Consider the following 138,982-nt stretch of genomic DNA (forward strand, 5'->3'; position numbering starts at 1 on the left):
TGTTTGGCTGCAGAAAAGCTGCTCCTGAGGGGGGTGAGAGGCTCTGGCTAACCCAGTGTCCATGCAACTGGGATGGGCACGACTGACCCCACCTGCCCTGGGGCAGCCATGTGGCATCAGAACATCTGCACACCATGGGAGAGGGCAGGTGGGGCCAGGAGACTGTGTCCTGGCTGCTCTTGGGATCCAGGTGTGGATGGGCTCTGTGCCTGGAGCTCTGCTCAGGCTCATCCACACTGGAAATGGAGAAGAGGGATGTTGAGTCTGTGATGGGTGGGAAAGCAGTGGGGCGATCAGGGAGGGTGTGCCCTGCCCACAGCCCAGGAGAGCAGGGAGCACAATGAATATCCAGCACCAGCCAGCTGTAGATCAGATATTTCTCATGGACCAGGATGACCCAGGAGTGTGGGACACTTTGCCTGGCCCTGCTCTGACCCCTGTGTCTGCTCTTCACCAGGTCGACTGGGTCCAGTGTGATGGCAGCTGCAACCAGTGGTTCCACCAGGTGTGCGTGGGCATCTCCCCCGAGATGGCAGAGAAGGAGGATTACATCTGCGCCAGCTGCGCCGGCAAGGACGCCCAGGGCCGCAAGTGAAACCCCCAGAAACCCTTCCGGACTCGAGCAAAGAAGGTTCCCAGTTTTCCAGTTAAGCCACAGGGGCTGGTTTAAGAACCAGATTGCAAATGGTGCTACTTCTATCCTTATGGGATCATTTTCCAGAACTCAGAACAATTTTTGACACTTTTGTATTTTCCCTTGATCTGTTTGTGGTTGTTGAGGTTTGAGATGCTGACTGTTTGCAGGGGTTTCCACCGATTGGGAAGGCATTTGACAAATGCACCTTTATTGTACAGCATTCAGTTACCTCTGGGATTTACTGACGTATTTAATTCAGCTTGGTTTGGGTGCAAAAACAAACAAAAAAAAACCCTGCACCATGAATTTTCCAATAATCCTCTTTTGAGGAAATCCCTGTTTACTCTGTTAACTCTTTGGAGACTTTAGTTTTTTTCCACTTCGTTTTTCGTAGACTAGGTTTATTTATCTGAGCAATAACTTCTATGTCTGGTTTCAGTGACTGGAATGACAACTGAACAGCGTGTTGCTTCTAGCATTGGTTGATGTACAGACAGCAAATGTTAGATCCTAGTGTCACTGAGGGCCCTGTGATGTAGAAGACAGGAAAAAAAAAATCTGTAAAGTAATTGCCACAGCTGTATTTTGGCTTTCTCCTTTTTTGGGTAGCTTGTATCAAATGTTGCAGTTTATATTGTGGAATAAACCCCTGGTTATGTTATAAAATTAAATGTTGGTGTTTTTAGAGAGTTTGAAATGCAGTTTTATTTCCCTCTGAATCCACACTGCATCGCTGGGTTCTCTTAGCCAAGAAATAATCACTTTCCAAAGAAGCAATCAGAAGCTGTGGTGATTCTTGTCTGTTCAGGTTTGGAAGGAGGAGGGAGGTCAAAATGTTACACCAGAAAGAAAAAAAAAATATTTTGCAAGATTTTTGCAAAGTTTTTCCAAAGCTGAAATTATTTGCAGCTTGAATGTGTGAAGAATTGAAGGTACAATTTGGGACTTGTCAGGGGGCAGGAATGGAAGGTTCACACAGGTGGCAAAGGTGTGTGGCAGCTTCTCCTGCCAGCCCTGCCCAGCTGCAACAGAGCAGAGACCTGCCCTCACTGCCCAGGCTGGTGGCCCCAGCAAGCTCTGCTCTGCCTCTGTCTGGGTGGATCCCTTCAGCTGCTCCACCTGCATTTAGCCCAGAAGCCTGAGGAATAAGGAGATTTATGGTTCTCCCAAAGGCTGTTCAGGGCCTGTAGCTGGGGCGCTGCAGGTGTGGCTGCCAGAGGAGACTGCAGCTCTGAGCAGCACAGCTTTGGGTGTTCAGGCCCACAGGGCACCTCCCATACAGGGCTGCCCCCAAAATCCCTTGGAGCACAACCACTGCTGCAGGACACAGCTGGAAGGGGCCTGCTGGCAGGGATGTGTCTCCAAGGCCTGCCAGACGTGGAACTGCTGGAGCCCAGGGAGACAGGAGGGCAGGAGATGTTTGTCCCAGGCAGAACGCTCTCCAGGACAGCTTCTCCTCAGCAGAACCGTGGTGGGCTTGGTGTTCCCTCCATTCATCACCAGGAGGAATTTGCTGGTAAGTTTTTTCCCTGCTGGTTTTACCTCTTTTCCCATGGGCAGAAGTGCACAGAGTCACTGGGGTAGGGCAGAGCCTGATGGTGACAGGGAGGGTCTGTGGGTGGGATCAGAACTGTGCAGGAATTTGGTCCCACAGGGGTTTGTTTAGGTTTCTTTTTAAAAACGTTGATTTTTGACTATTAAAAGAATCTTCAGCCTGGCTCAAGTGATCTGTCTGAAAGTGCTGGGGTGAGGGAGAGCCTTGAGCCTCTGTACAGGAGTTTTGTCTATGCTTCCATGGTGTAACTGGTCCTTTTTATTTAAGTACCAAAAGGATGAGAAATGGGGTTTTTTTCCTCTTTTTGCTTGGAAGAATCTTTGTGCAATGCTGGGGAAAAACACTGATCTGTAATAACTTCCTTTCAGAGGGGACAGACAGACAAACCGGAGCTGGAAATGGAGCTGGCACAGTGTCTGATGCAGCTGAATCATTACAGATGTTTCTCTTTGTCCTCTTTATTTTTTTCCATCAAAGAAATGGCTGTTTATCAAAAAATGCCAGAGGAAATGGGATGCAGTTAAGTTCAGCATGGTGATTCTATATAGGACCAACCACTGTAATTTTGGGGGCTTGGGGGATCAGAGGAGACTTCTGGACTCCCAACAGCAGCATTTATTATCAGGATTATTGACTGAGTAGAATTGGAGTGCAACTTTTTGGAAATGACCACATTGTTGCTTGAAATTTTTCAAGAAATGGAGCCCCCAGTCCATGGGTGGCCTGTGCCTGCAGCCCAGGACTGCTGAAGGATTGGTGTCTTATTTCCTGCTGGAGCTCTGGCCCCTGGACAGTGGCTGGAGGCTGGAAGAGGTGGCAGTGCCTGCCATGCCACAGACCCTGCCCTTGGCTTTCATCCCCCTGTGGATGCTCAGACTTGATGAAATTGGGGTTTGACTTCTATTAAACAAAGAGATTTGTTCACTCTGGGGTGGGCTCTGCTGTGTGCCCTTTGCACATTCCTCATCCTCAGGGAGGGTGATGAGGGCAGATCATGCTCAGAGTCTGGGAGGATGAGCTGCCCCTTTCACCCCTCCTTTTGGGCACCCCAGATTTCCAAAGTCTAAGCCAGAACAGGAAACAGGTCTCTCTCACCTCATTCTGCTGCTTTTATTTTACTTATTTTTCTAATGTAGCAACCAAGTACATCAAACCTCCTTGGATTGCTCAGATCCTAATTCTTTATTAAATAAGAATAGTTTATGGCTTCTCGTAAAACAGGACAAAAATGAAATTAAGTAACCCTACCTGTGGATTTCAGGCTGAAAACTTCAGGTTTAAATCCTGCCTGTGCCGTGTGCCCAGACCCTGAGATGGCACACTAAAGGTGTGCCACCTTTAGTCCATGAGATGTTCCTGTGTTGTGTTCCAGGAGCATCAGAACAGCCCAGAGTGCTCACACAGCACCAGTGACTCACCCAAGGAAGGCTCAAGGCTTTGATTCCACCTATCCAGGTGCTACAAAGATGCTCCAAGGGGCCAGGCTGGGAGGGCTGGGGGTATTCAGCCTGGAGAAGAGAAGGCTCTGGGGAGATCTTAGAGCCCCTTCCAGTGCCCAAAGGGGCTCCTGGAGAGCTGGAGAGGGACTTTGGACAAGGGATGGAGGGACAGGACAAGGGGAAATGGCTTCCCATTGGCAGAGGGCAGGAATAGATGGGATGCTGGGAAGGAATTCTTGGCTGTGAGGGTGGGGAGATGCTGGCACAGGGCCCAGAGCAGCTGTGGCTGCCCCTGGATCCCTGGAAGAGTCCAAGGCCACGTTGGACAGGGCTTGGAGAAGCCTGGGACAGTGGAAGGTGTCCCTGCCGTGGCAGGGGGTGGAACTGGATGGGCTTTAAGGTCCTTTCCAACCCAACCCAGCCTGGGTTTCTGTGATTCTATGAGCTTATCCTTACAGACACAGAATTCACTCGAAGACTCTTCATCACCCAGGCTTTATGGAAGATAAAACCAACATTGGGGAGCACTTGCTGGGTGCTTGGGCTGCTCAGGGTCAGTGCAGCTCAGGGATTTGGGGCTTCCAGCAGGAGTTCAGCTGCCAGGACCCTGCCAGAGCACACAAAACACCAACAAATGGGAATGATGGATGTTTTGGCTGCAGGAGATATGTCTGTAGGACACAACTGCTTGTGTCACACAGGATTCAGGAAGGAACCTTCTCTAAAATGCTCACACAGCTACATAAGGAGCTGAAACAGCTCTTCTGTGAATCCAGAAATGAGTGTGCTGTTCTAAGAGAGTGGCTGAAGTACAGCCCTGACAAATGGCAATACACTTCATTTAGAAGGGAACAAGTCTCATACTGAGAGCTCTCCTTGGGGACGTCAGCACCTCAGTCTGTGAAGAAACAGCTCCTCACCGAGAGCATCAATGGAGATAAAAGTCTGTCTGGAAGAGGAGATAAAGCAGCCACAGGAGAAGAATGGAACTGCAGGTTCAACACTCAGCTGCTCTTAGAGCCAGACAAGATTGGGATCAGGGACCTCCTGCAAAAAAGGCCTTGGGTAGAAGGAAGAAATATTTTATGACAAAAAGAAAAGCTCATGTGATCATGTGATGGACTGTGAGGTCCAAAATTCCACTTGCTTAGAGGGAAGGATTGCTGCAAGGTGGTTGAAAAGAAATAGTGACATACCCTAAATTCAGAGGTGCAGCTTCACAAAGGCTCCTTGTGCACCTCAGTTTTTCAAATTCTGAAAAACTGCTTACAGTGATGTTTTAAAGGAATTTAGCTGTTTCTTTAATCATAATACTGGGCCAGATATATATATATATATATATAAATTTTATATATTTATATAGATGTAAAATTATGTGTGTGTGTGCTTGTTCATTGACATCTGTGAGAGCTGGGCTTCTAAACATGTAACAGTAAAAGCAGCAGCCCCCTGTCTAAAGCACATGAAATTCACTTGAAGAGTCTCTCCATCATCCAGGCTTTATTGATGATAAAACCAGTGTTGGAGAGTGTGGGTCAAGTGTTTGGGCTGCTTTGGTGTCTGTTGGGATTTTGGCTTTTCATGTATTTTTTACTGTCTGGACTTAGATTTTAACCAAGCAGAGGACAGGCTGGGCTAGCACCTTCTAACCCAGGCTGATCCTTTCCCTGCTCCATGTGCTGCCCTGATATTTCTTGGGGGGTTTTTGCTGGTTCCGGTAGTCCCATGCCACCTTCCTGTGGGGCCTTGCTGGGGATGGGTCCGCAGGGGGAGCTCAGAGCTGTGCTTTGAGCTGAAACAGCCAAGGCAGAAACAGGGAGTTCACCATAAAATACCTTTGCATGCCAAGAATGTCTTTTTGTGGTGAGGGAACTGTCCTCCTAAAGGTCAGAAGAAGGGATGACAGCACTGGGATTGGGCTTGGAGGCCAAGCTTGTATTTGACCAGCAAGCTCTGAGGCTGACTTTGCATGAGGGATCCATGCAGAAACCTGTGAAGAGCCTGTGCAATGCCCAAACAGGTCGGAATTCAAACCTGGAAAAGCCAGGAAGATTCAAATAAATGGAGTTTCTACAAATACAGAAGGATGAGTTGGCACATTCAGGGTAGTTATGCATCACTTCAGCTAAAAGGAGCTCAGGCTAGGCTGGCATTGCTCTGGGATACCCCTCCTCTCCCTAAACCTCATCCTCTGTTTTTGCAATGTGTTTGTAAGGCAGAGGAAACAGTTGCCATTGTGATCTTTTTTGTCCCTTCCTAACAGATACTTGCAGAACTGTGTCAGATCTGATGCTGGCACTGAGAGGCAGTGAGAGCCTGCTGTGATGGGATCAGAAAACCACACACTCAACAGGACTGGAAAAGCCCTCCAAGACCATCAAGTCTAACAGTTACCCCAGCTCTGCCATGTTCACCACTAAACCCTGTCCCCAGATGCCACATCCACACATATTGTGAACACTGTGACTCCACCACTGCCCTGGGCAGCTGTGCCAAGGCCTGACCTCCCTTTTGGGAAGAAATTTTCCTTCATACCCAACCTGAACCTCCTCTGGAACAATTTGAGGCTGCTGCTTCTTGTCCTGTCCCTTGTTTCCTGGGAGAAGAGATCTGGAGCTCCTGCCTCACTGATTTTGGTGCAGCAGCAGCTCACTTATGTTTTCCATTAGGCTGAAATCCTGGGACAGTGCAGAGATGAGTGATGACGCTGAGCAGAAGTCACACATAAAAATAGGTGTTTATTCCTCCAGCAGAAGCAGCATTTTGGATGGGGAAGAACAAGAGAGAAAAATCAAATATTCCCCTTGCAGAGACCTCTCTGGGGTCAGCAATGACAAAGGAATGGCAGGAGCTCTCTAGTTGCTCAGGGCAGGGCCCAGTCTGGGTGGAGCAGCCTGGCTGAAATGTGCCCTTCTCTTCTGTAGAAGTCCCAGCCCGTCGTGGTTGTGGCCGTGCCCCTGTTGGGAGTGGCCTCTCTGTGCAGTCTGGGCTGTGCCAGGGAGAGCAGGGCTTGCTTGGGGTATGGGCAGTGCTGGCATGGCCTAGGCCCCTGCTCCTGTTTATTTGGTAGGAAAGATGGGGCCCACCAGCTCAACTTTTGCAGAAGGAAATCTGACTTTGTTCTTGGGATGTTTGTGTAAGTGAGGTGGGAATTGATTGCTCTCACCACAGCTGCCCAGGCTGTGAATCAGGTGAGCACAGAGGAGCTTCCAGAGGCACTTTGTGTCCCCTCTGCTGTATTTGCTGATGTGAAGCTGCCCTTGCAGGAGCTGCCCAGGCCTGGGGACCAGGCAGGGGGGGTGAGGAGGGGTCTCCAGTGGGGCTGGGGCTGGTGCTGGGCAGGTGGGCTCTGCCCTGTGGGTTCTGGTGCTGATGTGTGCTGGCAGAGGGGAAGGGCTGGAGCTGTGGGGCTGCAGGATGGGGGGTAGCAGGACACTGAGCCTGCAGGGAGCTGAACCCAGGCTTGGGTTTGTGTGGGATCCCAAGTTGCTCCTTCTGCTTTTACAGAAAATCTTCATTTCAGGTTGCAAAAGTTACATGGGTGGAATTGCAGAATCCCAGACTGGCTGGGGTTGGAAGGGAACTTAAAGCCCATCTTGTTCCACCCTCGGCTGTTGGAAGGGATACATTCCACTACAGTAGATGGCTCCAAGCCTTGCCCAGCCTGGCCTTGGACATTTATTATTAGAGAGCACAAGAACAAGAGTGAGCCCCAAATACTGCTGGTGGCAGCACATCAGTGACCAGGTGCTCACTTGAGAAACTCCAGAGCTTTCAAACAGGAGGTGCTGTGGGCAAGGAGAGCCTCCCTCACCATGGACTGGGATGTTCATGGGCTCTCAGTGGAAAGAGGTGCTCCCCCTGGCTGGGGATTGTCTGAGTGCAAAAGTGCATCTGCAGCAGCACAGGGCTTCTTGGACAGAGGCTGAGGAAACATTGCAAGGGGCTCCTGTTGGAGTCCCTGTGCCTGGAGGTGTCCAAGGGGTGACTGGACACAGCACTCAGTGCTCTGGGCTGGTGACAAGGATGAGCCTCGGGGGCTTTTCCAATCTGAGTGATTCTCTGAACGTGGCTGCCAGGCTCATCCCTGGCACTGGATGTGTCTGTGGACAAATTACTGTCATACTCCTGGGACTTAATGACCAAACCATTACAGGATACAGAAAACCTCACAGTATTCTTCCCAGTGTGTGGGAACTGCTATCCCTGTCCCAAAACACAACTCCATCACCATCCTCAGGTAAGAAGCCCACTTTGTATGGGCAATACTGTTTTTTAATACTTGTAATGCTTTGTAAAATTGCTTATACTTCCTAAATAAACAGCTGCAGAGAACACAGGTGGGCTCCTCAAGGCTCACACTGGGTGTTCACCACATCTATGTGTTGGAAAAGAGGTTGTGAGACTTTTCCTCCCTGTTCCTGGTCCCTGCACCCAGGGACAGTCCCTGCTCTGGGGCTCCCTGGACTCTCTGGGGGCTCCACAGTCCCTGGGCACTGCCTCAGTCCCTCCTCCCCCTGTGGCATCCCACCCTTATGGGAGAGGGAGCACCCAAGAGCCCTGGATGCTCCTGCTGGAAAAGGACAAAAATCAGTCCATAAAAAAATCAAAGCTTTATTAATAAATCACACACTTGTCATAGAAATTGCTCTGTTATTCCCACATCTACTCTATAAACCCATGGCAGTGGGGTTTGAATAGGGGGGTAGGAGGAAAGGGAAGAGAGAAAGGAGGAGATTAATTAAAGAAAGATAAATCAATCATCATTCAATCAGCAGTCCTGGCTCCAGCCCATGGGTGTACAGGGTGCTGCCTGGGCGTTACATTTTCTGGGCAGGTTTCCGCAGGTCTCTTGTTTCCATGCAATGAGCTCTCCTGCCAGCCCCTTCGTTCGGGCCCTCCTGAGCTGGCTCGGGGGCACAGCCCTGCTCGGCCCTGCGCTGGGGCCCCACTGGGCTGTGCTGGCCGCCAGGAGCCCAGCCGGGAACTTTGTGCCCGAGGAGCGCTGTCCTGGCCCCGCAGGGTCCCTCGTCCCGCCCATCCTGCCCCTCCTGCCGGGTCAGGGATTCCCGAGCCCCTCCCGAGCTCGGCGCCATTCCCTGACCCGCCATGGCCGCGGTCCGCCGCGCCGCCAGGGGGCGCTGTGGGCGGGCCCCGGCCCGGCCCCTCCCCCCGGCGCGCGGTGCGTTTGGCGCGCGCGGCCCGCGGAGGGGGCGGCGATGGCGGGAGGTGGCGGCGGGCCCGGAGCCGGGCCGGTGGCGCAGGGGCTGAAGGAGGCGCTGGTGGAGACGCTGACGGGGATCCTGTGCCCGGTGCAGGCGGTGCGAGCCGCTGCTGAGGAGCAGGTGAAGGTGCTGGAGGTGACGGAGGGTGAGTGAGGGCCGCGCTGAGGGGATGGGGGGACCCCAGGCCGCCGCCACAGCCATTCCCGGTACCGGCGCCTCATGGCTGCGCCTTGGCCTCGGCCGACACTTCCAGCCCCGTTGCTCGAGCCGGCGGGAGAAGGCGGCTGCGGCTGGTTTCCTGCTGGCTGGCGGTGTGTGCCCGATGTCTCTCCCGGAATCACAGAATAGCTGGGGCTGAAAGGGACCTTTGGAGATCATTCAGGCCAAGCCCCTGCCCAGGCAGGGTCACCTGGAGCAGGTGACACAGGGACACATCCCGGTGGGTTTGAATGTCTGCAGGGAGCGACCTCCCTGGGGAGCCGTTCCAGTGCTCTGCCTCCCTCAATGTAAAGTTCTTCCTCATGTTAGGGTGGAACTTCTTGTGGTTTAGTTTATGGCCATTGCTCCTTGTCCTGTCGCTGGGCACTGCTGAGAAGAGTCTGGCACCAACCTCTTGGCACCCGCCGTGGAGGTACTTGTATGGATTGCTGAGATTTCCCTCTCAGTCTTCTCTGGACTAAACAAGCCCAGCTCCCAGAGGCTCTGTTCACCAGAGAGATGCTCCAGACCCCTCATCATCTTTGTGGCCTCACTAGACCCGCTCCAGTAGCTCCGTGTCTCTCTCCGGAGCAGCCCCTGCCCTGCCGCAGGGTTCGTTGCCGGAGGGACGGGCTGGACCCGCCTGCAGCGGGGCACGGCGGGGCTCTGCTCTGGGCAGGGGGGCAGGAGGGCTCTGCCCCTGGGCGAGTCTGGGCTGCTGTGTAAGACCTGGGCACCAAGGAGTGCTCTGAGCTCACCAGGGTAGACCCTGGAGGGGCCGGGGTGGTGAAGCAGCAGGGCTGTTGCTCTGGGTACCTTGGTCCACCTGAGCTGGAGTCCCCTGGATTGGTCACATGAGGGTCATTCAGAGCCCTTCCATCTGTAGACCCTGCCCTGCTCCCACAGGGATCTCCTTCACCTCCGGATGTGTGTCCTGGTGTGTGCCCATGTCCTGCAGGCTGTCATCTCCACATGTTGTGTTTGAGGTTGAGGGTGGCCAGGATGTAGCTGTGCCCTCATCCAGTGTGAAACTCCAGTGACAGAACTCCACAGTCTGTTAATGGAAAGCTGAAGACAAGCAGGACAGTGGAGCTGGATGGCAACTGACCTATAGCTTTGGAAAGAGAGATTTTAAATGAGCAAACACCCCAAGTTCAAGCAGTGTCTCTAATCGTTCCATTACTCTTTTGGCCTTTTTATGGTGGCACTAGGTTAGTTCATGCGCTGGCTGCTTTTTCTGTGTGGAAGATGCATTTAAAAACCTTTTAATGCTGACATTTTATTTTGCTTCAGCCCAAATCACTGGAGTTTGTAGAAACCATGGGAAGATTTGCAGATGATCTGCTGTGACAGGAGCTGGAGAATGCAGCACTGCAACCCTAGGCCTGAAGTTTTGCCTGTGGCCTGGCAGCTTGATGGGCTGGTTGTTTGTGGACCCTCCTGGAAATTTTGCCTTACCTTCAGTCTGATTACACTATTCTGAAGGTGTTTTGTGAACTCTTTCTGCTCCTGAACTTCAGCTCAGAAGTGTTACCAGAGGCAGTTTGTGGTACAGAGAGGAAAGGTGTAAGGGTGAGACAGGGTCAAGAGTGGTGTTGTGATTTTGCTGCTCTGGAAGTGAAGGCAGGCAGATTGTTTGATAAAATGTTTGTTGTTGTGCATTCCCTTAAAGTGCTTGTACCACACTCAGCTTAGCTCTTCCTGGCATTACCAGGAATTCTGTGTGTTGCCCCCACAGCTCTTGGAGTTTCATGGAGTGGTTTGATGATATTGCAGCAGCACAAGTCTGGAAGTGCTGGGAGCTTCATTGACCGTGACTGTGGAGCCTTGGCCTTCACAGGTACCACTTCAGTGGCAGCTTCTCCCCAAAGAGTCTGAACCTTTCCACAGTCTGTTTGGGTGATAGATTCCCAGAGAAGAATGTTTTCTGAGGGTTCTAGGCAATGGCTGTCCCTGAGGTGCCTTTGAGAGCCCAGGATTGCAGAATTGCATTTAGTGGATGTTATGGTAAGAGGAATGGAGTCATCTACCCTTCTATTGCTTTTACAAATCTGCTGAAGTCCCTGATAATTCTCTGTGGTTGTAGGGCCAGGACTCTGAGGTCTGGTGCAGGATCTGTCCCTGTGACATGGAGGAGGCTTCAGGACACCTGCACAAGCAGCTTGCAGGTGACACCAAACTGGAGGGGAGGCAGTTGATGTCCTGAGGGCAGGGCTGCTCTACAGAGAGCCCTGCAGGAACAGAGCCGGAGGAATTCAGCAAGGACAGACAGCACGTTCTGCTCCTGGGACAGGAGGAGCCACTGCTGGGATGTGGGTCAGGCACTGCCTGGCCAGGGAGCAGACTTGGGACAAAGGGCCAGGAAATACCAGTGCCTGGTGAGCTGGACAGGACCAGCAGTGTGCCCTGGAGGCCACCTGCACTCCGGGCTGTGTGAGCAGGGTCAGGGCAGTGATCAGCCCTCTCCAGTCAGTGCTCATTAGACCACACCTGGAATACCTGGGCGGTTTTGCTCCCACCCCCTGGGATGAGACACAGCAGCGAGGGGAGTGAGTTCAGCAAAGGGTCATGGGATGGACGGGGGAATTGCAGCACTCACTGCATGAGGTGATGCTGGGGTTGAGGGGTTCTCCACTGGGGAAGCAAGAGGGTTTTGGGGGTGAGTCTGACGGCAGCTTCTGGTAACCATGAGGAGATTGTCAGGAACTGAGAGGTGGGAGAGGATGAGGGATAAATGGGCACAAACTCAAATCAAGAGGTTCCAACTGGATATAAGGAGTTTTTAAGCAGATTGTCTGTAAAAGCTGTGTTGTTTCCATCCTTGAGTATCTCCAAGACCTGCCTAGAAAATCTGAGCGCCATGATCTTATGCTGCAGATTCTGCTTTGATCATGGGGGTTTGTCTGGAAACCTCCTGAGATGTCTTTCAGAGAATTATTTTGCACACCTTTGATTCCTCCTCTCTTGTACTAGTCAAGCAGCATGGGAAGAATAAGCTATATTCACCTTTCTGTGCTGTCTTTGGTATGGAGAGGCTTGCAAAAACCAAGAGGAGGAGCTACAGGAGTAGCCAGGAGGTGCCAGCACTGTATTATTGAGGTAGAGAAATGTGGATCATATGTGTCACAAGTACTTTAAAAGACGAAAAAATGTATCATTAAGCAGCATAAAAATGCTGAAGTGAAGGAATAGGAAAGAACACAAGTGTTGGCACTTTTAATGCAAAACAAAGGAAAGCAGGGCAAAAAGAGATTGAGGAAGAACTAGTTAAAGTCATAAAAACTTAAAGTGCTTTCAAATGTTGCAGAAGCAGAAAAGATTTCAGAAGTGTTTCAAGCCAGCGACTGACTTGGGAAGGTACATTCAGTACAGAAGGACTGCAGAGGAGCCAAATTCCTTGTGCTGATGTTGACTTGCAACATTGAGCCTCTGCAGGAGACACATTGGGGAATCCACGTCAGATTGAAGCCTGAGTAGAAGCAGTTCCACTTATCAGTTTGCCATAAGCAGCAAGTGCTAAAGAATGGATCTCCCAGAGTTTAGAGGGACTCAGACATTCAATTACTGTGCAAAAGTTGGGCTGTAAAACTTGCCACTTAGGGACCAGCTTAATACTTAGCTGGTAAATGTGGGACAGCCTTTAGTGAGGGCTCCGAGGTGAAGAGCAGCAGGGGCTAGTACAGGGGAGTGGTGTGGGTTTTGCACTGCCTGTTATGGTTAAAATTCAGCAGTTGGAATGAGAAGAGACAGACACATTAAATTGTTGTGGCAGAAGAATTGTTTAAGGAGTCCTGGGACTCCCAGAAAGCTCTTAGAATGTTCACTTGCTGAAACTTTTTTTGCAGAAACTGAGCTCCTGACCACAGCTCCTGACTGGCAGGGTCAGGCGTCCCAGGTGAAGCTGAGCTGCTCAGCACATCTGTAAGTGATGTGGAACAGAGTGTGTGGTGGTGGGACAAAGTTGCGGATAGTGCTGCTCAGACTGGGCAGAGTGGGAATCGGTGACACAACTTACAAGATGATTTCACAAGGTGTGTTGGGTGCAGACACAGAAGGTGTAGCTAGTCAGTGTTGGTCAGCAGAGTAGTGTTGGGGGAAGGGGAGCCAGTCCAGATAATGCCCTGAAAAGTTATGGGCGGTCCTAACTATTGTCCCTGGGAAAAGAAATCTCATCGTCTGTGTGGAGAGTTCCCTGAAAACACCCAATTGCTGCTCTGTCATGCTCCAAGAAGCCAAATGGACCGTTAAGGAGGGAACAGAGAACAAAGCCGGCATAAATTTCTCATGCCAGTGCTGCATGCATTACTGGCCTGCTGCTCCTGCAGGGATCAAGCAGGGCAGCAAAAAGGCAGCACAGACACTCACAGGAGTGTGGAAAAGCTTCTGTTTTCAAAGATATAATCCATTGGCTTTTCTGCCTGGGAAAGGGTTAGCAGGGATGGAGGCCCTGAAATAATAAGCTACAGAGAAGGTGAGTGAGGAGGGATTGTTTGTGACTTTTCATAAAGCTGAGATCACAGAATCATGGAATATCCTGGGCTGTCAGGGGAAATGAATCCGAAACAGGCAGAATTAGGCTGTTGCCCCAGTGTGCAAACTGTGGAATTCATTGCTGCTGGATGTTAGAAGTAGAAATAGTTTTAAAATGATTTAACATTTATGGAGGAAAAAAATCCTCAAGAACCACTGAACACAGTGGTTGGATATAACATCCACTTCAGGAGGTTCCTAGTGCCAGCATTTCCTTGGGGGCGTTGGGGCAGCATTGCTCTGCACCCACCTCTTTTCCTAAGCTGCTCGTGGGCTGGGTTGTATAATGTGGTTAGGCCAAGGCAGCTGCTGGCTCTCCTGGGTGGTGTGTGCTGCTCTCTCTTCCAGGCAGGTCTTAGCCAGGTCAGGATGGTTCAGGTGTCTGGAGGATGCAGCCAAGCCCCCTGCAGCAGCTTGGCAGTGGATCTGGCCGGCGCTTGTACAAGGAGATGAGTAGCAGTGCACAGTCAAAGCCTCTGCAACAGGCTGAACTGTTCAAGAGGAGTGTCCTGTCTGACTCCATACATGTGCTCTGGAGGAATATGGGATGTCTCCTCTGGATTAAGGACATGGTAGCAGTTTCTTCCTACCGTGTCACCCTTTGGCAACTGCCAGATGTCCTCAGCCACTCAGTCTCTCACCTGCTTCTGCATCTTCTGTCTGCTGGGGAAACAGGAGCCACATGGCAGTGTGGGGATGGGAGATGCATTTCTGTCAGACTCTGGAAAGAGGAGAGTTCACCTGGTGACCTTTGTTGTCTCTAGATTTTAGTGGAACATAAATAAAAGCAAAGCTGAGACTGCAGGGGGAAGGCAGAGAAATAAGAGCTGCAGCTGTGGAGTGGTGCTGCTCTGAGTGTGTCTGACTTGGCTCCACTGTGGAATCAGTGTCTTGCTGGTGAAGTGGGGCTTCTGTTGTCTTTATCTGGTCCATCCAGGTAGCACCACCCCGATGGTGTGCACTACTGCCAGTGCCATATCACCTGAGGATAATTACCCAATGTGGAAAAATGGTCTCTTCCTCCAGGTTTTAACTGTACTGGAGAACATGTGTGGAGCCCAAGTCATCTCCAGGAATGCCGGAGCAGGGCAGTGGCACTCTGAGGAGTTCATGTCCAACAGGAGGGCTCAGACTGCTGGGAATCACAGACTTCTGAGTTGGAATGGGCCCACAAGGATCATCTAGTCCAACTCTCTTGAATGGCTTACATCCCCTCTAAATTATATGGATAAGGAGGTTTAACGGCAGCTTCTCAGACAGTTGGAAAACACTGTTCCTTGCTTGCCAGGCTAGATTCCAAGTTTGATGCTTTATGGTGACAGTATTTCGTTTCTGAGCTGTCGGCTCTTGTGCTCTGGAACATGGTGGTGAAAGATGAATGGCTCCAGGCTGGAGAATTGCCTTTCTTTTGCCTGTCTGTTTTATGTGTTTTTCTGTGTCCTTTTTGCAGGTAGAAAGGCATCATAAGGCCATCTTCAGCATGGCTTATGTTGTGACACCCCATGTGTGAAAAGGCACCTTCAGCTCAGTCCTTTACAAGCTTGTTTGTTGCCAGAGGCTGAGATGTGTAGGTGGCTGTGAAGATGGTGCTGACTCTGGCAGATTGACTCCTGTGTCCCTCTGGGCATGCTGACCCTCTTGTCCATCTTGAGACTAGTCCTGTCGAGGAGACAGCTTTGCTTTGATTTGAATGTCATTTCAGAATGGAAGATTGGTTTTATGGGTCTTATAAATGTTCTTTCTATCTCCTCTTCCAGAGCAGGTGGCTCAGCAAGTTCAGTTTGATGCTTTAAAACTCGTTGATTTTCTGATGGTATTTTCATGATACAGTTTGCTATCTGTTTGTACCAGATCACCTACAGGTACCATAATGGCACAGAACATATTGCATCACTTGTGCTTCCCTGGTTCAGCATGTTCTTGCTTATGGTCAGCTCCTTCCCAACAGAACTGCTTTAATACGGCTTCAGGAGGGATTTCAGTGTTGCCCCAGGTACTCTGTGAGTCCATGATTTTATGCCATAAACCCAAGCATTGTTTGAAAGGAGAGATTCTGGAGAATATAAAGACATGACCACAGCATGTGGTTTTGTGGTGCTCTTTTGGCTGTCACTTGAATTGTAGTAGAGTGAGTGATGGGCAGAAATGAGTGGCAGTACTGTGGGTGGCTTGAGCAGAATTCTTAACTTTACCATTGAACTGATTTGTAACAGGGAAGTTGAAACAAGAAATGGCCACATTGCAACATATGATACTGCCTGTCGGGAAGAAAGGTTACTCCCAGCAGCAACCACTAGTGTTTGCCCTGTGAAAGGCTGCAGGTGTGTTGAGTGTAGAGGGAAGTTGTGAAGAAGGGTTTCAAAGGAGATATTTAAAACCAGCACAGCTTCTGGAGAAGAGTGACGTCAATCTTTTTGTCTTTTGCTGGGAAATGAGGAAAATATGAATGCAGTTTTAGAGGTGGCTAACAAAAGGAGAGCTTTTGGGGCTGTTCTTGGGCATCATGGTGGAGGATGAAGAAGTCCCTCAAGGCAGCACGTGTGTAGAGTGTCAGAACTCTGGCTAAGCATTAGAGTCTTGCTTGGTGTTTCCTCCTAGTCTGTCTGCACATCCTCATTTCGTTCCATGCTGGTCTGATCTCATGGCTGGCCCATCTTTGAGCAGGAGATTGGACTGGGTGATCTCCTGAGGTCCCTTTCAACCCAAGTTGCTTTATGATGATATTATTGAAAGCCGGTGCTGTAGAAAACATCTGTGCCTGTGTGGCTGAGGACCACGATGCACAAAGGTGGGCAAGTACTGGTAAAGGGAACTCAGTTTCTGGTGCTGCTGTGGTGGTGGTGGTGGTGGTGGTGGTGAGATCCAGCCTCTGCAGACCACCTGTTGCTTTAGCTTGGCGTGTCAGTGGCCATGGGCCACCTGGATTCACCAGACTGCCACAGTCCTTTCTCCACCTCACCCTGTCTCTGCCTTCAGCAGAAACAACCAAAGGGATCTTTAGCAGCTCCTGAGCCAGCTCTGTGTGGATGTGCTGGGCAGGACTTGGTCAGTGCTGACACCTTTCAGCTGGGCAGGTAGGTGCAGAGATTCAGTAGCAACTTCTGCTCATTTATTCCTTCCTGCTTGCTTACGAGTAATTTTTGGTTTCATGTGGCTTAGTTTTGCAAAAATATTGGGGGTGAAGAGGTTACATAAACTGGTTACATGGTAGATAGAGCTTGTTGTGAAGGAGGAGACTTTGATTTTATTAATATTGAGGTTAATGAGGAGGAGAAGCAGAGACAGGAGAATAAGTGCTGTCTATGCCAAAGCACTTTAGAAAAACCTTTATTAAAAGCTTCTAATCTTTGAGGTTTACAGACTTTATCTTGGGGAAAAGACTTGGTATTTCTGGTATCTCAAATTTACAAAATATAAGTGAAGGAATTGCCTATTAAGGTCCATTTGAACTGCATTTAGCCATGATATTTCCAGCCAACTGGGAAAGAACCCAATAGTAAACCATCCTTTGAGAAAAGAGGAGCCAGTGACCTGTATGAGGATCAGTGTAATACCAGTCCTTGGAAATATTCTTGGAGCAGCTCATTAAACAGCTTGTCATAGGCTATAACAATAGGATAAATAGTTGCTACACAGCTAGTACTGTTTTATGTGATCTGTTCTTCATAAATCCATCTAATTTTGGTTTGACAGGAGAGCTGGCTTATTCCTTAAACAAGTGCTGGGTGTGAGTGATCTGAGTTCAGCAGGATTCCTGATAGGAATTTGCCACAATGATAATTTATCAGTTAAAAAGATGCAGTTTTGTAATATTTTTGAGCAGGACATCAGGCTGAAAACCTGTGTGTGTGAGGGGCTTGTCAGTGGCTTATTGTCAGACCCAAGGGGTTTATAGGACAGATCTCTTGGTCACTGCAGCAGTGAGTAGGTCTGGTGTCCCAACAATGGCACTGCAGTCTGCCTGGGGAGCAGAACTAAGGTGTTGGAAAAAGGAGGAACTAAATACTGTAAATCACAGGCCATGATTAAACCTCCTCCTCCTGCCATTAAACCTCCTTATCCACATAATTTAGAGGACTGTGTGGCAGACACTGCTCCTCTCCATAGGGTGTAAGCCATTCAATAGAGCTGGACTGGGTGATCCTTGTGGGTCCATTCCAGCTTTCCAGTGTGTGCAGAGAGAATACATCAAAAGCACATATATAAACAAATTAAGGACTGTGAGCTAGAATACTGGGTTGTAGCTGTGTAAAGCAGTTGCAGTTACTCTGGTTTCCTTTAGACCTATTTCTCCCCTTTTTAGCTTTCCATTTATACTCCTTATACCCTTTCAACTTTCCCTTTAAAGATAGGGCTGAAATGCTATGCCACACTTGATCATGGAAATCACAGATAGCACATAAGAATAATGACTGCTTCAGTTAAGAGAGGTATTATGTTAAGTACATCTTGGAATGAGGCTCCCTGCTTTCACAGCTGGGATAAGAGGGTTATTTTCCTCTTTCTTAAATGCATGATCTATGAAGAAAGAGGAAAGGAACTGGGTATGTTCAGTGTGTGCTGTGGAAAGTGAGAGGCAATTATCTCCCAACCCAGAAAAGCCTCTTAGCAGTGAGGAGGGTATTAGGAGACACTCAGCCATTTGTGAAAGCACTCAGATGTGCTGCTGAGGGAAGTCCCAGAACTCCTTTTGAGAAGAATTTTTAGTCTGTGTTTGTCAGGGATGCTGTCAGCACGTTTAGCCTGTCTGCAGGAGGCAGGGTGTGCTGACAGGACTCCAGGGCATAACTTCTGCTCCACAGCTTCTAAGAGCTAAAACATCACAAATGTGTTTCTTAAGCAGACTAGTAAAATTAAATGAAGTATTGAGGACAGTTATCAGCTGCCTGGAACTTAAAATTGCAATTTTATGCAAATTTATTGAGTTGCATGGATTTACCATACCAGAACAGCTGCTCTTCCAGGCTTTTATTTCCTGTGCTCAGCATCAACAGGATTGTTACAAGTCTTTGAATTTTGCCTTTGTCATGGAGCTTGCTTGGCAAGAAGCCACAAAAAGCTCTTGCTTTTTCCTGGACAGATTCTTTGCAGGAGAAGATCCCACAGCCCCAAGGGTTGTCCAGGCAGTGCTGGTGTCACTGTGCTGGGCAGGGTTTGCTCAGGAGGGTGTTTGGTGTGTCCTGGGCAGTGGTGGGGTGAGGGCTGGGACAGCTGAAGTGATGCCTGCACATCCCTGTGGATGAGCCCAGGGTGTCCAAAAAGGGACTGCTGCCTGCCAGTCTGCTGCTGTCTTACTCCATCCTGGATCTTTTCCATGCATCTCTCCTGTAGAAACTTGAGTAATGATTTTACGTTGTAGATAAGACTTTTATATATGTATTTAAAGAATTTGCTTGTTATAAGCCTGCATTGCAAAATTTTTTGCCCATGAGAGAAGAAAATAAGATGCCAAGAAAAAAAATGAAATTTTTGTGGAGAGCATAGGGGAGAATTAATGCTTATGATTTATTTGAATAGTTGTGCTTTGGAATTGCCTTCTCCTTCCTGCATATGAATCACTCAATTGGTATGATGTTCTTCTCCAAAAATCTTGATGAATTCTGCTGTGTGGCAATAAAAGTTACAATACCAATATTTGGGTTTTTTTCCTTGCAGAATTTGGTGTTCATTTAGCAGAACTGACTGTGGATCCTCAGGGAGCTCTGGCTATCCGGCAGGTGAGTTTTCCTGGAACTGCAGAAAGAATTTAGATGGAAATTTCCTTGCTTTTTAAAATATTCTTCCATGTTTTCAGGTGAAAAATTGGAAGTAGCTTTCTGAGTCTTTCTTTCATTATTATTCTGGTGTTATACTCTAACATTTTTTGAATTTTTTTTTTTTTACCTAATAAAACTGGTGCTGAGACAATACTGTACTGGAAATGGACACAACTTAGGAGGTGGATGGTAGACATCAGCAAGCAGGAGTGTGGCTTCTCTTTGTAGAAACTTTTTCTGTAGGTGTTTTCCTCCTTGAAAGGAAGTTTTGCTTCTGTATTTCTTTAGTTACTTTGTGACCTGAATCTTGTGCCTTTCTAGAGCTGCTGCCTTGGGTCGGTGCTGTGCAGGCCATTGCTGCTCAGTGGATACCCAGCAGTTCTTTTTACCACAGTAACTTTGTGGTCTGTTTAATGGATTTTTAGCATTTTTGGCAAGTCCTGATGCCCCTCTAAAAGAAGCATGATGGGACAGGAGGCTGAGCAAATGGGTCAGAGGTGATCCTTGCAATGGTTCCATACTATGTCCCTGATTCCTGACCTCTCTCCTGATACAGCTGGCGTCCGTTATTCTCAAACAGTATGTGGAAACTCACTGGTGCTCTCAGTCTGAAAAGTTTAGACCTCCAGAGACCACAGAAAGGGTAAGAATTGGTTTCACATTATCTGGTTTGAAACGCTTTATCCATGAAGAATATTAATTCTTTAGACAGTTAAAGAAGTACCAGCGCTCGTGTGTATTTTGAGGATTAATGGCTTCAGTAAAGGTTTTTCAACATTTTGCACTTCAAAAATCTGTTTTCAGTTGCTTAAAACGACACTGGGCTTGAGAAGCTTGGGCTGCTTCCTGTAGGGAAAGTTCAGCCACAATGCTCCTGTTTCTCTCAGAACAAGACTAGAAGAAAAGCTGCTTCCTAAGTTTCACAAATACTGATTCTGGCAGTCTTTTTTTGGAGATTTGCTAAATCTTTTGTTACACATCTATTTGCCCATGACAAATTTTAGTTTAAAGCTGCTGGGTTTCATTGAGAATCTGTTCAGCAGGAGTATTTAACAGCTAAGATGGCCAGAGATTCCAGCCCTTTCCACTCTGACTGTTGACTGGAGCATCTTTCATATCTAGAATATGATTCATCCCATCCAGAGATAATTGCTTGAATTATGTCCCAGAAGTGGCTTTTGTTTTCTCCTGTCCCTTCCAGGCTGGGTGACTGTTCTTGTTTACTGAAATCTTCCAAAGTGAGCAAACATAGTCCCTGACACTGGAGCTGGGATTTATCTCAGCTAACTTTGGATGTTTTCCATGTAGATCTGTACATCCTGTGTAGTTGCAGCTGTGTGCTATTTACTCTGTGCTTGTCTGATGCTGTGTGTGAGATGATGCTATGTTAAAACACACCATGCAGTCTTCCCTAAAAAATTACAGGGTGTATGCAAGAGTGGTTTTGTCTCCCAGATGTTCATTTTATAAAACCAGCATTGAATCAATATCAGGATGCAGTCATAGGTCTAGATTTTTTTTTCAATTAGGTTGTGCTGTGGCTCTGTTCTGAATGCTGTTGTTTCCTACAGGCAAAAGTGGCTATCAGGGAGCTGCTGCCCAACGGGCTGCGGGAGTCCATCAGCAAGGTGCGCTCGAGCGTCGCCTACGCCGTGTCGGCCATTGCCCACTGGGACTGGCCCGAGGCCTGGCCTGAGCTCTTCAACCTGCTCATGGAGATGCTGGTCAGCGGCGATGTCAACGCAGTGCACGGAGCCATGAGGGTGCTCACAGGTCTGTGGGTGCCGTGCCTGGGCAAGGCTGCTCTAGGAAGCTGTTTAGGCTTTTCCTTGTGCCAGTATTGTGTCACGTTTCATCCAAATTGAAGAAATCAGAATTTTCTTCCTCTCTTCCCCTGGTGCCTGTTGCTGGCTGTGGAATTGTGCTCAGCAGGTGTCATGAGAGCTGGGGAAGGAGGTGCTCTGCTGCAGGTTAGAGCTCAGCAGGGACTTTGGCTGTAACACCCTGTTTTCCAGATAACCTGCAGTTTTTAGTGTGATATTTTTCTGCTTGCCTTTGAGGATTGCCTCAGTTCGATCAGATGACCCTAGTCTAGTGAAGTGCAAATCAGCATGTTTCAATTCATTTAATGTTTCCCAATGGTTCTATTGTTGCTGTTCCTTACAAATTGGATTTCGTATAAGAACTTCTCTTCTTTTTTTCCATTTTTTAGAATTTACCCGAGAAGTAACAGACATCCAGATGCCTCTTGTAGCTCCAGTTATTCTTCCAGAGATGTACAGAATTTTCACAATGGCAGAGGTATGATCTTCACAGTGAGGTTGGTATTGGATGAAATTAGTGGGAATGTTTCTTGGAACAGAGAAACTGCAGATTTAATGTTTAAGTCATACTGTAAGTATGAGTTAGACTTAAATAATTTTCTTGATGATATAATAGTTGATGGCAGCTAATGTTTCAACAGAAAAGTTGAAGCCAATAATAAGAGAATAAAGCTAAAGCAAAAATGAAATACAATTAAAAGATCATTAAAGGAAGTATCTTGTGTAAGAAGAATGTTGAGTTCCTGATGTTTAACTTCTGTCTAGGTGTATGGGATTCGCACGAGGTCACGTGCAGTGGAGATATTTACCACGTGTGCCCACATGATCTGTAACATGGAGGAGCTGGAAAAGGCAAGAATTTAACTTGACATACAAGATGTTTTGAATTCAAACTGAGTGAGGTTCTAAATAATTGTTAATATGGAAATGAAACACTGGGGAATTACGTACTGTGTCAGCTGGAATTCGGGGGAAGAGGCTGTAATTTAATACATGTAAAGTAGCTGACTCCCTGCTTTACATGCATGCCTTGATAGTAGGACTTGGTTTCCATAATTAAGGTTAATTTATGGTTTATCAACAGACATGCTTGTAAGAGCTCAGGAAAGGGGGGAGTCAGCATGGGGAGGAGAAGGAGTATTAGCTCTTTGTTTATAAATCTGTAACTTAGCTTCCAGCCTTCAGCTGAGCCGTGTCCCAGTCACCTGCCAGGCCTTGGGTAACGGGGGACCCTTGGGCAAGGCTTTGGTTCCCTCCTGGAGCTTCACCCCATGCTTCAGGAGGTGCCTTGGCCTTGTGTTCCTGAAGGAGTGGGGGAAGCCAAACCCAGCCCAGTTTTGGAAGAATAGCTGTTAAGAAACAAACACAGCAGTCAAGCAGCTTTAGACATGAGTCTGCTGTCTGCCTCTAACTGAGCACATCTGCATTGTAAATGGCCTTTGACAAGTGGCTTTTCCAGCACTCCCAGACAATAAATGGTGATTTTAAACTTTTTGGGGTGTGAGGATAGGGAAGGGTGACTCTCGGTCTAGTGGCTGTTCCCTCCCTGTTGGCACAGGGAGCAATCCAGTGCAGACTTTTGGAAAGTTCTGGTAATTACATTGTATCTGTACTGCCATGACAAGGCAATTCATGCGCTGTATCATGCAGCTGATACCAGTATCTAAGAGATAGTAATAACTCCCTACTCTTGTTCTGGAGAAGGGCTGAAAGTGTCCTTTACATTGAATACTAAACCTTTTCTATTGAAATTTTACTTAAAAAAAAAATAAAAAGGGAATATTTTTATAAATGGCATTTCCTAATTGATTTAAACATTGGACTTTGCTGTCCTGGCTATGGATTTATGAGGAATAATCTCAATAAAATTATTTTGGTCCTGTATTACTTGCTCTGCCAAGGACTGCTTATGGAGTGCTCTGACATCTGGAAAATACCTGCTGCATTTTCCTAGGAAGAATCATCCTGTTAATCTTCAGGCCACCTGTTGATACTCAGCTTGTTTGGTTTGGGGGATGGAGGCTCTGCAGGGAGATAAATGCCAGCCTTAGGGTTTGGGGTGATTGTGTGTGTGATGCAGCCACCCCAGGTTGGTTTTGAAGCCTGGGGGTGCTGGGGTGCAGGGCAGGATTCAGCTCATCAAATGAAATGATGGGGTGGGCACTGCTCCTGGGACTCTCCAGACTGGATTGTCTGGATCTCTCTTGAGACTCTGAAGTGATAAGTTGCATGTAGGTGTGTGTTTTGTGGGAGCCTGTGCTGTGGGGTTCTGGAGAGTGGGATTCAGATGAGCTTAGTTCCTTACCTAAAGAGAGAGCCCAAGTGATGTCTGAAACAGCTTTAATGTGACTTTGCAATATTCTGCAGTTGCCATGAGTTTCTCTTCTATTTTGTAACAGAAAAGTGTAGCTATGATATTTTCTGAAAAATCCTTTCTTTAGGATTTTTTCTCTTGAGAAGCTGAGAGGCTTCAAGAGCAAAATGTAAACCATGATTATCTGCTGCTATAGAATGCAACAGGTAGATCTGTGATTGGTCTCATGTGGTTGTTTCTAATTAATGGCCAATCACAGTCCAGCTAGCTCAGACTGTCTCAGTCAGACACAAGCTTTTGTTATCATTCTTTTTCTATTCTTAGCTAACCTTCTGATGAAATCTTTTCTTTTATTCTTTTAGTATAGATTTATTATAATATATATAATAAAATAATAAATCAAGCCTTCTAAAAGATAGAGCCAACATTCTCATCTCTTCCCTCATCCTGAGACCCCTGCGAACGCCATCACAGAAAAGTGCATTTGCTGTTGCTTCTGGTGCTTTACCTGTCAGGGGTTCTGTATCTGGTATTCAGCTGTGCTTGCATTGTCTGTAACCAGGGTGCTGCCAAGGTCCTGATTTTTCCAGTGGTACAGCAGTTCACAGAAGCCTTTGTCCAGGCCCTGCAGATGCCTGATGGACCAACATCGGACAGTGGGTTTAAGATGGAAGTTTTAAAGGTGAGTCACTTAGGGCTGGTGAAGTGGAGAAAGAACTGAATACCAACACACACTCAGATGAGCTGGAAAGCAAACTCAAGTGGCACATCTCCCAGTATGCTCATGGGGTGAACAGTGAAGGCTTTTGCCCCCCAGCACCATCAACAGTGAAACAAGTTGTTCACTTGTACTAAAGATACCTATGATGAGATCCATGAGGATCTGTGATCCACTGGAATCTGGTCCATAGGACCATCTGTCTCTGTCATTTGTTGATCTAATGTTTCTTGGATATGCCTTGGACATCATAACCTGTAGTTAAATACCAGTCTTTTCTAAAGGTGCTGCAGAATTCTGCTGCAGTGAAGCTGTAAAAGCTTTTTAAGTGCACGTGCTTTTCTGGAACTTGCCTGCTCTTCAATGCTAAATGATCTCTGGGAAAGAGAGATGGAAGGTCTTTGTACTGTGCTGCTTTCCTGTAGAAAGGAGATTGGATTGGAGAGCTCTGTGTGCATGGGGATGAGGGCCAGTGCAGACCCCTGTAACAGCTTGGAAAGCACTGGAGCTGTAGGGTGTGCTGCCTGCTGCATGGGAGAACAAAGAGCCAAAAGCATCCGTTGCAGGATCAAATCCAGATCTTTAATTTCCCTGCCTGTGTGCTGGGGTGAGCAACACTCAGGTCAGTCTACAGGTTTCTGAGAATGGGCACTGAGACCCATTCAGTTCCATGAAGAAAGCAATAAGGAAGTTATTGAAGACAAGTGTGAAAAGTCAGGATGACCAGCTTTGTGCTGAAGTGTCGGCAATGGAGAGAGTCAGGGAGACTGACTCAGTGATCAGAATCCGATTTTATTTATTGTGGGATACAAATGCTTATATACTATTTTAGGGAGGCTAGTAATGTGTACTACGGTGATTAGGTTAAAATCACATACACAAACTTATGCATATAACAACATCCCTTGCTTGCAGAGTTTAATGGGATTTTCTTTTTCCAGCAAACCCGTTTGATTGAATCTTCTTGCAATCCAGGTCTCATTTTCAAAGTTCTGTTTGCTTTTGCCAAGGCATCCTGTTATCAAATGTCCTATGTTAACCAGGTCCAAAGTCCATCATCTGTCTTGTGTCCCCCAACATTCCAACACTGAAGTAATGAAAATACATGCTGGGAGGGTGCTATTGTATTACACAAAGCAGCAGCTCCTGAGCTCTGTCTTGTGGAACTTGTCTCAGTCCTGTTCAAGGCAGCAGTACTGGTCTGCATCTTGTGGCTTCTCGGTGAAGGGCTGCATGTCTCGTACTCTAGGAACAACTGGAGCTGTTCTTGCTGTGCAGCACTACTGGAAAGCAGTTTGGGGAAGGATGCTGGCAGTTTTTGTTGAGAGAATGTCTCTTGTGGGTTTTTTTTCGTTTCTGTTGCCTGCGCACTGGGATTCCTGGGGCAGTGATTTATAGGAGCAGCAACATGAAAGGAACAATTTGAACAGGCTGCAGCTCAGGAATATTTGGATCTCTTACTCCAGATACTCACATTTGGATTGTTAATGAGTAGTGGTATTTTTCAGCCTCCACAGAAAGCAGTTATAACTGATGGCTTCACTCTAAACCAGGCCAGGCCAGTTCTGTTCTCATTCCATCCATGCATTGTGCAGCCTTTTCTGTTATTTAAGTAAGTGCTTGCTGACATTGGGCTTTTTGCATGGGTATGTCAGCACTGGTCCCACCAGGAAGTTCTTGAACAATGTGACAGGCTGGGAAAGTCTCTTAGGAAATGTCACCTTGTTGTTGGTCTGCTCCTTAACTGTGCGAGGGGCTCTGCCTTTGGCCTCTGCAGGGGAGGTGCAGCACAAGAGGATTTGGATCTGAATACACTGCTGTGTGTTGGGTGGCATCGATGCAGCAGAGAAATTCAGGAGATCTGCTCACAAGTGGTTTGTTGGAGGCTCTTTTTGAAGAGATGAATGTTCTGGCTGTTGACTTAAGGCAATTCATGGTTTTGTAACTGAAGGTTTCTAAGCTGATGATAGTAATTTTCTGAGGAAAAAAGGATTCAGGTGAATTGCCTTCACTTCCAGAGAAGTGGATTTTATAGTCATTGTAATGCAGAAGAAACCTTAGGGGGTTATTTAAACCAGCTCTACAGATGAGGTCATTACAGGAACCCCTTGAAAAGCTGATGCAATGGAAGAGGGAATTGAGACTTTTGTAGCACATTTTCAACCGGATGCAAACTCGGTTCCATTTTCTTTTCCTTAATGAAGTGCTGTGCGGCAAATGATAGGAAGACTTTTTTTTCCCTTACTGCCCTTGAGAGCTTTGTACTCCAAGGTTCATGGAGTTCTTGATGGAAGTCAGAGGCAGTCCTGACCTAAACTGTTGTGCTGTCCATGTCAGAATGTTCTGCAGGACAGTGGCAGAAGCTTTAAGGGATGCTATTGCACTGTGCACCTCTCCCTGATTTGCTGGGTCAGTTGTCTTGGTTAGGGGAGTGAATGGTTTGGATCACCTCATGGGGAACCACTGATGGTGTCCCAAGTTGTTCCCAGAATGGTTACAAGTTTTTAAGCAGTTATCAGCAGAAAATCAGGGCCTTTTATCCTTGGAGGAGATAGGAGGTTTTGCCACAACAAAAATACCAAGTGTGAGGACTAGGAAGAAATACCCATGGGGTGGTTTATTGTTGTGTTTGATAGTTCAGCATGAATTAAATTGGTGTCTCTAAGGATGACTGAGCTGCAACTGTGCAATTCTTGAATCCTAATTCCAGTGTTGAACATGCTACTATTGATTGTTTTGAGAGAAACAGACTGATAAAACATGACAGGTGACAGATTTAAGGCAAATTTCACAATAATGGGATACAAATTGGAATACAGTGGTGTACTTAGTGTGCAGTAATATATCAGGAACACCAATTAGCCAACAATCAGAGCATCTTGCAGCCTTGCTGTTATGCTTCTTCTTTTGTGTTATAAGCTGTTCAACACCTGTGGGTCAGAGAAGTTATGCTTACATTTTTCCTGACACTGAAACAAATAACTAGCTAGAAAAAATAATTAATCATAACCTCTTTGTTCTTGAATGGAAGATGAGGTGGGATCTGTGTCTTGGGACAAACTTCCCAGTTTTATGAACAAGGTACTTCACCTGCCACTGCTGAACTTTGACTGACAGTCAACTTTAGTGTGCTCTCTAGTGTGTATTTTAAAAAATTTAGGGATTTCTTCTCTGTTTAAAGATGCAGACAGGAAGAGAAGCAATAAAAGGCCTTGATAGAGTGACTTGAAGGAGCAGTGCTCTGAAGAGAGAAGGATAAGGGCTTTCTTGAAGGATTAATAGGTGGTGGAGCAATACGTGGGGATTGGCAGAGGATCTGTGAAGCAGTTCTTTGAGTTCAGACAAGCAGTGGGAATTGGCAGAATGAGGGGTCAGGGGTTGAAATACAACATGTGACAGGAGAGTGCTCTGTTTTTTAATGACTTGCTGTGCAGGACTGTGGTGACCTTGCAAATGCAGCTTCCTATTGTTACAACTGCAGAGCCATTGAGGAGCTCCCTTAGCACTCCAGCAGCTCTTCCTGCAGAGTTGGTTGGGCGTAGAGCTTGGAAACATTTACCTAGGGTTCATATGGAGTGGCTTATGGAACAAGTCTGTTTGGATGCTCCCATTTCCCTAGGCAGGGTGTTCAGTTTGCAGCAGTCCTGTAGATTCACATCCTTTGCAGGCACCTGCATAATCTTTTTTCCTGGAGACTTCAGCATTACTTTTCTGTAATGCTTCCTTCCAGCACCTGCCAGACTCATTCCCAAACCCATGTAACTGGGTCATCTCCAATACTGATATTAGATTGCTCTTGTTTTTCTGGAAGGTGAATTACTATTTTTTTGTTTCTATTAATGTACCCAGTGCTGCAAACAAACAAACTGCACAGAGTGGTTTGTATTGGGTAAGCACAGACACCTGTGTGTCTGGGAGCAGCCACCTCTCATGCAGTTTGTGAGGGGCTGTACACTGTTCTGTAACAAGTGTAACACAGCTGGAGCTGTGCCCCTGGGGAGGAGAGGGGGGAGTGAGAGCTCTTTCACTCCTGGAGAGTCCCAGAAGGCTTTTGGCAAGTGTCAGTGGAAGGGCTCGCCTCAGTCAGGATGATCAGCTTCATTAAAGTCCAGGCACAATCCCCTGTGGAGCTGCTAAGCTGCTCCCAGAGCAGCCTCTGTGCTGGGCTGGCACAGCCACTGGTGCCCACAGGCAAAATGGGAAGGGAATTGATCTGGGTGGGTGTTTGCTTCTCCAGCTACTCCTTGGATGTGCAATGGATGTGTTGTTTTCATGAGCAGAAGTGTGGAAAATGGGCAGTAGTCTGGTTTTACATTATATTAGAGTTCTTTTTCTGGAACAAGATGCTTCCTGGATAATTGTATCCAGACAGTGCTGCACAGTGATGTGCTTTGGATTTGAGTCATTGCCTTTCCACTGCATTATGGCATTGTCTTCACTCCAGAGTGACACATCTTGTGTTATCCCTTTGCTTCCCTGCCAAAGAGGAAACACCCAGAGAAGTGTGTTGGTTTGAGCAAGAGAGGGCATTGTGTGGTCAGGAGTGAGAGGTGAACTCGGCGACAGGGAGCCTTTGGATGATCTCAGTTGTTAATGAAACAGCAGCTTGTGATTTGAGTGTGTTGATGGCTTTCCCAGTTTCACTTTTGACTGATGCTCTTTTTGGTTCCAGGCTGTGACAGCACTTGTGAAAAACTACCCAAAGCACATGATTTCATCAATGCAGCAGATCCTGCCCATCGTCTGGAACACCCTTACGGAAAGTGCTGCTTTATATCCTTGGTAGTGAAGGTGTTTACCTGGAATCAAATGAGACAAACTCAGTCTCATACCCAGTAATGACCTGGCTGAAGGAGAACCACAATTCATGGAGTGCTGTGCCCTGCCAGACAAAACAGGATCTTGCTGTTACTTCCAGAGGCTCCATTAAGTTTCTTTTTCCTTAAAATGTATGCTGATTGAGGCATGTGCTCTGTAGAACTGCCACAAGCTCTGCATTGCTTCTGGTACTTTTGGGTAAAAATCATCTTAAAAAGGTGCTGGTCACAGTGTAAAACTTTAGGAGAAGGAGAACCAGCAGTACCCCTTGCTGCAGCAGAACTAACGTCTGACTGCACTTGCTGCAGAAGCTGATTTGCCGTTTGAATTTTCAAACCAGCTGTGTCAGAGTGGTCTGTGGGTGCATTGTCCAGTACTTGAAAACTGACAAGTCAAACCTCTCCTTATTGTTTTTCAGACCCCTGTTCAAATACAGTGAAAGGTGTCCCTGCCCATGGCAAGGAGATTGGAACTACATGGTCTTTAAGATCCCTTCCAACCCAAACTGTTTTGTGAATCTATGAAAATACCAGGAGCTGTTTATTGGATTTTCAGTGGTGTATTTCTCCCTCTCCTGTCCTGACTCCCACTACAGTCCTTTAGTATGGGCAAACAAAATGAGCTTTTTTTTTGCAGAAGGGGAGAGTCTTGTTCTTCCTTTTCTTGTGTTTGCTCTGGTACTTGTTGGATCCTCAGTTCACCATCTGCAAAGAAAACTCCTTCCTTCTTATCCCCAGGTTAGTTTTCTGTCATTTCCCAGGGCTGGTGCTTGTGGAGAAGCTTGGTAGGGAGCAGAGCCAATCCATGGTAGGATGTGGGAGCATGGGATGGTTCCTCCCCCTTGGGCAGCAGTGAGGTGTTGAATTGGTTCACGTCCCCTGAAAGAATGAGTCTGGGGGGGTTCTGTTCTTGCAAAGTTAACAAAAATGAAGTTTTGGGTTACCTTGGTGAGTTTGATCTAAGTTAATCAAATAATAAGAAAGATGTGCTGAAGTGATGTGTGAGTGGTCTGTGGGAAGTGATCTTTGAACTTGGCCAGTGCACAAAGCCAGGAGATCCTGGGGTTGTTGTCTCTGTGTCCTGAAGCACAAGATTCTACACAAAATCAAAAGCTTTATAAAGAATGAAACCTTCCCAAGTTACCAGCAATTTTAAGACAGGAACAGACTAATTCCAAAATAGATGTTGTTCTTTAGAAAAAAGCATTTCCTTAACTCCATTCACTTATGTGAGAACAGAAGTAAATTACACAGAAGAGGTGGAGGATCCTGTAGATTCTGATGGTAAGAACTTGCACTTCACTTCTGCTATTTGAAGAGGAATGGATTTACCTAAATATTGCTGTCAAAACAGTGACTGAAACACCATGGGAAATTGTGCTAAAGGTGCATTTACCATGTTAGAAGGGTGTCCATCACTTCTTTGCAAATTACTTGTGATTGTGTTGAATGAAGGCACACAATTTAAGTTTTCTAATGGCTCAAGGAGTGAGATTGGCAACAATTTTGAGGTAAAAGTACTGGGACAAAAGAAAATCAAATAGATTTTAGGTTGAGCTTGATAAATTTCAATGAGGGGTGTGTGGTGGGAAGAGAGCAGAAAGTGATGAAGTCTGAAATCCTCCTGGAGCTGCTGCTGCACTTGCTAGTCCAGGAGAATTAATAAATATCGGCTCAGAGAAGCTAACAGTTTATAGTTATTTTCACATCCATTTTTGTATGTGGGCATATTCAGTCATGTTCTTTTTTGTTTTTTCCACTTTGTTAGGTGAAGTTCTGGGCTTTGAAAATCTGGTGTTCAGCATATTTGAATTTGTTCACGCCTTGTTGGAAAACAACAAATTTAAGAGCACTGTGAAGAAGGCTCTGCCAGACCTGATCTATTACATCCTGCTTTACATGCAGATCACAGAGGAGCAGGTGAGCATCTTTGTGTTGTGTAGAAAACAAAGGAAATGAGAGATTTAAACCAGCAAGTGTCCTGGGAAGAGTTTCAGTGCATGGAAGCTGCTGTAGTCTAACAAGCTGTTCCATCACTTTGCTGTGGCAGCACTTAGAGGTTCCAGAAAGGTACAAGGTGGACAGTAAATCACAGATCACAGAAGGGTTTGGTTCACAAGGGACTTTAAAGCCCATCCTGTTCCACTCCCTGCCCTGGGCAAGGATACCTTCCACTATCCCAGGTTGCACCAAGCCCCATCCAGCCTGGCCTTGGACACTTTCCGTGATGGGATATGGACAACTTCTCTGGGCAACATATCCAGTGTCTCAGCATCCCTTAGTAAGGAATTTCTTCTGTAATCTAAACCTACCATCTCGCCCTTGTCCTGGGGCCCTGGTAAAAGGGCTTTATTTTTAAGTCAATTACAAAGTCCTCCTGGAATCTTCCCCAAACTGAACAGCCTCAGCTCTTTCAGGCTTTCTTCCTTCATTCTTCCATGTGCTGTGAAAATGAGGATTTTCATGCCGAAAGGAATAAACAGCTTTCTGTGAGAGCAAAAATGTTGTGCTAGTAGGGTGAAATATTTGTACTGAAATTCTGCATAGCTCCTGGCCTCTCAGGTGTGACAACCATCATCTTTTAGTTTAGGTAGACGTGCATAAAAACAAGCACTCTGTTAAAAGATTTATCTGCTTCCCCCATTCCTCATCTAAAAATAAAGCTGCGTAGCATTGATTCCAGGTCAGTCATTGGTTCTGCCAAAATGATCTCAAATGAGGGGCAGAAGAGCAAGATGAACTCAGAACAAAGAGAGTTTCTTCTTTTCAAAGGTTTCTCCAATGGAATAGAAGAAAAATCAGTTGAGGATGAAGACTTCTTATGGCAGAGAAAAATTCTGGAAGTAGTTTTCCAAAACAGGTTGCAGGGAACAGAAAGGCTGCCTTTCACTGATGGTGTCCTGAATTCTCAGCTGCCCTATCCTTTTTGTCTCCTCTAGATTAAGGTTTGGACTGCCAATCCACAGCAGTTTGTGGAAGATGAAGATGATGATACATTTTCCTACACAGTGAGAATTGCTGCTCAGGATCTCCTGCTGGTATGAAACATATTCCACATTTAGATACTGAAGTAGTAATAACAAGCATCAAACCTGCCCTCAGGAGGGGCATTTAGAGAAAAGGACAACTTTTAACAGTCCATACAAATGAGTGTTACCATTTTCTTGTGCACAGGCTGTGGCTGCTGATTTCCAGAATGAGAGTGCAACTGCTCTGGCTGCAGCAGCTACGAGGCATTTGCAGGAAGCTGAGCAGGCTAAAAACAGCGGTGCTGAGCACTGGTGAGGGGCTGGGGCGGGGAGGGGACGGCGTTGGGGAGGGGAAGGGACAGTGCTGGCTGGGGAGGGGACAGTGCTGGGGCGGGGAGGGGACGGGGCTGGGGCGGGGCAAGGACAGCGCTGGGATGGGTGTCGAGCCCATCTGCAGCACTGGCTGCACCATGATTTAATCACATTTCATTTGTGACAATGCTGCTGAAGGGCAAGGATGGAGCTGGAGAGCTCTGATTAGAAGAAGAAAAAGAAAGTACAGCAGTTCTTGAGCCAGATGGTGAAATCTTCATGTGGAATACTTTGGGTAGTTCCTAGCACAAGTTATCTGTGCCAAGGCTCCCTCCCTTCAGAGCTTGATGTTCCTTAAAACATCTCATGGGAAATGATAATTACTTATAGAAAATCAGAAGAGAAATTTGCAATACTTAATGTTCAGTTAATTGGGATAAAATTTTCAGGAATATATATATATATATATATATATATATATATATATATATATGTGTGTGTGTGTGTGTGTGTGTGTGTGTGTGTGTGTGTATATATGTATATATATGTATATATATGTATATATATGTGTATATATGTATGTATGTAAAAAATTTTTTGTATGTAAAAATTATATTAATATAATAATATATATAATATAATAATATATATAATATTTTGTATGTAAAAAATATTTTGTATGTAAAAAATATTTTTTTTACTTGATGTCGAGTGGTACTGTATGCAGATGTAAGTGTTCAATTTTAGAACTTAAGAGTTGCAGTTTTTAATGCTATTTGGGGATAGAAGAAGAAAACTGCACTGCAGGAGTACCTGGTTGCTGGTCCACAGTGATTCTCTCCTGCTTTTACAGGGCATTGGTTCAGTGTTTGTATTTATTTTGAATGTTAGAGTCAGAGGATCCCCTCTGATAATGAGCAGCAGTGGAATGGCTGCAAAATCAGACATTAGGTTCCCATCTGCCTCCGTTGTGAGAAGTTGCAAAGTAGGTTCTTGGCTTCACAAATAAAACCAAGGAGAAGTGTACTTGCACAGAGTTCTATATCATCATAATTAACAAAATGTTAATGCAAAATTAGATGTTCTTAAACCTTTAATGTACTGGGTATCCCAGTGCTTCTGCACGTAAATTATGAAGGCATGGCTGGAACACAAGCTTTCATGGAAGAGGTTCTTTTTTATTATGAGAACAAAATTGGTACAAGTAACAACTACTCCTCCAGTATTTTAGGAAATGATTGAGAATGCTGCCCATCCTGAGGGAGTTTCTAAGCCCCCATCTTGCAGTTTGTGAATGTTAATCTCTTTAAGGGCTTTTTAAAATTCTCTTTTGGGATCAAGAAAATAGTTGTCGTAGCTTAGACCAGAAAACTACTTGTGACTTCACTTCAGAATATGTATTTATTTCTTGAGTCATGACAGAGGAAAAGTCTTAAGGAATCTGAACTCTTTTGCAGGTGGAAAATACATGAAGCCTGTATGCTGGCCCTGGGTTCAGTCAAGTCTATAATTACAGACAGTGTGAAGAATGGGAGAATACACTTTGATATGCATGGCTTCCTGACAAATGTGGTCCTGGCAGACCTCAACCTTTCAGGTATGTGGGACCCTGCATCCCTGGGAGTAACTGCTGGGTGCCAGACACTGAGAGTCTCTGATGAGTCAGTCAGGTGATGTGTGCATGAGGGATTGGGAAATGCACTCGTGCACCTTGCTCATGTGAAAAAAATAAATCTTGTGAGTTCCCACATGCTCCCAGTTCTAGTGTAAGTCCTTCATCTGTGGGACTGTGCTTTCAGCTGGATCTCATTGTTGGCTGGATGCATGAGCCTATAGGGCTGGAGGAGCTGGGTGGAAAATAGCTGTTCTGATGTCTTGTGTCTGTTCCTGGGAAAGTCACCAGCACTGTTTAACTGCCTTCAGAATTCCTGCTGCACCATGTCATCCCATTTGTTTTATGCTGAGGCTGACACTAGTTGTAGCACATGAATTCAAGTAATGCTCCTGGCTAAATGGGATTCTTATTATTGGGAATTCAGCAGGATTTTGCTCTCTGTGTTATCTTACATCAGTGTGCAAGAAAATCAGAGGAATTGTTGAAAGTCAGACCTCAAAAGTCTTTGCAAATTAAAATTTTAGAAGTTTAAGGCGTTAATGTGGGCGTCATTGATGAGTCCACATTGAGTTGTCAGTGTAGAAAAAACTGGTTCCCCAGTTTTTCATCAAAGAAACACTTATTTAGCCCTTTACAAAGAAGGGTTTTTTCTTTTCTTTGTGTTAATGTTGGATGAAGAACTAGTGTGCAAAGTGCATAGTGTGCAATGCCTGTAAGAAAACGACCTCAGCAATTTACATATATTTATAATCATTTACATGTGTGGCATTGGGTTGTAAATGAGCTGCTGTGCTTTAGAAGGGCTCCCGGAGTCAGTGTGTTGATGGCTCTCCAAGGATGTCCATTTAATGGTCAGTAATGGTACAGACAAAGAAATGTTGTGTTTTATGATACTGACTTAAGAAACAAAGCTCTTCTCTTGCTGTACATCTTGCACAGAGTGTTTTATGTCCTCATCTTAAAATTAGTACTTGCAGGAGCATAAATAATGGCAGTAAAGATGCTGAGGAACAGAGAGCATCATCACTTTGAGGCCAGCCTAGATAGGTAAGGAGATTCATGGTCTGAAAAGGCAGCAGGATTTAGTATGATAAAGATATATCATACCTTAGTGAGTACAAGCAGGTGAGTGTGGATAATGAATGTTCACTGCTTCTGTGGTGCTGGTGAACCACAGAATTTCATTCTGTAACTGCAGGGTGATGGCTGCGAACTAGTAATGTAATCTGTGAAAGGTCCCTGGGTGTGAGCTCTGTTATTCTAATGCTTCTCCCTAAGATGCTGCTTTCTTCAGCTGGGGACAGAATATTGAGCTGGATAGATGCGAATTGGTGGCAAAGCCTCTGTTCTCTTCCTTTGTTTTTGTCCAGTCATGAACAAATTTAAGTGTAAATAGTTGAAGGGAGGAGGTTTTTTAATAAATGAGAAATTACTCTATGGAATAACTAAGAAAATAAACCAGATTCTGCCCACGAACAAAAGTTCTTTATATGCCGGCACACTTGTCTTGTGTGTCACATTTCAGTGTTTTCCTGTTGGGATGACAGGATTTTTGATAATCGATGGAAGCAGCTGCGATTTTAAACTCGTAAAGCTTATTCTGAAACAACTGAGGTATTTTGTTTTGCTGCAGTGTCTCCTTTCCTCCTGGGCCGGGCCCTGTGGGCCGCCAGCCGTTTCACCGTGGCCATGTCACCAGAGCTCATCCAGCAGTTCCTGCAAGCCACTGTCAGTGGGTTGCATGAAACCCAGCCCCCCTCTGTCAGGATCTCTGCAGTCAGAGCCATCTGGGGGTAAGCAAATCCTGGGCTATTCCACAGCCCCAGGGACAGGGGTGTAAATCACACTGATAAACTGGTTTGTTAAAATGGCATTTCTGTCTGGGCTGTGGGAGGTTTTGCTTTGAATGAAGTAGATGTCAGCTTAAAAAGTGTAAGCAAACAGGTTGAAAATAGAATAACTGTAATGAGGAATGTGGAATTGAGATTCAAGGTTGGCTACAGTAAAGTGTTGTGATGGATATGGTCACAGGGAGGAGCAGCACTAGGCAGTGTTGGAAAGCATGAGGATGAAACCCAGATTATTCCTCTTTGGTCATAAAGGTGACTGACATCATACAGGCCTATGGAGCCAATCACAGCAATAAGGAGTGTTTGGGGTTTGATTTTCTTACCCGATTTTTGTCAGAAGGAAGTTCTGCTGTACTTGATGAACATTAGTGTAAAATCAAAAAAACAGTCACAAAAAATCTGCTAAAACCTAACTGTTCACCACTTCCAAATAGAGCACATTGTCTTATTTGCACTGAAATGTTAATGAATAAATAAAGTCAGAGATTTATGACTTAGTTATTCCTGAAATTGCTGTATCACACACCAGCTCACTTGTAGAACATGGTAATGAAACACTTTGTAAGCAGTGTCTGTCCTGGACTTTTTGCATTTTCTCCTTCAATGGGCAGTTCTTAGGAGAGGTCTGTCACTGAGGGGCAGTAGAAGCTTCTAACATCACTCAGCTCACCTCTGCTTTGTGTGGAATGCAGAGGGAAGATTTCTGGTGAGAGCTTTCCTCCTCCTTCCTGCTGAGCTGCTGGGAGGTCAAGCAGTAGTGGACTGAAGGAGAGAAGTCCTAGAGAAGTGAACTTAAGGAATAAGAATGGACAGGATGGAACAACCCCTTATGTATTATCCAGAATGGAATATATTTAAGTTACTTCAATAAATTAGGAATATATTTTTGTATCACAAATTTCTCATCTAGCTACTGTGACCAGCTGAAGATCTCTGAGAGCACCCACGTGTTGCAGCCTTTCCTTCCCAGCATTCTGGATGGCCTGATCCACTTGGCAACTCAGTTCAGCTCTGAGGTGCTGAACCTGGTGATGGAGACACTGTGCATCGTGTGCACGGTGGATGCAGCATTTACAGCCAGCATGGAGAACAAGATCTGCCCCTTCACCATTGCAATATTCCTCAAGTACAGTAACGGTATGCATTCCACTTGCATCCCAAAGCACACTTGGTTTTGCTGTTGAATCCTGCTGCTGAAAAACTTAATCAGTGATCATTCCTGTAGTACAGGGAAAATTGCTGCCTTGCCCAGCCAAAATAGTGGTGGCAAAGATTGAGATGTGTGTGTGTGTTTTAGTAAATGATGCTTTCTCTCTCCAGATCCTGTTGTTGCTTCTCTTGCCCAGGATATTTTTAAGGAGCTAGCTCAAATAGAAGCCTGCCAGGGTCCAATGCAGATGAGGCTGATCCCAACCCTTGTCAGCATCATGCAGGCCCCAGCTGACAAGATCCCAGCAGGGCTGTGTGCAGTAAGTGCTTCTGTGGGGCATGGCCTGGGCTGGAGATGTTCCCCGTTCTGTAACACCTCGGGTGGCTGCTCTGCAAAGGGCAGAAAGGCTGCTGTGGACATACTTTGGAGCAATGGCTTCAGTCACTGGGGGAGGTTTCTCTGTGGAGGAGGCAAACTGCAAGTGCAGGAAGATGCTTCCAAAGTTTGCTTTAAGCTGCTCCTGTGGCCTTCTTCTAGTCTCCACAGTGTTAGTCATCCCCAGTTCATTTTGCTGTGACATTGCCATCTTTCAGTAGGAGCAGTCTCTTCTCCCAGTCTTCTCCCTCCATAACTTTTCCTTGCATTTCTTCCCAAGGCTTTTTCTGATTTATGCATCACATATGTGTGCATTGGAGATAAATTATACAGGTGCCCTAATAAAAGGTGGAGCACTGACTGTGTAGAATAGTTGTATGGAATTAAATCCATAAATATCCATATCAATATGCATATAATCTGTTAATTGGTATGACTGTAACAATTGCTTATGGGTACTTAAAATAAATTTAAGTCAATATAGCCAAAATGGAACGAGTCAGCTGGAGCAGTTCTCTTGCTGTTCTGATTAGCATGCATCTGTTTGCCATGTTTGAGTGGTGACACTGCTCTTGATGTGGGAACTGTCTTGGGAACTTCTGCAGCTCACAGCAGTGATGCTTGGGTGTGTGACGCCAGGGTCCTTGCATTTAAAAATGATTCTAGACTGTGAGTTCAGGGTGTGGTTGCTGCAGTGGCCACATCCCTGCATTTCACACCTTTCATGTTTGCAGCAGGGGCAGATAGTGCTGACTTCAAGTTCTGTGGCTGCTGCTGTGACAGTTTGTGCTTTCCTTTCAGACTTCTATTGATATACTGACCACAGTTGTGAGGAATACAAAACCCCCTCTGTCCCAGCTCCTCATCTGCCAGGCATTCCCTGCAGTGGCACAGTGCAGCCTGAACACAGATGACAATGCTACTATGCAGGTACTGCTGTGGGGAGGGAGAGGCTGGTAACACTGTGGGGAGGGAGAGGATTGCAGGGCTGTACCAGTCCAAGAGAGGTGACACAGCCTTTGAGGAAGCCCAGGCTGTTTTTGCCAGTTGCTGTATCAGCAGCCCCTCAGAGCCTCTGCCACCTCCAGTTTACCATGAAAGTCCTGTTGTTCAGGGCCTGCAGTGACTTCTCCTGACCATCCCTGAATGTGGAGAACTACAGTGAGAAAGGCAGCAGCCTCGATGGTTTTTTCTGTTTTAGTGCACTGGAGCATGTTAAAAAACCTACCAACCAAAGCCCAACAACACCAAAAACCAAACAACCAAGCAAACCTGTAATGCTTTTCTGCCCCCATAACATTAATCACGCCTGGTAATGGCAGGGGCTATCTTCAGGAATTTTCACAGGCACAGGACAGCAAAAACCCTCCTAGCCCTCCTGCTCTAGCAGCTTTCCACTGTACTTATTTATGAGGGAAGGGAAAGGCAAACTTCTTTTTGATTGAGCCAGGTGTGGGATGGAGGGAGAGCAGGGAATCATCTCCAGCATCAGCACTGCCTGAGCTGTGCTGGCAGGCAGGCAGGCTTGGCTATGGCCTGATGTCTTTGGAGTATCTAGCAAGAAGGAAAAAGCATCAGAGGCTAGCAGTGCAGAGAGCCTTTTCATTCCAGCTCCTAACTGGCATATGAATAACAAGGGTGGTTTAATTCCTTATGTAAGGAGTTCCATAGTGGCAGATACACTTTGCCATGTGAATACAGACCATGGCAATGTGGTCTTTACCTAAACAACAAACCAGTGAGAATAGGTGAGAGACCAGCAGGGAGAAAATGTAGACCTGCACATTGGTTGCTTTGCTGGATCTTTGTGCTAAGAAGTATTCAAAAGGACTGCAGCTTAGCTGCTGAGTTGTGTTTTGTTCATGTCACACTTCTTTCTCTTCACCTCTCACTTGTTGAAAACTCTGTGAATTTCTTTAGGTACTGAGACTAGCACAAAACTGCAGCTACCTGAGGTTGTTGTTGTATTTATTGTTGTATTTATTAGTTATCTTGATTGCTGCTGATTGGGCAGTGAGGAGTGGTGTATGTGTGAATGAGCTGGAGTCTGTAGAACTTACCTGTAAATCTTTCACAGGTGCTACCAGTTTCCCCCTTGTTTTCATCGTGGTTCAGGGTGGTTCTGACATGGTGAAGGGGATGTCTCCCATGCCTGCCCATATCAAATGCAGGGTGACCCCAGCATCTGGAAATGACTCCATGATTCAGAAGGCTGAACAATTGCTTTATTAAAACTATACTATATTACATTAATACTATATTATAACTATACTAAAGAGATACTAAAAAGATACTAAACAAAAGACACTAAAGAATACTAAAGAAAAACCCATGACTGTCTGAGACAGCCAGGACACAGCTTTGACCCAGTTGGCCAAGGAAACAAAACAGTCCTCAGCAGAACCCAACTGACAAATCCTTTCAGGTAAACAATCATCCTAACACATTCCACAGGTGCAAAAACAGGAGCAGCAAGTAGAGATAAGAATTGTTTTCTCTTCTTTTCTCTGTACTTCTCCAGGAAAAATCCTGGGAGAGAGAGTTATGTTCAAAGAGTGTGTGATGCCACATGCCTGCTCCCTTACCCGTTCTTGTCTCGTAGAACGGCGGCGAGTGCCTGCGCGCGTACGTGTCGGTGGCGCTGGAGCAGATTGCACAGTGGCACGACGAGCAGGGCCACAACGGGCTCTGGTACGTCATGCAGGTGGTGAGCCAGCTCCTGGACCCACGGACCTCGGAGTTCACCGCTGCCTTTGTGGGCAGACTGGTCTCCACTTTAATTTCAAAAGCCGGGAGTGAGCTGGGAGAGAATCTGGACCAGATCCTGAGAGCCATCCTGAGTAAAATGCAGCAAGCAGAGACGCTTAGTGTGATGCAGGTGAGCAGGCTTGGCACCCAGGAGAATGAGGAGAAGCACCAGGAGAAGAAACTGTCACAATTTTCTTTCATTTCATGCCTGTTTATGTATGGCTCATGCAATTGGAGGGTCTATGTATCCTGTTGAAGTAGTCAGGAAAATGCCTACTCTAATCAGAGAATCATGGAGTCTCCTGAGTTAGAAGGGACCCAGAAGAATCATTAATTCCAACTCCCGGCCCTGCACAGGACACCCCAACAATCTTACTCTGTCCTAACACTCCTTGAGCTCTGGCAGCCTTGGAGGCATGATCATTCCTTGGGGAGCCTGTTCAGTGCCTGACCACCCTCTGGGAGAAGAGCCTTTTCCTGATACCCAGCCTAACCCTCCTGTGACCCAGCTCCATGCTGTTCCTCAGGTCCAAAATTTTTTGTGAGGTTAAAGGGTAAGGAAGATTCTCCTGGATAAGCTGTAATGTACCTTCAGTAGTCCCTCATGCCCTTGTACTTGCAAGCCCTCTTTGGAGGGATAGGAGTTGCCTCACTAGGAATGTTATGGCAGAGGCAGCATTTGTTTTTGAGTGGATTTGTTCTGTATTCCAAGGATAAATGCCTGGGACTTGAGACAAGATGAGCCTTTGGTGGATGGGAGGGATAGTTGGCTTGAGTGAGGTGAGAGACCAGACAAAGAGCATCACCATCTCTTCTAGCCTTGACCTACTTGTAGTGACACAGTTTTCTGGAGTGATTTTTCTTCCCAGTGGTCTTCATTCTCTCTCCTATCTTTTTTTGCCTGTGCCCTCAATGTAGAACAGCTCATGCTGACTGCCCTGGTTCCTTGGTAGCAGCTGGGGGAAAATATTTTGCTGGCACTGCTGAGTAAGATCCCATCTCTGCCCCCAGTGCAGCACTCAGCTGAGCTTCACTCTGCTCTAAGCATTTTATTTCTCTGATTTTTGAAAGTGCATTTTTCAAGCCAGCATATGGTGCCACAATTGCCATTTCATTGTCAGCAGATCTCACCTGCTTTAGGATTTTTTACCCCTTGATATACTGATAATAATTGTTTGGCATGGCTCTCACTTGCTTGGTTTTGGATTTAAAAAATACAGAAGTTTAAATGTGGAGCAGTCCCATGCAGCCCTTGTAGCCAAGCATTTTGCAGTGCTGGATCTCTTCCCTGTGTTAGCCTGAAAGATGGTCCTCTGGAGATGAGCAGCTCTTTCTTGAGGAGAGCTACAGATATGCCCTCAGGTGGGGAAAGTGACATTTAGACATACACAGCAAACGAGTTCTGCCCTGGTCTTTAGGAGTCAAACTGTAAAACTGCATGTTGTAATGAAACCTTTTCAGAAGTTGTAGTTCCTTCCCTAAAATCATGTTCAAAATGCATGCAGAATTGGGAAGGTGCTGTTGAGTGATGATGTCGTGGTGTTTATTTCCTGCATTTGGAAATCCACAGTGCTTTGGAGCTGGTTGTACTTTCTCTTCCTCTTGAGGTTGGTAAGCACAGCCTTCACTCCTGCAGGGAGCTTCAGCTTCCTTCAGCAAGCACAGCTGCACTCCAGCTCCTTAAATATTTGATAAAACATTTCCAGCTATTAAATTATGTACAGCTAACACTGCCTTTCTCCTCCTGCAGTCCCTGATCATGGTGTTTGCTCACTTGGTTCACTCACAACTGGAGCCCCTTCTGGAATTCCTGTGCAGCCTGCCCGGCCCCACTGGCAAGCCCGCCTTGGAGTTTGTTATGGCTGAGTGGATGAGCAGGCAGCACCTCTTCTATGGGCAGTATGAAGGCAAAGTCAGGTGGGACCCACAGACACCCCTGTTAGCTGCCCTCATCCCACTGCCTTTGAGTGCTGTACTTTGAGGGAAGGGAGCTGGCTCAGGTGGGAGCAGTGTGCCAGCATTGGGAAGAACTGCTGCTCCCTGCACTGTCAGTTCTGCTCAGGAGAGCTGTGGTAACTGGAGCAAGCTCTGATCTTCCTCATCAGTGCTCCTGCTGCCTGGTGCTCCTGTGCTGGAGCAGAGACACGAGGGGGAAGGGGGTATCTCCTGCAAATACAGGGCTGCTTTTGGGATTGAATTTCTGTGAATGAGATGAGAAGAGCTTCCACACATGGAATTGCCTCTGTAGACTACTGTAGAGTTCTGGGGTATTGTAGAGGGTTTCCTAAGAGAATCTGGTGATTTCTTGTGGATTTATTGATCTATTAAAGGTCAATCAAGAAATCAGTTGCAACAGTGTTCTCTCCCTTTTGCTATGGGAGCATGTTTGTGTTCTGTTGGAGGTTGAGTGCTGTATTCCAAAGCATAGGATGCTCTGTATTCATTTAAATTTTGTCACAGCTTCTGTATTAGATTTTTCTGGAATCGTGAGGCCTCACAGACCACTCTTAAGGGTCTCACCAGCTGTTAACTCACTTAGTATGTGTGTTGTTATGTCATTGTTATGGGCTGTCAAATAGGCTGTGAAATAAATAAGGAGAAAAAGCAGGTTTAAAATGGAAGTTAATGAATAATCCTGAAGGACAAGGAGCAGATTTTGGGATCCAGTGCTTTTTTTTGGTCACATTTTGTTGGTTTCATCCCTAAACCTGGTGGTTTATCCCCATTTTGACAGTGCAGGCCTGTCTGCAGGATCTCTTGAGGCTTATGGCACAGGGAAAAGCCAAGGCTGACCAGGAGAACAAGGTTAAAGGTGATTGCTTAGAGCTGTGTTGTCCAAAATAAGAAATGTTTGTGTACAGGTGATGTAACAGGGCTTCACATTGCATTAATATTAAACACTTGAATTTGGTTGGTTGTGATGACATTTACCACATTAGTAAATGCTTGGAGTTTCTGTGTCCTGAGGAAAAGCAGGTCCTGCTCTGAGCGTCTTGTTCAGGGTTAGCAGAAGCACCCTGAGGGTAGCTGACATCCCCTGTGTGCACAGTCCCCAGCCACTGGAGCCAGGTTGAAGAAGTGGCTGTGGAGTCTTGGTGAAATTATGGGAAAATTTTGGGCAGCTTGTGGCAGCAGGTATGACCTGGGTCCAAATCAGCAGAAGTCAGAGCCATAGTGTGGGAGAGAGAGAGTGTGAGAAGTGGAAGCACAAAAAGAGTTCCACAGAGCTCCAAAACTTCAGTTTGAGATTTGTGGAGCCAGGAGAGAGAGAGATTTGGGGGTGCCAAGCATAGATTGTCAACCTTGACCTGTAGTCAGCATCATCCTCAATATGCTTGAAAACAGTGTGGAGCAGGAGAAGGTTTGAAGTGTGGAGTGGAAATGTGAGCATCAGAGATGGAAAGAAATGTAAAGGAGAGGAGCAAGCTGGAAGGTCTGAGTGTGGCAGAGCCATGAAGGACCAGATGGGAAAATGATCATTGAGACTGGAGAAAGGGGGCAGATCATTGCTACAGATCAGCCAAATTACTGCTTTTCTCTTAATTCCACTGCTTTTCTCTTAATCCCATCCTCGTGGGCACATGGTGCTGCAGGGGCACATTTAACCTGGCCCTTCTGACCTGGAGAAACCTTTAATGTATGTTGGGTGGATGTCTGTACCGTTGGTGGTGCTAAATCCAGATCTTGACCAGTGCCCAGCTTGCTTTGCAGGTCAGGACCTGAGTCCAGTTTCAGATGCTGACATAAAACAGGAGACATGGGAAAATTCTGTCATGCTTGTTTTGGCAAAGATGCAGAAGAAGGGCCATCGGGGTGTCTGCTCTGGGGTGTGTTCCCTGTTAGAGAGGGGCTGTGAAAGCCAGACAGTTCAGGGAAATTCTGATCTCTAATTCTCCTATTCTCTGCTCCCAGCTCTGTAGCACTGTGCAAACTCCTGCAGTATGGCATCAACACTGATGACAAGAGACTCCAGGACATTAGAGTGAAGGGAGAAGAAATATTTAATATGGACGAGGGAATTCGGACACGATCCAAGTCAGCCAAAAGTAAGTAATCATTCTGCTGTGTTTAACAGGGCTTTTTTCTGTAAGTAGATGCTATGGAAGGCCTTAAATAGGTCTGGCAGATCACACAGAGCTGTGAGAGAGAGTTCCTGCAGAAGGCATGTGTTGGTTTTTAGAGCTAATTCATACATCATGTACTTAATATATCTGTTTACCTGTATCTACTTACCTTAATTCTGCCAGAGACTGCTTTGGAGGACTCCTGATGTCTGATTTACTGTAACTAGATTAGGTAATTATGGGATGGGGAGTTCTTCACTGCTGTTTTGCATCATGAGACAGAATTGATATTTTTGGATGCCTGGTAGCTTCCCTGAGAGCAAAGTGTCTTTAGTGCATGCAAAGATTTAAAACAAAGGGGTGTCTTTTTCAATGAGACACTTTCACAAAAAGCAGTGATTCAACAAGTTAGAGATTTCTTTTAGGAAAGCTTGACCAGTCTCCTGCGTAAGACTTGTCTTATTTTTAATAAGTTGAATCCAAGGTCTTTGACTGGAGGTTGCTGTTGAGATTAATCTTTTAAATTAGTGCAGAGCTCTGGGCAGTTTTTCCTGAGGACTGAGCTCCAAGGGGAGGACACTCAGGAGCTGCTGTCCTCAGTCATCAGTCAGACCTTGGTTGTGCCACTTGCTGTGCTAGAGCTCCTGTGTGCCCAGTGGTGGGAAGGGATGTGGAGGCTGTACAGATCCAAACTGGGAGCCTCTCCAGACAGTCAGTGCTCCTTGATCTGCCATGGGCTTGGGATCTGCAGTGAAGGACTAAGGTGACAGCTAAGGAGATTAATAGGGGCAAGCACTAGGGATTTTAAGAGTTGATTGGTGGTCACAAATCACTTGCTACTTGATTATTCTTGGCTTAAAAAAACCAAACCAACAAAGGTCAGAGAGAAAAATGGCAACTGCCAGCATTTGAGTTAAACAAAGATTAATACTAGCATTAGTAAGAGCTAAAACTAATGCTCCCAGAATTTTTATTTGATAGGATCTTTACTTTTGTAGTTAAGGGCAAATACACTGTCTGGCTGTCCCTGTGGAATAGTTGAGCCCTGCAGGAAGACTAGTAAGGAAAAGCTGGAGCTTACAGTGCCTCAGAAGGGGCAGAGCAATGTCTGGGAGGATGCACTGCTTATTACATGAAAGCACTGGTGGATGTGCAAATGGACTTCAGGAAAGAAAGGTTGACTCCAGCTGACTCTGTTCAGCAGCCTGCAGGAGTAGAGTCACGCGTTCATTCAGCTGTGAAGATCTTCCCCCTGCCTCCTCCTCACTCAGAATATGCAAGGTTGATACTGCATTGAGATCTTTGGGAATGTAGCTCTGAGGGTGTATGGAAAGAAGCTTTGGGGATTTTATGTCAGTTAGTTTTCTCTCCCAACCTCCCTAACAAAAAAACCCCACCTCAACAAAAAAGGGCCTGTTTTATAACTTTTAATTAAAAGCAACATGAATATGTGTATTTTTTTTCTCTTACAGATCCTGAGCGCTGGACAAACATTCCTTTGTTAGTAAAAATCTTAAAATTAATAATAAATGAACTCTCTAATGCCATGGAAGCAAATGCCTCTAGACAGACAACTGCAGATTGGAGCCAAGGTAAAATACTGTGTTTGCTTTTTCTTTTTGCATGGCTTAAATCTACTTGATCTTCTCTTGAGAAGAATTTCTGGTGTAGGAACTTTGTGATAGTAAATCATGTATCCTACAAAGGCTTGAATAGTGATCCAGAGGGATAAGCTCATAGAATCACAGAATCCCAGGCTGGTTTGGGTTGGAAAGGACCTTGAAGCTCATCCTGTTCTCCCCCTGCCATAGGCAGGGACACCTTCTACTGTCCCAGGCTGCTCCAAGCCTGTCCAACCTGGCCTTGGACACTGCCAGGGATCCAAGAGCAGCCACAGCTGCTGTGGGCACCCTGTGCCAGGGCCTGTCCACCCTCACAGGGAACAATTCCTTCCCAATATCCCATCTAACCCTGACCTCTCCAGATCTCTTGTTTTGTGGCACAGTTCGTCATTTGGACAGTAGCTCTTCCTTCCCCGTGCTGTATTTATGTGCTACCAAACTTTTCCAAGTAAAAATAAATAAAATGGGAGAATAAGATCAATCAGTGTTGTGTATCCTTAGACCTAAAAATTCTCTTGAGCTAGTCTGGAAGATAGGATCTGACCATGTGCAAATAAAATTCCCCTTTCATGGTGTATCTGGTTTGCCTTTCTTCCTACTTCAAGTATCCATTCTTGGTGTTGCCTTTTCTTGGCTCCAGCTCTGGAATCATTCCAAAAGGATAAAGAGGATTGTAGGTCTTTTTCTTCATCCACCCACACAGGCAGATATGTGTTTGCCTACAAACTCCAGTCCCCTATAGAGTGACCACAGACCTCTTGGATTTGGATCATTTCTAGAATTTTCTTTTTCTAAACAGATGATTCAAATGATATGTGGGAGGATCAGGAAGAAGACGAGGATGAAGATGAAGGCTTAGCGGGACAGTTCTTGTCAGATATTCTTTCCACAAACAAGTATGGTGAGTAACAGCTTAAAAGTCATTCTTCAAAGCAGTAATCAGGTAGGTGACATCCTAGTCAAGGTTTTATTCCCTTGCCAGCAGCAAAACAAAGGCTGCAGGCATGGGGAAGGAATTCTGCTCTGGGATTGTGAATAAGGACTTTCTGGAGAAGCCATGGCTTTGAGCAACATGGTGATTAAATTGCTGCATTATAAATAACATCAACTGGGAGTTCACATACTGCACAGGCTTCACACCTGGGAGCTTCCTGCAGGTATTTCTTCTAAAGACAAAATTGCTGCTCAAGGTGTAGGTGTGGCCTCAGCATGACGGGGTCCTAGGGATGGGTGAGCTCATTTGTGGAGAGACCTTGAGAAGCAAGTGCTGCACAAAGAGATGTGTGCATCATCCCTCAGGTTCTTGTAGCCTCAGAAGGGAGAACTTAACAGGGAAACAGTGAGGGATGCTGCTCACATTAGCTCAGAACTGGCAAAGTGTCACCCTCACATGGGATTAAGGCAGAAGATCCTGGTGCCTGGAATTCCCAAACCTGTGTAGGAATGTCCCATGTGTGCTTGGCTCACCTGCGTGTTCCTTGAGCCTCCACTGGCCCTGGTTCTGGGCTTCAGTGGTTTCTATCACATCACCTAAAGGACAATATTCTGGATACAATTTTCTTTTTCCCAGCAGTGCTGAAACTATTTACTTTTGGATCCTTGGGTTTCAGCAGCTTGATAGAAAATTTCCTGAGATAGTCTGCTCTTTTTGATGTTAAAACCTGCTGATTTGCCTCTGACAGATGAAGATTATTATGAAGATGATGAAGAGGATGATCCAGATGCATTAAAGGACCCTCTTTACCAAATAGATCTCCAGGTGATGCTCTAGAATGAGGGGTTTTAACAGATTCCAATCATTCTCTATAAACTTTAATTTTTTTAATGTTCTACTTTAACAAATATTTAAGCACTGGAAACACCAGTTATTGTGATCCGGAAGGCACTCTGTTAATTGAAATTACTTTGGAAAGGGCCAAGTTTCCCAAGAACTTCTGGAGCTCTTTTTCCTTATCATTAATATCTATAACGTGGAAATAGGAATGAACAAAACTCTTTGAACAGAGGGAGATGAGACTTTTCTACCTGTGAGCTTCACAGCTACTGGCAGAAGTCAGGAGTAGGTTGGAGTGAACATGGCAGAATTTGATATTCCACTTGGAAATGCTCCCACGCAGTCAGCCCCTGTGTTACCCTTTGCTCCTGCTTTTCCCACCACCTGCAGCTGTTGATGGGCCCTTCCCTCTGCTCCCACCCTTTTCCTCTACTCCAACTCTTCCCTCTGTTTCCACTCCTCCTCCTGCACCACTCCTTTCTGTTCCCTCCAATCCCAGGGTGTTACTGGTTACTTGGTTGGGATGTGTGTCCTGCCAGGTGGAAGCAGCAGGATTTCCCAGGAGGGTGGTGCTGACAGGGTGTTTCTGTCCCTCCCAGGCCTATCTCACCGACTTCCTGTGCCAGTTTGCACAGCAGCCCTGCTATGCCATGTTCTCTGACCACCTCAACGACAACGAGAAGCGAGTGCTGCAGGCCATCGGGATATAGAGCCACTCCAGAGACCACACTTGCCAGATCTGAACAATAGGTTATTTTTGGCTAATTCCACGTTTTATGATAGGACATAAAATATTTTCCAGTGTCTGCCTGCCTTGTTCCAGGTCGACAAGGGCCTCGTTGTTTTGAGCCTCATCTTAACGCACATCTAAGGATGTTAAGGAAAGGAATCCTGAGAAAGCAGCAAGGACATTGCACATTGGTCTCACCACAGGAGCACTTTCATTTTCCACAGTAACTTTCCAGGAAGTTCTTAAAGATAAAAAATAATGTGTCCTTAATATTTTTAAAAGGAAACTGTCTCTAACTGTGAAGAGGCACTTTTAGTTTCCCACAGCACAGTTCGACAGAGAAAGGACCCAGGTCACTTATGGATTGCTTGAGAAGTGGGAAGGTTGTTCCTCTTGGCTGTTGTTCCTCCTCATGTAACACAGGGTAAATATCTTGTTCCTACAACATGACTTCTTTTATAGAACCTCAGACTCTTTTCAGAGCTGCCTGGATGGGATGGAGCCAGTTCACAGGAGTTTGCAGGGGAAGCTGAGACAATGGACCTGAGTGTGTTTCTTCTTTCCTGGTGTGGATGGGGCTCTGTTGCTCACATCTCCCATGGGAGCAGTTCTTCACTAACACTTGTGTGTGCACATGCTCAGAGGAAGCCATCACTTACATTTCTGTTCCTGTGGCATGTGGCTATGAAAGACTGGTTTTCTGGAACACAAGGAGCCACAGTTTTTAGGGGGAAAAAAGAACTGATTGTATTTAACATATTTGCTCCATGACAGCCACTCTGAACTACTTTGCTTTTTTCACACTCCTGTGTGTATTTTTATAGAGTGGTAAAATAACATTTGCAAATTGATTTCCCCATGAGAACAGTGTGATGTATCTCGCAACACCTCTCTGCCTTTGGTTCCCTTTCGGGGAAAATGAAATAAAACTATTAAAATGTACATTGGTATCTCTCTTATAAAACAGGTTTAAAAGGAATTTGTGCTTGTTTCCTGAAGTCACTTTTTAAAGACGTATTTCTCCTTAGGACACATTCTGTACGTGCTGTCAGAGGATGTTTGGGTGTTTCATGGGAGCCACCTGGACAGAAAGGGAGTCCTGTGCTGTATGTATCTGCTGCTTAAAATGGGCTGAGCCATTACAGTTTCCTTTTAAGAAAGGCACTTGCTGTTCCTTTGTGGAATCATTTGCTTTGACAGTGTATCAAAATCTCCATAAACTGGACTCCTTCTGTCTCTCACTGGTCTCACCTTGTGCCTGAGAGTGGGCAGAGCCAGGGGGGAACCCCCATCCCCTGCAGACTCCTCTGAGCCATTCTCAATTTTTTGAGTGCCTAACTAACTCTATGAGAAGCAGAGTTTGAAGCCTGATTTTTATGTGTCTAATAAGGTACAAGCTCTTCCCACACCATTGAGTCTCAGTGTCTTTCTTTCCTGGGGATTCTCTGGTCTACAAGAATATGTAACATGAAGGGGTGCCCTGACCCTCCTGTCATACAGTCCAGTAGGAGTTTTGTTCTGAGGCCTTTCCCTCTCAGCTTCCACTGAAAGAGCCAACAAGTTAAACCAAACAGTGCAGTTTTGAAAACCCACCAAGAAGCTGATGGCTACAGTGGTGTGTGCACGTGGCTGTTCCAGAAGGATCAGGAGTGTCCTTAGAGGAATTGGTCCCAGCTCTGGGGAGAGGCAGGACCAGCTTTTTTGCCATGTGCGTCAGCAGCAAAGGCACAAACTCAGCCATCCATACTTGGACAAAAGTGGATGCCAAATGTCTGGAAGCATCGAGGTGTGTTCAGGGTGTCAGGAGCAAACAGCACACTGAGGGCTGCTTAGCCTGGGCTCACAGAGGTGCTGCTGGGGTTTGTGTGTGCTCCAGTAGGTGCTGGAATCCTGTGCCTCAGGGGGGGCTTTAGCCAGCTCAGAGGCTAGATTTAAACAAGTCCATGAAAAATGAGGCTGACATTAGTACTGACACTGAACTGAAACATCTAAAGGTGTTTGTTGTCATTGTAAGTTCCAAAAGATGGATGGGTCAGTGCCATGTTCCTGCTGTAGCTCATCCGTGTTTTGGGTAAAAACGGCTTTGATTTGCAGTTATCAGTGTTTTTTCAAGGAGTGTGAGAAGGGAAGGATGGGGGGATAAGTTGCATTGTCTCTACATGTAAAGATTCACTTACCTGAGTTTCCCACAGCACAGATGGACAGAAAAAAAAGGCTCTGTGCCCCTTACAGATTGCTTGGGAAGTGGGAAGGTTGTTCCTCTTGGCTGATCTGGTGCTCTGCATTCTCCTCATCCTTAGCTCGGGTGCAGCCTGAGCTGGCTGGGCACGGTGTTGCTGCATGGCAGCTGAAGCTTGGGACCAGCCTGAGAGGCAGGACTGGCGCAGAAATGGTGTGGTTGTGCAGCAACTATTGCCAGCACCCTCACCGTATGCAGGGTGGTCTGGGCAAGAAATACTCTGACTCAAGCAATCCTAGGAAGAGGCTGGAGAGAATCTGAGAGTGCACGAGGGAGAAGGTTTGAGGCTAAGTCCTCAGCAAAGTCCTGCTGGTGCTCATGACGTTGCTTTTCTGCTTAACCACTGTCATCCTTCCTAATAAAATTCTTAAGGCTTGCTCTGTGGTGTGTCTTTGTACAAGGATTGTGTTTGCTGCAGGAATTGCTGAAAAACCTCTGACCAGTCACACAGCGATTGCTCAGGATGGAAACTGCTGGACTCTGTGAAGCAGCGTCAGGTCAGGTTTGAGAGGTGCAGCGCCACTTGTATTGTCTGCTGTTGTGAAGAAACTAAACTAATAGTCATAGAGGTGACTGGCACCATGTTAGGAAACATAAACTAAGGAAAAGCAAAGGATGGGCGATGGGGGACTGCACAGCCGAGGGCACATGGCACTGCTGCCTTGGTGCCTGGTACGCACATCCCGCTAAGGTCCCTGTGGGGATGAACTGGCCGTGTTTATGCATATTCATCGGTATTGTTCTGTTTTTGAATGAACAAATAAACCCTAGTAATGTAGCCTCCCGCCTGGCTTCCCCGTCTTTACCCGAACAGCGCCGGTCCCTGCTCGGCCCGGCAGGCTCGGTCCCCGTCCCGGCCTCGAACGCGTCACTTCGAGCTCCACAGCGGTGTTCGGGGCCCCTCGCCTCTCCTCTAGCGGTGCATGCTGGGGGCTGTAGTCCAAGGGTTGGCCGCTGCCAGGCCGGCGCCTCGGGCACGATGCACGCCGGGAGTTGTGGTCTGACGTCTGGACCGCAGGCGCGCCGGAAAGCGGCCGCTCGTGGCGGGGCACGCCGGGAGCTGTAGTCGCGGGGGGCAGGCGTGGGCCATGGCGGCGGCCGCGGCCCCGGCGGTCGGCGCGGGGCGCTCGAAGGTGGCCCCGAGCGTGGACTTCGACCACAGCTGCTCGGACAGCGTCGAGTACCTCACCCTCAACTTTGGACCCTTCGAGACCGTGCACCGCTGGCGCCGCCTCCCACCCTGCGACGAGTTCGTGGGGGCCCGGTGAGCTGGGGAGCGGACGGGATGGTTGGAGGGGGGCTCCCGGCGCCTCTGACCTGTCCGTGCCGCCCGCAGGCGCAGCAAACACACTGTCGTGGCTTATCGGGATGCGATCTACGTGTTCGGCGGGGACAACGGGTAAGGGGAGCCGGGAACGCCGGGGTTGAGGGGAGATGGGTGTGAGGAGAGATGGGTGTGAGAGGAACGGGGTGTGAGGGGAGATGGGTGTGAGGGGAACAGGGCGTGAGGGGAGGTGGGTGTAAGGGGAGATGGCTGTGGGGGGAACGGGGTGTGAAGGGAGCAGGACTGAGGGTCCATGGCCGCCCCTGTCCGACCCCCGGCCTGGCTCAGCCGCTTCTCCCATCCCTCCCCGCAGGAAGACCATGCTGAACGATCTCCTGCGCTTCGACGTGAAGGACTGCTCGTGGTGCAGGTGGGCAGCGTGGCCTCTCGCCATCCCTGGTCGCTGGCAGGGCCGGGACACGCCGCGGCTTCTCTCAGCACCTCGGGCTGGGTGTAGAAGTTTGTAGCACTACCTGAGCACCCGAGAGGAAGTGTCACCTCCGCCCAGCACTGCCACAGCTGCTTCCTGCCAGCCTGCTGTGCGCTGGGCCGTCGGGCTTATCGATCTTGCCCGAGGGGAGGCCGGGCAGCCCAGCGAGGGAGAGGACCAGGGTCACCTCTGTTCCTGCAGCCTGTGGGAGGGCAGAGGGACCAGGTTTGCTGCACCCCTCGGGCCAGAGAAGGTGACAGGGGTCCTCACAGCTTTCTTGGCTCCTTTGCTCTGCAGTAGGCACTCTGTCTTATCTCATCTGTGTCTCATTTTTCAGCTCTGCCAAATAGATTTCAGCAGCAGCATGTTTGTAACCATTTATACTATATTGCTGTTCCATAAAATCTTATTGCAATCAACCATCCAAAACCAGGGAAACACTCGGGAACAAAAAAATAATTTATAACAGTTGTTTCTTTTCTGAGTCTGCACAATAGCTCTGAGTGCCCAGAGCACAACCAGAGTGTTTGACTGCTGCTATTGTAACCCGTGCAGGGCTTTCACGACGGGGACGCCGCCAGCACCACGGTACCACCACTCCGCTGTGGTCTACGGGAGCAGCATGTTCGTTTTTGGTAAGGCAGCAGCAGGTTGTACTTCAAGTGGTAGATGTGCTGCTATACTGGTTTGGAAAAAGAATGAGAGATCTTTAGGAGGTGTCAAAGATCTCGTTCAGTAGCAAATCCAGTATTTTTCATGGCTGTGATTTTAGCTTTAGTTTGGAAAGATGGCGCTATTTTGTTTAAAGACAACTTGAAGCTCATTACCATAATGATTCTTTAGGAGAAGGAGTGGAAGAGAACTCTCCTTCTGTAGTACTCCATTAGCCAAACATTTTATGCAATCTAAAATTTCTCCTAATGCAACTCCTGGGAGTGTGTGTGCTCCATTGCCTGGGAGTCTAATGGAATTCTTGTTTTCCAGGTGGTTATACTGGTGATATCTATTCCAATTCTAACCTGAAGAATAAAAATGACCTCTTTGAGTATAAGTTTGCAACCGGGCAGTGGACAGAGTGGAAGACTGAGGGAAGGTAACAGCTGGTATCATTGCCTCGTGCTTTGGGAGAGTGAGGGTAGCTTGGCATAATTTCACATGGCACAGTCACACCTAGCTACAGTGCTGATGGTAGCCTGCAGCATGACTGCTGCTCTGCTTTCTCAATTAACTTTTTTAGTTCTACAGGAGTTTTTTTGGAAGGCCTCCACTCCAGAATGCACTCTAATGAAAATTTGTCCTACCTCCCTTCTTCATGTTTCAGGTTCATAACAGAAGGAATGGGAGCAAAGGGAGCTGGGGGTTTTTTTCTGAATTGTTTCAGTTTCAATCATAGCTTGCAAATTGTGGATCCCTTATGAAGAAAAGGGCTCCTGAGATTCAGTGTTCAAGGAAAATGGAAATCACTAACACATTCCTAAAGTTGATAACACATTCCTAAAGTTGACTCTGTGCATGTTTCAGAATGCCATTTCTGGCAGGGATTGTGATCCAACTTTTAGTGTTTTATACAAGTGCTTGAACATGATAAGGGGGAATGGCCTCAAACTGGCAGAGGGCAGGGTTAGATGGGATATTGGGATGGAAGTCTTGGCTGTGTGGTTAGTGAGGCCCTGGCACAGGGTGCCCAGAGCAGCTGTGTCTGCCCCATCCCTGGAAGTGTCCAAGGCCAGGTTAGATGGGGCTTGGAGCAACCTGGGCAAGTGGATGGTGTCCCTGCCTATGGCAGGGGGTGTGACTAGATGGGCTTTAAGGTCTCTTTCTGCCCCAAACATTCCTGTGTTTACCATTCGCCAATAAGGGTTGTGTGGTATCTTTACCTGCAGTCCTATACAAAGCTGAAGTTTTTGGAATGCTGGCTTCAGTGGGGAGAGGGAAGGGAACATTTGTTATTGTGATTTGTGGAGAGAGATGAGGAATGTCCCATCCATTCTTGTGTTACTGTTGCTCACCTCTGATGAGCACGTTATCTTTCAGAACAGAGACCGTATTAGAAATTTCTCTTTCTGGTTAATTCTGGTAACTTGGGACATTTGGAGAGCATCTCTTACTCAGTTTACAAACTCACAGTTTGCTTGTTGCTCCCCAGAGTTAGTGTTCATGTTACACAGTGACCTCAGACAAGTCAGTAGATGCCTTGTGGCATCACAGGTTTGTTCAACCTGGCTGATTTAGTTCAAACAACAAAGAGAAGACAAATCATAGGTTTGATCTTTCATTGTGGGCACTATATCTTGGGAACAACCCTGAATGATCCCAAATGAGCATCCTAAGCTCTGTCCTGGTCTCGTTTCTGTGTTTCTCGTGCCTAGTTATTGGGAACACGTGTGGGATGTTCATAGCCAGAGTTGATTGCCACCTTGCTTTACCAGTGGTGCTATGAATTTTCCCTTTATTGAACTACTTTATGCAAAATACTCTGAGAGTATTTGAGTCCTGACAAGGAATTAGTTGGGGTTTTTTTCCTTTTTTTTTTTCCTGTTTACAATTAAGTAGTTTCTCTCCATTGAAAACAGCAGAATGCAAAACTAATACATGCCTTCAGAGGCTCACTTAGTGTTTGGAGGGCACATGGCAGAAACAATTTTGTGTAGGGGACTTTCTTCTTATTTTTACGTGTGCATTTTAGCACACGTAGATCCTTCTGCACCTCCTCTGCAGCTGCAGAGGGAAGACTTTTGTCTGCATTTTCTTCCTTGCAGGTTGCCAGTGGCCAGGTCAGCTCATGGTGCAACAGTGTACAGTGACAAGCTGTGGATCTTTGCTGGATACGATGGCAACGCAAGGTATGGGGCACTATCACCCTCTCCTGCTTTTGTGAAATCCCAGCCCCTCAGTTTCCACCTTTGTAGAGACGTTTCCATGTTCCAAGAGGTTTAAACACTCAGCTAGAGCTTTGCAAACCCAGTCTGTTGTCGAGCATTGCACTTTTGCAGTTCACTGGTTCGTGTTCACATGAGTGTGTGCTTAAAGCCTAAGTTACTCAGAGTGGCTGTGGATGTGTAATTTGACAGTGTGCTTGGTTGTAAGGCTGCAAAATGATCTTTGGAATTTGGCAAATGCACATTTCTTGAAAGATCCCCAGCACAGGCCAGCTGATGTTGCTGAATACTTAGAGAGCAAAGTCTGGATTTGCTATGAAATCATCCGACAGAACTAAGAGCAACGTGTCATTTTTTTCTCAGAAATCTCTGGAAATATGTAATATTTAGGTTGAAGGGAGGTGGGATTTTGTATGGGGAAAGGAGTATGTATGTAAAGGAATGGTGCTGAGATGTGAGAGGGAGCCTGATGCTATGTCTCACAGTAGCTCCCTGCATTTGCTGTTGGTCTGTCAGGGAACAGTCAATTCTGGACATGCCATTTTTTTTGTGTCATGATGAACTTGAGGAGTAATTTATGTTGATGTACAATATTTGCATCATGAGAGCACACAGAGATTTTCACAAATGAGGAGCTGGGTTGCCTCCTCTTTTGAGAAGAATCTTCAGAAACAGCTGAAGCTTTATGTCCAGTTCCACAAAGTCTCCAGGAGAACTGCTGACACTTGGGAGTACAGATGGGATGTCTTTGTTATTTCTGGAGGAGGAATTGGTATAAGATGCATGACTCTGTGGGATTGTTCAGTGCCAGCTTAGGGAGTCCCCCCAGGCCTTGGGTAGCTGTAAGGAAGGAGTGGGTGAGAGGAGCTGTCTAATTTATGTTAAATATGTCCAATCACTTAAAAAAAAATGTCTTTTTATGGAACTTGAGCCTCCAGGCAGATTTGAACAAAGGAAACATCTGTAGTTACTGTGAGTAACTTGTTCTGGGAACAGCACAGTCAGAGATGTGTCAGGTTACCTGCTTTGTCCTCCTTTCTGTATTTAAGGAAGGATTCAGCCATGTAAATAATTGTTGTGGTCAGTCTCAGTAGTTAACAGGGATGAGCAGAAGGAGCAGGGTAAAAAGGGGTATTTTATAAAAATCCTGAAGATTAAATAGCTCAAATCCTTAAGCTCCAGACTGTAGCTGTTAACTGCGGTGTACTTGTAACTAGAAAGATGCTGAGGCAAGCTGGGGTGGGGCTGTAAAATTTAGGTATAGGACAAAGGGATTCTAATAATTGTTTTTCTGTCCATGGAAGTAGGAGATTCTTCTTGTGCAGAAGGAGTGTTGATGAAATAGGATTTCTGCCCTTTCAACACTGTTACAAAAAATGAATTGTTTCAAATCAAGCATTTTTTGTGTTATGGCACAGATTAAATGATATGTGGACAATAGGCCTGCAGGACAGAGAGCTGACCTGCTGGGAAGAGGTAAGAAGCTTTAATTTTAACTAACACATAAAATTCTCTTTTTTGGTTTTGATGCAGAATTATTTAAAATTTCCCATGCTAGACTGCACTGCTCTTTCTCCAGAATGTGTTTTTGATCCTCAGCGAAAAGAAGCAGTTCAAATTTGATTTGGTTTGGGTATTTGGAAAACCAAGTGTGTGTGAAAGGGTGATTTTTTTTTTTGCTTGTGAAGCTGTGAACTGGACTTGGACTTCCCATGGGGGATTTGCTGTGCTGGGACTGCATTCCTACTCAGACCACTGACACAGACTGGGAGCTTTGCTGGCCAGATGACCAAAGTCCTGATCCTTGCAGTACTGGGAGCTTTAAAAACATGGCCTCTCAACCTTTTATCCAGGGACAATCAGACTAGTAAAGCACAGCAGGAGTCAATTACCTGTCGCCAGCTTTACTGGGCCCATGCCATATGCTCATCCTGGCTACACCTGTGTCCCGTGGCCCTGCAGTGTCCTCAGCATGTGGAGTTGTACACTGTAACAATACATTTCTGATTCTGAACCTACTTGCCTTTCAGATTGAACAAAGCGGTGAAATTCCTCCTTCCTGCTGTAATTTTCCCGTGGCGGTTTGCAAGGATAAGATGTTTGTTTTCTCTGGCCAGAGTGGAGCAAAGATTACCAATAATCTCTTCCAGTTTGAATTCAAGGAAAAGATGTAAGTGTAGACAGTTAAGTCATGTAAAATCCACATAATCCTTGACTGCCTGAGTTGCGAAATGTAATACTTCAGGGCCTTGAGGCAGAATGCCTTGTCTCCTGGTGACGAAGGATAGAGTTAGAAAATTTAAAAGCATTGTAAAAAAGCCCCGTGTTTCCTGTTTGCTGTCCCAGCTGGACACGGATCCCCACGGAGCACCTGCTGCGGGGCTCGCCGCCCCCTCCCCAGCGGCGCTACGGGCACACCATGGTGGCCTTCGACCGGCACCTCTACGTGTTCGGCGGCGCTGCCGACAACACGCTGCCCAACGAGCTGCACTGCTATGACGTGGACTCCCAGACCTGGGAGGTCATCCAGCCCAGCCCAGACAGTGAGGTAAAACCTTCAGCTTGTGGTTTTCCCTTTCTGCTCCTTCTTTGTTGACTCATCTTTGCCATGGACACTTTTTGACAGGAGCGTTTGCTTTTAGCTGAATAGTAACAACTCCTTCCCACTGATAGTTAATCAGCTCAAATATTGTGGGTAGCAGTCATTAAAAATTAGTCAGTGTTGACACATCTGAAACTTCTCTTAACACATTTTAAAGAAATATCATTAAACACTTTGATATGTGGTTCAGTCATTTGTTCAGTCAAAAGCTGAACAATAATTCAGTGTGTACCAGTGGTTCTTTGATTGGCTGTGTGATCCTCTTGAAGAGTTCAAAACTAGACAAGGTTTGATTTGTCACTGTAATGCCCATGTGCACAAAATCTTATAAATTCTGATTATACATAGAGGTGTGGCTGGCAAAGAGTAATATGGAGGCTCAGAAAGGGCTTTTTTAACATACTTTCATTAATAAGAGATACAAATTTTGAAATGTCTGTTTTTACATGGACATCAAAAGGCTGTGGAAGTGCCACCAAGTGCCAAGGAAACACTCCAAATGAGACAATATTTAAAAGAAAAAAAGAAAGGTGAACATATCAATCTGTTTCTTTTGCTACTTGCTACTCATGCAAGGCAGCAATTGTGTGATAAAATGTCTGTTTTTTTCTCAAAGCACACTCACAGATCCTGTCTGGGATCAGCTTGGATTCCAGGTGGAAGTGCCAAGGGCTCACCTGGTTTCAGTCCATATTTCAGGTCGTGTAAGTGAGGATCATTTCATCCCAGAATGCCCAAGCAGTTGTTCCCTGAAGCCCATTCCAGTGTGTGTAATTCCTGGCTTTGGAACAGCAGCATTCTTTGTGTTTATTAATGTGAATAGATTTTACCTTAAGCCATGTTAAGATACTGCAGCTAATGTCACAGTGGGTGTAGGGTATGAGCTGCTCTGCAGGAGGAGATGCTCTGCGTGTGTGTGCTGTGCACACAACTGCACAGCCTGAGGTTACACCTCAGACAGCTGAGTGTTGCAGGAATTGGGATCAGGTGCAGAGTTACTGATTTAGTCTGCACAGATGTGACAGGGCTCACCCCCGGAGCTGTATGGGGTGTTTGGTGTGTTTGTGTTTGCAGACACAGCGTTGGATGAGCTGGAGAATCCCACACACACAGAGCTCGAAATTAACCGTACACATGGGCCTCCTTGGGAACTGTTACTTGACCAGAGTATTTCACAGCAGCCTATTTAATGCTTTACAAAGCTGATTTATTGTCACATGAAATTAATAAAGCTGCTTCTTCAACTTTTTAAAGCCACAGTTGCCTTCAGGACTGTAGAACCTGTTCTGTTCCTGCCACTGTTACCGTTTAACATGTGAGGCTTAAGCAGGCATTGGTTCTTTGGGACACGGTTGCTTATTGCTTCAAGGAGCAGAACTGCTCCTGGCAATGTTGTACACCAGCATTATTCCTTGAGTTATCTCCTGCTAAATTTCATTTCAGATTTCAAAGCTCTTTTTTTCATCTGTCTGTAATCCCAGGTTAGTTGCCCATGTTGTGTTTTGCAGTTTCTTTCTCTGGTACAGCATCTAGAAACTGATTTGGTAGAAATGGGAGGTGAAACTGGTGCTATTGAAACATGTCATACTAAATTTTCCCGAAAGACTGATTAACTGCAGACTTGTGTTTCAAGTAAGTTTTAAATTGTTTTGTGTCTTCTGGAGTCATAACTAGGTAATTTCTCAGAATCATTTTCCTAAAGTTTCCATGAGCTTTTAGCAAGGACTTCTAAAGGTAGCAATGAATCTCTAATACCATCCTGTTCCCTGGACGCTCTGAACTTGCATTTTCCTTTTTTATCCATCTCTGTGAACAAAATTACTCATGTTAATTTGAAACAAAATAGAAGTCAATAAGTGCAATGCTGTCTCAGCACTTGAGGGTTTCTGCTGTGTGTGAAGTGATAGTGGCCTCTGTTATTGTGCAGCAGAATGACCTACCTTGACTTTTAGAGTTGGGTTTTTTCCTTTCCAATGGATGGAAGTTTCCTTTCCACTGTGGCGAGGTTACTTTCTTACTTAGGGTCATGTGATGCATATCCCTAATTCTTTCTTCTTTTGGATGTTTAGCATGGAATGGGTAGAGCCTCTGGGGTCCAAAATAAGGTTTGGTGCTGATTGAGCTATTAATTCACAGGTGATTTTTACAGTGCTTGGCAAAAGATTACAAAAGAGATTGCTTATGCTGAAGGAGAGTTATTACTGCCATTCCAGTCTTGTTCTCTGGACTTAGGCTGTCCTGAGGAGCTTCTCAAGGTGATCAGGGAGTGATTTGAACTTTTCAGACCTGTTCAGTAGCCAGTAGCCAGGAATAGGTGTCAGGTGGAAATTGTATGTCCTCTGCTACCCTGTTATGGCTGACACAGAAGGTGACAAGTCACACAAGGCTGAAGAATCTTGGGGTTGTTACCTGGAAAAGGTGACACAGTTTGGGCATTAATTACAGCAAAGTGGAGTGAGTACTGGGAAGATCCTAGAGGCACCTCCTGAGCACAGACAGCTATAGGTGTGTCAGGTGCTGCAGGTGCCCTGGGACAGTCTGACATTTTCTGCACTTTGAGTAAACAGGTAGAACAAACCTGGGAATAGATCTGGCAATGGACCTGTTGTAGTTCTCTGCCCAGAGTGCTCAGAATTCTTGGTAGTGCCTCACTGTGCGATGGAGGATGGGAAATGGCTTATTGTGTAGAAGAGGGCAAACTGAGATGGAACAGGTCAGTACTTCAAAAATAAACCAGGAGCTGTCATTTTATGCTTTGGGATGTCTCCAGAATGAATAACAAGACATCCTTGCTGAGCTACACAATTGCAGTCTGTAGCTCCTCAAACCTATATATAATACATGTACATATATATTGTACAGAGCTATTCCCCATCCTTGCTGTGAGATGATCTTCACAGCTGCAGGTTCTCCTTTTCTAAGGCAGCCACAGGAATATCTTGTCTGAGTCCTTGCCTGCCTGCATAACACTGCCAAAGCTTCCTGGCCTGCTAGATTTTCTTTATACAGGGCTACTGAAGGATTTCAAAAACAAGAAATAGATTTTTTTTGTTTGCCTCGAGTTTTTCTGTTGAACTCAAAATATCCTTTACTTTCTGAAGAAGGTTGGAGCAGCATAAGAAATCAGCAGGCAGTAAAGTGTCCCATGTTGCACAGTTGACAGACACATGTGGACGTGGCAGTCATGGCTTGTGCTACAGAGAGGAGTGTTCTGCAGGGAATGACAGGAGCTCTGGGTCTGGCAGGGAGCACAGCCAGTTGTGGACACAGATCCACAGAATCCAGGGTGATGTTTGGAGCAGCCACTGCCTCATGGAGGCAGGGTGTTGTGTCAGGAAGAAGAAAATTCTCCCTCCTCACAGTTCCCATCATCTTTCTGTGGCTGCAAGGGCTGGCGAGTCATCCATCTCTCCTGAAGTTATGAGGGAAATCTCTAAAACTTGTTCTAGGAAACATTTCAGTCTCACAATTAGGGCTTTCAAAGCCAAGAGCAATAAAAATCTCCAATTTTCAAAGCTCTTAATTTTTCTTTTAATAGGCCAAAAGGGAGGTTAATATGCTGGTAACCTTCTTGGGCTTACTTGGAGGCTCAGTTTTGGAGGTTTTTTAGACAGATTACAGTGACGTGGTTTGTGGGCAGCTGAGGAAGATTAAAAGGATTTAGTCATCCTCCTGGGGATGAGTCTGTCCCAGTCCCCCTGTGCAGAGATTGGTTACACCCCTTGAGGTACCTTCAGGCAAGAGAAACATGTTACTATGTGCACAATGCCCCAAATTCCTGCACTGAGCCCCTCAACAAGATCTGCCTCACACATGGGCAGGGTGGTTATCAAGGTATCGTGTTCTGCTGGGAGAGATAAAACTGAGCATTTCACAATCCAGAGGGAAGACTGATAGTTTTGATGTTTATAAATAATGTGCAGTGCTAAGGCTTGCATCCTTTTTAAAAAACCTTTTTTAAAAATGTAGGAGCTCCATACCAGTGCCCTTGGCAGGTCTGTGCTCAGTGAACTATAGACAGACATCTTGAAAATGTTTGTGTTTATAAGAATCTGCACATCAGAGTACCTGTAGATAATACTATTGTACAGCTCCACTTCTGTTTGTCAATTCTATGTTCATATCCTTTCTGAGGGGTGTTCATTATTACATCCTTTTACAGTATTCTCCCAGAGAAAGCAAAATGCAAATGATGTGGATGATAGGCAGAAGGAATATTTCTGTAACTCACTCACTGGTAAGGAATTGTAACACCATGGAGTTAACGTGACCCACATTAAAGTGGTATAAAATTGAGTGATGGAAGGAGTTGAAATATGCTTTTTGATTGAGGAGCAATTACTGTGGATAAATTTATGCCACCAACCTTAAAGGCAACAGAAAATCACAGCTTTCCTCCAATATTTACTAATTGTCCTGAGTTTTGCCAATTACTGATTACAATAACAGTCCACTCAGGGATTTTGATTTCTTCTTAAGGTGGGTGCAAACAGTCCGTGTTTCGCTTTGGCTGTAGGATGCATTTATGAACAGAGTGTGTGGTCTGGGCTTCATGGTTTCCCTTACAGCATCCCTGGAAACAATCACTCAAATTCCCAGTTCTTGTGGGGAGCTGAGAGAGCTCCTGGTGGTCTGAAATGGCTGGAAGTGCTGTGATATTCTTCATTCTATAAGCTGACATGGTGTGGTGTCATTAAGTAACATAAATATGTGATCCTTGTGTTTATTAGATAGATCTTCCAGTATAATATCTCCCCATATCGGATTGGCAAACCAGGGAGGTTGTTCAGAGAAGAGTGATTGCAGATGGGAAGCCCAGTGACCAACTATGAAGGGAAGTCTCTTTCAGGTGTAGGAAATTAAATCTTCCCTGGTTTACCTAGGGAACAGAGGGTTTTTAATCCGTCAGTGTAAGATAAAACAAGATCCAGCCACTTCAAGTTGAAACTAGAAATATCCAGACTGAAAAAGAAAGGAAAACAAATGTTTACAAATCGTAAAGAATGAGAGTAATTATTTACTGGAACATTTTGTCTGGTTTTTTTTGTAAAGTCTTCATTACACTTAAGCCAGGATTTGATATTTTTAAAAAAGAATGTTTTCCTCAAAACAAGTCTAAATTTCAGTACCTCTTCACAGAAGTTTGGTAGGTTGGTGTATTCAGGAAGTCAGATTAAGATCCCAAAAGTACTATTATGGTTATTGGATTTTTGAATGCACGCCACATGCCAAAGAGAAGCAAATGGTTGGTCACTGGATTTCTGTCAGCTGTTGTCAGATTTCAGTATATGATCTTTTGTGACGTGTTCATTGGGTTTGGCTACAGTTTGGTTTGTTCTTCAAACTGCCTCATCCTCTCTGATGAATTATACATTAACATTGCTCTTTAAATTTGCAACTGATATATACTAAAACAATTTTAAAGGAAATAACATTTACTATTATTACAGCTGTAAATAAATTACAGACAGCCTCATACCCTGACCTTTGTGGTTATGCTGCCACGTGTTTGGATGTCGTTAATAGATTTACCTTTCTGTTTCCATTCTGTGTTCTCCAGTGAATGCCAAATGGAAAAATCTCATCCTCAGTGTAGAGCACAATTGCAAAGGATGTCTCTGTTGTATCCCCTGTCTCTTATCATAACCAGAGCTGATAATGCTACAAGCTTTTGTTATTATGGCTTTTCTTCTGTGTGTGGTGATTTAACCCAGAACCCCCCTGTGCTGGGCTGATCCCCCAGGGGGGCAGCAGGGCAGGGTGGGATTCTGCCCCTGTGTCCTGCTCAGGTGACACCCCTCCTGCAGAGCTGCCTCCAGCCCTGGGCTTCCAGCAGAGGAAGGACCTGGAGCTGCTGTAGCAAGCCCAGAGGAGGCCACAGAGCTGCTCTGAGGCCTGGAGCCCCTCTGCTCTGGAGCGCCTCTGAGAGGCATGTCCAGCCTGAAGAAGAGAAGGCTCTGGGACAAACTTAGAGCCCCTTCCAGGGCCTAAAGGAGCACCAAGAGAGCTGAAGAAGGACTTTGGACAAAGGCCTGTAGGGACAGCACAAGGAGGGAATGGTTCTCCATTGCCAGAGAGGAGGGTTAGATGGGATATTGGAAAGGAATTCTTGGCTGTGGGGTAGTAATTCCCTAGCTCAGGTTGCCCAGAGCAGCTGTGACCGTCCCATCCCTGGAAGTGTCCAGGGTCAGGTTGGATGGAGCTTGGAGTAACCTGGGCAAGTGGATGGTGTCCCTGCCATGCAGGGATTGGAACAAGATGAGCCTAAAGGTCCCTTCCCACCCAAACCATCCTGCGATTCTGTGCTTTATGCTAAGTTGTAGGTTTCTTTCTATCTTCTTTCTTCAATCCCTGACAGTCTTTTTCTGTATTAATGGCTCCATATTAGGAAGTGGTTCTTACAGAGGTGATCCTCTGCTTTTCATCATTGTTAAGCTGCAATAGATCCATTTATGTTGACAATGTAGTTATGGCAATCTCAATAAATAAACTGCAGACAAAATATTTTTGGCTTTCTGACATTAGTGTAGTGTTGAAGGTTTCATGAGATGTCTTGAGAAGTCTACCAGAGGAAATCTCTAAGAACAGGCTGGAATTTTTTTCTCAGAAACAGAATAAGCATTGTTGATCCTGCATGGGGCAAAGGAATGGAAATAGCCTTTGAAGAGGTTCATTCTGTGATAGAGCTTTTATTCTCTGTTTTCTTGTCTGTACCTTGAGAGAGGAAAAGTAAAAGCTAAGTTTCCATCTTGGATATAAATTAAATTTCTGTTGTAACAAGAGCACACCTGAGCCTCCCAGCCCTGCAACATGTTAAACAGCAGGAGGAAGTCCTAGAATCACAAAAGCAGGTGGATTGGAAGGACTTCCAAGGCTTTGAATCCAACCTCATGTTCAGAGCAGGTCTGGTTGAGGCAGGCTGCTCAGGGCATTGTCCTGTCCATTCCATTCCATTCCATTCCAGTGTATCTCCTGGGTTAGAGATCCAGCAGCTTCTCCTGGCTTCCATCTAGTGCTTGTCCACTATCATGATAAAAGACATTTTCCTCTCACACTATGAAAGAACTTCCTGTGCTGACTTGAATCTGCTGGCTCCTCTCTTCCCCCCAGACAATTCTCTGAAGAGCAGCTCTGACTTCCCTGCAGGAAGGTGCCTCCTTTGCCTTCTCTCCTGTCATGCATCCTGTGCTCCAGCCCTTGATCACAGCCTTGATGTTGGTGTCCCTCCCCTGGACTTACGTGGGTCAATGCATTTCTGTACTGGAGATCCCAGGGTGCTTCAGCTGGGGACTTAAAAAGTCTGAGTAGAGAAGGAGAAGTCCCATCCCTGAGCCTGCTGGAGCAGCTGAGGGGCTGCTGGCTGTGCTGCCAGAGGATGCTGCGGAACCCTCTGCAGCTCCCTGTCCACCACATCTGTGCTCTGGACAGCCAGTCCCCAGCCTGTATCATTGCAAGGAATGACTGTCCTGGGGACAGGACTTGGCAGAACTTCCTGAGACTCCCATCAGCCCATTTTCCAGCCTGGCTAAGTCCTTTGGAATATCAGCCTCCAGCATTTCAACTGCTCCAGACAATTTGCTATCAAGCATAGACTTGCTGAGAATGCAGTGCCCTCCTATAACCCATGAAGCATTTTGAAGGGGGTGATCAGGTTAGTCAGGAAAAATTTGCCCTTGGTAAATCCTTGCTGACTGGTACCAGCCACCTCTTTCATGTGGTACAAGTAGCTTCCAGGAAGATTTTCTCTATAACTTTCTTGGGACAGCAGTGCAGTTGCCTGGCTCATGGTTAGCTGTGTTCCCAAAGTTCATACCAGGCTAAATTTTAAAAATGAATAGGTACTTTTTGGGTTATAAACAGCACTATGGTTACTCTTGAGTACCTGCAGTGATAAACTGGATGACTCCATTGCCATAATCTGAAAGGAATGACAGCCTAAGGAAAGGCCCAATAAAGGAACAACAGCCTATGGAAAGGCTCAGTAAAATCCTTCAGCATTTGCCTGCTTCTCTTCATTTGTAGAGCTGCATGTCTTGAAGTTCACTCTAATGTGTGTCTGTTCCAATTTTGACTGAAAGCAGAGATTGTCTGCACCCAGCATGGGAAAACATTTTAAATCCTTAAACCTCCTTGAACCTAAAGACTATCCAAAGCTCTGTCTGTCCATCTGTTTGAGTTTGATGCTGTTGCCTGGTGTAGCAGTGTGGAAACATCTCAGGTATCAGCAGCTCCCAGTCTCCCAGTAGTGACAGCTCATTTGGACCTTTTGTAGCTTATTGTTTTCTTCCAGTTTCAGAAAAAAATAGACACTTCTTTTACGTCTTAGTTTATGTTGGTTCACCAGGTTGGTTTGTTGATGGCTTTAGGTCTTCTTATTAAATTTTGACTTTGAGCTTTTAATGATACTGAATGATAGAGAGGCTCATTGATGCTCCTGGGTTGTGAAAGAAATCTGAGCACATCATTACTGGCTTTTGAGTTCAGTGCAACAATTTCCTTCCATAATACCTGCTCATTCATAGCTGAGTGTGAGGAAAATTAACATTTACACAGTTATAAATCTTTTCTGTAAATGTAAGAAGGCTTCTGAGGAGCTGAGAGTAAGAAAGGAGAACCTTTAAACAGCTGCAGAGGATTTGATTTTAGCAATGTCCTAGTATTGCCCATAATGTTGAATTTTCTATCACAAAAAGCTCTGAAACATATTAAAATGTTCTGAGAAAGGAGTCAGAGAGAGAAGATAAGCACTGCAACAGCACAAGTAGTCACAGCCTGCAATAATAGCCTAGTTAATGCATTCCTCATAGCCAAGAGAGTGAATCTCACTACAAGGAGGTTGAATTTTTGTCCCTGACCCAGTTCTGCCGGCCATCCAGAAGAGCTGGGCAAGCCATGGCTCTGTGTGTGATGCCAACCTGCCAGCTGAGAAAGGGCTTTACTTCATCCTCTTCCAGTGTGTCAGTCAGCTTTGACATAAAACACAGGTTGTCACTTTGGGGTGATCCATCTGCCCTGTTTTTTCATGAAGACAAAATGTGGGAAGGATATCTCAGACTTGGGAATAGCTGATGGATATTCCCTCTTCACCATCTTAGCTTGTGATCTGTTTTGCCTGCTTGCAGTGAGCATACCCCTCAGCTTCTCATCCTCATCCCTGGAAGTGTCCATGGCCAGGGTGGACAGAGCTTGGAGCAGCCTGGGTAGTGGAAAGCGTCTCTGTCCATGGCAGAGGGTGGAACAAGGTGAGCTTTAAGGTCCCTCCCAACCTGAGCCAATCACAGATTCTGTGATTTGTGAAGAGCCATTGGGAGAAAGAGGGCAGACAAAAAGCAGCTAGTGCAAAAGATTTTGTTGCTATGTGTCTCTGTCATTGCACAAACCTTGAGAAAACCACACAGCTAAAATGTTAATGGTTCAATCACAGTGATGGGCTCCAAACAAGACCACAGAGCTTTCTCTGGACTGACCCTGAATGTTCTGGATACACAGGGATGATCTTCTGGAGCTTCAGCAGCCTGGGACTGCTGCTTCATGTCCAGTCTCTCATGCTTCCCATCTATACTTTTACACACTTTTGTTTTTAAACCTTGTAACCAGGTCTCCTACCCAGCAGTGGCTGAGAGGGTATCTGCCCCAGAGGAAGCTCCCACTGTGCTCTTGAGAGAATGGGGTTTAAAAGAATCTTGGGATGTATTTGGTTTAGATTTCAGCATAGCAACAGTAAAACAAGGACCTACAGCAGACTCAGAGGTAAATAAAGAAACACTTGAAAGTGAAAAAGACTTTAAAAATGGAAATTTAACTTACTGTAGGAGAGAGAAATTCCATTTTCATATATGCCTTTTCTTCTCTGCTCCTTTTTTTTCCCCCTTGCAATTTCTCATGAGCTATTTAACTTAAGCTGTAATCCAAGAACCATTTAAGCCTTGGCTCTGCATGTGCAAGTTCTAAATTGCACAGAGCAGGCTACTATTGACCCCTGAGTGGAAATGAATCATTTTACTTTTTTCACTATTTAATTTTACTTCACATTGCTTCAGCTTAATTTATTAAGGACTTCAAGCTAAGCTGAATATATTCCTGGTGAGATGAAAATTTAAATCAATGAGTTTATGAAGGGGTTTGGATAGGTATTACTGAGTTTATTTTAAAGTATATGTGCTCAGGCCCAGAGGTGATGCTCAGGGCTGTAATCTCACCTATTTGAATGATTGCTGGGTGCTCTGGCACAGGGAGAGGCAACTTTAATGCACAGTTTTGGGAGTCAAATTAGAAGCCTGATGAGCAGCACAGGACAAACTCCATTTGTGCAGTCTGGACAGGCTACAGTGTGAGTCTGAGTGCAAGAAATGAGATGGAAAAAAGACTTGTGAAATACTTTTATTTTGAAAATGATGGCTTGAGTCATGCCAGCAGTGTAGAAGGGTGTACTGAAAGGGAAGCAAAGGTGACCGATGACCTGTGCTTTTGAAAGCAAAGATTCCAGCTAGTAAAGATCTTCAGATGTAAATCTCATTAACCTTAAATAGAGAAACTACTCCAACAGATGAAACGGCGATGTAGCTCAGAGGGGGGATGCCAGCCCCCATCATTGGAAGTGTCAGGATTGAATCCAGAATTTCTTTTGTCAGGCACTGTTAACAAAGTAAGGAGATCAGACTGATGGAGAGGTAAGTACAGGAGCTAGAGCTGACAAATACATTCAGATTGGCAAGTGCCTCTTTGTCTGCGATTTTTAGCATTCCTGTGTGTAACAGGAATGAGAAAGACAAATCCCTTTGGATTCACACAGGACCATCTGGAGTTGTGCCAGCAGATGAAATTAGAATCATAGAATTACAGAACTGGTAGGGTTGGAAAAGACCTTCAAGATCATCAAGTCCAGTCATCCATCCAGCACTGCCACATTCACCTCTAATCCATATCCCCAAGTGCCATGCACCTTTTGAACACTTCCAAGGATGGTAACTCTGTCACCGCCCTGAGCAGCCTGTGCCAATGCTTACAACCCCTTTAAGGAGAAAATGTTTCCTAATATCCAACCCAAACCTCCCTGCTGCAGTTTGAGCCATTTCCTCTCATCCTTGCTGAGCATCTTGGCTAGCAAAAGATGGTATTTTGTCGCTGTTTCTTATAAACTCTACCTGGGGTGAGTGTATTCAGCAGCTGGATTTGGGAGATCTCCCAGTGAAAAATTCAAGATAAGGGCAGGTTCTTGGTGTCTGGTATTGGTGGATGAGGAACGTGAGGACCAGAATGTCTCAACAGCTGTTTGTGCTCCTGAGCTCTGTTAACCTTTCTTTCTGCCTGAATTTTGAGGACCCAGCTTTCCTTCCTTGCACTGGAACAAAGTTGTGTGGCCAAATCCTTGGTCCTGAAAGGGCCGAGCATTGTTCCTCATGCAGGTGGCACCAAAATGTCACCACTTGCAGTGTTGTCATCTCCACGTGGGGATTTGTGCTGGCCTGAATTCTGCTCTGATTCAGTAAAACAAACACCCTGAAACTCTCAGCTGCACAATGTTTTGAGAACTGGACATGGCCTTTTCTGTTCCATGGCTGCCATTCCATTTCTGTCTTTAAAAATGTGGTCTGTATATTTAGAAAGTAAAGTTGTTTGATTACTTAAGCTATAAGGAACTGCAGAGCTCTGGTTCCTTGGCTGGTACCAACCATTACAAAAGAAAAATCATCATTAGAGCATTCCATAGAGATTGTTGGAGTTGAATATGATGTGGCTGGCAAGTACATCTTACTTGGTTAAATATTCAGGTGGTTCATGTTTGCTTTCTGGCACTGATTTTTCCAAAGTTGTAAGGCTTTTTGATTGAAAAAAAAAGTGGTTGTTAGATTCAATGACAGCTTTAAAAAACTAAATACTAGAGAATTTTGAGAATTATTTTAATTAAAAGCAAAACTAAAATATTATTTATTTAGAAAAAGTGGAAAATTACCTGAATAATCTAAAGCAGGTGGGCTGTATTTGAGCTCTGCTAGAACAGTTTTTTTGTTTGGTTTTGGTTGCAGTTAGTTGTGAGAAAGATGTTACAGTACAGCTAACACCAGCCTGCCTAGCTGTGTAGGAATGGGTCTTGGCAAGCAAACTTCTTACTTTGCGATGAGGTTGGAGCTCCAGTTGATGAGGGTGACAGATGTATTTTTAACCCATAATAATATCGTTGATTATTTCAATCAGTACACCTTACTTAGGTAATGAGATTACTGCTAGGAACAAGCAGAGGCCATAGAAAATAGATTTTATTTGACAGTAATCTCATCCTCTTTCAGAGAGGTACGGAACTGGGTCCAGGCAGGAATGTACTAACAGATCAGCGTTACTCCATACCCCATCACAGTATTTATTAGAGCTAACTCTGAAGTTTCCTTGATAAAGTATCCATGAAACATGCTGGATACAGAAGGCATCTTGTTTATCCACAGGAATCCAGAGGGTTTGTTAAACTGGCACAGGCAAATGTGTCTTTTCAGGTGAGCAAGCCTGTGGTTTGTACATCTGAGAAAAATACCCATGTCCTAGTTACTGACTAGGGGATTGTCTCCTTAAAAGCTGTAGTTTGAGGAACAAGTCATGGAAAGTGTGGTGAGTAACAGGCTAAATGAGGCTGTTGTGTGATACTGTGGTGAGAGGGGTGAATTGGTGGGAATGGGAATTGCCAGTCAACATGCTTTCCTGGAAAATCTGCCTCTCCAGATAAACATAATCTTGTTTCATGTTTGACTTTACTTGAGTGGTGTCTATAAATATGTACAAGAAGCCAAGATTTCTTACACCAGAGGGCTTTTTATTTTGTAGGCAAAGATTTAATGAGATTTACTGCCTGGAAGACGAAAAGCCTGATCAAACTACAGGAAAAAAAAGAAGTTTCTCTCACCACTTGAAGGCTTTCTGTGAGCTCTCAGTGAGATATGCTGATGTGTTCACACACCTTTGTGTAGCCTCAGAAGAAATGAGTAAAAATGCTGCAGTCTGTGCTCTGCAGGAGAGTCATGGTGGCTTTGGCTTGTAGTGACTCTTCAAAAATCACCTGATGCTGCAGCTCTGAGGTGGGGTTTGTTGCAGGGATGGTGTGATCCCTCAGCCCTATAGCTGCAGTGTGGGGGAGCTTTACTTTCTGTGGAGCTGGCAGGATGGAGACCAGAGCTGTGGCTCTGAGATGCCAGCTCTGCCAACAGAGCTGGCACCTCAGAGCCACAGCTCTGGTCTCCTATTTGGCACTGGACATTCCCGGGGCCTTAGCCAGATGGTTCAGCCCTTAAAGCTGTGGGGGAGGTGGGTGCTCACAGGCCTGGGGCTCAGTCCTGCTGAGGTAGATGTTCATTCACCTTTCAAGTTCCTGACAGCTTTGGAATAAGCTGACAGCATTTGGAATAAGCAGAAGATCACATTTGCTTATTTCTAGAAGTATGTGTGGGGTTTATGTGGAAAATGACATTGGCTTTAATTTTGTAAATGATATATTTTGTAACTGCCATGATGGTTAGACCTGTGTAGGTACCACTGTGATTAGGAGGTGCAGTGAATGGGTGTTCTTAAATGTGACTGGACAATACGTTCTAGACACGCTAGGAAACAATCCTGAGGTACGGAAAATGTCAGTCGTAGGATGCAAGTGTGTGAGTGTGTGTGTGTGAGTGTTTGTGTGTGTGTCTGTGGGGGGGGGGGTGTGAGTGTGCTTCTGTGTGTGCGTGTCTGAGTGTGTGAGTATTATGTGTGTGAGAGTGAGTATTTGTGTGATGGTGAGTGTTTGTGTGTGTGAATGTGCATGTCAGTGTGTGTGTGAGTGTCTGTGCAAGTGTGTCTGTGTGTGTCTGTGCCTGTGTGTGTGTCTGTGTGTGTGTTTGTGTGTGTGTCTGAGTGTGTCTGTGTGTGTGTCTGTGTGTGTGTGTCTGTGTGTTTGTGACTGTGTGTCTGAGTGTGTGTGTGTGTGTCTGAGTATGTCTGTGTGTGTGTTTGTGTCTGTGTGTGTGTCTGAGTGTGTCTCTGTGTGTGTTTGTGTCTGTGTGTGTGTTTGTGTCTGTGTGTGTCTGAGTGTGTCTGTGTGTGTGTTTGTGTCTGTGTGTGTGTGTGTCTGAGTGTGTCTGTGTGTGTGTTTGTGTCTGTGTGTCTGAGTGTGTCTGTGTGTGTGTGTGTGTCTGTGTCTGTGTGTCTGAGTGTGTCTGAGTGTGTCTGTGTGTCTGTGTCTGTGTGTCTGAGTGTGTCTGTGTGTGTGTAATCCCGGGCTGCATTGGTTTGCTCAGAGCTCGGTCCTCATACTGCTGAGGTTGCGAGTTCGATCCCCAGTCACTGAACAGTTGGACTCAATGATCCCTGTGTGTTCCTTCCAATTCAGATATTCTGTGATTTTCTCTTTTCACTATTGATGTGTTAATAGCAGATCCTTTTTCTTGGCAGAAGAATGGGCTTTTATTTATTACCTTGCCTTTTTTGTCCTTTTCTTTCTGTTTATTCCCTGTTTTTTCCCCAGTTACCCAGTGGGAGACTCTTCCATGCAGCAGCGGTTATCTCAGATGCTATGTACATCTTTGGTGGCACAGTGGACAATAACATCAGAAGTGGAGAGATGTACAGGTTCCAGGTAATTTGCTGATAAACATACTCACTTCCACACCAATTCCACATGAGTCCTCTTTGTGGAGTGTCTGGTTTAGCTCACCTTGAGCTCGACGGCGTTTGGTCCATGTCCTTCTTACAGGCAGCCTCTGTATTTCAGATTCAGCTTTCAAAGGTCAATGTGTGTCTTTAAAATCTTTTGAGAAATGCTATTTGGACAGACATTTTGGTAAGGTCAAGCCCTCTAGTGCTTTCTGAAGTCCTACAGAGATCATGACAATTTTGACAAATCATTGGAAAGTGTAGCAGATGGGATTTGCTATATTATTTCATTAAAACTGGCTGTTCCTCTTCATGTGCTGTCCTGTTCAGGGCTCCTTGGCAGAGTGTTTTGTATTGTGGTTTTATCTCCATGCAGCTCTCCCACTCCCATCCGACAGAACTATGGGAATTAAAACTTTTAAATTCAGGATACTCACACTAGATTAAATACCACATACATTCAAGTTTATTTTTATACCCTCAGACAAGTCCTGAGAGTAGGTGGACTCCCAGCCTCCGAATCCTCATATCTGGAAGTTGTGATGAGACACAATTCTTCTGTGTTACACTGTGTTATCTGTCCTTAATCTCACCATGGGGTCCTTAACACACACCCTGCGTGTGTTTGGTTTGCTTGTGACATTCTACTTTATGTGCTACACTGAGGCTGAGTTAAAAACAAAATCCAGAGATAGTAAATGTAACCTTGGCACTTTTGATTATAGAATCACAGAATCAGGAATATCTTGGGCTGGAAGGACCCACAAGGACCGTCCAGTCCAGCCCTTGCCCTGCACAGACACCCCAACAATCCCACCCTGGGCATCCCTGGCAGCGCTGCCCAAACCCTCCTGGAGTTCTGGCAGCCTTGGGGCCGTGCCCATTCCTTGGGGAGCCTGGGCAGTGCCCAGCACCCTCTGGGGAAAGAACCTTTCCTGATACCCAGCCTAAATCTCCCCTGACACAGCTCCAGCCCTTTCTTGTGACCTGTCCCTGCTCACATTGAGCAGAGATTGAAGCTGTCCCTCCATTGCCCCTTGTGAGGAAGCTGCAGACCCTGAGGGGATCTGACCTCAGCTCTTCTGCTTCAGTGATGTGAGATTTGAAGTTTATATAGCCACTGAAATTAATTCTGTCTCCTGTGGGGTTTTATTTTTTTAGTTTTCTTGTTACCCTAAATGCACTCTCCATGAAGACTATGGAAGGCTGTGGGAAAACAGACAGTTCAGTGACTTGGAGTTTGTTTTGGGAGAGGTGAGTAGAATTTATTGGAGAGGTGCCAATGGGGGTGTTACTGTGTGTGTGGTGTGTTTGCTGGGAAAAAGTAAATTGTGCAGTGGTTTTGCCAGAAACCCTGGGAATTAATCACTGGTGAACTGTCTGCCTGGTTTAGTAAGTTTCACTGATCCAGATAAATTTTTAAAGCTGCAATGGAGAGGAAACTTTTAAACAGAGAAGATCTGTGGGTCACTGACTTAACCTGAATTTATCGAAGCATCTTATAAAGAGTTGCAATATGAAGATTTACTAATGACCTCTCTACTCCCAGGTCCCAGTTGCCTCCTAGGAAGGCAGGTCAGTGTTTTGCAAACCCATTATAATTTCAAGAGCTGTTTTTAATTACTGAAATAAAATAGAATGAGAAAAAGCAGTAGAGGGGAATGGTTCTCTAGTAATGCAAACAGTTAAAACATTTAACAGAGAACAGGTTTTCTGACTATAAACATGAGAAATTTGAATTTACCTGCATTCTTTTTGCAAAAATGAAAAGTCAGAAAAAGCTTTGCAGAGCTCAGAGAACAGATCCTCAACAACAGGTGAAATAAATTATGGCAAACAATAGCAAAAACCATTGTGTTATTTTGAAAAGGAAAAATTAAACAGAAAATCAGATGCAAGAATAAAAAGCACTATATCTGACACAGCAGCTTTTACTCAGTGAATGTGACACAGGCTCTTTCCCAAATGGTGTTTGCCATTAGCCTTTGGGGAAATAGGTGTTGAATTTCATCTGTATGTGCAGAGCAGATGTAAGGCTGCCTTTAACTTGAAATGTATCATAACATGGGGTTCAGCCCGGGTTTCTGTGACTTCTGCCATCTGCCATGACCATGTGATTTGGGGATAGAAGCTGGATGTGATTTCTGCCTTTGCATTTGGCAGAAGGAGGAGCGAGTCCGAGGGCACACTGCGATCGTCACTGCTCGCTGCAAATGGCTGAAAAAGAAAATCATGCAGGCCAGGGAGAGGGTGAAACAGGTGAGTCTTTTGGAAAAGTAGCCTTGTAGCAAGGTAAGGCTTGTTCTGCCCAGGTTTGGGAATAAGGTTGTCAGGAGAAAAGTAATATCTGTTGAGACAGCTGGAGGACAGGAGCAGTGTCTGATGCTAAGGTGGTCTTGAGCAAGTAAAGTAAAGATCATTAGTATTAACTAAGGCTACTGGATGTGTATCAGGAGTGTAACATGGAGGAGCCAGAGTTAATCCAGTTATCTGGATTTGACAGTGTGGTTCTTGGAAGCTCTTGTAGCTGTCTAAGGTCTAATCTTGTGGAATGCCCCAGAGAGATGTGTACACTCTTCTCTGTGGGGGTGGTAAGAGCTGTGTCATGGGGATGGCCCACAAAATCAGATTAGAGGGAAGAAAGACAATGCTGCCTCTGTTCCCTTAACCTTTGTATTTTTTCACTTTTTCCAGAGGTGAAAGTCTGGTACCTTCTAATCATTGTCTGTTAATTTTGACTACTCCCATCTTTTCAGCAGCAAACATTTAATGGCTTTTGGGGAGGTAGTAGCACACAATCTACAGTAAGATGCAGATGCCTCACTGCCCCCCAGTTAATTGTTTTGCCACTGGAAAGGCTGTGGGAAAAGGCTGTCAAAGTGAAACTTGAAGTAACAGAGTGCTTTAAAATACTTCTGTGCAGCAATTTGTGCTCTGCCTTTGCAAGGCAGGGTTTGTGGAATCTACTCCCACCTGTCCCTCCTTCATAGAGTGCAGCTGTCCTTGCTGTGGGTAGAAATGTGAGTTCAGTGCAGTTCATTCCTCCCTTGCTCTGATGTCCTGCTTCTGACCTGTATCCAGGAGCTTACTTGTGTTCTTATCCATATGTGTCCCAGGATATGGAACAGTAAGTCTAAGACATGAATTCCTTGTTATCTTCAGGATAATCCTGAAGCTAAAGTGATCCCAAGTCTTGAAGAATGTGGAGTAAGGAGAAGGATCTTCTGGTTTGGTGGTTACTTGTGTGAACTGGCACAGGCTTGTGCCATGTTTGGGTGTTTTTTCTGTTTCATTAGAAATCTAAGCAAGACATTGAAGAGGAGGGACACACCACATGCCAGAAAGATGGGATTGGTGGCAATGTCAAGCTGTGCCGACTGCAGCCACTGCTGGAAGTGCCCATCCGAGAGGCCGAGGCGCAGCCCTTTGAGGTGCTCATGCAGTTCCTGTACACAGATAAGATAAAGTATCCCCGCAAAGGTAGGGCAGCAGGCTGAACTGACACTGGCACTAGGGAGGGGAGGGGGGCAAACGTGTTCAGAAACAGCAGGATCCAGCATTTGCAGGTGTCAGTCCTGTGCTGAGCACTTCATTACTAACCTGAGATTAAACAAAAAGCAGATTTTTATCAGAGAGTACTAACTATGCTTTTTTCCCCCCTAATTTCCCTAATTCTTTTCAAATATCAAGGAAGAACAGGTTCTTGATCATTCCAAAAGGTGTAAAAAGCCCCAAACAAACAAAAATATTGTGGTATTTTGAACATCACAGCATCCTGCTTGGAAGGACCATGTGTCTTATCCTGGCTTGGCTTATTTCCTCTTTCTGATATTGTTTTGATCCATTTTGAGCCCACACAGAGAGGTGTGCAAGCCAGTATTTATCACCTGTTAAAAATCCAATCTGCAGGAATGCCTCAAGAAAGGAAAAATCCTTTTGGTGCATTCATTGAAGTTCTCTGAGTTAAAAACACTTGTGGGTGGGGATGTAACAGCCAGAGGTCTCGCAGCTTCCACCCAGGGAATCCAGCTCCTGGCTGTGTGAGTGGTGAGGGCTGTGGGGCAATGGGAGGGAGGCTGGGTGCTGCTGGATACAGTGAGGAACTCCAGCTACTGGGGCTGGGGAAGCTGCAGCCATGGGGCCTGGTGAAGTACAGTGAGGTACAGCTGTCCTAGCACTGAATTTTGCTTCAGCTTCACTCCAAGAGCTTTGCTTTCTGCAGGAAAAAAGTGATACGTGTCCATTTGTGCCAAGGCTCTCCCTGTGAGGAGGCCTGTCTGAGAATGGTCCCACTGGGTGGGGGTGAGGGAACTGCTCCCTGCATTCTGCTGACATTGCCAAATCCTGCTCCCAGCCGTTCACTGATCTTCAGTACCCTCACCGTGGGACAGGCTCAGGCCAAGGGAAGGCTTGGACCCCTGAGCTCTTCCCATTGTTACAGGCTTCTCAGACAGCCTGCCCCTCTTCCCCAGCCCATGAGGGGTTCTCTCTGGTGCTCCCCCTTCTGCTGGGATCCTCCATGGGCCCTACCCTGCCCATTTGTATTCCTAGTAGCTCCTCTCAGCTCAGAGAGCAGCACCCTGGGGAGCCATCCAGAGGCTGAGCTAATGGATTTGGGCATGCTCATCAAATGGGATTTTCCAGTTAGACACAGAGGAGGCACGTGACATGTGAGTGGGCTTTTCTCTATTAAAAAGTAGTTAGAGCAGATGGCAGAGGTCTCCTGTGAGGAAAGCAAAGACCATGAGGGATTATTCCTTGAGTTGGTGTCCCAGTAGCCCCATTGCAGTGGCCTACAAGGGTCTCCTCTGCCGTCTCTCACTATAGCCCCTGTAGACCAGGTCTGTGCAGGCTGAAGCATGGAGTTAAAGCACAGAGTACCTACATCAGGGTCTGTCAGAATCAGGGAGCTGATTGTTAATACTGTGTAAAACCCAAGGACTCTGGCAGGGCTGTTGGCAGCTGGGCACTGTGAGTCATTGGGCTGGAAGCTCTGGGCCTTGTCAGGGATTTTAGAGAATCACTTCACTTTCTTTGGAAGGTTTAGAAAAATTGTGATCCAGACTATGAAAAAATCTTTGTCTTTTGCATGCTTCAAATTTGAACCTCCTCTTCTAGTATTGATTCAGATTTTATCTAACCAGGAATGGAATTCTTTTCTCTATAAAAATACTCCAGCCACTGCCTCTTCTACTATTCCAATTGCTGCAGTTGATATAAAAAATAATTTCAGAAGGGTTCTTCTCTTTGTTCTGTGAGCTCTCCAGCAGTTCTCCCTCTTGCAATTTCAGGTCATGTGCAGGATGTGTTACTCATTATGGATGTGTACAAGCTGGCCTTAAACTTCAAGCTCTCTCGGCTGGAACAGCTCTGCCTTCAGTATATCGAAGCATCTGTAGATCTGCAGAATGTGCTCATTGTGTGTGAGAATGCTAACAAGCTTCAGCTGGATCAGCTAAAGGTAATCACATTCTGTATACAAAGTAACTGATAAGAAATTTTAAAAAAGAGAATTATGTAATTAGCATTTGGCCAAAGGTATCAGCTTTTGCAAATTCATCATTCCTTTAATTACAGTTGCTTGAGTATATTTAGCATGGCTTGTCCTACAGTGGCTTGTGATATTATGTAGGCTTTTCCAATACATGCTCAATATTTTTGCATATCTGCTTTGTAGAATGTCAAGGGCAAAGTGACTTTGGCGCTTCATCAGTTCACTCTTGCTGCAGCAAGATGGAACCAGTGCATTTCCTGGTCTTGCTGTGTTATATATACTGACACTGCAGATAGGTTCTTTCATTTTCTAGACAGAAAAACTATACTCTGTTCTCAGGCCTTTGCGCTGAAAAACAAAATGTGCCAGTGGTTCTCTGTCTGTGTGGTGGGTGAGAGGCTTTTGGGTGTTGGGTGTCAGTCAGGGTAGAGTTGACCCCTGGCTGCAGCCCAAGAGGTGCTGGCTGTGCTGATCCCAGGGCAGTGCCCAGAGCCAGTTCTGCTGAATCTGCAGAGAAGCAACTCCTGCCCCAGTCCCAGAGCCACAGCAGGACTATGCAGTGCTTTCTGAGGATGTTCAGCCTGTGCACACCAGTGACTGTATTGCTGGTGGCTGCAAGCACAGAGAAGCTGCAGAAAGCAGTGTGCACCAGCCCTTCCTCAGGCACTGTGTGTGCACTGGATTTGGGAGAGGAAATGCCACCAGGAGGAAGCAGCAGGGCCAGCAGCAAGTGTGTAAGTGCTGACACAGCCTTTGGTGCATGGCATCATGGTGCCATCAGCTGCCCAGAAGCTCATTGGTGGATCTGGTGCCCCCACCTGCCCTGGCCACCTCTGGTGTGACAGAAGCTCTTGCACATGGCTCCAGTCAGGCAGGATCACCCTGAGCTGGTATCCTGTCTGCTCAGGTGCTCATTAGTTCTCATTGGTGGGTCCTCTGTAGAAAGCTGTCCTTTCTGGAATCCCAGTCATGACTTAAAATGTTTCACAGGTGAGTCCCGACAGATACCTTTGGATCCCAGATGGAATAGACTGCCAGAAACAGACAGTAGTAATGATTCTTTGGGTGAACTTGTACCCACCTTATGGTGAGCTGGTGTATATTTATTGCTTATAAAAGTGGAATAAGGGGAAGCCTTGGTTCATACTGGGAAATAAAGTGCCCTTTTTTTTCTCTAACTGTTTAGCATTAGGTCTGGTTCATTTATCACCTTTTCACCACATTGATATTTGTAAGAAGTTTATTACACAAGAGCCTTCTGGAGCTCTTGAACTCTTTGCTGCTTTTATGGAAAAGATTCAGGCAAAACCCACACAAGGAATCCTCTAAGCTCTTTGGACCCTTGATGGAGAGTGTCAAGAGTTAAGATCTTTTCACCCTTTTAATTAACTTTTGGCGTCTAATTATGTTAAAAGTTATTATGAAGTAGCAACCAATCTTCATTATTTCCGTGAACTGGATTTGGGAGAGGAAATGCCTCAGTATCTCCTGAGATCCCTGTTTTAGAAAGCTTTGGAGCAGCTCAATGGGCAGTTAATCTCTTCCTTGTTAATATTTCTAGTCAAATTTTTCTAGATGCTTAGAATTGTCCTGAAATTTCTGTTCAAGGAGGAGCCTAAAAGGTCTTCTAGGAAGGATGAGGATATCACTGTTGGATAGTTCCAGCTGCAGGATCCCTGTGGAGGTTCAAAGGAAAAGATGGTTGATGGCAAATGCAACATATAAGATTTATGGGATGCTCTGAGATTACATCAAACAATAAACCATCGATTTCTTAATTAATATTGGTGTATTTTTAAGGAACATTGCCTGAACTTTGTGGTGAAGGAATCCCATTTTAATCAAGTCATAATGATGAAGGAGTTTGAGCATCTTTCTTCATCCCTCATTGTGGAGATTGTCCGGAGAAAGCAGCAGCCTCCTGTCCGCACCCACTCTGACCAGCCGCTCGACATCGGTACCTCCCTGCTTTATGGAGTCATTCCAGCTGCTGCTTTGGCTTTGCTAATGGCTTGTTCAGCCTGGGGAGGGGTGTGGGAAGCAGCCCCCTGCAGCCCAGCAGTTCCCAGTAGGGATAACTGCTCAGGCTCTCTCCTGAGAGCACAGCAGTTCTGTTCCCAGTGAGGTTCAATCAGAACAATGTCCCAGCAATGTACAGGGGATCATGTTCTTGCAATAAACCATCCTGATCCTGTTCAGAGACACGAGAGAAGGAGCAGAAGGGTGTAAAGAATGATCCAAAAAAAAGGCAGGGGACAGTCACTGTAAGTGGCTGAAGGGTGACAAAGCTAAGCAGGGAAACAGGCTGCTTGAAGGTGTTCACCAAGGAGGAGCAGGAGGAAGGATGAGGATCTTGTGAATGAGGCACTGCTCTGTGTGCCTGTGTGAAAGGAACAGGAGATGGGGAGGAGGAGAGAAAGATGTGATTTACAGCTTTACTGTGAAATTCATCAGGAAATGATTTAGGACTAGTCTTACTCAACATTTTAACATCCTGACACACAACACAAGGAATGTAATAATGAAATTTTCTAAGGCCACAAAGTTCAGAGGTATTGGCAGTGTTGGTGTGGAGTGCTGCACAAAAATAATTGGGAACTGAAGAGAAAGAGAAGGAAGCTTGTCCTGGAAGGTCAACTAGAAAGGCTTTGACTGGCATTTGTCCCAGGGGGGTGAGGTGCACTGGCTGGGAAGGCGGCACAGCCGGTTCTGTATCCAGAGCTAGAATGGTGTGAGAGACCCAAACATTAAAAACTGAAAGATGGACTTTGAAAATATGAGTGAGTTTGGAGCAGACTAGGATGTGCTCTGTTTCTCAATTGTGTATTTACAAAGGCTGATTACAATTTTGGATAAAAGAAGCCTTTGTTGCTGATGTGGGAAAGATTTTTCATTAAGATACGAAATTTTGTATTCCTTATGGTTGGAAATAGTGCAAAGGGAGGGGAAAAATCAGCTTTCATATCTGTAGAGAGCACCTGTCAGTGTGGCCACAGCTGGAGTCTGTCAGTGGCAGAAAGCAGAGCTGACAGGTTTGCTTCTGGGAGGGGCAGTAGGGAATCAGCTGTGGTGGGGAAGGATGAAGCTCATTTTGCTCCAAGATTATGAGAAAGGACTTGACTCAAATTCACCGTGAGAATCCCAAAGAAAAGAGGAGCTGGGGCTCTGGCTTGGCCATGTGTTAGTTGGATAGTACCTGGTCACCTGGAACTATCATATCTTTATTTCATTATGTTTAATTTCAGGAACATCTTTAATTCAGGACATGAAGGCTTACCTGGAAGGAGCTGGGACTGAATTCTGTGATATCATCCTGCTCCTGGACGGGCACCCACGGCCAGCCCACAAAGCCATCCTGGCAGCTCGCTCCAGGTGAGCCCTACACCAAGGGTGTGTGTGAAGGACAGTGCAGGGCTGGGAAGCCTGTGCTCGGCTGGCTTGGTTCAGAAGACAGGGAGGAACTTAAATCTGCATGAAGTGTTAAGATGCAGCTTTGCTCAAAGAGTGTAATAAGCCTTTAAGCGGCAGTGATTAATTTTTTTTTTTTTCCATTTGATACCCAGCATGGAAAGATAGGAAGAAATTAGAACTGCAGAGATTCTATAGAGGGTGTGTGAGAAGCTGCACTGCAAGACAAAGCATCTGTAAAATCACAGGAAGGGAAAAGGGGTGGAAAACACAAGGTGGTTTCAGTGAAGTGGAAAGCAACAGATGTCCACTGAGGTCAGAAGGAGCCTTCTGACAGTGAACAATTTGTATTTTATCATGTGAAACTTGAATTTCTTTCTCACTTTCTGATATTTAAGACTGGTTATGAATAAACATAACAAAAAATGGTGCATGACAGAGACTAGAATGTTCTTATGCTTTATGCAGAGAAAGGAGTCCACCCTGCTGATGGTGGGACTGTTCTCCCTCCTCAGGGCATGGGTGAAGTGGATTTGTCCTGCACTTGTGTGTTCTGTGGACCTGCACCTTATGTTCCACCAAACATTAAATGTTCACGTCAAATTTCTATTTCAAATACCGTCACAATTTTTTCCCAGAAAAAGCCCTAACAATATTCAGTATTAGTTAGTGTGGTATTTTACCAGAAGCATTTCACAGCTCTTAAAACAGTCCTGATGATTGGCAGCCTGTAGATACCAAGGAAATTCATAATGCTTTAAGCTCTCTGCTGGGTCTTATGCAAATTAGAGAAAAAAATCAGAGCACCATGTGTCCTAGTTTTCAAGAAACAGACAAATTTCAGGTAGTTCTGATGGTAATTAGGGGGATTATATTTGGAGTTTCACTGGCAGACATACATGAAAAAATAAATGAGCAGTGTTTCTGCCCAGGTTGTCACTTGAATTTGTTGCTTTGGAACAGTTCTGAATAGCAGGCTTTCAACAATACTGGGTTAAACCATCTGTCTGCAGAATGTGCTATATCAGTTTTATTTCCCTTTGCAGTTACTTTGAAGCCATGTTTCGTTCATTCATGCCAGAAGATGGGCAAGTGAACATTTCTATAGGGGAAATGGTTCCCAGCAAGCAAGCATTCGAGTCCATGCTTAGATACATCTATTATGGAGAAGTGAACATGCCTCCTGAGGACTCCCTGTATCCTTACATTCCAAGGAATTGGAGGATGTGTCTGAGTGCATGCCCAGCAGGTCACCTTTCTTCTTGCTTTGGGTTGCCTGGTGCAGCCTGGGAGGGTGATCTGTTGGGGACCACCCGCAGGCTCTGCTCTCCCACTCCTCACGGGGGTTTGTTTGCCATCAGTGCTCTCACCTTCTCTTTCTGGTTTATTCCTCAATGGAATGAACAGATACCTCTTTGCAGCACCTTACTATTATGGCTTCTCCAACAACAGGCTCCAGGCCTACTGTAAGCAGAACCTGGAAATGAATGTCACAGTGGAGAATGTGCTCCAGGTAATTGTCCCCAAGCACTTCAGTTAGTCACTTAGAGGAAAAGGGGGCTGGTCAAGTGGGTACCCCCAGTGCCAGGTCACTGAGACTGCCCAGACCCTTCCAGTGGCAGTGGCCCTGTGTGATGACATGTGTGGGAGCTCAGCCTTCAGCAGCATTGTTCCTTACCTGATACTGTGTCACTTCTGTTCCTGTGCTGCAGGGTTCAGTAGGTGCTGCTCACCTGGCTTCTCCTGAGCTCTTATTCCCCGTTACAGTACTGTGTTTCTAAAGGTCTTTTGAAGCTGCCCACATGCTCAGCACTCAACTGTAAACCCTTTTTGGCAGACATTTGTTCCAGGGCAAAATGTGGTGTGCAGGTGACAGACTTTAGTCTTGTTTTATCAGTGATACTGACAGGATCTTGCAGTGGAGTTTGAGCTAACAAAAGATATTTTGTGGTAAGAAGGCCAATGCTGGCTCCCAGGCAGGCAGCCTGAACCTCTGCAGCACAAGCAGGTCCTGCTGATTAGCTCTTGAGGACTCCATACATTTTAAACCCAAGGCTTATTTTTTAAAAGTTCAGCAAATATTTAGTTTGTAATGCAAAGTGGAGAGTTCCCTAGCTAAGAGGAGCTACCTGCTCTGGGTCAAGACTGTTTGTGCATCTTAGCTGTGCAGAAAAGAAATTACATTTTTGCTCCTGCTCTAGATTCTAGAGGCAGCTGACAAGACCCAGGCCCTGGACATGAAGAGACACTGCCTGCATATCATCGTTCACCAGTTCACCAAGGTTGGTTGTGTCTTTTCTGTGGCTTTTGAGAGCTGCTGTCCTCTGTCACTGCCCTGGTTAAAGACATGTTCATATAGAAATCAGTTTAATTCTTCCTCATGTGAGACAGCTGAGAGCTGGCTGCATGTTGCTGACACTCGCTGACAGGACTGCTAGGCACATTTCTCACTCCAAAGTAAATTAAATTCTAGAACAAGCTAGTCTAGAAATGTGAAGCCCTTCCAAGCAGAAGTTACTCAAAATTGCTTCCATTTCCAGTTGTTACAGCTGTTAATTTTGTGCCATGCCCTCGTTGGGTTGGTGCGTTTATAGCAGGGTAAGTTTGTTGTACATTGAAGGCACAAATCTCTCCCTCACTAGCAGTTATCAGTGTGCTCCTCATACTCCCCTTGAAGTATTCTCTGTCATACTTGTTTTATTGTCATGTGCTCTAAAACAAATTACTATGTCCTGGCTGGGCTCTCTGTGATTTCCATGTTCAACAGTTGGACTCTATGGTCTTAGAGGTCCTTTCCAATCTTAAAACTTCTGTGGGTCTGTTTTGGTGGGATTATGCATTTGTGGCAGGAAAGGTCAAGAGCCCGATGTGCTGATACTCCTGTCCTCAGTTGAGAGAATAAGGATATTGTCATTTGATTGTTCCTATGAGATGTGATCCCTCCATGAGAGTTCCCCAGCATGTCGTCAGTTCATTGCTCAGCTTATTAGCATTGCTGAAATAGGTAGATAAATCATAGGAATTGGGATTTCTGGATGCTACACACATACTGATAATAATTCCCTAGTTAATATTCAAGTAGCTCACTCTGCTTTGTATGTTTAAACTCACAATCCTCCTGGGGAAGAAGAGCACTGCTATGTCCCATTAGTGTCTGGAGAGGAGACAGGATGGTGTTCAGGCTCTTCATTAAATGCCAAAGTTGCTGGAGCATGGCACATTTTACATTCAGAAATAACTGAAATTGCATAAAAAGCATTGAGAGTGGAGCCAGCATCCAGAAATCAGTCCCAGAGGAGAGTTCACAGTGTAAGGTTGCAGCCCCTGCCTTCATTCATCCTGTCTGTTTTCTCTGGCCCCATGAGTCCTGTGGAGCAGCCCAGTTCAGCAGGGGTGGGGAGTGGTCCCACTGGACAGGACAGGACATGTACAGGACATTCCTGGGGTTGGGGTCAGTGCCTTGCAGCCACTGAGGGCTAAAATATCACAGTATCACTTCCCAGTGGAGGCCATGGGAAGACAAAGAGGTGTGATTGTCCCCAGAATGTACAGGGGGAAATGGACATTACAACACTGGGAGGCAGCGAGGGGAGCTGGAGGGCGTTCCTCAGCGGTACTTCCTCACCAGGATGTGGGGAAATGTTTTATATTTAAACTGTTGACTGGTAGAACAGTATTCATCAAAACGTGGCTGGAAGACTGTCAAGCAGATGTGCACGGAGAAATCTCAATTATGCAATGTTTTCCCTTGGTCTGAGAGGCCTCAGTGTGTGATTCTTGGCCTGGGCTGGGTGACTCAGTGTGGCTGGGCACGGACACTCTCTGCTCTGCTCCTGGGCCAGCCACGGGCTCTGAGGGGGATTTGTTCTCAGACACAAGCCCTGTGGGTCGCCAGAGCTCAGGCAGGCTGGCTCCCTTTCTGTGGGATCTCCTGTTCTTCCAGTTACTTAACCCTGTTCTGGATTTGGACTGTTAAGGAGTTTTCCCCACAGCAGGAGCATTACTGAAGAGCTGTTTCCCAGAGGTTCACTGCTTTGGGCAATGTGTTTTCAGGCTCTTGTGTGTCAGTGTTGTGCAAAAGCCCTAATAAACCTGCTGTTGTGATGTGTTTGCAGCGATACCCTCATCTGTTCTGCAGTGTGTGCCTTGGGTGGGGGCAGATCCCACCAGTGCTAAGGGAGGGTCTCTCTCCCTCACAGTCCTGGCAGATCCTTAGACTGGGATATTGCTACAAGCATGTCCTGAGCTCTTCTGAAAGCATCCTCAGCCATTTCCCTCCTGGTCTTCAAAGGTTGCTCAGGACATCTCTATTCTTTATCCCAGTGCAGCTCCCTAGAGCAGGGTGATAATGTCAGTTCAGGTCAGGAGGGTGAGTGATTGCTTGGGCACAGTCTGCCTGGAGGCTGGCTGTGTGTTAGTGCCTCTAGGCAGAGGGATTACTGCCTCCTTACCATGAGGGTGAGGAGAAGGAAGGAATGTGTAGAGCTCCTTTTTGCAAACAGTTGAGCTTCTGAACAGTCCAAAAGCATAAAGTTTAGTGTAGATTCTCATCCATCTGATGTGGTGGAGGTTTTTGTTGGCAAGTGCTCCAGTGACCTGCTTTGACTGCAGGAAGAATGCCAGCAGAACCAGCATGGATTCTGAGAAGAGCTTTTCCTCAGGAGCACAGTAGCAAAGGGATCAGGCCCTGAGTCACATTTTCAGTGCAAAACCACAGATCTCAGCTCAGGCTGGTCAGCACAGCTCTTAGGAGAGTGTTCAGTCAGTGTCTTGTAGCAGTGGGGCTGTCAGTACCCACAGGGGCAGCTCTGGGGGCAGATTCCTGCTGCTCCCCACTCCCAGCAGTCTGAATTTGGGTCCAAGCCCAGACTGGAGCCCTGTGGTCTGTTCCCTGCAGCCCAGCCCCACAGCTGAGATCTCTTGCACTGTCTGTGCCCAGCTGGACTTGCTATGGGGTGCCAAGGGTAAAAGAGTAATAACATGAGCTGTGATTTGGGGAGGGTTTTAATTTCTTCCTGTTTTTTCTGTTTTGTTTTCCTTGAAGGTCTCCAAGTTGCCAAATCTCCGCTCGCTCAGTCAGCTCCTCCTCCTTGACATCATAGATTCCTTAGCTACCCACATCTCAGACAAGCAGTGTGCAGAGCTGAGTGCAGACATATGACATGCCTTGGGAAACCACTTTCTCATTTGTTCCTGAAAAACACTGGCACTTTAGAGCTGGCTCTGGTTTACTGTTGTGTACAGAGTAGCTCAGTGTCTGCACACTACAGCAGCCCTGGAGGAGCAGGGACAGCTGAGGTGCTCTCTGGATTTGCTGGGTTTGTACCTTTGTGCAGCGTTTGGACTTTGTTACATTTGTTACCCAAATGTAGACTTGAAATCATTGCAGGCATGAATTAATTCCACATGGTTTGGGGAGTTACTAAGTTCATAATCAAGCCCATTATTACTTTGATACTGTAACATCAAGCAGTCATGAGTAAGAGTCACTAATCCTTTGAAACACAATATTTAAAGAATACTATTTAAAGAGCTTCAGCTGACCCAGCCCGAGGGCTGTAAGGGGAAGTCAGAACGAAGCTGGGAACAAGAGCACGTGGTGTTCACAGGGAGACTGGCCCTCGGACCAGAATGTAGTGACTTTTCAGAGACTCCATGGTGTGGATTAACAGATAAGCCCCTGTGCAGCTGCCTGGATTGCTGGGCTGCAGGAATCCAGACCTGTGCTCTGCAGCAGGTCAGACTGGAAGATTACAGCAGTCCTCTCTGACCACCAAATCCATTAATCCTGTCTTGCTAAGCCTTTCTAAATCTATTTATTAATAAAGAATTAACATCTTCTCCTGGCATTTCATGATTGACTTGGATTTCATTCTGGAAAAAAATTAGGCAAAAAAAGGTTCTGCACTTGATGAAGGTCACATTGTTAAAAATAAGTGTGTTACATCTTGTTACTAATTTTATATTGAAGTGTCTTTGTGAGCGCTTGCCTTTGCAGGAAGGTGAATGAAGGCAGAATGCCATTTCCAGCTCGTGCAGGAGCAGCTGCTGTTCCCTTCCCTTGCAGCCCCCAGCTCCGGGCTGGATGCTTCCCACCTTTCCTCACAGCTGGATGGTGTTGGTAACGTGTCTGGTGGTGGAACTGTCCCAGCCCTGCCCAGAGCCCTTAGGGCTGCCCTGGGACACAGTGACAAGCTGTGAATCAAAACCATGTCCTGTTCCAGCTGCAGGGGTGCTCTCTGCTTGTCTGAAGCTGGAGTGGTGCAGGATCCCTGAGGAGACATGCAGCCCCCAGCCCTCACACTCCCACCCGTGCAGCCATGATTTTCATTCAGTGAAGTGTTCCTGGAGCAGCAGTTGTGACCTCCTCATCAGCGTCCCACAGCCTGGCACACCTGCACATGCCAAGAGGATTGCAGTCTGGGCAGTGGGGAGCACATCACATTTAATCCAAGGCAACTGCTCTAAGGACCACCCTGTCTGTCTCCCTGGTGGCCTGCTCAGGTGAGTCAGACCAGAGGTGACAGGTGCTTCTGAGAGCCAAGGGCACCTTTTAATCCAAAGGGATTGTTTCCAGATGCCTCATAGATAGTGGAGTCTCTTACCAGAGGTCGTGATAATTGTACTGACAGGCTCTGTTTTGGCAGCTAGAGAAAGGTTCTACACTGCAACTTGTAACAACACTACACTCTATTACAGTAATGCTGATCCACTAGAGGACACCCATTGCCCAGGGAAGCCTCATTCTCTCAGGCTGAACATGCCACAACCAGCCCTCTGTAAATCCTGAGCCCACTTGTGAGGAAATGTGCAACCTCCGCACCCTCTGAGCAACGGGCACTGCGGGGGCTTGGCTTTGGGGGGGCTTTGGGCTCAGTCATGGCTGTAGGCACCACAGTGCTGGGTCAGAGATTTACTGTGAACACTTGTAGCCCGTTGAGATTGGCCTCTGGGCTGCTGTTGAGCAAGTGCCAGGACCATGCAGCTCTCTGAGAGGACACCCTGAGTTTCCTAGGAGATTGCAGGATGGGAGGTGTTGTAGGGGCCACGCACACACTGTGGGGTACACATGAGCTTCCCAGGGCAGTTAAGTGCTCTTGTTATCACCACCTTGCTATCAGTATGGCCAGCAGGCTCTCAGGTTACTGATGCTCCTGCAGCCTTGGGCAGTTCTGTACTGGAATTTGTGCAGTCATATGCCTGCATTTGATAAGGAATAAAGAGCATTGTGGCTGTCCAGCTTTGTCTTATTTACAGTCTCTGCCACATGCAGGCCCCACTGGCTCTTTAAAGCCCTTGGGATTGCTGGTGGGAGAGCAGGAGCACCCCTTTCCTCCAGCCCAGTGTGAGCCCCAGTGGTGCAAAAAGCAAGGCAGAGAAGCAATCCCCAACTCCTCTGGAGCAGCAGCTCAGGGCACTGAAGCCAGGAGGTCCCAGCTTTGCCACCCTGCACGAGCTCTCCATGTCCATTGTCACACCTGTGTCAGCTGGGCAGGAGCCTAGCAAGGAGCAGTGTGGATCATGGCCAGGAGCTGCTGCAGCCCTGCAGGCACTAAGGCCAAGCCCATCCCTCCAGTGCCAGCACCAGGAGAAGCCAGCTGCACCCCAAGTGCCCAGAGCAGGGCTGGCAATGGGGCAGGGAGTCGCTCTAAGGTGGCCCGTGGCTGACTGGGAACAGGAAGAACACTGAGAAAAAAAAATCACAAATTTTAATAAGGAAATGTGAGAGGGAGGCACTGAGATCCTGCCAGCCCGAGCACCGGCGGAGGGGGCAGAGCCCAGGCTGCCTCAGGCCTCGGCCGCTGCCAAGCCCAGGATCTTCTTGACGTAGTTCTGCACGTTGACGTGGAGCTGCGGGGCCGTGGCAGAGAAGGTCTCCATGGCCAGGGCCCGCGTGGCCTCGGAGCCGCCCCACATGGCGCGGTACAGCGGCAGCGTGTACTTCTGCTTGCCCTGCCGAGACAGCGCGGTGACGGCCCCGGCTCCGCCCCGGCCCCGCGGTGCCGCCCTCCATTCCCCCTGTCCCCTGTCCCTGCTCTTGGCGAGGCACAGAGCACGTGGCAAATGGCACAGGGTGGGGAATGTTGCCGTGGGCGGCCCTTGGCACCTCAGCATCTGGAGAAGGGGGAGCACCTGAACCTTGGAGAAGGGGCAGACCTTGAGAAGCCCATGAAGTTCAACAAGGCCAAGTGCAGGGTCCTGCACCTGGGTCAGGATAGGATGGATGGAGGGATAGAGAGCAGCCCTTCAGAGATGGGACCCGGCCATGTGCTCTCCCAGACTGGAAAGCCAGCTGTGTCCTAGGCTCATCCCTAGCAGCAGGGGAGGGGGAAATTCTGCCCTCCCATAAGACCCCAACACTGGAGCACTGCATCCAGCTCTGGAGTCTCCAGCACAAGACACACATGGACAGAGCAGGTCCAGAGGAGTCCATGGAGGTGGAGCCCCTCTGCTCCGAGGGCTGGAGCTCATCTGCTCTGGGGCCAGGCTGGGAGAGCTGGGGGTGTTCACCTGCAGAAGAGAAGGCTCCAGGGAAACCTTGGAGCCCCTTCCAGTGCCAAGAGAGCTGAAGAGGGACTTTGGAGCGACAGGACAAGGGGGAATGGCTTCGCACTGCCAGAGGGCAGGGATAGATGGGATATTGGGAAAGAATTCTTCCCTGTGAGGGTGGTGAGGCCCTGGCACAGCCCTGGAAGTGTCCAAGGCCAGGCTGGATGGGGCTTGGAGCAACTGGTCTAGTGGAAGGTGTCCCTGCCCATGGCACATAAGATGACCTTTAAGGTCCCTTCCAACCCAAACCATCCTGTGGGACTATCAAAAGCAAAGCAAATCCCTGTCTCTCTGGCACTGAAGGCCTTGTGCCCCATCCCCATCTCTCCCCACTGGCATGCTGCTGGGCACTGCCACCAGTGCCCTGGGACAAACCTGGCTGTGCAGGAAGTCCTTGACTTTGCTGTACTCAGCCTCCAGGTTGTTCTTGAGGACAATCTGGCACCAGCGCAGTCGCAGCTCAGCGTTTTGGGCCTTGGAGATCTTGGGGTACATCTTGCTCAGCCTTTTCACATTTCCTGTGAGAGGGGAGCGGTCACCATCCCCCAGGGGGTTCTGACCCAGCTCCCAGCTCCTGCTCCCAGGGAACCCTCTGAGTCCATCCCAGCCATGCTGCAAATTCTCTGGGATCCTCCCAGCCTCGGGTCAGCCCTGGCTCCTGCTCAAGTGCCCCCTACCCCCAGCTCTGGAGCACCCCAGGCACTTGCTGGTCCTGGCAGGACAGTGCCCCTGTTGGGCCTCCCAGGCTGGGCAGCCCTGCAGGGCCATGTGCTGGTGCTTGGGGTGCCAGCACAAAGTGGAGGGAGATTCCTCAGCAAAGAGGGCAAGGAGAGTTGCAGTGACATGGGGACACGGCAGCCCAGCAGAGCCAGCCTGGGGACAGAGGACTGCACATGACCCCATAAATCCAGGGACATGCTTCCCTTGGCACTCCATCCTCCACCACACCAACCGAGGCTTCCCTGGAACCAGGACCCACAGAGCAGTTGGAGAGGGGCTGATGGCCACACACCCCCCGAGTGTTGCCCTGATATGCCCTCACACCCCCGGCCAACTGGCTGGACTTGGGCACATCACCCTGTGTCTCCTCTGGGCACCAGAGCCCTGGGAGTGCCCTGGCATTCACCTTCAGGCAGGGGGGACTTCTGCAGGACCTGATCCAGGAAATAGACCAGCTGGTACGTCCTCCAGCCCATGATGTCCACAGCTTCGATCGCCTCCATGTTCAAGCTGTCAGCAGCCCAGAGCTCTGCCAGCTCCTCCGCCGGCCTCATCAGCTGCTGCCCCGGTGACAGGTCAGGCAGGTAGGGCGGCCAGCCCGGCGTGTTCAGCCAGCGGTCAAATTCAAACCCTGCAGCAAGGCAGGAGGGAGAGCTGGGAACAGAGCCCTGAGCCCCACACCCGCTGCTGCTGCCCAGACCCCCCCACCTTCTCCCAGTGCCACCAAACCTGCCCGAGGATGATGACCACCACAAACTAATGGGGTGAGGCCATCAGACACATGGGCTCAGGATGTGCTTGAGGGTATCAGCCCCAGCACCGCCAGCTCCAGCATGGAAAGCTCCTGCCAAGCCTGGATCTCCAGCAAGGCTGGGCCAAGCCCAGAGTGCTAACTGGGCCTGATCCCAGTGCTCACCAGACTCACCAGGCTGAGTCACAGACACCCCATGAAGCAGCACCCAAGTGCAGAGCAAGGACTGGGTTTGAATGGGAAAAAAATCAGGCTTAGCTGGCACATGCCCAAGCCTGGGCTTGATCCCAGCTGGCCAGTGCCACCCATGCCTGCTCCGACAGAGCCGGGCTGGCAGCAACAGCATCTCCAGTAAAACACACAAAGCAACGTGCAAAGGCCCTGGGGAACATGGGTTGCTCTGACACCCGTGGGAGCGGGGCTGAGAAGTGGCAGCCCCTGTTCCCTGGCCAGGATGGTGCTGTGCTGACCTGGGATGGAGTCCACGCCTTTCTCCTTCAGCTCTGGGAAGTAATCCAGGAAGAACCCGAGGGTGTCATCTGCAGTGATGCTCTGGAACTTGAACCGGTTCACGTAGGCCTGTGGGGACAGATGGAGCTGATGCCAGACACTCTCACCCCAGCACTGCTGCCCAGTCCTCTGTGTGCTCCACCTCATGGGGGAACCCTTTCCGGCCCCTTTTCCCGCCAGGGGCTCCCAGCCCCTGCATCCCCAGGGATACCCCTCAACATTCCCAGCACCTGCTGCAAGCACGAGGCGAGGCTCTGCCTTCATCTTATTCCCGTATTCACATTCCCGTTTCCCACCTCTTCTTCCTCTCCCCAGCCACCCTCTCAGCCTGTCCTTCCCAGGGTCCTGCTGTGCCCTGGCCTCCTGTCATGGCATTTTGACTTTGCAGCTCACACCCACCTGGAGGAAGGCATCAAACTTGCTCTGGTTGCCCACAAGATGGGCCAAGTAGCTAACGAAGCAGTACCCCTTCTCATAGGGTGTTTCATTGTATGTGTCATCTGGATTGACACCTAGAAAAAGGTAAAACCATCAGAAATCCTCTGCCCAGCTGCAACACAGCCATCACAGGCACCAAGATTCCCCCATCAGTGCTGGGTTCAGCCTATCCTACCCCTCCTACAGCCATCAGGTCCCATCACCCATGCTGGTGTTATTGACAGCCCGGCCCCCCAGCCCACCTGCCACTGTCCCGCTCCCCCAGAGCCCAGGGACACCCAGGGACACAGACCTGGCTCGATCACCACCCGCAGCTTGTTGAGGGGATGGTCCTCCCCCGTGGCATCCATGTGCTGGCGCAGGAGGGCCCTTCCCGTGGCAGCCTCCAGGCAGGTGTAGGGCAAACCTGGGCAGAGACAAGCGGAGGCATTCGGGGAGCCCAGCCAGACCCCTGCGCACTGCGGGCACAGCGGGCGCTGCGGCGGGAGAGGAACACCATCAGTGCACGAGCTGGGAGAGCAGGAAACCCACACATGAGGAGTCAGGATGGCAGAGCTGCAGGGGGGCATGGGGCAACCCAGCCCCAGGCAGTGAGAGATTTTTTGAGCCACCTAAATTCATGTGGATACAGCAAATTGTGCTGGGAGAACAGGAGCTTCTGGACAGGACTGTATGTCCAGGGAAGAGCTCAGGACAGCTGGTATCAGCTCCACATGGGAGCTGCAGAAGGTGAGACAAGGACACAGTGCCCACATTCCTGGCAGGGGTTGCAGGGAACTGTCCATCTCAGAGTAAAGGCTACCAGAAATCACAGACATTAAAGATCATCTTGTTCTACCCTCTGCCATGGGCAGGGACACCTTCCACTAGACCAGGTGGCCCCAAGCCCCTTCCAACCTGGCCATGGACACCTCCAGGGATGGGGCAGCCAAAGCTTCTCTGGGCCACCTGTGCCTCCCCAAACTCACAATATCTAATCTAAACCTACTCTTTTTCAGTTTACAGAGCCCCACGGGGCCTTGCAGCTGCTGCCCTTCACCTCTTCTGAGATGCAGCGCCCTGAGCTGTGGGACAGAGCCCAGACCCAGCCAGGGCTCAGCACCCCACAACCAGGCAGGGCCACGCACCGTAGACCTCGGTGGAGATGCGCCTCTGGGCGTACATGGTGAAGCCCTCGTTGAGCCAGAACTCGCCCCACGTGGCGTTGGTGACCAAGTTGCCAAACCAGCTGTGGGAGATCTCGTGGATGATGACGTCCACCAAGGAGCGGTCCCCAGCCAGCAGGCACGGCGTGACGAAGGTGAGGCAGGGGTTCTCCATGCCACCAAAGGGGAAGGAGGGCGGCATGAACAGGATGTCGTACCTGCCAGGGAAGGCTGGGCTCAGACCCTGCTCCTCCTGAAGACAGGGCTGGGGACAGAAGGAAACTCTCTCCCTGTCCCTGAGGAACCAGATCCTTCAGGAACCTTCCAGCCATACCTGCCCCAAACATAAGGTCCAAAGAGTTTCTCTCCAACCACCAGGAACTCCTCAATCACCCCATCATACTCCTTCTTGGCAGCCTCAATCAGGCAGGGCTCAGCCCAGACACGGCTCCTGGCCAAGTGCAGAGAAGAGGAAGTTTAACCATTAGAGGACTTTCACCTTGTTGCTTCATCAGACAGAAATTGCACAGGTTTATTCCAAAGAAAAATAAAATCGTGCTGATAAAGGCATCTAGAGAGACCCACAGTGCAAATTGCTGTGATTTCTCTCGTCTGAATGTCAAAGGGCTTTTTTATGGCCGCAGTGGCAGCCAAGAACTCAAGAAAGCACCAGCCTGTGAGGAAATGTGGGATCCTCCCTGAATGGGACCCACTGCCCTCATTCATGTGCAAGGTGGCAGGAGCAGAGCCAGGGATCCTCCTGAAGGTGAGGGGACACAGCATCAAGGCTCCTTCTCACGCTCCAGTTTGAGAAGGACCCTCATCCCATGAGCCCACAATCTGGTGACACAGAGAGGGACTGACTGTGCCATGTTTATGGCCAGTGTCTCTGCTCTCCAGAGCCCCACGGAGCAGGGAGAAGCAGAAAGTGGCTGCCACAGGAGCTTCACTGTGCAGCTCCCACAGCTCTGGAGCCCTCCTGAGCCCCTTACCTTGGGCCAACATCAGCAGACACGATGTCCCCAACAACCAGAGCGATCAGGTAGGAGGGGATTGGCTGGGACATCTTGAATACAAAGGTGTTATCCTTCTGCTTCTCCCAGCTCGTGGCACTCATCACAGCCGTGAAGCCCTCGGGGACCTGACCATGTGGACAGAGCCATTAGCTTCACAGCACACACAATGGCAGGCCAGCGAAGCCAGCTGGGACACCACAATGTCTGATGGCAAATGTCTCCCAGCCTGAAGGTGCTGGGGCCTGGGGCACTGCAGGCTTTGGGGAGCAGAGCAGGGACACCCCAAGCTCCCACTCGGGATCCCAGCTGCATCCCTGCAATGCTAAAGTACCTGGATCTGCCCCAGGTGCCCCTGGAGCTACCAGGAGATAAGGAAATGCTGGAGCTGCAGGTGTGAAAGGGCAGAGGATGCAAATCCCACAGCCACTGACTCCCCTCCCAATTCTTGCACAACTCATTTTTCCTGTTCCCAAGCCAGTGTAGAACCTGGCTTCCACCAGCTTCCTGGAATCCACCAGCCTGGGCTGAGCCCAGGGAGGCTGATCCAGTGTGCCCTAGCCCAAGCAGGGGGTGAGCTCCATGGTGCACAGGGAACAGAGCTCACACCAGAGCTCAGCAACAGCCCCATCCCATGCTCACCCTGTGGCACCAGAGGGGGTCTGCCCTGGGAGAGCAAAATAAATCAATCCTGGCATCACCAGCTGATGCCACCACATGCCATTGGCACTGAATGGTGTCACACCATTAGGCATTCCCCTTGCCCACAGCAGGATGGCACGCGTGGCGGCCCAGTGCCAGTGTCACCACATGCCCACACATAGACAAGGGGGGAATCTGGATTTAGTGCCATCTTTGGGGAACAGCAGCTGCTCCTTCCTGTAAGTCTGGCAGGCCCAGAACTGCCACCAGGGCCCAGCATGGCCCAGCACCACCACCTTCCTCCAGCTGTTTTCCCCCAAACTCAGCTCCTCCTGCTACAAATGCCAGGAGTTCTGGGCAGGACATCCAGGCCACCACATGCACCCACTCCTGGCACTCCAGCACTGCAACTGGGGAGAGGCAGCAGCACACTGGGGCTGCTTGTCTCCATCCAAAAGGGCATCTAAGAGAAAAACAGCCCAAGTACAGGTGAGTGATTTCTCAGCTGGGGCCTGAGGAGGAGGGTTTGAAGCAGTGTCCTTGCTGTGATGCCTCAGTGCTTTGGCACATTCCCTGCAAGGGACCCAACAGCCAAGAGCAGTTTAAGCTGGAAGGGACATTAAAGATCATCTTGTCTCACTTCCTGCCATGGGCAGAGACACTTTCCACTGGATCAGGCTGCCCCAAGCCCTGTCCAGCCACAGCTGCCCTGGGCACCCTGTGCCAGGGCCTCACCACCATCATAGCCAAGATTTCCTTCCCAATATCCCATCTAAACCTGCCCTCTGGCAGTGGGAAGCTATTCCCCCTTTTCCTGGCACTTAGATCCTTGTCCCAAGTCCCTCTCCAGCTCTCCTGGAGCCTCTTTAAGCACTGGAAGGGTCTCTTGGGTCTTCTCAGAGCCTTCTCTTCTGCAGGTGAACAGCCTGGCTGGCAGGAGGCTGAAATCCCAGCTCTCCCAGCCTGGCTCCACAGCAGAGGTGCTCCAGCCCTTGGATCATCTCCATGGCCTCCTGTGGACTTTCTTCCCCAGCAAACTTTGCACTCATGGAGGGTTTTGCTGCTGCTGGGTGTCAGGGAATGGCCAGGGCAGCTCCTGGGGCTCTGCTTACCTTCACGGTGGCTGAATAGGTGAACTTGACTGAGGGGGTGTCGAAGCAGGGGAAGAAGGACCTGTTGAGCACAGCCTGGCCCTGGGTGTACATGTAGGGCTTCTGCTTCCCTGCCGTCTGCTCAGGGGACAGCCAGCACACCTGGGGAGGGACCAAGACCCCAGTGAGGGGCAGCTCGACCACAGCTGCTCCTTGTGGAGGGAGCTGGGAGGGGGCTCCTCACCCTCGGAGCTTTGCCCACTCCAGGCCTGGTGTCCCCTGAACCATCCCCCAGCTCCCTCCGGGTCTGGTAGCCCCCAGTCCACACCCAGTATCCTCCCGGTCCTTGTGGGCCTGGGTGTCCCACCGGGCTCGGCGTCCCTTCCATCCACCCGGTCACCTGTCGGGCACGGTATGTCCTCGCCCCAACGCTGCTCACCCCGGGCCCGGCGTTCCCCAGTGTCCCCCTGCTCTCTCTGGGCCCGGTGTTCCCCAGTGTCCCCCTGCTCTCTCTGGGCCCGGTGTTCCCCAGTGTCCCCCTGCTCATCCCGGGCGCGGTGTCTCCCGGTGTCCTGCCACCCCCCGGGCCCGGTGTCCCCCGGTGTCCCAGCGCTCACCCCGGGCCCCTCGCCCGCCTCGTAGTCGATGAGGAGGGTGAGCAGCTGCTCGGCACGGGGGGCCCGGGGCAGGGCGATGTGCAGGGCGCTGCCATAGCTGGCGAAGGGCCGGCTCTCCACGGGCAGCGCCTGCCCGGCCGGGTCCCCGGGCCCGCCCGGCGGCGGCAGGAGCGCGGCGCGGCTCACGGCCAGCGAGGGGTGCGCGTCCAACCGCAGCTCCGCGCCGCCCGCGCCGTCCTGCTCGCAGCGCAGCTCCAGCCGCGCCCGCCCCAGGAGCCGCCCCGCGCCCGCGGCCGCGAAGGACACGCGCAGCTCCAGGTGCAGGTGCCGCAGCGACCACAGGCCCGCGCTGCTGGCCGAGGCCGCGTCCCGCACCGGGGCCCTGGCTCGCACCGCGGCCACGTCCTCCGCCGGGGCCGCCATCGCCGCGCCGGGGCCGCGCCGGGGGCGGGAACGCCCGGCGGGAGCGGAGGCGGGGCTGGGGGCGGGAACGGGGAGGGAACGGGGGCGGGGAATGGAGGGACGGGGAATCCATGGAGGGGGGATGGAGGAAACCCAGGGGGGATCCGTGGGTGGGGAGTGGCGGGGACCCATGGGGAGTTCCCTCGGGGTTCCACGGCTGAGAGATGGAGAGAAATCTATGGGTGGGATCCATCGGGGATCCATGGGTGGGAATGGAGGGACATCTATAGGGTGGATCCATGGGTGGGGGATCCATGACGGGGGATGGAGGGGACATGGGGTGAGGACCACGTTATGGGGATGTAGGGGGATCTGTGATGGACCTCTGGGGGTTCCAGAGAGAATTCAGGAAAAAGGGGGAATCTATGGATTGGGCAAAATCGAGAGATGTCTGGGGGAAATTGGATGGGAGGAATTCGTTGGGGCAAGATCCAGCAAGGGAATCAGGGAGGGACAGAGGGAAAACCCATGGCAATCTAGGAATCTAGGAGGATCTATGGGTGGGGATCCATGGGGCAGGCGGGGGGGGTGGAGGGGCAGCAAAATTCAGAGGTTGGGAATCCATGGATCAAGGGAATTCATGGTGGGGCACCCCTGGACAGGGGGGTCTGTAGGAATCCAAAATGGGATCCTTTACAGGGTTCATGTCGGGCTCCACGGAGAGAGGATGGGAAGGGGGGACCCAGCAGAGGGGTCCGTGGGAAGATCCAGGGGGTCCTCGAGTAAGGCTATAGATAGAGATCCGGGGGAAGAGCAAGTGCAGGCAGGTGTGTCCAGGGGTCGGGGATCCATGTGGGATCCGGGGAAATATAGGGGCATCCAGAGGGGGTCAAGATCCATGGGGAGGAGATCCAGAGCTGGGGGTACGGTGGGGCAAGATCCAGCAATGGAATCAGGGAGGGACAGAAGGAAAATCCATGACAGGAGATCCGGCGAAGAGGGGGGTGGGGGTGGATGGGGCCGGAATCCATAAGAAATTCGCTGGGGGGGTCCATGGGGGATCTGGGAGGGGTGCTTGGGGGGGCAATGTCAGGATCCATGAGGAGGGGATGAAGGGATGACTCACGGGGGGGGGGCTCGTGGGGACATCCGGGGAGAGTCGAGGAGGGATACCGAGAGGGATCCGTGGGGGATCCACGGGGTCAGGGCAGCCATGTGGGATCCATGAGAAATCCGAGGAGGGGATGTCCCGGGGGGGGGACTGGGGGGGGGTCCATGGGGTTTCCCCGGCTCAGGCTCTGTTGCCGGTTCCAGGCGCCGCGTCTCGGCAGCCGAGCGGCACCGGGGGCAGCGGGGACCGGGCGGGACCGCCCCTGGGGACAGAGCGGGTCAGAGCGGCCCAGCACCTGCCCCTCCGGGCCGGGGGTCGGGGACCGGGAACCGGGGGCCGGAGGCCGGGGCGGGCACTCGGGCGGCCGGAGCGGCGGGGACGGGCACGGGCCTGCGCGACTCCTCCCCCGGCCGCCGGCCCGGCCCGCGCGGGTCCCCGGCCGCGCTGTCACTCCGCCACCGGCGGCGGCTCCGGGCGCTGCCGGCGGGGCCGGGCGGGACGGGGCAGCGAGCGGTGAGCGGGGCACCGGGGTGGGACGTCGGGCACTTCCCCGAGGGAGCGGGGAGACTCGGGAGACGCGCCGGTGGGAGCGGAGGTGATGGGGACATCCTGCGGGGCCCTGGAAGGCAGGGACACCCCGGTGGAGATCGGCTGCGGAACACCCCGACAGGGACTGGCGGTGACTTTCGGGGACACACCGGCTGGGTCATCCTGCGGGGATCGGCGTTGACAGAGGGGACAGCGGGTGGTGATGGGGGACACCCCATCGGGGACTGGCTGGCCACGGTGAGGGCGGCAGATGATGGGGAACACCCTGTTGAGGACCGAGGTGGTGGGGTCATGCTGCAGGGAACAGCGGTGACACGAGAGATGCTGGCAGGGACCCGGGAGCACAGGCAGCAGCTGTCGGGGCTAGCACAGCCTGACACTCGGGGCAGCCCCCGCGTCCCCTCTCCTGTGCCCCGCGATGTCCCCACCTTTCTGCAGAGACCCTGTTTCAGCAGTGGGAACTGCAGCGTGACCGGGCTGGCAAATTCCCGTGTCCCGGTGCCTTCGGTGTCTCCTGGACACCCCCAATTCCTGTCCCCGACAGAGGGGGACTGCAGGAAGATGCTGTGGTGCCTCCCCAGTTCAGTCCTGAGGAGCACAAAATGGCCAGCAAAGGGTAACGGGTGAAACTGAAGCACGAGGACTGTCGAAAATGTGTGTTCTGCTGCCCCACATCTCCTTTCCACAGGCAGAGCCGGTCGGTACTGGCCGATCATGGTGTCTGCCCTCATTTTTGACATGGGAAGGTGCTTCTGAGCGGTAGGCATCCATGGGTGCTTGCCATGGGGATATTCCACCACCTGGGGTGAAGGAGCCATCCCCACACTGCTTGGAGCTGGGAGTGTTGCAGCCTAACCGGGATGGTACAGGGCAGAGGGGAAACTTTGAGATGACTTCAACTCCGGCCGCGCCCCTTGAGACACAGAGGTGCCGTCAGCCTGCGCGCGGGAAGCAGTGAAGACCCGCCGAGTGCCGGGACGACTCTTTTCCTGGATTTCACCTAGGAAAAAAACAACTGGGAGGGGAGCCAGGGAGTCTGGGTGTGCCGGGATGCCAGGCCCGCAGCCGGCTCTGCTGCATAGCCGCGACTGCCCAGAGCGGGCGAGACCCCGTGCGGGCAGGGCTTGCCCGTGGGTTTTTGGGGCGCTGTCTGCCTTCCCCGAGGCTTTGTCATGGCTGTCGTGCCATTATCCCCGGTGCCAGAGAGGGTCCATGTGCTCCCAAGGGGGTGACAGGGATGGGGGAGGTCCCTGCTCCCCGCAGCAGCGTGTGTTGGTGTCTGTGTTGTTGGAAGGAGGGGCTGGACTCCCCCCAGTTTCACAGTCGGGGGAGCTGAGTCAGGAAATCCCGGCTGGCCCGGCCGGATCCCGGCTGAGTAATTTCGCGGCGCTGAGTAAGTGCCCGTGCAGGGGGTGCAGGGCTCCCGCGCCCGGGGGGGCAGCGGCTGCCCGCACATGCCCCGGCACTGCCCCTGACCCTGGCCCCGGGTACTGCCAGCCCTGCCAGCCCCGTGCCTCAGTTTCCCCCCGACATTTTCCTAGGACTGGATGAGACCGAAGGCTCCTGGGACGTGGACATGTCACACATCCCAGCACGGGAGCTGGCTCTGCGAGGCCAGGGAGAGGGGAGACAGGTTGGGATGGGGACTGTGGGACTGGGTGAGCTCTGATGCTCACTGGGAGGAGAATGGTATCCCCAAAGCAGGATTTGGGATCCTCCTTCCAGTAAAGGGGGTCTCCAGTCTCGGTGTGTTGGGAGCGATGTGGCATTGAGGAGAGGAATGCGGGTGAAGAAAGGATGGGGATAAGAACTGGGATGGGAAATAGGATTAGAATGGGGACAGGGATGGGGATAGGGAAGGGGTGGGAATGAGATGAGATATGAGGTGAGATGATGAGATATGAGATGAGATGTGGTGGGGGTGGGATGAGGATAGGGATGGGCTGATGATAGGTACAGGATGGGATGATATGGGGGTGAGGACAAGAATAGGATGGGGACAGGGATGAGGCTGATAGGGCTGGAGCAGAGCTTGGGGTGCATGTGGGGACGTGGAGTGAATCAGGCTGGCCCCACTGGCAGCAGGATGTAAATAACCTGCCAGGACACGAGGTTTTTTCCTGCTGCCCCCCCCATGCAGCCTCACAGACAGGAAAAAGGTGTTTCCGGCTGCGGATGGGAGGGGGCCCAGGCCTGGAGCGGGATGTGGGGCCTGGGCCACGGACAGGGGGATCAGGTGACCTCCTTGGGCTGGATTTTGGGGTGCAGACACTGACCCCATGGCTGGTGGGACCCCTGACCTCAGTGGGACCACTACAGCCCCCTGGGCCCTGGCTGGGCTGGTGGCAGGAGCTTGGTGCAGGCTGGCACCACCCAGCTGGGGCACCCTGTCCTGTCCCCAATGCCACCAGCTGGGGCAGCCACCAGGTGAAAACCCTGGGGACATGTTCCTCCTTTCTGGCTGGAGCAGGATCTGTGTGCAGCTGGAGGGGGCACTGTGGGAGGAGAGTGTTTCTCCTTGCCCATGACCCGTGCAGAGCCACTCCTGCTCACTGACCAAGCAGGATGTCCCCTCACCTGCACATGCTCCCTGGGGAGGTCTGAAATGCTCCACCAACAAAGTGCCTGGTCACCAGCCTGGGCTGGGGACGTTAGTCTGGGATGGGGACACCAGTATGGGATTGGGACACCAGTATTGGATGGAAGTCTTCAGCATTTATTCCCACCACCCTGTGCCCCCCCCTTCACTTTGCTGCTGGCAAATGGGTGACAGTCCCCCCTCACCCATCTGGGGTATCCATTTAGTGGCAGTCAGGACAGGTACAGCACCCTCTGTCCTCCTACAGCCCTTTGTGCCCTGTGCAGTGGGAAAAACAGCAGTGACAGGGAAGGAGCAGCTGGGACCACACTGCCTCTGCCCTGTGTGTGCCCAGGATGTCTCATCTCATGTCACTGGCCTGTTCTGGCTGGGCAGGATTTGTCCCCAAGCCCTAACCAAGGAGTGTCAGTCCCAGGAGTGCTCTGCAGGGAGCCCAGACCTGCTGAGGCAGTCAGTGGCACTGGTGGTGATAAGGCTGGTGGCAGTGCATAGGGAAACTGAGGCACAGACTGAAGGCAGGTGGCACAGTGCCAACACCTCAGGAATTCCTCGAATGCTCCAGGTGACAGATCAGCCACCAACTTGTCCCAGCAGGCTCTGGTGGCTTCCCTGGTGCATTTGCTGGCACAGCCTGAGTCTTGCTCATTAGCAAGTGACCTGTAATGAGCTTTGCTGAGTTGTGCTGCAGGGTCTGGGCAGTGCTATGGACACTGGGCACTGCTGTGGATTGAGTGCCTGGATCAGGAGACGCTTGTTGGGAGAGGGGCTGGAGGTTGCTCTGGCATGTGGCACCCATGTCCACCATCACAGGAAGTGACAATAATTGGGGGGAGCAAGATTTTCATTAACCAGGGTGGGGGGAGGTTCTGGATGAGTGGCCCAGGGAGGGTTTGAAGCTCTGCTCTGTCCCCGGGGGTCCTGGCGGGGTAGGAGCTGGGGTGAGACTGTCCCTGGCTATGGGACTTGGTCCCCTTGCACTTCTCCGAGCTTGTCTGGTCAATGCCCCATCCCGACCCCAAATCACCTGTGGCACCATCGCTGCCCTCCGGACTTTTATGGGGGGGCTCCGGCTCACCCCATCTCGGTGCCGAGCTGCTGTGAGTTTCATTGTGGGATCACGTCCTGCAAGTTCCCTTCCACGAGGGCTCAGCAGCCGGTGTTGGTGCCGCTCTGCCCCCTGCCCTGCTGCCCCCCTGCCGGCACTGCGGAGTGGAGCGCACCAAGGCATCGCTTGCGGAGGGAGCAGGCGGGGACAAGCCTCCCGTGCCCGGGGCCAGCTGGGGCACTGGCACTGCTGTCCTGGCATCCTCTTACCGCCCCCCGGAGTGGGGGAATGGGGCTCCGAAGGTCTCAGCTCTGCTGCGGGGAGCGGGTTTGGAGCGGGAGCCGGCGCTCGAGTTAACGCCTCCCACTCTTTGCCCGAGTTCTCTGGATCCCCTGCTCCCAGGGAGGAGCGGAGGTGGGAGCAGGGGGAGCTGGGTTTGTGCTCGTTCGCCCTTCTCATCCGCAGATCGCATTCGAGGCCCGTGCGGATGCGGCCGGGCGGCGCCGCCTCCGGTAGCGGAAACTCCCCCTGGGCAGGGCAGGGCTCTAAGTCAGGACTTCTCCTCCTCCTCTGCTCCCCCGCCTTCTCTTGTCTCCCCTCTGGGCTCGGCAACCCCTCCTTGCTCCCTGCCTGGACGTCTGTACCCGGGGATGTGCAGTGTGCGATGGGCGAGGGAAGGCAGGAGTGCGGCCATCCTCGCATGGGCAGGCAGGATGCCAAGGGGGTGATTGAGGTATACTGAAGGGATACTTAAGGGACGCTTGGGCTCCCCTCTGGGAAACTCAGGCAGTCTTCAGGTGGCCTCATGATGGCTCTGTTGGCTGCATCCTTTGGAGGGAGGAGGTTTAATTTTAGGTGTAAAGGGTCGTGGAACTTGAGCTGTGCTGGGCTGGTGAGGGGTATTGGGGCCAGGCATTGCCAGCCCCTGCCAACCTCTTCCAGCCACATCTATTAAGTGACAGTACTCAAGTCCCTTGGGATGTTGGCATCATGAACACACTTGGAGTTGTTCTGCTAAACCCTGGAGATGTGGATCCCTCTGGAGTGGTGACTGTTGCAACAACCGCCCTCCCACCCCCCCCCCCCCCCCACACACACCCCCGCCCCTGGAGCCAGCAGGGAGGTGTTTGCCAGCAGTCACTGTGGATTTACAGCTTACTGGAAAATCCACTCATCCCATTAAGGGCTCCCTGTGGCTTTTGCTTTCCAGTACAAATACCTGGTTATCCCTAGGGAAACCCCCTTTGGTGCCAGTGGGTGTGTGGTGCTCTTGGGGCAAACCCCACAGAAGAGTCCAGGCTGCAAGAGCAGCTTCGTTTATTACAGGACAGATCAGGGGAGACCTGTCTTGCTTGGCCAGGTAAGACCAGACAGGGCAGTTTAGCTCATGATAGGAATGATCTGTGATGGGAATGGGACAGGGATTGAGGGGCTCAGTTTGGAATAAGATCCATGGGTTGACTTTCATTCACTCAGTTCTTCACCCAAAGTAGGTTCAGCATCTAAAACCACCCCATCCTGAAGCTTGGCTGTGATGATGGCACATCCTCAGCTCTGTGTCGATGCTCTTGGGGCTTAATCTCCCACTTGGCTGGCACACCCTATTGCTGTGTCCCTAGAGATAACTGTCCCATATTCCCAGTGGCATTTTTAAATCCTTAACCTGCTTTTGGGGGGGGGAAATGCTTTTTTGGCACCCCCATGACACTGCTCTGCCTGTTGTATGTTGAGAGAGCTGAGTGCTGAAAGGAGCAGACAGGCATTGAGGGTCTCAACAGGGAGCACTGGGGGTGCTGGGGATACATTGCCAGTGCCAGGATGGGGGTGACAAGCCCAGCTGCCCCCTTGACCATCCTGAACACCCAGAACTCACATATGCCTGCAAAGGTGACAGCATCTGTTGAGTTAATGTGTTTTGCAGCCCTGTTGTGCAGCTGCCTCTCCCCGCCAGCCCAGCAGCCAAGCCAAAATCCATCAGGGCCTTCCAGGTTTCATGGGCCGAGGACCGGGGGGGCTGTTTCCGCACAGCGTCGGCGAACGCAGACACCACGACATCTGGTCTTGCTCAAAATTCTCAGGAGCAAAGGGCCAGGTGTGTGATGCTGCAGGAACACAGGGCTGAATAAATGATGCAACTAGCTCCGTGGAGTTTTGGCCCAGACAAGTGTCCAGCTGAATGTCACCGGAGCTGTGGGACGGCTCCTGGCCCAGGGCTTGATCCGGCACTGGGAGGTCCTTGGCCCCATGGCAGCATTGAGGTTCTGGAAGGTTTTGGGGTGATGTTGGGAAGGTTTTGAAGCCCTCAGGACGTGCAATAGGAGATGATGTATTTTGGCTGCGGTGCTGGATGCCGAAGGGACCCCAGGCTCTGTGGTGTCCAGTGGTGGCTCCTGGGCTGGAGGAGGCACCTGCAGGGCTACCGATGGCTTTATGGCTGTTCTTGCCACACAGCACGGGAAGAGCAGGGGGTCGAGGAGAGTGGGAGACCTTCCCAAGTGACCCTTCGCTGCAGGGGCATCTGGAGAGGGTTTGGTGAGGTGTTACCCCATGGAGAGACAGCCCAACCCTTTTCTCTGTGGGTGTTGGGGACACCGGGACATAACAGGCAGCGCTGCTGGGGACAGATGGCACCAGGCACCGGACAGATGGCTCCGTCCCAGACAAGCAGCCGAGGGGCTGGGAGGCTGGGGGCCTCCGGCGCTGGGCTGGGACTCCTTCTGCCGGCCCCCGGCTGGCGGCTGTGGCCCGAGGGGGACAGTGACACCACCGACAGTGGCTCTTGTGGCACCACCGGCCATAGGCGGTGCGGGCACTGCCGGCCCGGTGGGCACCGGGTTGGGGAGGGGACGGACACGGGCTCGAGGACGTGACGCTCGTCCTGTGGGGGCTGCTCCGGCTGGGGAGGGGCGGTACCGGACCGAGGAGAGTGAGGCCGGTTCGGGGGAAAGGGTGACATCTGCTCAGGGTGTAGTACCCGGCAGAGGGGAGGGTGACACCGGCTCGGGATGCGATACCGGGTGGAGGTGACATCGGCCGGGGCGGGTGTTGACACCGGCCCGGGGGGCGGTACGGGGGGGCGGTGCCGCAAGCGGAGCTGTCCAGCACCGGCGGTTCCTGAACGTCCGCAGCGCCGGGGCCGGGGACGTCCCCGCTGCCCCCCGCCTCCGCCGGGCACTCCCCATACCCACCCGCCGGGGGTCCTGCCCCGGGCCCCGGCCCCGGAGGAGCCGGGGCTGGGGTGGGCACGGGCTGGAGGAACACCCAGGGGCCGTGGTGAACCGGGCACCGTGTGGCCGGGAGAAGCCTTGGGCATTGACGACCCTTGCCCTGCTCTTCACACCGTCGTCCCCCCTCCGCAGATCCTCCCATAGCCCCTTGAACAGACCCCGCACAGCCCCCAGGCTCTGTCCCAGCCCCAGCCCAGCCATCCAGGATTTGTGCCGGGCACAGCTCAGTCCGAGCAGAGCTCGGTCTCCTGGGCACCCGCGGGTCGGTGACAGTGGCTGTTTCAGCAGGTCCAGCCCAGAGCTCAGCTTTGCTCAGGGCCGGTTTTATTGAAATGGGTTAAGTGGCTAATGGGATTGCTGCAGAGGGGCTTAGGCAGGGATTAGTGCTGTGGCTATGGGCTGGGCATCTCTGAAAGTGTTCCAAAAACGTGTGGATGTGGCACTTGGGGACGTGGTTTAGTGATGGGTATGGCAGTGCTGTGTTAGCAGTTGGACTTGATCTTGGAGGGCTTTTCTAACCTGACAATTCTGTGATTTCTCTATGATGTCTGCTTGGACAACAGCTGATTTCTGTCCTTCAGTGCCTGCCCCTGCCCATCTCCCAGCAGCTCACAGAGCTCCCAGCATCGTGCTGAGGAGAACAGACATCCAGGACAGGCAGAGCTGAGTCTGGCTGCCCTCCACTTCCACATGCCTGCCCATCCACTGCATGCACCCAGGAGAAGCACCTGCCTGCACCCAGCCCGACATTGCCCTCCGGAGGGATGGGAGAGGGGAGCAGTGGCACCTCCCTGGGGAGGGACCCAGCCTGGTGTCCCGGCAATGCGGGTGGTGGCAGTGTTCCAGGCAATGACACCGGCTGGTGGGCAGGCCAGGTCCTGCCCTGGGCACGGGGGTTGGAGGGCTGGGCCTGGTGCCTGAATCGGCAGCTTGTTCTCCTCTGAAGGGCCCTTTCTGCCCCAGCCCCCTCTGTTTCTCTTTGGAAAGTTTTATGTTCCTTGTGTCACAAGGAGCCTTTTCTTTGTCACCCTTCCCGAGCATGCCAGGGAGAAGGCTGTGCTGGAGCACGGCCATCCCTGATGGCAGCTCAAGGCTGGATGCTGCAAAGGGCTGCAAGGTGCAGGCAGCAGCCTTTGGGGGCAGCTGTTTCACAGCACCAGGACCTGTCCCTTGGCAGGGGCTCAGCTCCTCCTGTCTCACCCTAGGCTGCCCCCTTAACCTTCACCCATAAAAAGGAAGGATGCTTTGCAGCCCCTGAGCATCTCTGTGGGGACACCTGGCACAGTGCTGCAGCTCCTGGTGTTCCTGTGCTGCCAGTCCCAAGGGTGTCTCAAGGATGATTCTCAATTTACAGAGCTGTTCTGCATCCCAGCACACCCAGGGAAGGATCCATCCTCCCTCTTTCCTATTTATCAGCCTGATTTCAACTCTCTTACCCCTTCCAGAGGCTGTGTCAGGGTGGGGGAAACAGGCACAGAACGGCAGCAAGGTGCCAGCAGAGGCTGAAGGATTGAACACATTTTCTGTCACCCAGTGTCAATGCTCAGACTCCTGCCACATTTATCCTGGGACACAGGACAGCATGTCATCCCCGACAGGGATTTCAGCTGTGATAGGAGAGAAACAAATTTTATCTCACTCATAAAAGTCACCTCAAAATGCTACAAAATAAAGAGCAAAATGCTTGCAGAGCCATTAACTGTTCTCTTGGAAACATGGGAGCCCTGTGCCTGGACCCCTCTAAGGCACAGATGTGGAGCCAGGGGCTTCAGCCACTCATTGTAGCCCCCGCAGGGCTGGGGGCTGTTCCCAGCTCGGCTCAGGTGATGGATGGCTCCAAAGCAGATCTGCTTCAGTGCTGGGAATGCTCCAGTGACCCCTCTAGGTCATGGAAATGGGGACATGAAAGGAGATCAGGCTCCAGGTCCCTGTTCATTTCTGGCTGCTAAAATCACACGTGTGAGATGGATTTGGACACGAGGCTGAGGAAGTAGTTCAAGCTCCGGGCACAACAGATGCCTCTTTGAAGGAGATGCCTTCAGGGATGTGCTGGCTCGTGTCTCTCCTGGGATGAAGGACACAGTTCAGCCAAGGCTTTTCCTTCAATGTAAACACTCATAACTCTGTGTATGGCATCGTCTGAAGGGATCAAATCCCACCTCACCTCTGGGGATAAAAACTGAAGTTCACCTCCAGACCTGGGCTCTGGAGGCACCTGAAATGAGTATCCTCTGCTTGGCTGGGAGACCAACACCTCCAGCTGCCCAGGAGGCTCTGCCCTGACGCCCAGGCATGGCTCTGCTGCCACAGCATTGCTGTGGCTGCTCCAGAATATCCCCTTGTGCCAAAACACCTCATAGGTACCTGCTGCTTTCCACTACCACGGGACCCAGTGATCCCAAGCTGGTACCCAGGGGAGCGATTGGGCCAAAAACTCACCCAGCAGCTGGAAGTCCCCAAATTAGACCAGGTGCAAGTTCCCAGGGCTCACGTTACCCAGAGGGGGAGCAGCAGCCTGTTCCTGAGAGCTGTTCCTGGGCTGAAGGAGAAAGTTGTTTCCCTTTTGAGCTAGTTGCAAAGGAGCTGCTGACTCTATCTGGGTCAAGCCATAACCTGCTTTAGCCAGGCAGAGGCAGCAGGATGCCGGTGTGACACAGCATGACACAGCGCGATGGGCACCTGTCTGCTCCCCTGCCATCATCACACATGGGGCCCATGCCAGGGACACCCTGTCCTGGATAGGGTAAAATCAGTCTGGAGGCAAGGGAAGAATTCTTTGGGAACAAGGATGGGCTGAATCTTTCCCAGGAATGGTTTAAGTTCGTGGTGGTTGATGCTGGATGTGAAGGGGACTTCTGGGCAAAGGAGTGGCTCCTCCTGGAGCTGCTGAGGGCAATAGGGACTTGGCAGGAGCTGCTTTGGTTTATCCCTTTGATGGCATCCCCGGGTGTGGGACCCCAGGATGAGGGTGCAGCTGTGTCACAGGCTGAGGGAGCAGGGCCACATCCACATCATCCCTTGCCATCCCCCAGGAAGCCCATGGCATCTCTAGAGCTGGGTGAAGCCTGGGGAGGGGTCAGTAGTGCTGAACCAGGCACAGTGGAATCCTTGGAGGAACCTGAGGTGTGTATGTTGGGAAAAGGACTGCTCTGAGCCCGGCTCCCAGCAGGCATTGGCATCTCCTGAGAAGCCTCAACTCTGTGAGCACAAGAGAAAGATGCGGCAGCTTTGGCTTCTGCTGCAGCTGTGGCATCGCTGGTGGGCTCAGAGGGGGAGAAATGGAAGTTGTGTCCACAAGAGAGAAATCCAGAGTGGAAAAAAAACTTACAAAACCTGGTTACGGCCCTGATGCCACATGCCCAGGGAGCAGGCATGGCTGGAAAAGTGCTGCATGCTGGTGGTGCTCAGTGGGTGCTGGGGAAGGTAAAGTCACAGCATAAATCTAGATAAAGATTTTGCCTCTGAGTTGGTTGAGGATGAGCTTGGGACAGATTTTATGGAGTGAGGGGCAGATGATCTCCCTCTGCATTAGGAGAAAACCCGCCAGAGCCAGCTGCTGGAGTTGGAGGTGTTTGTGTGAGGGACCTCGGGGTGAAATGGGTGACTTTGAACCAGTCACAGGTCCTCCTTGCACCTATGGGACGGAAGGTTCCCTTATCCTTGGAAGCGTCCAAGGCCAGGCTGGACAGGGCTTGGAACAACCTGGGATAGTGGAAAGTATCCCTGCCCTGGCATGGGGTTGGGATGAGATGATGGTCTGTAAGGTCCTTCCCAACCCAAACTGTTCTGTAGTTCTGTGAAGGTCAACTTTGTTTGCACAAGCTGTTTTGCAGCTCAAGGCTGTGAACTGCTATCCCCAGGCACAGCACTCTCGGGGCAGGGACTTCCTTAAAGAGAGGGGGAAAAAGTGTAGAACTGGGTTTGTAGGTGTGGGTTATGGGGCACAGATAGGGGGACAGAGGGGAGCTGCTCTCTGCTAATATTCACAGCTGTTTTAGGAACATTAGGTCCCCAAAATGAGCTGGTGTCCAGCTGGGTGCTGAGCCCTGGCCTCCATGCTCCCAGGAGTGACCTTTGTAGGTTTGGGAAATCCCACTGGCGCAGGGACAGCCCTGCTTGGCTCCTGCTGCCACATTGCAGCACCTTTGGGTGCGGGCTGCTGCCAGCACAGGCCCCCACCCACTGTGGGGTTGCCTCCTGAGCTGGATCTGTGTGCCCACATGGGAGGGCAGAGCCCCATGCTCCATCCCACCTCCTGCTTGAGGGCAGATCTGTTCCAGAGACCCCTGTGCCTGTGCCAGCACTGCCTCCCCCACTTCTGCCATCGCTCAGCCGTGACCATGGTGAGCAGAGACAGAGACAGCTCAGCTAGGATGTGGGGAGACATCCTCTGAAACATGCCAGTGTTTCAGAGGCTTCAGGGAGAGCAAGCCCAGAGCTGTGTCAGTTTCCTCTGCCACTTAATCAAAATTGCCTTGGAAAGAGTTCTGCAACTCCCAGCTGGCGCTGGAATTGGCGCTGCGATTCCTTGATCTCATCTGCTGCATCAGCCCTTCTCCCCTTGACCCAGGGCTCCATGATCAAATGATCCAGCTCATGTGGGTCTGGAAAAAGAGAATTTCAGTGCTGCCTGTGGCAGGGCATGGGCATCCCAGGGTGTGGAGAATGTGGGGCATGGTTTGGTCCTTGCAGACCCCCAAAAGCCTGGGGGGAGCAGGGCTTAGGGCACCACAGGATGGGGAAGAGGCAAAACAGGACAGTTTGGGACATTTTTGGACTCTGTTCATGTAATGCCCTCTGCTGAGGAATGCAGTGGATGCAGGGCTGAGGCTGGGCTGCTGTTCCCATCGGGGTGAAGAAGCCATCTCCCTGCACCCCCAGCTTCTCTCCAGCTCGGGAGAAGCTCTGTCTTGGCCGGGTGGTTTGAAAGAGGAGGTGTGTGTGTGTGGGGGGGATACCTGGAAGGCTGCATTCCCCAGCCCACCGGGAACAGCCTCAGTGGGCTCCAGTACACCCTCCAATGCACTCACTGCACCCATCCAACACTAAGCCAGCACCGGGTAGAGGAACACTTACCATGGGTGGCCAGTCTGGAGCTGATGGTCCCCACAGAATGCTCTGGGACCCCAAAAAGCTTCTCCTCCTCAGAGGTTTTTCTTCAAGGAGGCTGAGTGCAACCATGCTGGAGCAACCTGTGGAATGTGTGTCCTGGGAGATTTGTGGCACCTGGTGCCTGTGGGACCACAGCTCCACATCTTTCTAGAGATCATTTCTTCCTCTGGAGAAAACCTTTTTCTTTCAGTTTTGAGATTTTTTTCCTGAAGAGCTGCAGGTGAGATGGAGCTTTGTTCCATGGCTGGTTTCCTTGCTGAGGTCTGCTCTGCCTGCCCAAATCCTGTGGCACGAGGAGTGATGAGCTTCTCCCCTCACTGGGACTGTGCTGACATCCCTGTCACTGGTGGTGGCAAGGACTGCCCTGCTTATGGGTGTTTTGGGTGGCATGAGACCACACCCTTATGACATGGAGAAAAACACCAAGGCAAGGGGGGTGAGGACACAGGACACTGTCTGAGGGGTGACATGAAAGTCACCATGGGGCAAGCAAAATGAGAGCAGGAGCATGGAGAGATGTGGCAGGTGGCACCATGTGGGGGGACATTGGGGATGAGGAGGACACTCCAGTGTCGGGGTGGGACTCAGACATGAGTAGATGGGGTCACACAGCTGGTCCTCCTGCCACTAGAAGGTGCTCTTGGGTGACAGGAGATTGTTTCAGGTGACAAGGAGTTGGTCTTAGATGAGGAGATGGTTTTAGGTAGCCAGGAGATGGCCTCAGGTGTCTGGGAGGTGGTTGATCAGGAGGTGGTTTTGGGGACCAAGAAAAAGTTTTGAGTGGCCAAGAGGGCTCCAACCTGCCTGTGGTGCAGCCCCAACTGGTGAGGGTTTGTGCCCAAGTGTCCTTGCTGCAGGGACCTGCTGTAGGGACCTGGGGACACAGGGGTGGTACTGCACAGGCTCTCTAGGGGGAGAATGTCACTTAGGCCCTGGTCCTGTGGATCCCTGTCAGGGGACATCGTGTGTGCCCTCACTCTGGTGTGTGGGGTGCAGTGGCCTTCTCCCAGGATGGGGACATTGAGCACCCATGGCCAGTGGGAACAAAGACCGGTGTCTGGTGCAGCTGAGGGGCTGTGGGTGCTCTCTCTGAGCTGGGCTGTAACAAATCCTCCTCTTCCTCCACAGCCTTGCCAGCAGTTGCCTCACCAGGATGAAGGGGACAGCCAATGTCAACTCCCCTGGACGCAGCCACTACCAGTCTGCCATCCCAGTGCCCCGTGCCATAGCCCATGGCAAACTGTACTCGACAGCCGCCCTGAGCACCCCGGGGTCCCCTGTCCTCCACAGGGCTCCGTCCCCTCGGCCAGGGAAGGTGCCAGCCCCTGGTCCCAAGACTCTCAAGCCCAAAGTCCCTGGCAAAGCTGCTGGCCATGAGCCAGCCGAGGGCAGGGAGGGAAGCCCCAGTGTCCCTGCTCAGGGTGGGCAGAAAGTCCCATCAAGACCCCTGGTGTCCCCTGGGAAATGGCCAGAGGCAGCGGGCAGTGGGAGGAGAGGGGCAGGCAGGGTGGGGGAGCTCACTGAGTTGTGCAAAGCTCCCCTAGCACAGGGCAGGGGTGGGGGGCGGCTAGGAGGGTCCCCTGGGAAGGGCAGGGGAACAGCCACAGCAGGGACAGAGGATGAGTCTCATGGTGGCTCACAGAGGAGGGGCCCTGTGTTTGGGTCAGGGGCCATCACTTTCTTCTCAGGGCCCCCACACAGCCACCCCATCACTGCCACTGTGGCACCCTTCCAGTACCGGTGAGTCCCTGGGGATGGGGGGGCATGGGATGGGGGTGCCTTAGGACATGGGGCTGTGGGGGGCATGGGGACAGGGGGAGGCAGGCAGGCCCAGCAGGAGTGGCCATGGGAAATGGTGGGGTTGGGTCAGGGGGCTCTGTACCAAAAGGAGGGTTCCCACTGGATTTGGGGTGCTGGGGCTCCTAAGTCACCCATGGGAGCTTCATGCAGGGGATGGACTCATTGGGTCATAGGGTGCCTTGGAACCCCTTGCCATGAGATCAGTGTTCCCAGACCATGGCAGAGCCTATGGCTCCACATTCTCATCTCCTGGGGGTCCCCAGCCAGTTGCCCCTGATCACCCACCCTTACCTCCTTTGCCTGCAGGCTGCAGGAGGATCGGGAGCATGAGAGGGCCATGTCCCCAGGTGATGAGTGCTCCGGTCCTGAGAAGGGATCTGACCCTGACCCCAAGCCCAGAGGCCTGAGTGAGTCCAGAGGGGTTGGTCAGCAGTGGGGGTGTCCTGCTGGGGGGCTGCTGTGACAGGGCCGGGGGACAGAGGCTTGTACTGGAATGGGAGCCAGGGCTGGAGGGCAGTGGGGCGTGGGGGAACCCCTTTCTCGAGGACTGAATACAAGCTCCTCGCTGCAATGCTGAGGCCACGCCAGTCCCCTCTGGCGCTTGCTTTGGGGGGAGATTTTGGGGAGGCGGGTCCAGGGAGGATGCTGGGGAGGCGGTTGCCAGGGCAGCGGCAGCGGAGGATGGCGGGATGCTCCAGAGATGTGCAGAGAAGGGGGAAAAGAGAGCCGGGAGCTTCTCCGGGTGATTTGAAGGGACAGAAGTCGGTCAGATCCACCGTGGCTCCTGGCAGAGCCCGACTTTGACCTGAGGTCCCAGCACCTCAGTCAGAGAATAATCAGCGCTGAGCCCCGATTTGGAAAGTGCTGAAGCCAGCGGCAAGTGGGAGGGTGTTCCAGGAGGAAGCAGGAGGGAGCGAGCGGGGCTGGCATGCGCTTAGCGCAGCTGCCCTGCTCCTTGGGGAGCTTTTGGGACAAAGCCGAGCGGGTTCGGCACCGGGGAAGGGGCCGGCTCCTTTCCCTCCCTCCGTGCCTGCTCCAGCTTCCCCTGCCCGCGGCACCTCCCACGGCTCCGCTGGGTCCAGCCAGAGGGAGCAGGGGACATTGGGAGAGGCCAAGAATCACCTCAGCAGCCCCAAAACGACACAACACCCGCAGATTTGCCCCCGACACCCAGCCAACAGCCCTCCCCCGAACCCCGAGTGGCTTTGGGATGCAGCGTGTGCGCCCATCCTGCCCCAGCAGCACCTCTTAGTGCGAATCATCCTTTTTTGGGGCAACCTTTTTTGGGGCATCCCATCCAGGTGGAGTTATTTTGGGACTCTTCAGCACCACTACGAATTGAACCCGCGATCACCAGCTGGGGGGCTCGCACCACCCCGCTGCTCCCGTCCTTATCTCGGCAGCAGTGATGGGGTCTAATGCAATATTTCCCGGCGGTTGCCATGGCAGCCCGCGTGAGGTCACCAAATAGACTTAATTCACCCCTCCCAAGGGACGGGTAATTAATGAAAAATGATGATAACCAGATCCCACTCCCCTCCTGCCCGCCCCCCCCGCCTTTAATTCCCTAGGATCAATGGAGAGGCCCTGCTGGGTTTGAGGGCCACAGTGACCCTCCCGGGATTCCTGAGGCCACCCTGGGCTTTTGCTGCACAATCTGGGGAGAAACGGGGATGTTTTGCCACCCCTGGGAATGGGTGGGAAGTGTCTTGGTGGGTGCGGGGTCCATGGCGGGCGGGACGGTTGCTTCAGCGCAGGGTGCTGGGGCGTGGGGCCCCCGCACTGGCTTCATCCACCTCCCACCCAGCCCCGCAGCACGTCCCTGCCTGCGAGGGGCTGTGGTCGCGGGGGCCATGGCTAGCCCCGTGCTCCAGGCTCCGCGCTCGCCCCTCACGCCGCACCGAGCGCGCTCCCGGGTCCCGCTCGCTCCCTCCGCCCCGAGCCCCGCCGCGCGCGCCCCCGCCCGGCCCCGCCCCACCGCGCGCGCCCCCTCCCCTCCCTACCCCCCGCGGGCGCGCGCTCCGCGCCCCGCCCCCTGCCCGCGCCAGTGGAGGGCGGGCCCTTTTTGTTCGCCCCTGACATTCCACTGGTTCGCAGTGTCCTGCCGGCGGCGGAGCCGCGAGGTGGGGCCGTGCCGCTCATCCCCCCTCTCCCCCCACCCCAACTCCCCGCCCGCGCCATCCCCTCCCCGCTCCGCCCCGGCCGGTGGGACGGGCGCTGACGGCGCCTCTCCCTCTGTCTCGCCCGGTGTGTCCTCGGTGCCGCAGCAACAGCAGCAGCGCCTGGCGGGTTAAATGGTTGCAGCGCGGGGATGCTGGGGAGCAACCTCAAGAGCCTTCCCGACGTGGAGCTGGGCGAGGAGGAGCGCGGCTTTCGGCGGGGCCCCGACGGCAGCACCGTGATGCCGAAGCGGGCGAAGGCGGCGGCGGCGGCGCCCGCGGGGCCGCGGGGCGCGGAGCTGCGCGTCTTCAAGGCGAGCAGCGCGGAGGGGCGGCTGCCGGCCGGCTCCAACCTGCGCAAGCAGAAGTCGCTCACTAACCTCGCCTTCCTCACCGACGCTGAGAAGAAGCGGCAGCTCTATGAGCCTCGCTGGAGCGACGACATGGCCAAGGCGGCAGCGCCGGGGGCGGCGGCGGCGGGGGGCGGCGGGCGCGGCGGCCCCCGCGGGCGGGACGCGCCCGCCATGTCGCGGAGCCTGTCCCGCTCCGAGCACTCGCTGCTGTCGCCGCGCCCCGCCGGCCCGGCCAAGCCGCCGCCCGCCGGGAAGCCGAGCCGCATCCCCCGCGGGCCCTACGCCGAGGTGAAGCCCCTCAGCAAGGCCCCCGAGGCGGGCGGCGGCGGCAAGTGCGACGACGAGTTGCTGGGCGGCAAGGGGCCGGCGGTGGCGGCGGGCACGGAGGAGAAGCCGTACCTGAAGGTGGACCCCGAGCTGGTGGTGACCGTGCTGGGCGACCTGGAGCAGCTGCTCTTCAGCCAAATGCTGGGTGAGTGCGGCCGGCGCTATCGCCGGGCTCGACGTCGAGATGGGAATGGCCAGAGGTGGCATCTGGGCTCCTGACATTCCGTGAGGACCCGCTGGTGGCGACCTCAGTGTCTTGAAGTGAAGGGAGGCTGAGGGGAAAGGAGTCATCAGCCTCGGTGTCCCCAGTCACTTAGAATCACAGAATGGTTTGGGTTGGAAGAGACATCAAAGCTCATCCTGTTCCATTCCCTGCCATGGGCAAGGACACCTTTCACTAGCCCTGTTTGTTCCCAGCCCTATCCAACCTGGCCCTGGCCACTGCCGGGGATGTGGCAGCCACAGCTGCTCTGGGCAACCTGTGTCAGAGCCTTCCCACCCTTACAGGGAGAATTTCAATATCCCATTTACCCCTGCCCTCTGTCAGTGGAAAGCCATTCCCCCTTGTCCTAAAGTCCTGCTCCAGCTCTCTTGGAGCCCCTTTGGGCACTGAAAGGGGCTTTAAGGTCTCTCCAGAGCTTTCTCCAGGCTGAGCACCCCCGGGTCTCCCAGCCTGGCTCCAGAGCAGAGGGGCTCCAGCCCTCAGTGCATCTCCAAGGCATGCTTGAGGAAAGGTACTGTCAGCTGCCTCTTGCCTTGGAGGAAAGGCAGTTCCTCCTCACAAGGAGCAGTGGCAGGTGGTGGTGGAGTTTGACCTCCCCCACGTGTCTTGTCGGCCATCCCTTGTTTCAACACCCACCAAACACGGTGGAGGCTGCACAGCCGGGTGCCACAGCTGCTCCCCACCCATCAGCGTGGCTCGCCCTGGGGGTGACCTTGGGAAGCTGCTGGTGGAGGTGCTATGCGAGGGGTTCATGCTGCTACTACATTTTGGGCAGATCCTGAGCTCCACTGAGGTCTGGGTCTCTGGCAGAGGAGGGTCTCCAAGGATGCTGCTGCAGGGTTTGCATGAGCTGATTTCAGGCTGTGGCTGCCTGAAACCTGCTTTGCTATCCCTGTGGGTTTGATCCCCGAGCTTGCTGTGTGCATTGTGTGCAGAGTGGGTTTCCATGAGAGCAATGAGCACTGGCCCAGTCCCCCAGACCTCAGAACCCAGTGCCCCATCACGGGCCCCAGCGTTGGGTCTCGGTGCAGGTGAGCCCATCCCTTGCCATTCTCTTGTGCTGCATGCTGATCTGTAGGAATTGTGGCTGCCTCGGCAGCCCTCTGTTTCCTGCTGACACCCTGTCTTCCTGGCATCCCCCAGCAGTGCCGGGGTCTTGGCTGGGCAATGACTGTGGGGGCTTGTGGCTCTGAAGAGCTGTGTTTGGTCTGGCAAACTGGCGTGAGAAGGTGGCAAGGGAGCTGTGCACAGCCATTGCAGTGCTCACGCTGGCGGGCTGTAAAGCCCTGGTGCTTGTTGGTGATGGGGGAACAGCAGTACAGGCAGGACTAGTGTGTCCAATCCCTTCAAGTTCCCTGCCTGGACCTCTTTTTAGGGGGCCAGGAGCTTCTCTGGTGCTTGAGCTGGCTTGAGATGCCTTGTCCTTGCTGTGTGATGAAGAGAAAGGGGAGAGATTTGCTGTGGCTGGGGCCTGAGGGAGGTGGTTTGGAGATGTGGAGTGAGCTGGAGTGTGTGCTGGAGCCTGGCACCTGGAAAGCCACTCCACCTGGAGTCCACTTCCCTGAGTACCCCTGGCTGCTTCAGGAACCTTCTGGGTGTCACAGCCCCAGCTCCAGCAGGGCTCTGGCACAGCATGCACTATTGTGTGCTGGCACACAGGCAGGGAGCCTCCCAGGCCATTGCCCTTGGCCCCCAGTTGGGCCCAGCTGCGGGGGCAGCAGCAATGCCCTCCTTGGCAGGGTCTGCCCTGATGCTGGGGCATCCCAGGGCTCGCAAAGGGAAGCCACAGAGTGAGCTCGAGGCCTGGGCAGGCAGACTGTGGGGATGAGCAGCTGGGGTGCAGGAGGTCAGCCTGGCTGTGGGGGCTCAGGCTGCCCCGGTGGTCCCACAGCTGCGTTTACAGACATCCATTCTCAGGCCTAATGCTGTGGTAGCACCAGATGCCATGGGAGCAGGACAGGATTGCAGGAGGATTTGTCACTTATGGGACTAACAGACTGCCACTCACAGATGTTGGGATGCCTGGGGGAATCTCAGTGTCCCCCCATGATGCTCTGCTCTTACATGGGAGTTTCCTCAGCATCTCAAGAGAAATCCTTGAGGGACTGGCCCGTGTGGGAGTGACTCCCATTTGGTGGTACTCTGGAGTACCAGAGATCCAAGAAGGATCTTGTGCACACTCTGAGGAAGATCATCGTTGTGGAAGTGCCCCCAGCAACTGATTTGATTTCTGGGGTGTTGCCGAACCTCCACCTGCATCAGTCAGGGCTGACTTTGACCTTGGGAGGTGTTGTACATCCTTTTGGACTGCACTTAGCATCTGAAGACTTGGTCAGCTGGTCCGTGAGGCCCAAACTCTGCCAGATCTGTCCTCTGTGTATTGTCAATAATTTTCCAACACATATGGACAGGCAGGCTTCCTGCAGGGGGGATCGAGGGCTGTGTTCAGTGTTGGATGGGGAGAGCGTCTGGGGTGGACAGAGCAGGAGTTCACCCTGCTGAAACTCCCCTTCCATGGGGTTGTACTTCCACATTCGTGGGAGTTGTGGTGTTGAATCACACCTGCTTAGCCAAGCCAGCCATGACCTGGCACATTCATGACAGCCTGTGTGGTGGGGATGCCACCAGGAGCCTGGGATGTGTAGAGGAGGGAGCTGTGTGACAGTGGTGCTGGCACAACCACAACTTGAGGTTGTGTGGACACACGCTGAGCCTCCAGACCCCTTTGCTTGCGATCCAGGCAGATGAAGTCTTCCCCAATGGTGATGGTACCTTCCACAACCTGACTTCCCCAGGAAAAGTGGTTCCCGTGGTGGAGATGGAACCAGAAGGAATGGAATCCCAAGAGAGCTGGATTCAGGAGAGTGAGCTAGGGTTGGTGAGGAAGGGGACTTTCTCCTGGTTGCTACAGGAGATGCTTAGGAGGGAGGGAAGTAAGGTCTTTGCTGTTTTCCTCAGTCCCTTTGGCAAACGAAACATCAGCCTGAGCTGTTTGGCACTGTCTGCTGAAGGACACCCTATCCAGAGTGGCATGGAAAGAGCCACAAGCTTGGTTTGTGCTGGGAAGAGAGGAAATTGCAGGGACTTCCAGCCTCTGCAGATATAGTTGTCCTTGAACTGCTGACCTGTGTTGAGAAGCCTGTGCAGCTTCTGAGCTCCTGGTGCTGCCAGCCACAGTGGCTTCCAGAGACCTTGTGTGTCTTCAGGCGCCACACCTGAATTCTCATCTCTACCTCACGCTTCTCCTGCCAGAAGCATTCCCAAGCCTTTTGGCCAAAAATACAGTTTATTCAGTCATGGCCAAATGTTACCTCTTGTTCGGTCACTGCTGCTGCCTCATCTGTTTGATGCCACTGAAGCCTTTGTAGCTGAACCATGTTTAAAGAGCAGCCTGCGCAAGCCAGGAGAGGTCACAGGCACACAGCAACCACATGTGCTTTGTAGAGGCTATTTCCATCATCCAAATTATATGTTTCACATCAACCAAAGACTGAGGCTTCTCATCAAAACTGCCTGGCAGCTGGGGCTGCTAATTACACCAGTGCCCAGCCACAGGATGAAGGGGATGGAGAGTGCATGGCCAGTGTGGTGGAAGAGCTGGCTGTGCAGAGCTCACCCAGCTCGTGTCCGTGTGTGATGGACAGGGCTAATGAGGTGCAGGAGCTTTTTTGTACAGGCTGTGCCTATGGTGCCCACTGTGATTGTTGCACTTACCTAGAGCTCCCCAGGGCACCTCCGAGATCCTGCAGCTGCTTTCTGCAGCCATTTCCTCGTCCATCTCTTGCTGGATGTGGTGCCTCTTAAGTGGCTGCTAATTCGCATCAACAAATAAGTGGTCAGTGTTGTGTGGGCCAGACCCCAGGTGGACACACATGAGGTCCCAGTGGAGATGGTGTTCCCCGAAATGCTCTCTGCAGGAGTCTGCAGCCCTGCCAAGCTCTTCAGTTGCAGCTATAACCCATCTCAGTCCTGCAGCCCTGGAGTGGGCCATGCTACCCTTCCCAGGTGGCCCAGCAGGGATGTCCTTGCTGAGCAGTACGTAGCCATGGGGAGTCAGTAGCCTCGTGGTGCCAACATGCAGGCAGGGCAGAGCCCGCTGTGCTCAGGCTGGTGCTGGGTGGGCAGTGGGTGCCAGCAACCCCTCAGTGGTGGGAGGAGAGCCAAGGGTTGGAATGGGCAGATGGGTTCTGTGAGAGGCAGGAGCTGCACGTTACATCTGACTCTGGTTTAAAAAGTGAACCACAGGGCAGAAAGGACTGGCATCTAACATGTCCCATGCAAGGACATTCCTGACCCTGGTGGAGACGAGAGCCAAGTTACTCCTTTTTTTGCCATCCTTGCTGGGAAACACACGGGGTGGGATCAAAGAAGCACTTCTGCCCCATGGCATTCCTCCCTCTGCCCCATGTTGTTCCTACTGATTTAATTAAGCACTAACATGCCCGTGGCAGTGCTGGGCAGCAGTAGCCAGGCTCCCTGGCAGGAGACCATGAGGAGGTCAGAGACCAAGTAGCTCTTCACAGTGTTGAGAGCGGGTTATTGCTTCGTAAAGTGCTGTTGCTGTCCTGATACCACTAATGATAATCCTCTCTTAAGGTCCCTGTGTGACAGCATCTGTGTGACGAGGTCATTGGGGTGGGGATTTATTTCCCTTTGCCCACAGAGCTGGACTCCTGCCTTTGGGGTAATAGTGAGGAGAAAGGGGAGTGGTACACAGTTGTACTTCCAGCCTGCTCTCAGGAGCTGACAGCAAGTAGTAGATGTCTGCTTTCTCCAGCTGAGATGGCTGCAGTGACTGGGTAGAAGATCTGGAAATGGGATCCAAAGGCCGTCCCAGAGCTTCTGCTGAAGCTGTTTGAGATGTGCTCTGTTCCCAGTGATTATGGCAGTGCGGAAAAAGGGCTGAGAAAAAAATAAATCCAGGTTTGTCTTTCAAAATTTCCTATGGAAAGGTAGCAGAGCAAACACTTGAAAACAAACATATTTGTGGATGCACTTCTGAAACAAAGTTCTCCCCAAAGAGCCGGCAAATCCCTGATCAAATGGGGCTTTCACAGTGACTGCCTATATCTCGCCCCCAAATAAAACATGTCTAAAAAGAAAATGTGTAAATGAATAGAAAATTATGGAAATTCTGGGAGTACTATATGGGATCCATCCCTGCTGATGGGATGTGACCACAGTCGGACCTGGGTGATGCCTCCTCAACGCTTTACAGTCCCATGGGTGTGACTGCTGAGTGCTGCTGGGATGGACCCAGCCCACCTCCGGCTCCTGTGTGGTCCTGGTGCCTCATGAGCAGCATGCTTCCATGTGGGTGGCACTTAGAGAATCATTGGCAGTTCTGGGTCCTTCTGGAGAGCATCTTCCACATGCCCCTGTTCCCCACTTTTTGTGTTTGGCTTCTCATGCTGTGGCATGTATCTCTGTGCCAACAGCACTCCCTTGTCACAAGTCCCCCCACCATCAATGTCCATTTAGGTTCCCAGCTCTTTGTCTTCCTGTGCAGCTTCCCATGGTGCCAGAAAACAATGTCCCTGGTCCCTTCTACCTGCAGACCCCCCTGCCCGCTCTCACTTGAGTGTCTGAGGACAGCCCTTGGCTGATGCTTGTGCCATTGCATGGGGGAGGATTTGTTCCAGCTCAGCACAGAATCAGAGCTTGCACCCTCTGGGGTGTGTAACCTGTGAGTGATGCCAGTGCCAGCCTGTTTGCCATGGCCTGCATGTGCCTCCTGGCTTCCCTGGCTCAGCTGTGGGTGTGACCAGGCGGTTTGCTGTAGGGCTGCAGTCTTGGGATCAAGATTGCCTGGCTGTGTGCTGTCAGGTGGACCCACTGGCACATCCTATGAATCAGTCACTTGTCTGGTCCAGAGTGTCTTTTGTCGCACTGTGCTTGTGGCTTTTGGTGCCCTGAACATACAATCAGCATCCTACACACAACGGGCTTGTGTGGTGTTTCTAGTACTGGTGACTGCAGTGTCCTGGGCCCGTGTGTGTGTGGTGTTCCTGGTACCTGTGACAGTGGTGTCCTGGGCTGTTTCAGTGACAGCTGTGCAGTGAGCTCTAGGTGTGTGGTGTTGCTGGTACCTGTGACAGTGGTGTCCCAGGGCCATATGTGTGGTGTTCCCGGTACCGATGACAGTGATGTCCTGGGCTGTGTGTGTGTGCAGTGTTCCTGGTACTGGTGGCAATGGTGAAGCTGCTGAGCCTGGAACAACTCCCTGGGTGGAGTGGGGATGGCCGTATCCCTCTGTGGTATCTGAGTCCTTGTCCTCTCCAGGCTTCACACCTTGGCTGTGTCTCCTGCAGAGCTGTGGGGACACAGGGGATCAGATAATGGTGCCGTTCTGCCATATCCCCCACCCTGCAAAGTCACGTCCTCCTCCAGACACATGAAGCAGCTCTCCTGGGGGAGCCAGGGATGGGGTTGCCAGTTCTCTGGCTGGAAAGCAGTGAGCTTGGGAGGGTAGAGGATGTGTGAGGCTCACAGCTCGGCTGGGAGGCTCGGTGTTGCCTCGTGGTGGGGTGGAAGGGCAAAACGGAGAGCAGGGCTTGCCCAGGCTGCTGCATTGCAGCTCGGAGCAGGGAGCTGAGCAGGAGGGGAGCTGGGAAGGCAGGGATGCTGCAGCCGTGAAGCTGGGAAGTCAGGGGATGCTGCATTGCAGAGCTGAGATTAGAAGCTGTGCAAATGGAGATGTGCTTGTGTCAGGGTGGGTGTGACACTGAGGTGCCCAGTGCCCACTGATTTGCTGGTCCTTCCTCTAATCCAGTTCTTCCACATTTTGTTTCGCGCCAGCATTTCTCTCATTCCTTGTGTTGGTATTTGTCTTGTTCAATTGAGGGCATAATGTATTTTTTATTACTTCAGGAGGAGGACTGAGATTCATCTCCCACTGAAGGACCTGCTGGAATCCACAGAGGGAAGCTGAGCAGAAGCTCAGCGCGTTTGGGCAGGACATTTTCCTTGCTCCTGGGAGCAGCCATGGATCAGGGAGGTGGCTCCAGAGCCTTGTAGCCCTGGCACAGCATGGCATGTGAGCTCCCTGGAGGGGAGACCTGAGCAGACCTTGGGCACCACACACATGCTCCCGTGCTGCCCAGTGAAATGCAGATGTGTCCTGCAGCTGGACATGTGCCTCCACCTCTGTGAACATGTGAGCATGCCAGCGCATTGGGAGCACAAGATTTTCCACCTGGCATAGGTATCAGTGATTCTTAATTGCTCCACATTGCTCTGGTGTTGTGTCAGCCTTGTTGTCTCTCTTCTTAGCTGTATTGTTCATCCAGAGGTGGGCACTTTGCAGTCCTCCTCTGTATCTGTGAGGGTCTGGCCTCAAGCATCCCCGTGAAATTACAGAAGGATTTTATGGCAAATCAGAAATTAGTGTCTGAAGATGTAAAGGTAGGACTGCTCTGCCTTCCCCTCAGGCTGGATCTTACCCAGTGGGTAGGGAGGGGATGGTGAGCTGGCTAGGAAGGACCCAGGAGGCGCCTTTCAATGTGGAACTGAAATTGAGGGTTTGAGCTGCACTCGCAAAGCCGCGGTTCCCCCGGCAGGTTGCGAGCCTGACTCACAGCCACAGGTGACGCAGCGGGAGGGCCGGGCGCTGTGCCAGCTCGTTGGCTCACCAGCCACTAGGCTGGCTTTGGCTGTGGGATCACAACCTCTCCTGCTTGGTGAGCTGGAAGGATGGCATGAGATCCTTGTTGAAGCTTCTGTGGGTTCTGATTGTTTTCATGTAACCCAGAAAAACGGGCAGAGCTGTGCTGTGGGTGCTGCAGCCTGTGCTGTGTGAGATGGAGGGGAAATTATAGAACTATAGAATGGTTTGGGTTAAACCATTAGAGATCATCTTGCACCAATCCCTGCCACGGGCCAGGGCACCTTCCACTAGCCCAGGTTGCTCTAAGTCCCATCGAATGTGACCGTGAACATTTCCAGGGATGGGGCAGCCACAGCTTCTCTGGGCAACCTGTGGCAGGGCCTCACCACCTCACTGGGAAGAATTTCTTCCTAATCTCTAGTCCATCTCTAGTCTCCATTCAGTATAAAACTGCTCCCCCTAACTGCAGCATGGCAGATGGGTAGCATCATACCTTTAGCATTGGAGAAATGTAGAACCACATTTATTTCTCATGACAGCCCTGCTGGCTGCCAGCCTGCATGCTTGGTGTCTGGAGAAGTTGTATAGCCCACCTCTGTTCATCCTATGTAGGGTTGTGTCATCAAGAGTGACAAAGCTGGCTGTGAGACCCTGTTACCAGATAAGCTTTTTCAAGAGCACCCAGTCCTGGCCAAACCTAGCCCTTACTGGTTCTGTTGGGAGCCCAGACTGCCTGCAGCTTACACCTCTGCTTTGTCGTGGGCCTCAGGTGTCCCTGGCATTGGCTCTGCCCCAGCCTGGCATTCCCAATTCTACGGGCTGGCTTGAAGCACATTCTGAGCTGCGGCACAGGTACAACTCTGTTGCTGGCTATTTATAGTGTGTGAGCTTCAGCACTGCTGTGCACTGAGAATAACTCACTGAGGAGACACTTCTCCAAATCACACGTTCGTCGCCCATGCACAGCGTCATCGTCTCAGCTTCCCACATGTCAGCTTGGGGCCTGTCTTGGTCCTGTGCCAACCTGGTTTGATACTAAAAGGGGTTTACCCTGATGTTTTTTCTGGCCTGGAGATTCAGCTGGTTAATAATGGCAGGGTTTTCTTGTCAGGACATCATCAGCTTTTGCAGGGAGTGTGGTGAGGAGCAGTTTGGGCTCTGTAAAACCCACCTCACAGAGAGCAGCCCTTTCATAGTCCAGCATGTGAGATGCAGGCACTGGCAGGGAGGGATGTGAATGGGGAGTGCAGGAACCTGCTCTTCGAGCTGGAACCTGTGATGATGAAACTCATGAGATGAATGAACCCCTCAGGCTGGAAGTGTTAGGCCTGCCGGGGTATTTCCAGTTCACTTTATCTCTGGCCTGGTGTTAAATTTCCAAGCTGATGCAAACAAGTGGAAGAACAGATAGCGGCTAATTCACATCGATCATTGTGATGCTAGAGCTCCCCGAGGTGAGCTGGGGCTGGCAGGAAATGTGCTGTGGGTCATTCGATGGGGCCAGCATGTCCGTCCCCATCTGTTTCCCGGTGTGGTGCCGCAGGGGACACGTGTTCAGCCTCGTGGATGCTTGCTCCCACATCATGAGGTTTCTCCCAGCTTTGGTGGTTCAGAGGCCTGAGGCAGCATTGCCAGGGTGGGTAGGGAGTCATGGGCTAACCTGGCAGTGGTGAAATCAGGTAAGGCAGGGTTGTTTTGGCAAGCTCCAAGGTGGGAGCACTGCTTTGTGGGAGGGGAGACAACAAAGGTCCCCTCATCTTAAAAGCAGGAGGAAAGGCATTTGACAGATTCTGGCTGGAACCTGGGACTGTCCAGCCCTGCTGGGGCAGGACTGATGTGGAGCCAAGCATGCTGAGGCCACCATTGGCACAGGAACCCCTGCCACCCAGCTGTGGCCTTTCACAGCCACCTAGCATTTAGCCTCCAGACCTTCAGTGCACCAAGGGAGCGACGAGAAGATGGCTCCAAACTCCCAACAGGCAGTGCAGAAGCAAGGGAAATAATGAAGTTCAGCTTCCTCCCATCTCAGCAGGGAGGAAGGACAGATGATGTCCTGCAAAATTCTGCTGCCGCGAGCCCAGAGGAGCATGTGCTGAATCCTGAGGAGCTGGACTCGCTCTGCAGCTGAACTGTGCAGGGCTTGAGGATTCTGCAGACTAAAGGGTGGGAGGAAATTGAGTCTGGCTCTGTTGGTGCTTGGCATGGTGCTTTCTGTCCTGCTGGATCAGGGCAGGGCTGCTGGAGGGAAACAGCTGTGGGGAGTCAATGTGCACAGCCCGGGGGCTTTTCTCTGGGGCTGCCCCATCCACTGGGCATGATGAAAGGTGGCTGCCCTGCACTCCTGCCTCTCCTGGACCCCAGATACATTAAAAAATGTAACAAAACCCCTCCAGGGAATTGGAGTCACCCTGGACAGGCTGTGCATTGCACGTCAGGGTGGGCAATGAAGAGAGGACCTGGGGGCAGAGGTGCCAGCTGGCACTTGTTGGCTCCTGGTAGTGGTGGTTTCTCTCCCAGATAATGTGTACATAGGCTCAGTGGGGTTTAAATCCATCCTGGCCTAGAGAACTGTGTGATTGCTGGCCAAGGGGAAGTACCAGCATTTGCCTCACTCTGAGCAGGCCTGAGTCTTCTCTGCCTCGGGCTGTACATTGCCTAGAGCTCACAGCTCATCAGTTTAAGGTCCTTTGGTAAATTCCATTTTGGTGTCTCACCCAGGGTTGTGTGAGGCTGGATTTATCACTGTCTGGACCTCCTGTCTCCTGCTGTTGGTGGTTGAATGCATTAAAAGCTGGCTGTATCCTGACCCTGTGGGGAGGAGCAGTGCCCAGGACCTACCCCAGGCCTCTTGCTCCTCAGCTCTGTGTTAGCAGTGCCATGGGAATGGCTGGGATGGGGCAGTGAGGGGCCCTGCCTTGCATGGTCCCTCACCTTTCTCCCCAGTAGCAGGGATTGCTGTAAGGCCAAAGCTGGTGTCCTTCAACACTCCAGGCTGGGTACAGCAGCTGTTTGGGGGCTGATTCACCAGCAGACCGAGATCCTCTCTCCTGACAGGCTGGATCGTCTGGAGGAGGGCAGACACTCCAGCAGCAGCACCTACAGCCATCTCATTTCCATTTCCCTGAGCCCTTTTAGCTGTTCTTTTGCTGTGCTGTGCCAAACAGCGTCCTGGGACTGCTGAAGCACTAATATCCATCATCTGGCTGCGGTCTGTAGAGCACTCAGAAATTTGGTGATATTTTCAGTGAAGTTTTCCAAGTTGAGCTTATTGGCTCATGGGCATCTGCTCCCAGATGGAGAACATGTGGCTGATTCCTGCAAGGGGAGGGGAATGGCCCCACTCATAAAGCAGCATGGGGGATGAGTGAGGGAATCTCATCCTGAAGCCTGTGAGATGCTTTCAGAACTGTGCAGAGTAGGGCCTGGAGGTTGGGCTTTTAAAGCTGCTCCTCTGAAAGCAGAATGTGCAGTGAGAGGTCACTCATCAGATATTATGGTGGGGAAAGTACAGTAACCTGGAGGCAGAATTTGATCTCAGCTCAGCTGCTGTTTGTACCACTGGGCACTTCCCACCCTGTTCACTCTCAAAAATGAACAGCAGGTAACTGGTGCAAACAGTCTCTGTGCTAAAATTAAAATGGGTGAAACTCTGGGGGTTCCTGCAAACCTCCCTGCCTGGAACTGAGAAGGGAGCACTGGCTAAATGTAATGGCACATGAACCCTGAGCTCCAAATCAAAAGTAAATTTACAAAGCAGCTTTTCCTGCCTCACATTCCCAGGTGGAGCAGGATTTCCAAGCCCAGCTGCTCTGTGCTGCAGCAGTGACCAGTAGAGCCCTCTTTGCTCTGCTCCCCATTTGTCCATTGCTGCCTTCTGGGGGCAGAGGTGCAGGTTTATTTTGTGGCTGAGATTCTCATTCCCTTTGTGGGAATAAAGCAAATTGTGTTTGGTTGACATTCTCTGTAACTTCAAAGTCAAATAAAATCTGGGTTGCCAGCTTCTTTTTGTGTTTCAGGAGATGCCTGTTTTCCATCCCAAACCTTCCATGTTTTGCAGCTTAATAGCACATCCCAGACAATGGCTTTAGAAATCAGACGCCTGCATTTTGGACCCACAGTGCTGAGGAAGTGCCAAGTGGTGCATGGGGTGCCAGAATTTGTGCACATGGGGAGAGAGAAGGAGGAGGACAAAAAACTTGCTCTGATGGGATGTTTCCACAGAGATTATGGTAATGATCTTCCATTTCCATATAGCTTTTCATCTGCTGGCAGAGTGTGCTCACTCGTAAGCCGATGCTACACGCATCCTGTGTGGAGAGTGCAGCAGCTGTCCTCAAAAATCATGTTGTAAGAGGGAAGCTCTGGAACAGCAGAGAGGGAACTGCCTAGGGTGAGAGTGACCCCTGAGACTGCAGGGAGGCAGGAAGGGATATTAGAAAGAAATTCATTACTATAAGTGTGGTCAGGCCCTGGCACAGGTTGCCCAGAGAAGCTGTGGCTGTGCCATCCCTGGAAGTGTTCAGGGCCAGGGTGGATGGGGCTTGGAGCAGCCTGGTCTGGTAGGAGGTGTTAGGTCAAGATGGACTTAAAAGTCCCTTCCACCCGAAACTGTTCTGTGGTGATTCTTTCTGTATCCCTGCACCACTGGGTAAGGAAGTGACCTTGCTGCTGTGCAAACACATCTTAGTCCTTCCCCAAATCAGTGTCGCCTGTGGGATGTGCCTCACATCAGCCAGTGTCCAGCTCAGACCGTGCCATGGCCAGACATGAGCTGGCACTTGTCTTTGTGGAGTAAGAGCCCTGTAATGAGCTGGTAGCAGCAGTCAGGGTTTATGGTCATTGCTGGAGCAGGCTGCATCCCACACCGACACCCAGGGTTCTTTTCCTGCCTCATCCATCCCTTTTTCCCCTGGTTGCCATGCTAGAGGAGCTGTTAGGCCATGGGGGATCACAGAACTCTGAGGAGGGTCAGCGAGGCCGCATCTGCTGCCAGAGCATGCAGGAGGTTTGTTAATATTCAATATTCCCTTGTCCTTCCAAGTGCCTCTTGCTTTCCAAGAGCAGGGAGGTGAGTTTGGAAGCTCTTCTCCCTTGTGCTGAGATGGGTTTGCAAAAGCTGCAGTTTCTTCTGCTTCCCCCCCCCCCCCCCCCGCCCTCTTTTCCTGCCCAGGCATTTTTCCCTGACCTGATGAATTTTTAAACAAAAACATGGTGAGGAGAGAACAGGAGAGAGGGGAGAAAACCCAGGAGAGGATATGAGGAAAAAAGTCTGTTTTCCAAATCAGAGTGATTGCAAGTGGAAGTGAAAGTTTAGGTTGTGTTTTTAATTTGAAAGTTCCAACTAATTTTAAGTCACTTTATTGACAGAAGAAAATACCTTTCCTAATACTCTTTTAATAAACTCTGGTTTTACAAGTAGAAGAAGTAGTAGTAGTTGGTTGAAAAATAACCATGGAATTATGGAAGTAAAAGGCAGCTGCTGTGCTCTGTAATTTCCCCCTGGCTGTGCTGGGGGTCAGTGCTCCCTGGAGGTGGGGGACTGAGGCTGGAGGAGTGGGCGAAATAGACCCCCCTGCAGATGCCTCTGGGTGTTTGTCCGCCTGTTCACAGGGATTGCAGGGTTGATCACCCACTTTACACCAGGCTGAATGTGGACAGATGTGGTTCCTTGCCTGGTGGTGCAGGGCAGTGAGCAGATGCAGGACTTTGGGTGCAATGGGTCAGAATTTGGTCCAAATTGGAGCCTTCCAGCTGAAGAGCTGGCTGGTTAGTGCTGGAGAAAGTGGAAGAAGGCAAAAGGGAGCACAAGGATGGAGGGGAGAGGTGGAGATAGGAGGAGGGGTTGGCTCATTGAGCTATGCATCACCAGGGAGCCCAAATCCCATCACCAGGAGGGCTTGTCCCAGCTCTGACCTGCGAAAGTCATCTGGAGAGCTTGAATCACCAATGAAGTTGTGAGATATCATGGACACCTTTTTGTGCCATGCCTTGCCCCTCCAGAAACGTCCCTCCACCATGTCCCACTGACACCAGCACTGGGACCAGCCACTCTTGCTGCCTCCGTCAGGCCGGGCTGGTTTCTCACAACTTTCACCTTGGCAGGTAGATTGAGTGTTGTTGGAAAACCAGCTGGTGGTTGGAAATCCACTGCTGTCACACTGTGCAGAGTAGAGAGGGCTCCTTGCAGATCTCATTGTATTTCAGGCTGGAAAAGAAAAAGAAACACTTTGTAGTAATTTTTTCAATGACTTTCCAATTTTTTTTTCTTGGTAAGCTGTCTGCAATCACTTACAGTGTTCCTGAAGGGATTAATTACTCACTGGAGCTCATTGTGCGTATTTCATATTCTGAACTGTTGGATGTGGTGTCTGCCTTGGATCGGGCGAGGGGTCACATGGCATTTCTTTTTCCATCCTTTTTCCCCTATTCTGTTCTGTCAGGCTCCTGGTGTGAACGCTCCCCATTGCTGCTGCGGTGGGTGCTCGGTCAGCGCGCCGCACGTGATCCTGATTTCCCTGCTTCGCGCTGCTTTTTCAAGGGAGTGTAGCCAGAATAAGACAAATTGCTTCCTTGTTTGAGTGACTTTTGGCTCATGCTTTCCCCCCAAGCTGTAGCGTTGGCTTGGTTCTCTTGCAGCAGTTGTGGCTCTGGGCTGTGCATCGTCAGTGCTTGGACAGGCCCCTGGAGCAAATTTGGGGAGAAGAGCTCAAAGCACATTGCAGAGCTGCTTCCCACGGTGAAGAGGGCTTGTGCTGTGCATGCAGCCATTGCACGGAGCTGAGATATTCTTAGAGAAAATAAATCCCAGCTGCAGGGCTGCCAGGGACCCCTCTGTGCCATCCTTGAAGCGTGGCACTCCCAGGAGGGTCTGCCTGTGGGTCGGTGTGCGCTGGCGCTCTGACAGCTCAGGGAATGGCATTGTCTCGAGCTTGGCTGGGGATCCCAGCTGTACAAGTTGGGGCTATAACTCAGCATGCTTAAAGGGATCCTGCAGCCTGCAGGGGATGGGGCTTGTCTGTGTGTGGGGTCCAGAGGTGAGTGGCTGCTCTCCCATTGTGCCCAGAGGCTCATGGCTGCTGTCATCACATGTCACCCAGCCCTTGGTGTTGGCAGGTGCATACTGAAGGCAGCCACAGGAACTGCACAGGGGAAATTCCAGAGGCTACACTGAAATCCCTCTGATTGGCACTGGTGCCTGATTGGGAGCATTTTCCACCCTGTCCATCCCACATACTGCCAGACCCCCAGTAAAATTTGGAGTTGTAGGTAGAACAGCAGCTCTTTGCATAGAATAGTAGAGTGTGTCAGCATCCCTTCACTCACTAATGCAGGTGGTGGGGGTAAAGCACACTTCCTCCATGCCAGCTCCTAGCCTCTGGGTAAGGACCAAGTGGTCGCTCCCACAAAGCTTTCTGGTCCCAAGCATGCCCTTCCCTCCTGTGACACAAATAGATTTCCTGAAGGAGACAGGACCTTCCTTCTCTGCAAATCACCTTTAGTGGGAAAAGCACAACTGCTGCTCAAGAAAACCTTTCCCTGGTGGTGGAGACTCTCCGAGTGCGCTTTGAGAGAGGGAGCAGGTCTGGAAGCAGTTGGAGGGTGGTGTGGGCCGGCACCAGGAGTGGGGAACCATCAGTGCTAAGAATAGACAGTTTTATCTGCATCCCTCCCCCTGTGCAGGATGCTCGAGGCACTGTGCAGCAATTAACACAAGTTTGTAATAACACTGCTGGCAGATTGGCAGTGCAGCCTTTGGAGCTGGTGTCGAATTTGGCTGGGTATGGATGCGGGAGACTGCTGCTGCTGCTGAGCTCCCCAGCACACACCCAGCATGTCCCTGGCGCAGGGATGTGAGGCACTGTTGTGGGGCAGCAGGATGGAGTCCTGGGTGCTGGGTGTGGAGCCCCAGGGTGTGGAGAGATGTGGGGCTGGTGCTGCTCCTGGCCCCAGTGGGTTAGGTACCTTTCCCAGGGAAGTTTGGAGGAGCAGGTAGCAAGGCCAGCAGAGGTAATGGCAGTGTTGGTGGGGAGGGGAGCAAGCTGAGGGCTGTGGCAGGGCATGATGCTCTGTTCCCCCTGACTGCCGTGAGGGTGGCCCTGGGGAGCTGGCGCAGCAGGGATCATCTGCACTGATCAGGATCACCCCATGCTCTCCACTGAGTTAGCAGGATGCCTTATCCTGCTTCTTGGCAGGGGGCATGGGAGACCTGGGGAGTGCAGGAGGTCATTGTGTTGCTGTAAGAGCCATGGTACTCTCTTCAAGCAATCCTTCTGCCACTCACCATGCACAGCTCCATCTTTGGGAGGATATGGGGGGTTTGCTTTGGGGTGAGCATCATCTGGGCAGCTGATGCTGCAGACTGAAGGGACCCCAAAATCTGTGATGTGCATGTTGGTGTGCAGCCCTGCCTGGGATGCTACTGCAGATGCTGCCACGATTTTCAGGGTGAACCTTGCCCAGTGCCTGGTACAACCAGCAGCCCTGGGCACCCCAGCAGTGCTCACTCACCCCACTGCCGGGGGACCGCAGGTGCAGGGAGAGCCCGAGCCTTGCGGGATCCTGGTGATCATATGTGTAGCAGACTTGTTTCCGGCTCCCTGCAGGCCGCTGCTTCTGGTGCCAGAGTGAATTTGGCACCTGGCCCTCCTGCGAGGCTGGGGAGGGGGAGAAGAAAGGCCAAGCCCTCCTCGCCGCAGGCAGGAGATTCACTTCTCCCCGGGTGTGCACAAAGACCGTTTATCTCCTGAGCAAAGCCCTGGTAACCACGGGGCAGAGCGTGAAGGGCTGATTAGGGGCTGTTCGAGGAGGGGTGCTGGGGTCGCGTGCAGGCACTTCCCTTTCCATTTCCAGGGCTTTCCATGGTAATGGCTCCTATTCTCCTCTGTTGTTAGGACGTCACTCACACGCAGCTCCAAAGACATCTGTCAAAACACGTCTCCCCCTGTCCTTGGCGCTCCCAGGGAAGAGAGATCCGTTGGCCCCATAATGAGCCTGACATCAATTAATCATCAGCCTTAAAAATTAGCATCGAGGCAGTACATGTTGGAGGAAAACGATTCCCCAGATGGAAGCAAAAATAGCCTGTGTTATCTCCCTCCTCCCGCGAGATGTGGTAACAATAGATCTACTAATAGAGCCTGGAACTCGTTAAGCTGGGTTTGCCCCCCGAGGTGCTCTGCCTCCTGCCCAGTCTCTTCTCTCGACGGGGCTATTGAGAGACCCCCTCGTGCAAGGGCTGATGACCTACCCTGGGGTCTGGCCCTGCTGTCAGCTGGACCCTCATGGTGCACATCCCCCAGGCTTTGCAGAGAGCCCAGGCTTTGCAGAGAGCCCAGGATGTGCTTTCAATGCTGAGCGCCTTCCTGAAGCTGAATGTTTGGAGGGGAGCAGCTGTTCCAGGGTCTCCCTCTTCTGGAGTGAAGGATGCTCATCCCTGAGTGGTGCCGCTGGGCTGAGATGGGGGTTCAGCTGGTGCCTCAAGGACATGTCCCACTCTGGGAGAACAGTCCCTTGTCCCTCTCCAGGGTGAGAGCTCTGAGGACTGCTGGTGCTCACAGCTTAGTGAGTACCAGCTCTGATATTCAGGAGCTCAGCAGTGGGCCGGAGGTTTCCAGAGATGCCTTCTCTGGGGCGTGGCTGAGGCACCTTCTCTGGAGGTTCACAATGAGCTGCTCTTTGTGCCTGTTCTGTGCTGGGATTTTCCATGCTTGGAGCTGCTCCTCCTTGCATCCAGGCGAGCTGTAGCCCCAGAGAGCAGCTCTGCTGCCTGTAGCTGCCTGCCACTCTGGTTGCCCACCCCAGGTACTTGGGAGATGAAGAGCCCCCATCACCAGTTGTGTTTTGGGTCCATTTGAGTGTCTCTGATGTTTCAGTGTGGAGCAGCTCCACAGGCTGCCAGGGAAGCTGGGGAGGGCATTTTGCATTCCTGCTGGAGACACATGAGGACTCTTTGGCTGATCTGGTGATGGACAGACAGACCAAGTGTCTACCAGAGCCCAGCTGAGGCCGGGGAGAATTATGTTTGCAACGCATTGCTCTGCACAAAGCTCTCAGTCACAAGGCAAGGGGGACAAAAGGCTCCCTGTTTGCTCTGTCCCAGTGGGTGCAATTCCAGCAGTTAAAAAGCAAATGTGAGTTGTTTGTCTCTGTGAATATAAAGCTTCCCCAAGCATGGCCGTATTCTGGCTGGGAATGGGAAATTTGGCTCTGCTAATGACTGTTCTCCTACAAAACAGAGCCAGCTTGAGCTAAGAGCTGCCCAGTTGGGCCCTTCTCCGCTGGCCCTGGTGCAGGGATGCAGGCTGGGGAGGGCAGAGGCTCTGGGGCCTGATAAATGCCCTTTTAGCCAGACCTGGGCACCCAGTGGGGAGGGATGAGTGTGGGGACCTTGGCCTCTTGTACACAGGGGGGACTGCCACCCATGAGCACCCTGCCAGTGCCTGGAACCTTCTCCTGTGCCAAAGGGATTAATTATCATCGACAACAGGGAGTCCCAGGCAGGGGGACATCAGATCTACTCATTTGGGGCATCTGACTGAGAGTCCAAGGGCCACTGTCAGAGGGGCCTGGGGTGAGGATGGGTCTGGGAGGAATGACTGAATCACATGCTGCACCTGGGCTTGGGGTGTGGACGCATCCATGCCATCTCCATGGATGATCCCCAGCAGTGATGGGGCTGTTGGGATGGCTTTGGTGCTGATGAGGAACATACCCTGTGTCTGCCTGCATGTGGCTGCCCTGGGGTCCTGTGGTGCTTGACCCCATGTCCATGACAGCCAAGCCGTGCTGAGCACAGCCCATGGGCATCTCCTCCTCCCTAACTGCTCCTGCATTTCCCCATTCTCTCCTTGGCTCTTTGGGTCACAGGGTCTTTGGAGAAGGGCTGTACACGGTGAGGGAGGGTCATTATGGAGTTAGGACATGTCACCTGCACAGGCCGTGTGCCCTCCCTTCCCTGCAGGGGACTCGGATTGGTCCTTGATACGCTGTAAGCAGTGGGTGCAGGATTCCCCATACACCCATATCCCCCTCCTCCACCAGGCAAAGCTTGGAGCGAGAGCTGGCGACGTCCCCAGATGCAGGGCACATCTGGAGGGCACCAAAGCAGTTAAGTGAAGGGCTGATTTGTGCTATAGAAACCCACAGTTCCTTCCTTTGATCCTCTGAATCAGCCTATTGCCTTCCTCATATAAAGCCCCATTTATCTCTGCTCTTCCCAGTAAGTTTGAAGGCGGTCGTGGCTCATGGATTCTCAGCAGCAGCAAGGAGCCCGGCTTTCTCTTCCGCTGAAGCAGAATCAGGTGAAATCTCTATGGCAACTGGCAGATGACAGGGAGTCTTGTTGCCTTGGAAATGAGGCAAGGCAAAAAAAAAAAAAAACCCACCCAAAAAGAGCCATCTGGAATTTTGAATTTCCACAATGTCCAACCTGTGTCTGGTGATGCGTGGGGAGTGTGAACCCGCTGCTGCCGGCTGCTCTGGGGCCTCTGTGCTGGGGCCTGGCTGTGCTGTTCTGCCTCACCCTGGGGAATTAGTTTTTTTTTTTTTTTTCATTTCTTCCCCACTTTTTAGCTTTTTTTTTGCACAGGGTCTGCAGCATTGCCCTGACCATCTGCTGGTGGCTGTGGGAAAGGTGTTGTGCTTGGGCTGCTGAAACCAGGCTGGACTCAGCTGTGCTGTCTTGGGGGACAGCATGGCACTAGCACACCTTGGTAATGCAGAACCGTGAGGAGAATTGCAGGTTCCAGGGCAAACTGAGGCATGGAGTGCTGTGTGACCAGTCTGACCCTCCTCTGTCAGCTTAGCACAAATCCCGGGTGCAGTGACCACTGGTGACACTGTCTCCGTGTTCCCAAGGCCTTGGGGCTGTCAGCAGGAAGTTAGTGTCACCGTGTGTGACTGCTGCTGTGTGTGCCAGTGGCCAGAGGCTCGGGGCATCCCTTGGAGCATGGATTTGGCCTGTTAACCTACCATCCCCCTCCTTCCCAAGCTGCATAAGTGTTTGAATGGATTATTTTGGAGACCCGTGGTGCTGGGGACAGGGGTGTTGAGATGCTCCCATCTCCTCTGATGCTTTCAGGAGCAGCTTTGGAGGCAGGTGTGGCTCTGGGATGAGTAGTGCCTTGTGCAGAAGCAGGGTCTGTCCCAAAACAGGGGATTTTGGGCTCCTCCAGCTCATCAGCACAGAGGAGCAGAGGGCAGCACAGAGGTGGAATGCCTGGACATGGAGCAGCTAGAGGCTCTGGACCTGGAAAAGGAACTGCGGTTTGGATGTGCAGGTGGGGTGGTTTGGGGCCAAGCACAGCATCCATTGAAAGAATAACCCACAAATGGGCTGGAGGCCCAGTCTGGATCTCTCCAGTGGATTCGCTTGGAAACTTGTGTATGGGAGAGACCCAATTAAGTAGATTTATGGCTGCTCTAGCCTGAGAAAGTCTGAATCCCTTTTAAAAGCTTGGCTCACTGGAGCCAGACGGGGTCCAGGCTCCAGGTCTCTCAGCCCTGCCCTTGTTATGAGCAGTGATTCGCAGGCTTAGCAGCCACGATCGCCCCTAAAGTGCTGATTCGGCTCAAGTCCCAGCCTGTCATTGCTGCACATCTGCTTATTGTCTGCTCTCACCTGCCAGCAGGGAGATGGTGGCCCCCTCCCACAGTGTGGGGCTGCCCCCACCTGCACTAGTGGCAGTGGTGGGGATGTTGGCAGTGATGGGGATGGTGGTGATGATGATGGCTGAGATGATGACTACAGTGGTGGGGTGCAATGATAGAGTCAGTGAGTGCAGGTAGGGAATTGGCTTCCTCCCCCTCTGCAGTCACCACTGGAGCCTCCCACAGAGCCATGTCATTTTGAAGAAGGGTCCACCAACATGTGAGACATGGGGTGGCTGTGCCAAACCAGAGCCCTGTCACCTCTGGCTCTGGCTCTGCTGGTGATCTTTCGGGGACTTGGGCTCTGCAGGACATATGCTGCACCCCCAGTGCTGCTGGTGTAACCCCATTGTCTCCCCCAAGACTTGCTGCTGGCCTATCTTCCCTCAGCCAAGGGCAAGTGCAGAACGTGCTGGGCCGTGTCCAACCTCCTCCCACAGCCTTGCAGGGCTACGTGCAGAGCAGCACCATGTGCAGAGGCCAGCCTGCCTTGGTGGAGTCACAGGTGGGGCCCTCAGGTATCTGCAGCTTCCCCTGCACATCACCATCACCGATGGCAGGAGGCTGTGCATCCATGTCTATGGGGAATAGCACCTCCAGCTCCACCAGCTAAGGAGCTGCTGCTGTTTTTCAGGGAATGGTGGCCAGGCTTTCCCCATCCATCTGCCTGGGAGCAGCAGAACACCAGTCAGCTGTCCAGGTACCCCGGTACCCCATTACCAGGGTGCTGGGTGGCCCTGTCCTTGCCTGTCAGGGAGCAGGACCCTCTCCTGACACTGCTGCAGAGGATGCAGGGCTGGCAGCCGGCTCTCTGTTCACACCAATGAGAGCAATAAAACCAGGAGTGCTAATGTACCTGTTGCCTTCTGGGTGAGGCAACAGGTTTGCAGGAAAGAGTGTGATGCTTTCCTAGGGCACTGAGCAAGTGTGGAAGACACGCTCTTCCCAGCTTGGGTGCTCTGGGACATCTCCAGAAAGAGAGGGGTGATTTGGGGCTACTGGTACATCCTTGGTGAGAGCACACAGGAATTACAGGGATGGGGCTTGAGCTGGAAAACGAGGCCGACACTCCAGAATGGTAGTCACCCCACAGAGCCCTGTTAGCCATCTCCCCTACTCATTCTGCCTGTTTGGGAGCTGTTGGGGGAAAAGACAGTTAAGCCCCAAAGAGAAGGATTGATTGCAGGTTGCGACCATCCCCCTGCCCAGCCATCCAGGAGTGGGAATCAGAGCTGGATGTAATAATGCAAGATAAAGCCATTTACTCCATTCAGGAAGACGGCTGGTGGCACACCCAGATGCTGGTGAGAGTCGCAGGCTGCAGGGTGTGAGTGAGGAACCCACGGGGATCAGTGAGGTTCACACTGGGCTCAGGCTGTTGGGTTTCCCCTCGGGTGGTCTCTGAGTGCCAGAATGGAAGGTTTTCAAGAAAAATACCAACAAAACGGTGCCTGTGCTGATTCATTCATAAACAGGACTGGGAGCAGGGGCTGGGGCAGATGGAGGGAGCAGTGTGAGTCTGCTCGAGGGTTCGTGGAGCCAGGGAGTGCAGCGGGACCAGAGGAGGCTCACAGCCCCATGAGAATGGGTTTTATTACAGAGTTTATTAGTGGATTTTTCAATGCACTGGAAGGAATTGAGCAAGCAGTTAGAAATGTTTTCCAGCCTGGGGAAATTCGTTACAGCTACTGTGTAATAGGGGCCCACCGGAATGACTCAGGAACACCACACAGCCTTTCCCAGTGAATTCCTGCTTGCTGTTGAAATCTTTACTGGGCCAACAGGAGTCCTTTACCAGTTGGATTCTCTGAAATGAGACCAGTTGGGTCACAGGGCACAAGAAAACACAGGTGTGAGTACCATGCTCATGCTGAGTGCAGACGGTGCACCCATACAAGCCTGGCACCCTTGTGCCAGTGTTGGTATCATGTCCTGATATCCCACTGCCTGCTTATGGGCACATGGGCACATGTGCAAGATCACAAGCATAGGTGATACTCCTGCAGACATGCATCTTTCTGCAGGCTTTTGCTGCCATGTGGCCCCCACATCAATGATGCAAACACACACACACACACACACACACACACACACACACACACACACACACACACACACACAAACACACACACACACACACACGCACACACACACACACACTCAAACACGCACACACGCGCACACACACAAGTTTCTGTGCTAAGGCACATGGGGCACACGTGTCCCACGCATGCAGCCCTGCCTCGCCCCAGCGGGAGCTGGTGGCCACATGCTTCTTTGGAATGAGCTGCCAGAGCCATTTGGAGTTGATTATTTCCTCATTCCTTGACGTACTTGGCCACGTCGGCAGCACCCGGCTGCGGGGCCGGGGCTGCACCCCAACACACGGACAAAGGAACTGCTGCTGCTTGCTCTGGGAGGTGGCAGGGAGAGCTGGACATGAGCACAGCCTGGAGCTCCCTGGCCTTGTCCAGCCATGGTTCTGTGCTGTCCATCAGTCAGACTCACAGCAAACAGTGCTGTGCCCTGAACCAGCCATTCCAGCACAGCTCTCTCCTTCTTTCTCCTCTTCTTCTTCCTCCTTGGCTGCCTCTGTATCTCACCTTGCAGATGCTCCTTCTTGTGGTGATGGTACCTGCTGCTGCCCCAGCTTGGCCAGGCAGGAGATGGGGGCGATGGGCGCTGCGTGGGTCAGGGCCAGGGTACTCATAGTGCCAGGTTGCTGAGTGTATGTAATGCAGTGGTCAGTGCTGGAAGCCATGCCAGGGAGTGCTGCAGGTCAGGGAGTGGTTGGGGCTGGGCTGAGGCTTCCTCCCTCAATTTTCTTGAATGCCAAGTGGAGCTGTATCATATTTGCTGATGTTGAAGGGCTCAGTTGAGAAAGGAGTGTTGAGTGAGAGCTCTTAACTGAGTGAGAGTTGCTCAAGCACAGCAGAGGGTATAGGCAAATGAGAGCCAACCTGTCAAAGTGATTTGGACAATGGGCTCTGGTGACCTCCCAGAGCAGGGTCTGGGGACAGTGGCTGCATCTCATGGCTGCCCTGTGCATGATCAGAACAGGGGGCATAAGGGCCAGAGGCAGCACTCCCTTCCCTCTGTAACAGCAGGATGGCCAGAGCCTGTGAGAGCAGTGG

The 138,982-nt window shown here is 50.3% G+C and overlaps 5 protein-coding genes across 8 annotated transcripts in view; 4 read left to right on the forward strand and 1 right to left on the reverse strand.

Annotated features, from left to right (window-relative positions):
- The window catches only part of KDM5B (lysine demethylase 5B), a 59,801-nt gene extending 58,479 nt beyond the window's left edge, over positions 1–1,322 (forward strand). For both annotated transcript variants that reach the window (XM_059867447.1, XM_059867446.1), the window contains exon 27: positions 458–1,322. In XM_059867447.1, the coding sequence (XP_059723430.1) occupies positions 458–595 (138 nt within the window). In that variant the 3' untranslated portion in view covers positions 596–1,322. The remainder of the gene's footprint in view (positions 1–457) is intronic.
- Positions 1,323–8,818: 7,496 nt separating this feature from the next.
- Positions 8,819–49,185, forward strand: IPO9 (importin 9). The gene is made up of 24 exons (XM_059867481.1): positions 8,819–9,001; positions 19,240–19,301; positions 19,897–19,983; positions 20,912–21,113; positions 21,553–21,641; positions 21,929–22,015; positions 24,040–24,159; positions 28,868–28,968; positions 30,238–30,296; positions 30,781–30,932; positions 31,952–32,050; positions 32,187–32,293; positions 33,751–33,890; positions 35,542–35,701; positions 36,669–36,895; positions 37,079–37,227; positions 38,085–38,213; positions 39,886–40,161; positions 41,782–41,948; positions 43,944–44,077; positions 45,568–45,687; positions 46,517–46,618; positions 47,400–47,476; positions 48,091–49,185. The coding sequence occupies exons 1-24, from the start codon at positions 8,851–8,853 to the stop codon at positions 48,199–48,201; spliced, it is 3,108 nt and encodes a 1,035-aa protein (XP_059723464.1). The 5' UTR covers positions 8,819–8,850; the 3' UTR covers positions 48,202–49,185.
- Positions 49,186–51,514: 2,329 nt separating this feature from the next.
- Positions 51,515–87,059, forward strand: LZTR1 (leucine zipper like post translational regulator 1). 2 transcript variants are annotated; one of them, XM_059868084.1, is made up of 22 exons: positions 51,515–51,724; positions 51,797–51,859; positions 52,098–52,154; positions 52,770–52,849; positions 53,199–53,307; positions 54,974–55,057; positions 56,512–56,569; positions 57,124–57,263; positions 57,440–57,641; positions 62,175–62,187; positions 67,309–67,445; positions 72,181–72,291; positions 73,470–73,562; positions 74,472–74,567; positions 75,605–75,788; positions 77,600–77,769; positions 79,603–79,759; positions 81,048–81,174; positions 82,257–82,406; positions 82,618–82,723; positions 83,412–83,492; positions 86,255–87,059. In XM_059868084.1, the coding sequence occupies exons 1-22, from the start codon at positions 51,549–51,551 to the stop codon at positions 86,369–86,371; spliced, it is 2,511 nt and encodes an 836-aa protein (XP_059724067.1). In that variant the 5' UTR covers positions 51,515–51,548; the 3' UTR covers positions 86,372–87,059. The 2 variants fall into 2 exon arrangements, with proteins under 2 accessions (XP_059724067.1, XP_059724066.1); XM_059868083.1 differs by lacking the exons at positions 62,175–62,187; positions 67,309–67,445 and having other exon boundaries at positions 51,516–51,724.
- Positions 87,060–88,897: 1,838 nt separating this feature from the next.
- RNPEP (arginyl aminopeptidase) lies at positions 88,898–97,137 on the reverse strand. Its single transcript, XM_059868086.1, has 11 exons — positions 96,688–97,137; positions 96,092–96,232; positions 94,317–94,465; positions 93,659–93,775; positions 93,307–93,542; positions 92,472–92,585; positions 92,141–92,253; positions 91,702–91,810; positions 90,887–91,111; positions 90,136–90,278; positions 88,898–89,163 (listed from the first exon to the last, which is right to left on the reverse strand). The coding sequence occupies exons 1-11, from the start codon at positions 97,108–97,110 to the stop codon at positions 88,999–89,001; spliced, it is 1,935 nt and encodes a 644-aa protein (XP_059724069.1). The 5' UTR covers positions 97,111–97,137; the 3' UTR covers positions 88,898–88,998.
- A 1,488-nt stretch (positions 97,138–98,625) lies between these two features.
- The window catches only part of NAV1 (neuron navigator 1), a 74,075-nt gene continuing 33,718 nt past the window's right edge, over positions 98,626–138,982 (forward strand). The window contains exons 1-4 of one of the 2 annotated variants that reach the window (XM_059867562.1): positions 98,626–98,713; positions 111,861–112,472; positions 112,839–112,939; positions 114,800–115,516. In XM_059867562.1, coding sequence (XP_059723545.1) covers positions 111,886–112,472; positions 112,839–112,939; positions 114,800–115,516 — 1,405 coding nt within the window. In that variant the 5' untranslated portion in view covers positions 98,626–98,713; positions 111,861–111,885. Of the gene's footprint in view, positions 98,714–109,671; positions 112,473–112,838; positions 112,940–114,799; positions 115,517–138,982 lie in introns of those variants that run through there. The other variant, XM_059867563.1, reaches the window with a different exon arrangement.

The sequence above is a fragment of the Haemorhous mexicanus genome, chromosome 25 (assembly GCF_027477595.1).
Source record: "Haemorhous mexicanus isolate bHaeMex1 chromosome 25, bHaeMex1.pri, whole genome shotgun sequence".
In the NCBI taxonomy this organism is placed as follows: domain Eukaryota; kingdom Metazoa; phylum Chordata; class Aves; order Passeriformes; family Fringillidae; genus Haemorhous; species Haemorhous mexicanus.

What these genes read in the sequence shown, in the direction of transcription:
- IPO9 (XM_059867481.1), top strand. Translation starts at nt 8,851, where the DNA reads ATGGCGGGAGGTGGCGGCGGGCCCGGAGCCGGGCCGGTGGCGCAGGGG. An exon ending in TCCCAGCAGGGCTGTGTGCA is followed by an intron (nt 37,228 to 38,084) that starts GTAAGTGCTTCT and finishes CTTTCCTTTCAG; the next exon opens with ACTTCTATTGATATACTGAC. An exon ending in TTTACCAAATAGATCTCCAG is followed by an intron (nt 47,477 to 48,090) that starts GTGATGCTCTAG and finishes TGTCCCTCCCAG; the next exon opens with GCCTATCTCACCGACTTCCT.
- LZTR1 (XM_059868084.1), top strand. Translation starts at nt 51,549, where the DNA reads ATGGCGGCGGCCGCGGCCCCGGCGGTCGGCGCGGGGCGCTCGAAGGTG. An exon ending in GATAAAGTATCCCCGCAAAG is followed by an intron (nt 75,789 to 77,599) that starts GTAGGGCAGCAG and finishes TTGCAATTTCAG; the next exon opens with GTCATGTGCAGGATGTGTTA. An exon ending in ATGCCTCCTGAGGACTCCCT is followed by an intron (nt 82,407 to 82,617) that starts GTATCCTTACAT and finishes TGGAATGAACAG; the next exon opens with ATACCTCTTTGCAGCACCTT.
- RNPEP (XM_059868086.1), bottom strand. Translation starts at nt 97,110, where the DNA reads ATGGCGGCCCCGGCGGAGGACGTGGCCGCGGTGCGAGCCAGGGCCCCG. An exon ending in GGACCTTATGTTTGGGGCAG is followed by an intron (nt 93,543 to 93,658) that starts GTATGGCTGGAA and finishes CTTCCCTGGCAG; the next exon opens with GTACGACATCCTGTTCATGC. An exon ending in AGTTTGATGCCTTCCTCCAG is followed by an intron (nt 91,811 to 92,140) that starts GTGGGTGTGAGC and finishes CTGTCCCCACAG; the next exon opens with GCCTACGTGAACCGGTTCAA.